The 144,179-nt window shown below is 42.7% G+C and overlaps 2 protein-coding genes across 2 annotated transcripts; both read left to right on the forward strand.

Moving 5' to 3' along the window:
* Positions 1–48,914: 48,914 nt before the first annotated feature.
* On the forward strand, positions 48,915–94,108 carry col8a2 (collagen, type VIII, alpha 2). The gene is made up of 3 exons (XM_041955099.1): positions 48,915–49,679; positions 84,182–84,373; positions 88,674–94,108. The coding sequence occupies exons 2-3, from the start codon at positions 84,211–84,213 to the stop codon at positions 90,575–90,577; spliced, it is 2,067 nt and encodes a 688-aa protein (XP_041811033.1). The 5' UTR covers positions 48,915–49,679; positions 84,182–84,210; the 3' UTR covers positions 90,578–94,108.
* Positions 94,109–95,493: 1,385 nt separating this feature from the next.
* ptp4a2b (protein tyrosine phosphatase 4A2b) lies at positions 95,494–117,257 on the forward strand. Its single transcript, XM_041955100.1, has 7 exons — positions 95,494–95,626; positions 112,024–112,316; positions 112,636–112,744; positions 112,831–112,923; positions 113,023–113,153; positions 115,230–115,304; positions 116,027–117,257. The coding sequence occupies exons 2-7, from the start codon at positions 112,312–112,314 to the stop codon at positions 116,136–116,138; spliced, it is 525 nt and encodes a 174-aa protein (XP_041811034.1). The 5' UTR covers positions 95,494–95,626; positions 112,024–112,311; the 3' UTR covers positions 116,139–117,257.
* The last annotated feature ends 26,922 nt before the right edge of the window (positions 117,258–144,179 follow it).

Here is a 144,179-nt window from a genome sequence, read left to right on the forward strand (position 1 = left end):
TGATAATTCCAATTTACCTTCATGTTTTTGACACACAGCATAAATCTCTTTCACTGGTCTTCAGCACAGACTTAACACCGCATAGCGGGCCCTGCCCAAACACACTTTCCTTCATAAACCTCTCGATCCTATTTCCCAGACTATTATGCTTGCATATTTCAATCGGCATGGAGCGCAAGTGAGGGGTGGAGGAGTGAGGGGTGGAGGAGGAAGGGGTGGGAGGGAGGGGGGTAGAGGGGAGGAATGAAAAACACAAGGAGGTCAGCGAGAGAGACATTTCTTTCTTTCACACCATGTGTTACTGTAAGATATTCATTTCCTCTGCGATTCCTCTCCCTCCCTCCAGCCCTTTGTTTTTCTTCTCCATCACTGTCAGTGTGCACTGGCTGAGGTAGTCCAGGTCGCATCAAGTCCACTGGATCCCATCTCTATCTTGGATCCATCCTTCCAAATCGGTTTCCCAAATTGTGAACTGTGCAGAGTGCAGCTGTGGTAACCTGAGAGGTTTCTGTTGTAGTTCTAAGCCGCCAAAGCCCATTAAAAATGAACATGTTTGACATCCGAGCCTGGTTTTGTGATTGAACTAAAGGGTCAATCTTATTTATCAAATTGAATCTAGATAAAGATCTGTGACTTCATGTGAGATTTCTCGTCAGCCTTGGATTGACTGTAAGGTAACATGGCAGCAACATGATCTGCTAACAGGGCTTTCCTTTGCAAACCACTGAAATGTTATTAATTTATGTCCTACAGTAATTCATAGATTCTTTAACAATCAAAGCAAATTGGAAAAAAAAAATGAGGTCCCCTTCTTTTCCTCTTTGTCCATTTCTAACCCCTGGCCTGCACTGCCTCTCCGGGAAGCCTGAAGTTATTATTTAACAGTTCTGTGTGGCTCTGAGTTAAGACGTTCTCATCATAAAATCATGAAAACACGACTGTGGTTGCACTTCAAAATGCAAAGCATTCTGGCAGTCAGAGACTGAATATAAGTCATTCCATGTGGAGGCGAGCTTTGCCGAGGCTGTCAGTGTCGCATGCTTCTGTTGCAGCTTTTTGGTTCCCATACACAGTAGCCAAAGATCCTCATTAAATGATGAGTTTTCATTTAAGTCTTGATGTGCTGTTGCTAATGCGTTACATCATCGAAAATCCATCAAAATAAAATGATTGAGCCTGACTCAAATGTAACAGACATCCAACCTGACCCCAAATGTGCTCAGTCTTTGTGCCATGTGTACTGTGAGAGAGCAGATCAGAGGCCATATAGACACAGGTGCTCACAAACACTCCCATAACGGACAGGAAGTTGAATTGTTGCTCAGGGTCACCATAAGATACTATACCCCCCTGTTTCACGTGTGCACTTTCTTTGGGGTCATTTGTGTGGCACTGGATTTCCAACCAAAACGAAACCACCTGAGTCCTGGAGTTGTCCAAATAAAGTCTGTTGGTCAAATTCAGTTTAAGTATTCATTTAAGTCTCCTCGAAGAAACAGACAAAACATGTAGTTTTGAGGCTCAGCTTTCAGCCCTCAAGTGTTTTTTTTACTGTCTATCCAAAGTCTACACACTTACAATTGACCGTTTGCTAAACCCTTGCCGCAAACAGCGTCCGAAGCAAAGTGCATGGGTCTTAGCTACTGGGAGATTCTTAGTAGTAGAAGAGTTTGGAGGATGTGGTTTTTTTGGACACAAACTCACAAGTGTGTGTGAATGCACTAATTAGTGTTTTCATCTCCTTCAGCGTAACCATATGCGGCAGTCATTAGCCTGTCCGGCTAACCAGTTTACTACTTTCAGCAGTAACCTGACTTTACTTCCAAGGCCAAGGGGCACATCTTAACTAACGACATTAGTTTATTGGGTTACAGGTTTTGTTAAAAAAATCAAAAAACACATTCAGTGTAGCATTTCCTCACTGGGTTAAAGCCGCTCGTGGATGCTATCATAGTTTACGCTAATGTTAACCTGTCTGTCCTGCTCTTTATTGAAATTGTGGAAATCTGAATGTGTGGCAGCATGTTTGCCAAACGCATTATTTAATCCTCATTCTCAAATATTTCTCTCTTTTAGTTAAAAGTGACGCGCTAGCATTAGCCTTATTAGCCAGCCAGCTAGCTAGCTGCCACTGGTAAACTAAGCTAGAAACACTTTTTGTCTACTTCTGTGTGAAATCAAGGACCCGCCATTTCAAAAATGAATTTCAAGAAGTAAATCTGTCACCATTATCCTTGTGAAATGCAGATGTGCTGTTTGAAGAAACAACAGCGAGCACATCGTTAATCACAAAAGAGAATTTGTCATCAGACAATACAGTCGTGTTTCTGAGGACATCACCAAAGCATTGCCGGGATAATATTTAGCCAGGTGCTGAGCGTGGATTGGGAGACGTTTATAGAGCCGAGTGCTTTATGGAATCCATATCCCTCCTCAGCGGGGCCCTCTTTGGGATCAGAGCAGTAACACGGAGGCCTGCCTGCACAATGTCCCCCAGAGAGAGACAGAAAGACAGAACGGGGAAGATGGAGTGAAGACAAAAGTGCAGCACACAATGATGGAGAGGGCGGAAAAGAAAGTGAATACCAGATGTAGACGGAGACAAATACCCCCGAGTCTGACAGTGACAGTTGAATCCAATACCCTGCAATGCTGCAAATCAGCCCCTGCTCTCTTGCTATTTTTGCACAATTTGTAAGGAAGATAATCACATTTTGGATTGAAAGAGCTACATGCTGCAGTGAAGGAGAACTGAAAAGGTCTGCTGAATTCCTGCCTTTGGAATTTGGATTCCTATGTTTGGAGACATATGCTTTCTACACGAGTCTGGACTGGGCCCACGCACCGCTTTATTTTCTTAACCAGACACCCGCTGGCATGTAACGTAACCATGGTCAAAAACAGGGAGAGGCTTTAGCAGTGCCCAGACCCCACCCCACCAACCGGCATCCACGCAGGGCGCCCCACGTGCTCAGCTCGCTCGTATGTGTCCGTTAAAGTGAGGGAGGCTGAGACACTCAGGAAGGAGAATAGTAGGATTTGGGCCCTACCAGAGGGCCACCTCGGTGGCTAGAGTTACCTCCGCTCATTCTTGCCTCCCCTCTTTCCTGCTTTTTTCCACATGAACAGGAAAACCCTGACTCTCCCTCCCTGTGAGTAGTGGTGTGTCTATGAGGGAGAGGTGGGCTGAGCTGGATCTGCTTGGCCTTGGGAAAACCACATACTGGAGTATACCCAGCCTGCAACATGCTTCCCACAGAGAAATGCACATCAGGGACGTTCACGGCCCCCTCATAAAATCTGCACCCCACTTCCATCTCCACTGTGTCTTTCTTTACTTCTCTGTGTCTTTCTGACATTGTTCCTTTCTTGCTTTTCTTCGGTGTCTTTCCTTCTTTTCTTTTTCAAACGTGCAAACATGTCAGTGGTAATTCATGTTGATAGCGGCCTTTTGTCCAAATATTTCCACTGTAACTTTAACCAAGAAATCAATGGTAAATCCTCTTAATCGAGCTGTTTGCTGAGGTGGCCACAAAGTCCTGCTTTCCTTGGCTAGTTGGCAACGACCTGTTTAAATATACACCCGATTCTCTGTTTGGAGTGGAGTTTTGGATTTAACCCCTCGGTCATCACACCTGATGGGAACAGATAGGCTGAATCTGCTTAAGCTGTCAGTCAAAGTTGGTCTTGGCTGTACGCGCATCATGTGCGGGCAGTGTGTATGTGCAATGTATCTGGAGTGTGTCTGCGTGTGTTTGTACTGTGCATGTGGCTTTTGGGTACAGAATTTAGTTTAGGTATGTGTATGCTGTGTGAGTGTGTGCAGCATAGAGGTTTGTCTGCTCCTTGAAAAGTCTATGCTATGTGCACTTCCATAGTTTGTGTGAGTTGTGCAACAGTGTGGAGCGAAGGGCAACGCACAATGGTGACACTTGACGTGTGTCAAAACACCCACGCCTCATGTTTTCTGTGTAAGCCTACACGCCGATTCCCAGCTCTTGTACCATGACTACTTCTTCTGCGTGTATCTTGCAAGTATGGTAGTTTAGCATGAAGCAAGTTTTGCAACTAGTCCTCTCACCTAAATGAGAAAATCAGTTGTCAGTGGCATCCAAAACAACCCATATGACTGCTACAGAAAGAACCCATATGTTAAAGCACATATGTTTTCTCATCTGCCACCTCTACGGTTAAAGTTTGGTTAAGTTTAGGCGATGAAAACTATTTTGTTAAGGTTAGAAAAGGAGTGGTCGTGGTAAACCAAATGAAACCAACATTGATTGCTGGTATGAGACAGAATGCAAACCATGGTCTAGGTCAGAGTCTAAAGCCTTGTACACCAAACCATCCACCCTGACCTCCTTCCTAAGAAGTTATGCTGCTGTGTAATATCACGCAACTTCTACCTTGCTAATTAGAAAGGACAGTAGATATTTGGATGACTATTAGAGGTCTCTTGTTACATAAATCCTGGCTGCTTTCAGTATTTGAACAAGCAGTCAGTGCTGTTGTATTTATTTTCAGAAAGTCTGGTGTTTTCAGCATGTTGAAATGCACATTGTGTGTACATTTTCTATGTTTAGTGTGTGTGTGCCGCTGCATGTTAGCTGTTGTTTGCATATTATTAATATTATTAGTGGTAAGGCCGGCACCCTTGTGCAGTGGCATAATCATGAAAATCTATGTTTAAAGTGTAACCCCTAGTCCTAACCTCTGAACAGGTAAAAATGTCTCTTGGTCGATTCAAGCATATGATCTCAATTACAGAAAACCCTGTGAACAGTCTTCCTTACACACACACACACTGAAACACACTAGTACATAGTAATACTAGTAATTATCTGTCCACAGGAGGACCTATACATGTCACACATACATGAACTTAAACACTGTGTGACATAAATAATAACGTACCCACCTATTCATTCAACCACACACAACCACAAACTCTCTTTCACATGCATGCACACACACACACACTCTGCCTCATACACACATACACACAGTGCAGTCTGTTCTCATCTGCAGGCCGTCCTAGCCCACAGATGTTCCCTCTCAGGGTGATCTCCAGGATTTGGGGAGTGTTTTGAAGCGTCGGGCCAATGACGCGCTGCAAAGCCCTGGAGATTTCAGTGGCGGTTCCTAAAACAGTATTTGCCCTACCTGCTGAACTCCACAGAGATGCCGAGCTGCTACCGAGCATGGTATCTGAAGGGACTAAAACGAGCGGGTGTGTATCTGTATGTATGAAACACATGAGTTTTCAGCTTTATTCTTTGGAGGTATGTGTAGCACAGCAGTCCTGTGAGCTTTCATTCTTGAAGTCTGTAGACCTTTTTCATGTCCAGACTACATGTTGGCAACCTGCCTCTGATACACATGTTTTTTATTCCCTAATTGGAGAGACTCTACATTGAACCCATTTACATCTTTTTTTCCCCCCTAATAGCTGATATATTTTCTAGATTCGGCCTCTCAAATGCAAGGGCCAATGGGGAGTGTTCCCAATAAAGCCTGAAAAACCATTTGTGTACAAATCTGTGCCTCAAATGTTTCTTTTGGTCTGCTGCACGCTTTGAACTTTTTTTCACATTTAGATGTTTTTATGATAGTTTCCTGACCAGTGAGCATGACATACGGCGGCGTGTCCTTTATTATAACACTGGAATTGTAACAGGCAGTTTCAGTGTTGTATGTCATGCTTGCCCTGAGGGTGGTGAATGAAACCATTTAACCAGGCAAAATGATCACCACATTACCATTTTGCTTTTTCTGACATCATGTCTACACACCGAATAGTTTTGCTTTGATAGATACCACACACAAGATGGATAAAATGATAAGAAGAACCATAAACTGAGTCCAGACTCAGCACACTGTCATAAACATTTCACTTGAATCGGTTTCTGAAGGAAAATCAGCAAATTTACAATTTATTGCAACACATTCTCTTTCTTATTCATACCAATTTGTGCTCTCTGTAAAGTATTTCACAGTCACTGCACAACAGGCCGACAGCCATGCTAAGTAGCCGCAGTTTGGAGCTAAATGTTAATGTCAGCATGCTAGCATACTCACCATGACAGTGCAGTATGCTGATTTTTGGCAACTAGGCATACAGTGAATCATGCTTGCCATTTTAGTTTTAGCGTTTTAGCACACTAACATCAGCTAATTCGTACAAAACACAAAGCACAGCTGAGGCTGATGGGAATCTCATTAGTTTTGTAGGTATTTAGTCATAAACTACAGTATTGGAAGAATTAGAATTTTGACCCGCTGACGGCAGAGGTCAAAAGTTAAGGGATCCTGAAAATCCTAATAATTCATCCTGAGTGGAACATGATTTCAAAATTTCGAGGCAATTCATCCAATAGTGGTTGAGACATTTCACCACAAATGTCAACCTCCTGATGGGAAGAGGAAGAGTCAAAGGACCTCAAAAGTCATTATGCCTAATTCACTGCAACCATGAATGTCTGTACCAAAGCTTGCACCAGTCCATCTGTAGATGTTGAGATCTTTCACTTGATAACTTCAAAGTCCGACCTGCTGGCGCCGCCTCATGAAGAGTTAAGGGATCACCAAAGTCAGTTGACAATCCATCCAATAGTTGTTGAGATATTCACGATTGGACCAAACTGGTGGACCAACCAACATTGCGATCCACATCACAAGCATGGCTAATGAGAACAAGAAATGCCTTGGCTCTCACTCAGTACCATCAATCGGTTACACACAACCCCTGATGCTCCATTGATCCCCTGTTGAAAGCAATATGGAGTCACATGATGGATGAAAATGAGAGACATGTTTAGTGTTGTTGTACTCTTGCTGTATGGTAAAGTCATTTTTGCTCTGACTCTATGGTTTGATTTTAATCAGAGGCAACCAGAATATGCTTGTATACAGTCCCATTTTCTGGTTGCACACTCTGTGGTCAATTTGGCCTGCTTCACTTTTGAATTGAATTGTGAATACAGAGAACATTAATGATTTGATCATTCCCACCATTACCATGGGAAGGCAATAAGAAGTGGTCGTTGTCCAACTGTGGCTGTGGGTCCGCAGAGCCAAACTAGTGGTGCAAGGCCTATTCCAGACCTTGATTATAGACTTCAAACTCCCTGGAAGGAGCAGAATATTGAGTCAGATAATGGTATTTCAGTTTTTGAAATGGAGAGTCTCAGAAATATGAACAGGTTTTCTCACAGCTGAAAAGAATAGAATATCTGCGCCTTTTCATTTGGACTTGAAGCGAAGCCGTCACACAACTCAGACGACCAGGGGCATTTTGTTGCCCAGAGCCTCGTGGTTTCGCAACTTTGGTTATGTAACTCTTTCTGATTCAGAAGTGCCGATGAAGAATGTACACAACTAAAAGAGAGCTGGATCTGCACCACGGTTTCAATATGTTTCCATTTTGATCCTCAGGACCCGCACTGGAAACACAAGGCTCCGGCCAAGACCATTTTTGAAACAAGCGCATATGAGTGAATGTTACAACTTACAAACACGTTTTCCCTTTTGTAACATACAGAACGGAAAAGGAAAGAGCAGAGCATTTTAGGACTTACTTTAAATGACTGTCTTTAAATAGATCAACTCATAGGAGGGTCGGGCTTTGCTGTCATGAAAACAACACTATTGGCTGTCAGACTACTGTAACATTTTCTCCATTTTTTGGTGTTTTTATCTATAATTTGCACCAAAATCCCACATGGGGCTAATCCATATTAACATGAATGAAGCTATTTTGCTTTCCATCTGTGGGATTAATGTTTTTCTAACATTTCTAACACTTCATATTCAAACTGAAGGACAGTCAGTTGTCTTTATTTGTTTTGGGTTTTTTTTAAGATAATCGAGCTCAGGCAAGCTACATCATGTAATGCACCCACCAGTCCACGAGAGGATAGCGTGTCACTGTTTTGCCTTGCGGAGGCGTGAAAAATACCCATGGGTGCGAAGATGAAGTACCAGTAGGGGGCGATAATGGCAGGAGCAAAGGACAATTGTACTACAAAAAGTGATAAAGTGAGGGTAGCACGGTGGATCACACACAGGACTATCACACAGGAGTCCAGGGTTTGATTTCCATGTGAAAAAATGTTGATTGATTAAAGGAAGTAGTCATTCTAAGTGAAACCATGATCTTTTCATAAACCCAATCAAGTAGTTTTGGCACTTAAACACGGTGACATGGTGGACCCTCAGGTCTATTACATGCTTTAGCGTGATGCCAGTTTGCATAATCAGTTTAAAGAGTTTGCTCAAAGTGTGAAAATGTGTGAGATCAGGACATTGACATGTTGGTCTACCATTTACTGGTCAAACTGATTCATTACTACTGAGAAACACTTGAGGTACATCATTGCTAAATGACCCTTTAGCTGGTGTCAGTTGGAGTTTATGAAACCTCCACATCAATAATGATTGTTCAAGGACCAATCACTTGATATATATGAATTCTATTCCCCAATTCTACCAAATGCCTTTGTTTCTGTGGTTCAGAAATTTTCCACTGAGTCGACATAGAGTGTAACCATCTCTCCAGGCCATGGTGTGTGTGTGTCTGTGCGCTTTTAAAGGATGAGGATGGGATTCATTGAGGTTTGAAATGGGAAACAGACTAGCAGAGACTCTTCCAGGGGTGATTATATCTGTGGGATAGTGGGGTCCATCCAAATGTGTGTGGCGTCTTTGTCTCTGCCTGGCTCCCTGATGCCCCTCAGAGGTGCAGAGCAGCTTGAGGCTGACGGGTCCTGCTTCATACCTGTGTCTCTTGATATTCAGTCATTGCTGTCCTCCATGACACTGTGTTTTTTCTTGGTATAGAGGCATTTGGTTTTCTGGTATGTCCATGACCAGACCTAATATTTACAAGAACAGATTATTTGTATTTTACAGTGCCAAGGCAAACAGATAAAAACAAGAGGCACTCCAACAGAAACCATGAAATCCTGACTTTAGAACAGAGGTTATCTTAGGAAAATATACAAACAGAGATGATAAGTATGTTGACTTGGAATATGATACAAACATTATTTATCCATTGTCACAACTGTGTGACTATGGGTGTGGGTTTCAGGGCATGTCCGTTACACACACACTCATCGTAACTGGTTCCTCCTTTTTGCTCGGAGTTGTGGATGTTTTGTTTGGTTTTCTTGCAGATCAGAAACAGGCCCCGTGATAGTCCACATACACCCTGGCCCCTATTAGGATTAAAATCAGAGACTACTTTGCTTTGATTACTTCAAGATGACAATTTGCGCCTAATCTCTGTTACCTGTTTATCAGTGGTGCATTAGGCGGCAGAAACAAAGAACATGGAGCATTTGTGCAGTGTGCCTAAGCCGTTATTCTTTTTCAAGTTACAAAAGCCATGAAAGCAACCTTTCCCTTGCCTAATTGACATGGCTTGATTACGCATGATTAGACACTGAAACGATGAATAATTCCACGTTGTTTTGTGTGTGCTGTTTGCAGATGACAGCTGGCTTTTCTAAACAGTTTATTTAAAGTCAAATGCGTGCTGACATTGTGTAACACGACGGGGCAGGGAATGGCCGACAGGGGAGTAAACAGGTTTTGTTTGAGCGTGTAAATGTTGTTTGTGCAAGAACGTTTCCCCACAGGAAACAAACGTTCCCTGTCAATAGAGTGCTGGATTGAGGCGGCGTGATGACGTGCTAAATAAATGAACCTGTGTGCTGTTGGCGCGCTGCTACACCACGCTGCCAGTGGTGCAGAATGCTTGTACCCCTTCAAATACCTCCAGCCACACATTGCCAGTTTTCTTGGCTCAACGCACAGCTTCTCCCATTAGGATGTTCATGGCATGGAGTCATAATCTGAACCGCATGTCAGAGTCTTGGTTCCATTCGCTACCATCCCCATTCCTTTCCTCTTTCATTCCAACTTCCTCTTACTCTCTCTTCCTGACCCTGCAGCTGTTTTTGGGGAATATCTCCTTTGTTTCTTTCATTCTCTATTTGATCAGAGCGTCTTAATATATTACCTGGTTGAAGAGGGCATGTGATGCTTATCTCCCAGCATCTCAACCTTTACTTTGTCTAAAACCTCCCTCACACTGGCAAGCGAAGGTGTGTATGTGAAAATGTGCACATGTGTATGTTGTGCACCAGGTCCATCCACTCTTCGGCACATCTGCGCCGCAGCTGAACAGTCCTTCGGGCAACGTCTGCACTGTTTGGTTTTCAACATCTTGTATGTGTGTGTGCGTGTGTGTAGTGATGCGTGTGTTTATGTGTGCTCTATAAGATAAGACGACCCTGAACAGGATAAGCGATTTAGAAAAAGGATGGATGGATGTCTTTTATGTCTCGCATATACACTCATGCTTTTTTTCCCCCCAACTTTACACAATCATAATTACAGTGTGTGCGCGTGTGCATGTACATCTTGCATGCATATACGCAGAATACAGGTGGATGTGTCACTCCTGTATGAACCCAGTCACCCCTACTTTGAAACAGCTTCCATGCTGTTGTAGGGCCCTCCAGAGCTAATATTTTATTAGGTAACCAAATGCAGCCAATGTGGGGGAACTGTACATTGCAGTCTCTTTTATTTTTAGCTCAAGGATCAAACCAAGGTCCACAGACATCAGCGATGGCTTTTAGACAACGACTCATACACGCCGCAGCCTTAAGACTCTCATGCAAGCTTTGAGAATTTGGCAGGCGTCAAGGCCTGTGCGAGCCGAGCCAGGTGATTGTCTTTTCGCATGTCTATTTTCTCTGTATTCAGGTATAAATATTTATTATATGGAGAAACAGAACAGGGGAGGCTGTTTGTGTTCACTAGCTCTGCCCCCAGATGATTTGCTTTATTCATGTGTTATTATTTTGTCCGATAATTCGGATTTGTTAACATAACTTTAAAATGGTAGTAGCAGCGCAGAAAGTAAGAAAATGTAGCAACTCTTGGGCTGGTTTTGGAGTAAGTTTCTCAAATTTGGCTGGCGGGTGCATCCACAGTGCCTTTGTCCACTGTGGGACGTTCAAACGTTCTGACTGAGGGAGAGAAATGTTTTACACATCAATCACCAATGCGTGATTTTCTGTGATTTGTCACGGGTTTCACACTTTCGTGTCTCCTTTGTTGGCAAATGTCTCAACTTCCTGCCTTCATTTCACTGCTTACAGTAGAAGTGGGCAAACATAACAAACCTGTAGCAAGTGTACACATTTCTATGTGGCAATGGTTTCAACTGTGGGTATTTTGGGCAAGTTTGCCTTCACCCAAAGTATACCAACACTTTTTCACTGTGATCCCATGTGGCTCACTTGACAAGCTGTTTTTGACTCGAACTTTAATCACCCAAGTATGAATCGAACTGAAATGAAATTAGTTTTTGTGAATGTTTTGTTCCACGTAACACTGTTGGTGGGCTGCTGTAGTTTGATCAGTGCGATGTCTGTGTGGGTGGGCACAAAGACTGGTTTGTTATATCACGTCACTTCCAAATGCCACACAGGCAGTTCATTAGCTGGTGGGCTTGACGTCAGGAGCTGTTTCTTAGCCCCATCTGTCATTTGAGTTACTGTGTGAATCTGTTAAATGCTCAGTGTCATGATTTGAATCACTTGGTAAGACACAAATTGCTGAGGTTACTGGACGGCTCCAGGTGTGAGTTTTCATTTGCCGTCACCACAACTGGAACCAAGGTGAAGTGACAGCTAATGCTAGCTAGACCCCCTCCTTTTTTATAATGTGGAACAGATATAACACTGAGTGTGTTGGAGCTACCGATGGCTCGACAGGTGCTAAAGTAAAGGGGAATCAGCACTAACATTAGTAAGTTATGGTAACTAGATTCCAGTCTGAGTGGAGGCTAGTTAGCTTAGCTTTCTGGAGTGCTGTACATTAATCGCATGATGGGTCCATCCAAATGTCAGACATCTTTAATTGCTGTCAGTACAAAACCAACACTGTGAGGACTTGTAAAAAGAAGAAAAATGAATGCCTTATGTCAATGTGTACACTCATTACAGTAGCACCCACAGAAATTGACAACGTGTTCCCTCGCGTCGTCGGTTCTCAGATGTCAGTCAGTCGCTGCCCACCCAGAGGCCTGAAGAGTAGCGGCAGTATCATTGTAGTTAATATTTCTCTCCAAAGACAGTGAGGAGAACTAAAATTTCAGTTCAGCTTTAAAAAGTTAACTTTCACAGTTCAGCGTTAATTGCTAATGAACATTAACAAGTGCAGAACAAAGACTGTCCCACAGAGCGACATGCCAAACTGAGTTAGAGAGAGGTTTAAGACTCAGTTATGGAGAGGGGGCTTTGTACACGGCAGGGCATTTATTACCCAGTACACACGGGGCACATGTTTTCCATTTGGAGTGCTGTGTGACCTGTCTTGTTTCTTACCATGTCATGCAGACTGTTATTCCACAATCTAGCATTTCTTGCTCCTGTGGCAAAACAAACTGTGTCGCGATGGATGCGAGTGAAACGTAGATAGAGGAACAAGAGACAGGGCCGAGGGGAAAGAAACGCAGTGAATTTCCTGAAATGATACCTCACGCTTTCTGCACACGATCCCGGTGATTAATGGGTAGGGAGCACGTGTAATCGAGGTGGCAGGGAACAGTGCTGCGCGCGTCCAAATTGAGATTAATGGACAGGACTTTATGAGCGTTGTTGAAAAGGCGCCCTGCACTGCCTCATGGGGCGAGTGAAGTGCTCGCCAACATCCTGCATGAAATTAACTCATGTGAATCTGTGAAAATGTTGTATTTCAAGATTCATCAGTGCATGCTTCTCATAAGTGAGTCATTTGAGTTCGACTACTCACAATATCGTATATTGTGTTTTAACTGTATGGAATATTTCTAAGTGGCTGCTTTTCACATTCGCTTGACTAAGTGGAATTTCTTTGGCTCAGTTATAACCTATACATGTACAGTATTTCAGAATGGTCCATTTCACAGATAGATGTTGCTTATGTTTCGCTTATCAACCATGTATTAGTTCTATTGAAACTGGGAAGCTGAAGATGATGATATGAAATTATTGACCTCTGACTGCAAGGGAACCTGCTGAATGTAAGGCAAGAGGCACACACACCCACACACCCACACACACACACACACACACACACACACACACACACACACTGATATTTTTCCTTATCCCGATCTCCATTTTTGTTGATAACATCCTGCTGAGGTCAAGACCACCAAACCCCAGAATAAATCAGACCAAGATTTATGACACAGTGGGTTTACACTTTCCCTATCAGTCAGTCCCAGGTGTCAGGCATTCATCACAATGAATGTCACCATATCACACACACACAGACACAAAACCTTCGACGCAGCGAGAGGTCATAACGCGGGAATGCAAAACCAAACGAAAAAGAGAAATTCTGGGAACAAAAGGGAAATCAAGCCAACGAAGCAATAAACTGTAAATCAAGAGTGTGTTCTGACCGCTGGATGATGGATGCTGGCTGCAGTGTTTGTGTTTACTGGGGTATCGAATGTTGTTTATGTGCGAGATGAGATCAGAGCACGGGGGTTACCATGGGAGCAGACAGACCATCCGGGGGTCATGTGACGGAGGCCCGGGGCACTCTGTCATCACCAAGTGGAGCTCTCTGCTTTGATTTCCTTTATTAGCTCCCTTATGTTTGCCTCCGTGTCTGCGTGCGTATGCGCATGTGTTGGTCAGGGGCCGATTCACTTCACGGGCACTTGCGTCCTCGATGATTAATTTAACAGTGGAATGTTATCCATAAAAGTTGACTGACATGCTAGAGCGTTGTTTCGTTTTTTCAGTCGCAGCCCTCTGGTTTCTTTAATCACACGTTTAGTGTGTGACAGAGTACAGAGCAGGCCACTCCTGACACACACTGCAGACACACAGCACACTGTGTGCTGTGGTTAGTACAACACCCGGGCCAAAATCTTTAACAAGCTCAGTATTGCTGTTTTGGAGTTGTTGCTTTTGTGTTGCCTGGTGCTAAAGGCCGGATCACACCAGACTTTGAAACAATTAGCTGATATGAATTCATTTCAATGGAATTGCTGCAAAAAAATTGCATGTTATGCTGTAGTGCTCAACTTTGGTGTGCTCTGCATCCAAATGTGCACCACTGACCAGTTGCAAATCCTCTTGGCAATCTATTTATGAAAAAGAGAGAAGTGGAAAGTCCAACATAGAGGAAGCTATTATATCAATTATGTTGCATCAGCCACTTTTACAGTATAGAAACCTACACTGCAAAGTGAGATGCAAGCAACACCAACAGAGCTTCTTGTATCCATTTTCCATGGACAAAACTAGCCACAATGGTAACAACAGCACGACTTGCAAGTAGGCTCTACACCACAAAGCTTTCAGCAGCACCACCTACTTTTTAATGGCAGTTTTTGACAGTGAGTGTTCCTGTGAAATGCATTCCTCAAAAATATTGCAATGAACGTTCTTTGCTGGGGCTCAAAATGAGCTTTTTACCACAGATTAAGACGGCATACTTTGATACACAAGCTCCTAAAATCAATTATGGAAAAGCTTGCATCTCAAAGCAATGTTACGGTCATACAGGACAAAAATGACTTAAAAAGACTTCTGTCAGCTGTAGCTGTAGAAAACCTTCCTATAAGATTTTAACAACATTGGCCATAAGACTGTCAGTTTGCAAATGTTTTTACAGTCAACATTCATGGTGTTCACCGTGAAATATGTCAATTACATCATTTGAAGATGCACATTCTTCCATCATTGGCTGTGGCCTTGGCTGACTGCCAGCTGGGAGGACAGCAAGAATGAGATTTCTCATCAGACTATTGCGGGGAAAACATCCAGGCCACAGGGTCATTTTAATTCAGACATTAACTCAGTGTAACTATCTACTGTATCTGTCAGTCACTCTGACTTCGGGACAGACTTTGGGAAAATGTGTGAGTGAAGCTCACTAAACATGAGGACTGACAAAGAAGGTGTTAGCAAATATTAAAAAAAGTTTTCTGGTACAGTCACCTAAAAAACTAAGAATCTGACACCATCATATTTCATTTAATTAATTGATTTAGCAGAGGCCAGCCACACTAGCAGAACTATTTTCCAAGATTATGAGTTATATGGTGTTGAGTGACAGCAGAACATTTTTTCCATTTATTTACTTTACTCTTTTTTCTTCCTTTTATTGATATTTTTACGTTCTGCTTTTCTGATAAGATTTGCCAGTTTGCAAAACTGCATTGAAAAGCTATGAAACTTTGACTCCACCTGTTGAGCTACATCTCATCTAATGAAATCACTTTCGCCTCCGGAGCAGCTTTGCCTCTGAGATGTTTGTATAACGAAACGTCCAATCTGCTGTTTGCGCCTGAGCGCAGACAGGATATTATGATAGGCCCACTTTTACAAACAGGAAGCATTTTAACCGAAGCGACAGTGCAGTTTATTTTGATTATGATTTGTTTAGACCTCTGCAACATTTCCCCCAACAGTATTGTATGCAAATGCGTGATTTATTTTGATACACTTGCTTGCGCCTCCAAGCGATGAAACATGGATGCTGGATCCATTTAATGTGGTGAAAACTCTTTTTCCCACATTCTTAATAAGACGGTGTTTGGGTTTTTCTAGCTGATAAAAGCTGGAAAAGCTCATTGTTTTGTCGTGTCAATCAAGCCAAGCAAGAGTGGAAATGAATGCTGTTTGTGTTTGTATTCTGCAGAAATGAGTGTTCAAAATGTGACATATTTGATCTCATTATCATATCAAAAGTAGCAGGAAAAAAAATCGTTGAACAGTATTTGTTCCTCTAAAATCCAGAACTTCACGTGGGACTCCCTGATTATTTCATTTCATGCTATGACACCTCTGCATTTTGTGAATATGCTTGTTTGTGTTTCTGCTCTGCTCTGCAACATTGCAGCAAAATTGATTTCCTCAGATTGTCTCATTACACGGCGAGCGCAGGAAGCAGGAAGTGCTTGTTGCCGTGGCGCAGCGTTAATGTTATGTTCTGACAAACACTGCCCAGTGACACTTGGCAAAGAGCGTTGTTGCTGTCTGGACCGCCCTGTGAATGCGCAGACGCGCGTGCGTGCGTCCGTGTCTGTGCAGGTTTTCCTGCCTCGTTAATGCGTCGCTTCCTCCATCTATTTGTGTTCTCGCAGACAGGCGGCTGACTTTGCACAGGGGGCTCATGGGAGATAAGCTCCAGAGGCCTCATAAAGCACTTTCCTCACTGACCAGGTCATACAGCTCAGATGGTTTCTAAACCTCTCACCAAATAGCATTCCAGCTAGTATCAAGAATTAAATGAATTAGGAACAAATTACAGGAATAAATATAATGTAACACATTTCTGGCTTTGAGAAGCAGCATAATTGAATCCAAATCAGTAGTAAAGCCTCAACTTGAAGACTGCCGAGAGAGAGTCATGATCTACAGCGTTACACATCAGACTGGACTCCAGCCGGCTGGAGGAGGCTGCTGTGGTGGGTCACGGGTGCACCAGGAAGATGTATGAACTGTGGGGCTCCATCTCCGCCTCACTCCCTCCTGGGAATTCTCTCCTCCTTATCCCTGGAAGTCACCCCTGACAGAGGCCTTATTTGTCCAATTCATATTTGCTGTTTGTCAAAAAGGAATGATTGGATGAAGGGCAGGACAGAGGCTCTCTCTCTGTGTGTGTGTGTGTGTGTGTATGTGTGTGTGTGTGTGTGTGTGAGTCTTATGTAACGACAGCACTTTGATATTTGCACCCAAGAACTTCCAGTGGACTGTCAAAAAGTGCCTTTGATTGCAGTCAGGCTGGCTAGTGTCACTTAGCCCGGCGTGGGTACGTGTGAGGTCGACAGTCTAACTACCCACTGGGGAACAGAGACTTTATAACCAACCTGTAATCACCTGTCACCCCACAATCCTGCAACTACCCCTGAGGTCATGCAAGCATGTGTGTGGTTTTTAGTCAGAGGCAAGAGGCAGACAGACACATGGGAAAAAAGAATTACTAAAACTCATTTATCATCTAAGCTACAAGACAAATGCATGGAGAGAATTAGCATTAGCTTGTAATTTCTTGCGGGACAGCAGAGTGCAAAGCAAGTGAGAGTCTCCAAAAGCAGTTGGAATGTATAACAAATGTTTCGGGCGCCGTTTTTCAGTGTTTTTACATTCCAGACGTACAGTGATGAGGGTCATTTGTCTTATGTGGTCATTCATGTGAGTGCTTGCATGCATGTGTGTGTGTGTGTGTGCAAACGAGTGTGGGCGGAGCGCACAGGATGGGAAACAAAGTGATTTTGACCGAGGGATTAGGTATAAATGGGTGTACTGCGAAAGACAGGAAAAACAAAGTGAAGATAGATACAGTGAGAGGGTGGAGTGAGGTGGAAAAAATTAAAGGAAAATAAATGGGAGGGTCGAGAGAGGCATGTCGAAGTAGAGGAGCAGAATAGGGTGGAAAATAGAGGAAAAAATAAGGAGGGAGGGCTGGGGGACTGAGGGAGTGGCAGCGAGGGTCGTTTGAGTTGGAGCGAGAGGAGAAGGGGCTTTGGGAGGGGAGAGGGAGAGAGGGACACTGTGAAATGTTGAAAAACCTCACAATTGATGGTGTTTGATTTCCACAGTAATTACCATTCCTCTGGCTCCGTGCATTCCCAATCTGGGCCTATCTTATATCCACGCCACATTCCGCAAATGATTAGCTGGCCCACTGCTTCTCCCTGCTGCCCACGGACTCCGTCCGTGAGAAAGACAGTAAGAGTTTGAGTTTGGATGTTCCTCTTTGGAACAAAAACAGAGACAAGGTGGCAAATACCTTCAATACAGTACAGCACCCCTCACTTATGTTCAGCTCCAACTGCAACCATCAAACTGTCAGAAGGTCTCTTGTTGCTTATATGCAACGCAAAGGTACCCAGACTATGCCTGACTGACTTGCTGCAGGATATGTAAGATCATTGCCCCTATGTTGAGAAAGTGAAAGAATGATGGACAGAGAAGAGAAAGAAAGACAGACGAAGAACACGAGAGCTGCTGTGCCAAGCTTATTCGCGCACAGCTCCAACAGCAGCCATGCTTAGCTGTGAGAAGAACTGGCTGCAGTCGTCCCTAAAACGTCCGCTTCACTTTTCTCTGTTGATAATTCTTCACCAAAGGAGAGTCGGTGCGCGAGGCCAACATCCACGCAACCCCTCACAATGAGCTGCCGCTGGATTACAGACGGATGCCTCTGCCGGCGCTGCAGCCTGACGTGTGTGGGAGTGTGTGGGTGTAGCTGTTTGTGTCTACAAGCTCTTAGAGCATATACCTTTTCATGTCTGCTTGTGGTGTTTGTGTGCTTGTGTTTATGTGTTTGTGTGTGTGTGTGTGGGTGGGGCTGCGTGATATAAACTTAGAGTGTGAGAGATTTAATGCTGCAACATGCAGAGGAGCAGGCTGTAGATCAGCGGGCCCCCAGACTCTGGAGCACCTGGAGCTCTCGGCGGTCCAGCCGCTATCCCATCAGCCCCGCCATCAATCACTGCCCAGTTACTCAGCAGGAAGCTTCGCTGTGTGTCCCCAAAGCCCGCAGAGCAGTAAAGTTGCCCTCATAATTTCCAATATTGCACCCGGCAGCATGTGAACGGCCTGTAAATATTAAAGCTTATGTGCACTGAGCAGAGTGAAGCTATTAAACAGACATAAAGACACATACTGTATATGCAGACTCAAATGAAAACATGCATCTAGCATGGATATGGCACACAGGACGACCTTCTCGGATAGCAGTGCTCTTTATTTATTGTCTCCTCCAGTGAGTTACAATTGGTTGGTCTGTGTGGCCACACAGTCAACTTTGTCTCAGAGTCTAGTAGAATTTCAGGAACAAGGCTTGTGTTTCCATATACACAATTTCAGTTTGCACCAAAAAAAATGGAAACGCTCAAGAAGATCTCAGAATATTGCGAAAAAAGTTTTTACGCTTGACTGAGGTGGAAAAGTTGTATCGATAAAGTCGAAATGTCACAAAATGGAATGGAAATGGATTTAGTCAATAAATCATGACTTATGTGAAGGATGTGGCCTAAACATCCGCTGAAGCCTCCACTCCACCGAAGAGACGATAAACAGCATCAGACGAAAACTTTGGCGGCGTGTGGAGCAATGACGAGACTGCACCGCTCATCAAATCAATGCATTACGCAAACACGGGTGCCATTTTGTTTTCGACAATGTTTTGAGGTTTGACTGGACCTCATTTGCTTACTTCTTCTTCTGCAGTGTTTTAATGGTAACTGACTTCTCGCTCAATATCTCAACAAATCAACTCCTTATAATGTAGCCTATCGGTGGCATTTCTGTTATCACGTGACCCTCACCTTGACTGTAGAGGTCCTTTCAGAGCCTCCACTCCTCGGAGCGGACAGACGAAGCCAGCTCGCTGCGCAGCATTAGCCTTTCTTGTCTCTGTTTTGCTTGCACTGGCAAAAAGTAAATGAATAACATAAATCTCATGAATCAGAATTGAATGGTCAGCACAGTTGTTGTCACTGTGATTCTTGCGGCTTTGAGTGCACCGTCAGTCTGAAACACATCCATGTTTTCATCAAGTTTGATGAGAACATATAGGTTTCTTTGAGCAAAAATGGGGTGTTTTTAAGTGTAATTTTGAGTTTGACAGTATTTGCCGGTCTCCATAGTATTTCAGCTTGCAATCTGACAGTGTGATTCACTATTTTCCTTTGCCAAAACTAAAGAAATCATCGTGGTCGGAAAATATTTTGCCTTGTTTGTCCTTGAAAGAAAAGCCATGTGAGTGTCTGCATTAAATAACAATGGAACACATTTCATCAATAAGTAATGACACACCATTTATAGCAAAAGTGTTTCCCGATGCAGCTGAGTTCCTTTTGTCCTTTCTATTTTCTTTGCCAGTCAAAGCACACCTAACTCACATTACGTTGTTTTGTTACATGTTGATGTAAGATTGCCTGCACAGCTGGATGGAAACATGATTGGACATTACTTCTATACAGCCTCTTAAAACATGCCTGCATTAGCTTTTGTGCGATAATTTCTGACTGAAAAAATGAGCAAATATGTTTATTTTGCCTCAAAGAATTGCACAACAGGACTTTCTTCAATGTGTTTAAACAGGCCTGGTTAAGCCCGTAGCTGTGGATTGCTGTATAAATGGGAAATGACGGATGAAAGAGATGGGGTTGCTGCTGTTGGAGGACTCTTGGGCACATTATCAACATTTCTTCTCCCTGAGACATTGAATATTTGGAGAAGTGACAGTTGTGTATTTGGGTAAGGATGAGAAAATTCGTTTAAGCCAAAATAGAGGAGGGAAAATGAAAGTGAGAAAACAAACAGTGAATTCAGTTGCACATTTAAGTTGTGCAATGATTGCAAATATGAAATACATTTTCGCTCTCGCTGATGTTCAAGGACAAGCTCGCATTTCCCCCTACCTCTTTCTTTTATCCCTCTTTTAGAATCTTTTCTTCAACCCCACATAGCAAGTTTTTTCCATCTCCTCTAGGGTAAATATGTAGTGTTTCCCTGTTCCAAGCTGGTGTCCCACTGTTTCGCATGCTTTTTTCCCCCTGCAAGTGGCCACAGGTGTGTAGCCACGCTTTGGAAACATTTTTCCTCAACAAGGTTTGATTGATATTTCTGGAGGAAGCGTGGAGCGATGCCATGATCTGGGATTGCACAGGATTTTGGAACTCCCTGCTGATGGGTTTGGTGAAAAGCTCCACAGCAACAAGCTTTGATCAGGCTTTCTGGGAGAGGACAGGAACAGCGCCGACCGCATACGCTTTGACTCGCCCAAGTGAAAAAAGGTTGGCATGGAGAGTCACGACTGGCACAGCGAAGGAGAAAGTCTGAGAGAAGTGTGACAGCCTGAAAGGGACGTTTTGGTTTCGTACAGCCTGGCTTTCATTTGAGTAGTTTTCTGTCCAGAATAATAGCACTGCACTCACCAAGTTCTAGAAACAGGGAGACAAAACATGGAGAAACACAAGCAGTCAGACAATCAATAAATCAATAAAATTTAACTTAACCATACTCGCAGTAGTTGTGTGTCTATAGTTTTCCTGTGCAATGATGGATTATTAGCAACATTTCGGTGTGCTCAGTTTTGGTTTTACCTCCAAAAGAAATGATTTACATCATTTTACTGCTTCAGCTTTACTGCAGCAACTGTTTCCAGATCTCAGCTTTCTACTTTCAAAAGTTCAGAAATCAGTTTTTGTAAGATAATTGCGAAGAAATGTTCCTTTAAAGCATCAATGCACCCCCACAATTAAATGCTTTCTCTCTTACCTCTTGTGGTGTGTTGTGTTGACGTTTTGTAATTTGGGTGACATGGACGTTTAACCTGTGTCCAATGAGCAATCTTCATTATCAAGTTTGCATACAACACCTGGGTTGTGTTTTCTGGTGGAGGAGGGATTTCTGTATATATTCAAGGATAAATAAGCTCTACTTGAAAAGCAGGTGTGCTCATTGTGATCTAGTGTACGTCGTTACTCACAAATATGGAAACACGTTGACTAAAAGTCTCCGTCTCTCTCCCAGCATGCAGCAGTGGTTTTGTTAAGGATAGCGATTGCCATTACTGCAGTGATAGGCTGTGCATTGCTCTCTTAGGACGGCTTCATCATGGAACTAGACAGTGATGAAGTAGAAACTTTTCTCTTCTAGTCATGAACTCCTCGACAGCGGCCAAATCAGGGTGGATGGATATATTTATTCTATCAGACAAACGCTGCATTCTTCTGTCTCTTTTCACACTTGTCTATTCACCTCATAATCCTATCTTTTACAAGGACCATCCATCATAGTCTTTCAGGTTTCTTTCCTCCAATCTGAACTATGGCAAAAATGTGGCTGTGCGTTCCCTTTTTAGGAACTGGAAGGAATGCTCCCATCACTCCCTCTCTTGCCTCTTTCTTTCCACCTCTGTTCATTTACAAAAGAATCAGCAGTGACGAGGTGCATGTCTAGACTTCTGTGCAGAAATGGTTGTCAAAATAAATCCGGGGGAGATGCGCTGGACTACATGAAGTGGAAAGGCACGGTGCTGATTGACTATGAATTGCTCTGTTGTGAAAGGAATGGGCAATGAGACAGCTGGAATTGTTGGCATTGTTGAGAGCGTGACCAGACCTCGAGGGATTCCGGGACGATAAAATAATCCCCCCCAGCCACCATTCATCTGTTTGCTTTTTCTCTGGCAAATAATGTCGTCACCCAAAACGGACCTGTCATCCCTCCATGACTGGACTGCTGAGGCAATGTTGTGTAACAGACTTCTTTGTTTTTCTCTTTCTCAACAGTCCAGGAAAACTGTGACCTGAACCGCTGTAAAGAGAAAAAGAAATTTAAAAATGCAGAGAAGGAGAGAACAAAAGAGTGAGGGGGAGGACATAAAGATGAAAAGGATTCTCATGTGTTCTATCTGTTCATTTATTTAGCTCAGGCGAGGAGGCAGGGAGGCAGAGAGGGACGGAGCAATGTGTCTATTTGTTTTAACTGGCAGGTCAAACACAGGGCAAGGGTCACATGTATTTTAGTAGCCTCAGGCTGCGCCCACTGATGTGGGAAAAGAGGAGAATGATTTGAACCGGGTGTAGCAGCACCTCCAGTGATCTTGCATCACTGGATCCTCTGCCAAAATGTTTGACCTGCGGCCATCAATCAGCGACTCCTACCAGGGGGCACAGAGACGGTGAGAGGAGGGGCAGATGGAGAAGGGCAGTTGGAGTGTGCAACTGTGAAAATGAATAAGAAAATGTAGTCACCACAGATGCATAACCACATCCTGTTCTACAACTTTACAAAGTTCATTCCCAAAAAGTTGGGACGCTGTGTAAAACGTGAATGAAAACAGAATTCCCTGAACAACTGAGCCTTTCGAGGACGCCCCTTTCATGGTCATCTCTCACGATTATGATACCATCCTCTGCTCGGGTTCAGGCTTAGGTTACTTATATGAGCTCGTTGGGAGTTTGGTTTACAGTTCATGGGAACATCCATCATGACACACTTTTCACAAACAACACGAGCGAGAAAAGAGAAAAATACCATAAAAATAAAAACAGTAAAAGAGATAACCAATAACCAATAAATGATGTAAAATGCAGGGAAAGAAAAGGAAAAAAATACATAAACATTGCTTCTAGAGCAAGCTGTTCATCTGAGTGATTACTGCTGGGACAAAGCTTTATACATAAAGCTTTAACAAACTTTATACCACTTTCTTAAACACAATGGGACCATAAACCTCCATCCAGGAAAAAGAAGCTGAAGAAGTCTTCATTTAAAACAGAGCTGGTGTACAGGCACCCTGGGTGAAGCTGTGACTCTCCAATCAGCCCAACAACTACATTCAGAGACCTTCTTTAAAGGTTTCCAAGCCGTGAGGCCAAAAACACAGACAAGATCAATTCAATAAAACAGTAGTAGCACAATAGAATAAGGTGAACTGTTCAAACAGTGTGGAGATAAGACAAACACTGGTGCCCCTTTATGCACAGGCTTCATAGTTTGCTTCAAAGTTCAGTTTTGAGTCAGTAATTGTATGAAGATATTTGTAAGATTGCACACGTTCCACTGGCTGCCCCTTAATGGTTGTGTGTTTGCATGTCTTCTAAAATCAAGTATCATGTCTGTGGTTTTAGACATGTTATCTGCACCCTTAAGAATGGTCCTATTTTGACACCTGCTTTGTCACATATTTGTATAGAGGATAAATTAAAGGGGCCGAAGCAAGCATCTTTGTGGGGAGCCAGTGGAGGAGCAGAGAACATGATGAAACAGAACTCCATTTATCCTCAATCTTTGTGTCTTCTTAGTTAAAAAGTCAAGAATCCAGCTCACAACATCGTTACTGAAGTAAAATTGTTCCAAAAGCCCTCCAGTTAAAATGTGGGGTTGAATTGTGTTGAAAGAAGAGGAAAAATCAACAAATAGAAGTCTAGCATGAGACCCATTCCCCTCCAAGTGTTTAAAAATCAAGTTAAACAAAGTGATTGTGGCATCTTCTACTCCTCTGTGTGGCCTATAAGCAAACTGCACTGGTTCCTGTGCATGCACGATATATATATTCAAATTGTAAAACAATCCATTCATTCAAAGGTGAAAATGAAAGTTGATTGTGGAAAAAAGAAGCAGCACCGCTGCTGCAGATGAATGCCCTGCATGGACGACAGGAGTCACAAAACCAGAGTTTCGATTGTCCAGTAATTACTGTTTTTTTACTGGGAAAATCTGTTGAAGTCTGACACATTTAGGTCTTTCCTATCATAATGTCCGGTGAAATTGGCCCTAGAGAGCAACTGATCTGAACTCATCCAGATTTGAGAACAGGGACTACCACAGCATCCTTGCAGACCTTAGGTACATGCTGTGCCCGTAAAGGCTTGTTAAAAATGTAATGGAAAACAGGGCTCAGTACTTTTGCACAAGATTTAAGTAAACAGCCACAGATGCTGTCCTATCAATGACTCTTACTGAAAGGAAGGACTTTTCGACATCCTTTTGTTCTGTGTCGAAGTGCAGATTGTCTTCAAGTTTGTGACTCAGTTCCTGAATTTCATTACTAATATCAAACATATCAAAACAATTGTATAAATACGATTAGGGGCATTAGTGAACTCAGTATCTGGACTGAAGGCATCCAAAGTGACACGACTGGATTTGGATTCTAAGGCCTGCTTTAGTTTTCATGCTCGAAGAGGCTGAGCCAAGATTGTTTGCAGCCATCTTGTTCTCTAGTTCAGATTTATAATTGTAATTTGTGTCAAATTGTGTCAGAAAGGATTAGCAAGTGATCACATTCTGTTTTATTTATGTTTTACACGGCATCTCAACTTTTTTGGTATCTGGGTTACATAAAGATTGTACGCACTGTAGCTGCTCTTCCTATCTGAATTACACTAAGTGCAGTCCTCCACTGTGCTATCAATGGCAACAAATTCCAGTCTCACCCCCTGCACTCCACAATCTTAGCAATTCCTCCACATTTTCAACATTTTTTGCCCACACTGGCATACCTCATGAAACTTGTCCCTTTGACACAGACAGTGAGGGGAAAAGCCAAAGAGCGGTCACCCAAAGTTGGGAACGACAAGCACGGTATTCAACAGAAGTAGGCCGTCCAAATGTTACAACATAATGGCGTGTTAAAGCACAGGTTATACGTGACCCCTGATGTACACTCTCAGACGTATAAGACACAGACCTCAAATAAAAAGTATAAAAATATGGACATTGTTTCAAAATGATCTAATGCCTAGCATGTAATTTTCTGCCTCTGAGCAGGCAGGTATTTGCCCAAGAAAGGTTCACAGCTTTTATAAGCTATAAGGGCCTATAAAATGTGGCCTGAGGTGTATTATACCTCCTGAGTGGATACACCTGGCTATGCATTTGCATGTGTGAGTGCCAGTGTGTGAGTGTGCATAGTTTAGTTAACGTGCATTTTGAATTTCTTCCTTTTTGTTGTGTTTGAGCTCCTGGTTGAATGGCTCAGTCAAGACGTGGTGTCAGTTTAGTCTCAGTTTTGACATTTTGACATTTAGACTAATCACCTCTTACTGAGACCAGGCTCCCAGCCACGCTTCATTAAAAGAGCATTAAAGCAATAGCTAGTCAAAACTCCACTGAAGTTCACAGGACACCGTAGTTTCAACTCAACCTTTTTAATGGAGTTATGTGCTCCAAAAGGATAAAATGTCACATCTTTCCCAAATAGCTCGCTCGAAGCCACACAATTGCAGGTCATGTGCCCGGAATGACTTCTTCCAGTTCCTCATTCCCACACAGTCATTATGAAAGAATCCCAAATACAACATTAGTGTGACAAAAAGTTCTCAACTCAGGGTCCACTCACAAGTGTTCTTCCAGAGTTTTCCGCCACATCTCATCTCATCTCATGCTCAGTTGTCATGGAGATAGTTTAGTGGTCATCACATGACCTTCAGTAGTCAGTGGTCGTAGATGAGGAGAGAACCCCTGTAACCCCTATAACCCCTGTCCACATTCAGATATGATCTTTGGGGTTGGTCAGCTCCATTCTTACTCTTTATAAGTTGAGCCAACCTTCAAATGTACAGTATAGCATATATTTTGTGCTATAAAATGGTAAAAAAAAAAAAAAAAAAAGTTTGACTTTGCAGTGTTTGTTGTGTGACATTGCCAAAATAACCAGACCATTCTCATTCCCAGGTCTTCAAATACCGATCTTTTGCTACACACCTGTATGAGACACAGGAGGTTGGAGTGAATAGATTGGTAAAACACAGGATTTTCACCCCGGTGACCAGGATCCGTGTCCTGTTTCGAACCAAAAGTCAACATTAACTTATTTCTACACACATATGTACATGAACTTACATAAAGTACTTAAGTTACATTGTGTACAAAGCAGCGTAGTAGTTGTGGTGTCTAAACTTAACCAAACAGTGACTGTTTCACAGCGTTAACCATGTTTTAGAAAGGCTTTCTGACAGCTGTCTCATACAGACGTTAAAGGGTAGCTGATGAGTCTGTATGAAACGCAGAGTGCCGTGACAAACATTGTTGGTATTTGACAACTTGGGAATGAGAGTGCGTTTAACTCAACAACCCTCTAAATGACCCAGTTTTTGACTCCCAAGGCTGTAAGGTCCATCCAGCCTCTTTCCTGTCTCCTACAGAGACGACCTGCCTGAGGTTGAGGTGGTGATATGTGTGTCAGTAAAATCTGACATGCTTGGAAATGTTTCTCGGTTTCTCAAGAGCTGCAGTTTGATGAGCGTCCAGCTCCTTCTCATGTTCTGAAGAGGTGATACACTGCAATGGCAAATATTTTCATTCAGTGTTGGCCTTTTGCAGCAACCTGACAAGCATGAAAATAGGGACAGGATTGGGAGTTTTACTTTGGACTCTGATTTTTAAATGTAACTTGAAGATGTATTGTTGTTCCACGTTTGTAATGAGTGACATGTACGGAAAGAGGAAGGAGGATGTATGACGAGGATCCCATTTTCCTTTATTGGGACTTGGCCTCCAAAGGATCAACAAAGCTGCTTTCAGAGTCTTTTGCATTATGTCGAGTTCAAGTCTTTTGCTGGCTGATCAGGACAAGCTCAACTGTCAGTCTTAGGAGTCACACATATGACTTTTATTTTCTTCTGAGAGAGGGAACTCGCCCAACATGCACAATAACACCTAAATCAATGCGTCTTTGGCACTCAGACTGTTTCCTGTTACATTTTAAATCAATGGTGAGGCTTTTTCTCACCTTGCAGAGCTTGGCAGTGAGAAGTGCTTCGCAGTTTGTCATGTGTAAATGGTGTTTTTTTTTTATCCCTGAAAAGACATGAGAGATGTAAGCAGAGGGCCCACACCACAACAAAGAACTAAGCCCAGATCTGAGGGCTTCTAACTCAAATTATGTTGCCAAATGTCCTCTTAAGGCTTTTGATCAGGGGAATTATGTTATACTTTCAGCTCCTCTTTTTGCAAATTCCAGTTGTGTGACTCTCCCCACGGTGTCTCCTTTAATATCTCCACACATACTGTGCATGCGCACACACACTCTCTCAAACACACTTAGCCAATTAAAGAAACATCAGCCGATATTTGGACACCTTTGCCTTTGAATTTTCATCAGTTTAGTGTTTCTTTTGTTCATTCTTCTGCTAATCAGAAATGATGCTTAAATCACACGAAGAGAAAAATCTCGCCACCTTGGTGTGAAATGGTGCTGCACTCCCGCAGCCTGTGCAGCTTTGGTGGCCACATCCAAATAAACTCAAACCTACAAGCCACGTTTTCGGCACATCTTCGTCATGAACACTTGACGTCTTTGTTGTTGTTTCACCTCATAGGAACCCATGAAACACAAGGAACATTCCTCAGAAACTATGCAACACAGAAGACATGAAGAAGGCATGAAGCTGCAGGCTGTTTCTCCTGCTGAAATACTGCACAGCTGCTTGCGTTCCACCCGCCTTGTCTTTCCTCATGTAACCATACCCCAATTGTGCTAACGAGCTGGCTGAAGACAGCATGATGGGATGGAAGCTGCTTGAGAAAAATCGATTCTGATGCAGCACAAATTTGGTGGGGCATATTGTGTTTCACATGATACATAGTGTGTATGTGCACTTCTGGCTGCATGTCTTTGTGGGATTCATTCATCTTTTTAGCTTTGCTGTTGTGGACATCTGTACTATGTGTCCTTTTGCATGTGGCCCAGCACTAATTTATGCGTCTCTCAGTGTTCGTGTGAGGTCCACCCAAAGCACAACATGTGGCCGTGGTTAGAAGTGGATTATTTCATTTGTTCAAAAATCAGAAAATGTCTTCATCTCCCTACCCTCCCTCTCCTTGTCACCTCAGCAGAAAACAAATGGAGTTTAATGGCATTCTTTGAATTCTTGGTGCGCGGAGCCGCTGTTTCCGTATTTCACGGATCTGAATGGTGTGGCCCAGGCAGTCTGGAATTCTTGGCTGGGAGATCAGAGGCCTTGATTTATCAGGCTGTACTCTCTGTAAGGTGTGTGCATGGTGAGGGAAACTCAGATAACGTTGCACGCACACCTGCACACACACACACACAGACAGTTAAGTGAAGCTATTTTGCGTGTAAGTGTAAGGCTCTGTCACTGATTCAGGAAGTGAAACGGGGTTTTGTGTCATCTGTGTGATCACTATCTGGAAAGCATGTGGCAAAATTTTTGATGACACATTTCAGAAAGAGGACTGTTGGTAATGAACGTTGTGAATGTCCACAGAGGTACACAGATATAAAGAGAAGGGGGACTCTAGACATGAAGGCAGGTCAAGGAGCACCCCTGCAGCTTAGGAGTTAAGATACACGTCTGACCTGGGACCTTGGTTGCATCTTTTTCTCTAATTTCCTGTCATCTCTCTGCTGTCATCGCCAATAAAGGCATAAATGTTTAGAAAATACTTCAGGAATATACTGTTGGTCTTGAACCTGCTGCTGGATTGGAAGTGACGCTCTACCAGGTCAACAGTTCACTTTATTTCAGGTTCATAGGTCCCTATCAGAGTAAAAAAAATGATTACATTTTTTGAATCAATTAATTAACACAAAAAATTGTGCATTAAATTCCTCAACATAGCATAAAAGGTGGGAACATCACTGTCACCAACATGAGACTTGCACTTGTCCATCTTTGCAGCTTGAGTAAGATTTCAAATGCATAATTAAATTCCAGCTGAAGCCTTTTCATTTTTGCTTCACTGTGACTGCACCACAAATGAGCTGTATAGAGAAGAGTGCAGCAGGCTTTAAAAAGGGCTGTGCGAAAGTTTCGTACCAGCATGTTGGCGTACAGTTTGCGACACTGGCGCTGCATCTTCATTCCTGATGATGTGACCCAAACAACTTACTTTTGTGTGCCATATTTAGTGCTTGGTTGAACACATATGAAGAGAAATTTTGCTTCTGTTTTTCCTTGGTTTGAGCGGTCCTGACATTTTTTAGACTTAAATTTGATGTCATGCAGTCACTGATGAGGGAAAAAAACACAACACAACACAGTGTAACGTGAAGCAGCAGGGCACGGCATTATCCCATCAGATACAACTCAGATACTTTTCAATATGAACGGCAGAGTTCTGCTGCTTACGTGGCCATCGTTGCAAAGACAGATAAAATAACTGCTGCCTTGATAACTTTGAGATGTAAAATTCTTTTCTTGTAAGATTATGAACCAGTGTGCAGTGTTTTTGTGTCCAATAAGCCTTCAAACTCAGTGTCAGTCATCACTGTACACCAACGTAACCCCTTGTTAACGTACGAGTGAACAAACCTCTTACATGGTGATTGGAAGACATAAACCTGTAAATAATGTGTTTATGGATGTGTGTGTGCATTAGGCATCATTTGCTATCTGCCATGAGTGTCCACCATAACTTTTGTAGTCTCCTAAATTGATGGACAAACATGTCCCTGCACTCCTGCTTTAAAGCAACCAGCTATACGAACTTTCCCAGCCTTGTTCCCTCACAAGCTTGCACTGTTTTTCTTCATGCGACACTGTGACCTTTGTGGATTTACACTAAGATTTTGTTCAGGCCAAAACATTGTTCCACCCAGATCTACAGCACATGAGCCAATCAGTGTGGTTAGCATACATAGTATGCATGAGGGAGAATCACCAAAAACTGTGTGTTATAAAATACTGATAAAAATAATCATGACTCAAGGCCTTTGACTGGCCATATTACACTGTACTATAGATTGATTCATAAACACACTGTATATGCCAGGTAATGATATGTGATTTTAGCTGATTATTTCTTTAGATTAGTTCCGCCAGATGCAGTTAATTTGACTTAAGTGCTTCCAGAAACATGCTCGCTCTGAGATGTATTTTCAAACGCTTGATCCGGAATTAGGTAATAGTGCCACGTTTCGTGCCAAGATCGCCCCAAATAATGATGTTATTCACGTTTGTGTGAGTGTGGCTACTTTCAAACTGACAGACTGACCATGTGAAAATTAGTTTAAACACGTGTTGATTTTGATCAAAGTACGTGTCTTTTCAAAACATTAAAGATTGGGAAATTAAGCTCTGGCAGAGAGAGCGAGAGATGTCATGAGTAGAATTAAGAGATTTCAGCAGCAGCTCGTTTTTTAAAAAGCAGTTTCATCGAAAAAGCAGTGCCACTAAAAGCTCCAGCACCCAGCCGGTCGAAACCATTTAACTGAAGACATGCTTTCAGTATTTGCTGAGGAGGACATGTCAGTTTTCAGAAAGCTCTCTTCACAGTGAGAATGTCAAACCATTCATTTAGTCCTGGCCAACTTGGACATGTGTCCCTGCAAGGCGAATACAACACAGCTCTGATGCTGGGGGCAAAATTAATCACCAGGTTTTCCATACAGGAAGCCCTTTCATTCACACAAGTTGTGCGGTAAATGTTGAAAAGGTTCTGGCTGGATATTTCAGGAAAGAACAAGTGCTTAACCTTTGAGGATTGACGTAGAAGAAAATGAGGAGGGCAGCAACCGTGCGCTTTGTAGAGCTGTTATTTTGAAAAACAGTAACGTTAGGTTAGGAGAGGCTTGCGTTTGCTCTGGAAGTCAATGACTGCTTTGACAGTTGAACACATGCCCTATTCGACAGTTTCATCATGGTTAGCATTGTTTTTCTGCCTCCAGAGTGAAAGTCATGTAGGAGTGCTGAGTCATGGCTTCGAGGTGGCTGAAAATCACTTATTCACCTGTGGTACCCTGGTCCCAAGCCCAGCACTTTCACTTAATCACAACCAGCTGTCCACATGTCTGAAAGCACACACTAAGCCACAAAGGTTTGTTAAAATAAAGAGTGAACCTGCTTTAAAAGCCCCAGATGTATAGATGCCTGCCGCATTTGCTGAGGACTGGAGCTGCTCCTGAAACACCTGCGGCTTTCAGAAGTGACTGCTCCTCTGAGGCCTTTAACTGTGCACTTAGATAGTGCTTTTTGCACATTTTAGTGGCTGTATAGAAAAAAAATTAAATATGGCTTCTAGCCTTATTTATGTGTTAAATGTATAGAAAATATCTAAAAATAAATAAATAAAAGGAAGTTGAGGGTGTTGCCTTATGTTGGGGAACAGCCTCATTACAGCAGCATTTCATACTCTTGTAGTTTGCTTCAAGCAAAACACTTTGCTTTTGTTTTTTTTCAGCCTGAGCCCAAACACCTACCCATCTCGCTGTGCTCCAGCTTAGCTTGTGTTATCTTCTCTTACCTGGATGCACAAACAGAGGAGTCACCCCATGGTAGTGCATATTCTATAAATCCCCCGATACAAACAGTAAGTAGCTAGCTACTACCCCACAGCAAGCTTGTCTGAGCTGGAGATGCTGTTTGACCGCGGTTACAATGCAACTGCTTTCTTGCAGTAAATACCCTTAAATTTTGCTTATTTAACATCAAACAAGTCTTTGTCTGCTCTGGTAAAGGATGTCCACGCGACTGATGGAGTCTAGCCTTGGGACGCACAGCCATGTTTCTTTCTGCTTCTTGCTCTTGCTGCATGTGTGCTGTTATCGTGCCACACACTGCACAGTGTTAAAGTGTCAGCAACTACCTACAGCGCCCCCCGCTGCATATGTGCTGTATATGCCACTGCTTTATAACTGCACAAATCCCACATAAACGATTAGTCTACAACCCTGCACAGTATAGACTGGTGGTTTTGATAGTTGAGTAGTCAGCTGTTCTGTGAAACCCCTGATTGACTCTGGGAAGAACAGAGATATATTTTGACATTGATGCATCAGCCTGCAAAGATGCACATCTCAACACTTGGAATTAGTATCAGTATTTATATTTCATGTCACTTTATAACCACTTCCAGCATTCCCCTTTCACTGTTTTCTGTAGAGCAATGAGCTTAAGTATTCACATGCCATAGTTCCGTTTTCCTCTGCTCTTGAGTGGAGCTAATGGGGAGTCCTATGCTTGACACAATCGACTGATCATCAAGGAGAAACTTGCAAAATTAGCGTGGCAGATTCGGCAGCAGCTCACAGGATAAGCTGATGGTATACTTGCCAAACTATCGCACTAACAAACCAATGTGACTGACACAGTGCACCTGAAGGAATCATGCTGTACTGAAAGGGCAAAGAACACTCAGAGCTGCTGTACATGATAATTACTGTATATGTCTTCAACAGTCTTAACTCTGTTAGAGGAAAGTGTTGTTTTTGACCTTTTGCCAGATTTTTGTTGAGGACTGTTACCAGCCACACGGTCTGCAGGTACAGTCTGTACAGAGAACCAGCTCTTTGGTTGAGGTCATAATCATACGCTAGTCATAAACTGTAAATATTCTCACAGGAATCATGCTGTCAGGCAGTCAGTCATTCAGGCAAAGACACACTAGCACGCACGCACACACACGCACACACACACACACACAAAGCATTCCACAAAATAAACTCACTCGCTAACTCAATAATGACCTTTAAAATGTATTCTCATTATCCTTAAAGCAAATGGGCATCGCTGCAATAAAGGTTCAGTGAGATTCTGTAAAGTCAAATATACATGTATTTTACGGCCTGCTATTGGATCCACATGCCAGGGGTAATTTAGGAGAGAGCACACTTCTACATGTGTATCCCTATGACTTTTTGATTGTTTTAATTACATGTGCATGGCTCTTGTTAAGGTTCCTGACCGTTTATGGTTTCCGGCTGAGTACACAGGTTCAAATATTTTTTCTCCGCATTTAAAGGGGAACATTAAAGACCGCCTCTGAGGCCTTGCCGCAGAAGGCCCAATGATTTGTATGCCGAGGACCCCACACTGGAATATTTGTACCCTTTGCCTTTTTTCTCCCCTTCCCTCTCTCGCTCCTCTGTATTTTGTCATTTCTCCTGCCAACCAGCAAAGCTCTGCTCCCTGAAAGCCATAAAATGAGTGTTTTAACAAAAAACACTGGCATGCCTTTGCACTCCTTCAAAGGGGAGTTTTCTGGTGTTGGAGACGGTATAGAGACTCGGCTCATGTCTCATTGGATATCCTCAGACACATTCTCAATCGGCAAACACAGTGGGGTGGGATATTCACATGGCAAGTCCAAACATCACCACAAACTTAAGACACATGGCGCACGGAGACAAAAGACAAGAGTGACAAGTCATTACAGAAAAAAGAAAAAAAACTCAAATCTGTAATCTCCATAAGTTTATACCTGAAAAGACTTTGAGAGAGAAAGAGAGAAAGACAGAGCTCCTCGGGCTCTGACGAGCGCTGCGCTGCGGTTCCCAGGAGGTTGCGCGCTCCAATCTCTCTAATGAGAGAACCTTCCAGGCTAGACATTGTGGGCTCTGGCTTCAGCCTCCAGCCCATGCTGTTCTCACCACAAAGAAACAAGCCAAGTTATTCACTGATTCCTCTCTGACATCCCTGGCCAAAACGTCTCCAATCCCATCCTCCTACTGCCACCGCTCTTGACTTTCTCTCTCCCACTTACCCTCATCTCTCGCTTTCCGCTCTTGTTCTTTAAATTTCTCCTATTTTCCCTTCGTGGCTGTGGTCAAACTTGTTGTTATGACTCAGAGAACGCATACTCTTCTATTAACAAGGGTATGTGACACACAAATCGAAAACGTAAGGGCGCAAATCCTACATGGGCGACACTTAGCCAAACTGCCTCACGGATTCAAAGTCGTGCAGCAGCGCTGCTGTGCTTGGCATGTTCAGCGAGCATCGGTGTTTACACAGCATGTGATAGCTCAGGCTGACGGGAGGGAGGAAATAGCACTGACAAAAAGGGTGGCCAGTTCTGAAGGAGGAGGTCCATCTGTGCAAACAGCACCTAGTTAGGGGAGTTATTAATTACCCCGGGTCACTGGCCAAACTTTCGGCCTGGCACAGGAGCGGAAGCGCAGGGGGGAGAGAGGTGACGTTAAATAACAAAGATATAGCAGACAGAAGCACACAGCGGTGAGGGTAGGGAGGCAGTTGATGTTGGGAACCATTTTCTCAACTTCAAATAGAGACACAGCAGCTGTAACAATTTGCAGTGAATTTGCATGAATAGTGCAGTGAGCAGAACTTACTTCACTCACTTACTGCTTACTTTTTTTATAAGGACTTAAGTTGGAAACCTTACTGGGTCATTGGGAGCACCTTGTCTTATTCCACAACAGCACACACCCAAGAAATTTTTTTCACATGCCCTCCTGTCTCCTTCTTCACTTTCTACTCCTCTTAAGTTTGGGAGAGAGAGGGGTCAATGCCTGTTTTTTTACCCCTCTTTTCTGCTTTCAAGAATGTCTGCAATGCTTCCCAGGAATCCTGCCTTGTTGACTTTGGTTTGGGATAAAAGGTGCAGCCTTCTCTGTTCTCCATGCTGATCCGAAAGGTGATTAGGCTGGCCTCAACATGAGCCCGCGCATAGCCCAGCACATTGGCCCAGACAGATTACCCTACGTTCCTGTGTGCTCCTGTTATTCGGGGGACTCAGGTGAAGAGATAGATGAGAGGGGAGAAATTAAGGCAAGAATGTTGGTAGCTCGGTGGAGGTTGAGAGGACATACTTGTGATGAAGGAGAGTGAAAGTTCAGATGCTTTTTGTGATGAGATGGTTTGTCTGGATATCCGCTGTATTCAGAAACTCCTGTTGTACTGGAGCTGACTGCTGGGCTGACCTTGTCCCAACTGAAATGGAGGTGGAAATTACAACCAAAATGCAAAATGTTGTCAACACTGATCATTTTTATGCACATCAGGATGCAATCCAGTTCAAAACACAGCACAGCGTTGGCTTCGACTGTTCAGTGCAGTTGTGACTCTAAGCAAGTACAAAAACAGGCCTATAAAAGCACTGTTATGTACCTACATGTTTGTGTGTTAAGTGTGTAGTTAGAGTCAGGAACCTGTTGCCTAGCTTAGCATACAGATGACAAAATAATTCTGCCTGCCAGCACCTCAAAACACAATTTCTAGTCATGGCTTTAGGCGTTAAACAGCGTAACTATGCTTTAACCTAACAACAGTGCTGTGTCTCCACTGCCTGGTTGAATCGGGAAAGACTTTTTGCCAGGAAATAGTTCCAGGAACTCCCTGTTTGTGCACAAACAAATAAGATACATGTTAATTGATTAACTTTAAAGGTGCCTGTAGGCAGACTGTTGAGTTTTGGACAGTCAGGCTGGCTGCTTCGCCTCCATATCTACTGTCTCCTGCTGCTTCCAGTCATTAAGCTAACCGTCTCCTGGCTGTAGCTCCATACTAAACTCACAGACTTGAGATTGGCATCGATCTTCTCATCAAACTCTTGGCAAGAAAGGGAATAACTGCATTTCCTGAAATGCTGAACTATTCCTTTAACCACAAACTGTGCGATGAGATCAAAGTCACTGTTGATGCTGAACCTTGAAATGTGGACGTTGATGCCCGGGTGAAGCAACATAAACTCTTGGCTTTTTATTTCCCGCTGCAGTGCAACAGTTGATTTTGGAGATGCTTTTTGTTCCCTCGCTGCTTCAATATTCCTTTCCTCCCTACACTGTGATTACTCTCTCCCCAAAAACTACCATCAGCTGTACCAGACCCTGTAAGTAAGGCTGGTGTTTTGAAATAGGGACTATTTCAACATGCACCATACTCTGATGCATGGGTGAGAGAAAATCGTGATTGGCTTGCGCTGGCCAACAATAATATTATGTTTAATCTAGATATCATTACATGCAAAATGAGCGGGAGAAATTCAAGGGCACCATTGTTTCCCTCGGCCAGTTTTTCAGGGGTCCAGTGATGGAGTGTTTCCTTTAGAAACCCAAACCAGGAGAGATGTGGAGGTGCCACTATTAGTGTTTCAGTGTTTTAAATGAAGAGAGAGACCTAGAGTCAGAAAGACAGGAGGGTGAGAGTGAGACAGAAAAGGGAAACACAGCAATTATCAGCTGCCCTCGACATAGCCTTTTCATACAAGTGGTGACGGCTCATATGTGTGTGTTCGGTGTAAGAGCGTGGACGACAAGTTAATCACTGCTGATTTTGCCCCCTGCTGTTCAAAACCAGTGTCAGAACCACTCTGAGCCGAGATTACAGGGAATACTTCAGCCTTTTGTGACATCATCTTGCTGGAAATTAGACAAGAAGGTCAATGGGCTAATTAATTAATCAGCAGAGAATAATGGTTTCTCCAATTCATTTGTGCCACCAGCAAAAACATTTCACAGATTTAGCTCACAGAATTAATGTTAATTTCAGACAGCTAATAAAATCCACCAGTGGCAGCTTTCATTTTAGCCACCCAATGCAAAAGCTGTCAGCTGAGAGTGAACCCTGGCCTGATTTTTCTCTGTTACGGGATTTCAGCCACCAAAGGTCAGGAGAGGGAACCTGAAGTGGAAAACCTACTGCTTCCACTTGGCACTGGTTTGTCCTCATGGATAAGGCACTGGGACAGAGACAATCCTCTGCCGCCCCGTTTCTCATCGCCTCTATCCAAGAGGACGATTCAGGGCCAAGCTCAGCAGTGGAGAAACAGGAGGAGGAAACAGAGGAAGGGACATCTGTAGGTTCTTCAGACTGAGCCAGAAAGACTGACGGAGGCTTGTTGGAGCATATTAGGGAGGACACACAGCCCCAGAGGAACATAGAGGAAGAACATGTAGAAGGCAAGGACCAACTGCCCATTCACCCTTTTGGAAAGATCCTCCGAGTTGTTGTCTTCATCGTTAAACAGCCTCCATTTCTGATCAAAATAAATAATCGTGCTCCATCATGAGTGAGCATTACAAACAATAGTAATCAATAGAGCTGTACAGACTAAATGTTAGTTTTGTTTTGTCTTTGTGTATCTCCTCCAAAACTTTCGGTAAACTCACCACTTCGTTGCTGCAAATCTTGCCATCTGGATCTGCATCTGTGATTTAAGTTTTGAGCAGCACACCGCAAAGCTAGGGCAAATATTTAAAAAAAAAACGATCTATCCTAACTTTTGAAAGACCACTTAACACACCTTCACCTCAACACACCTACATTACTGCAACCAAACTCTAAACTCTGCTGCCAGGCGTTCAACCAGAGACGTGATCAAATCACTGCTGTTTTAGCACCTTGACACTCGTATGTTTTAGAATAGAGTTTAAGATTTTACTAATGACATTTAAGGCTCTCCATGGCCTCTCTCCCAGCTGTATCTCTGACCTCTGAGTACCGTATGCGCCGGTGTGTATCTTGAGAGGTCTTCTGTCTGTTCCGAAAGCCTGATTGAATGGGACAGAGTGTTTACAGTCAGGCCCCTGAGACTCTGGAACAAACTGCCTGAGGAAATCAGGTCAGCTGAGGCAGTGAAGTCCCCTTTATAACACACTTTTATCAGAGAGCCTTTCCTGATTTTATTTGAGTTAAAATTTCCATTTTCTTGTTTTTTTTATCCATTTTATGTTTATCAGATAAAAAAAAACATAATAATTTTGATCTTTGAATCAATGATCTGTTTTATTTTGCTGCCTTTGTGAAGCACTTTGTAAAGTAGATTTTGATTTATGATTAACACGGTATTGACAAATGTTTGTCCACTGGGGTGCAGCGATATGTGCTGTAAGCACAGCACTGACATATCATCACTGTAAAAAGTCGTTATGGCAAACCTTTTAGCTGACGATTGCCTATTTCCATGTCCAGCAGACACAAGCAACATGATTAAACATTAGAAGTCATGTTTCTTGTAAGATGATTCCAATATTATTCGTTTTAGCTCAGTTTTGGCCTCTGCCGGGCAGGGCAGGGCAGGGCAGAGCTCCACTATGTTGACCACCTTGTTGCTGGGCAGGTTGTGAAGAGAACTTTTTTGCTGGAACACAGCTGCCTGCTGTTGTTGAGAGCACTGAGAGTGAACCAACACAGTAAAGTTACTGCTCTTACCAAAACAATGAGCTGAAAGAAGCTAAAATGCTCCGTAAAGCTGCAGATACAGGTGATAATTACCTGTGGGTTCGTCACTACAAGCCACTGCTCTCATAAGACACTTACTCATTTGATCAGTTGTTCATTTATGTGTGCTTGTTGCCTGTGAAGTGCAGGAGAATCTAAATGTCGCACTGAGGCTGATGTTTAAATACTTCGCCTCTTTGACATCGTGACAATGACAACAGAGACGAAAGTGATATCTCCAACACCTTACTCATGTTTGAAATATCACATATGCACTTGTTTTAAGGGCTGGTGTGTTTACCTTTAATGCAATATGTGCAGATTTTTCTTGTCAGTGCGTTTACAGTGCAGAAACAGATTGCTCTTCCACATGTAATACAGAGCAGACAGTCGGCCAACCTTGATGAATCAAATCTCAACTATAGCCTGTTGAACATGGCATTACACCCCTGTTGCTGAGAGTTTTGGATGTGTTATAGCAACTGTAAAACAAAACAACACAACATCCTCTCTATGCACCTAATCCATAACATTTTACCTATTTATTTATCTATGGAAATATAAAACACTTCTTCTCAGGGATTGCAGGCGAAGGATCAGATAAGCAAGAATATTTGCCAACCACCAGAATCTGATCCGCTCGATTTCCACAAGTGATTTACACCCTTATATTACACAGGAAAGGAAAAGATAGGATCAGCTAATGCTCTCGGTCTCCCCATCCCCTTCTTAATAACTCCTCGGAGAGGACCAGAGGAAGAGGAAGGAGGAAGAGGGAGCTCAGAGAGGGTGAGAGTGCCACGGGATGTGATTAGGCTGGACCTCCCGTTTATGATTTCTGTATTACAGGCGCTTGGTGCCAGACATTCCCTCCATGGAAGGAATGTCTTCCTAACCAGTTCCATGTGAATGGTTTAGGAGGGAACCACAGCCCACTGGTTGGGTTGAGGGCTCAGCCTTTAAAACACACACCAGGGGAGAAATATGTCGAGGATGGAGGGCAAGAGGCTGGAGAGAACAAGAGAGTAGAGCAACAAAGATGATGAATATAAGGTCAGAAACGTGTGGAGGGATCTCACTCGCCGTATGCCACATGTACATATGTACTTCTCTTTATTTACAGGGTTCAGTCCACTTTGTCCCCAGCTTTTTTCCAAACTGCTCTCCACTCCAGCTGCTATGGACATAAATTAACATGGAATGTAGAGTTACACGATATTAAGTGGTAGTGGGGATTCGAATAAAGTTGGTGATGTGGCTTTAGGTTTCATACAAAACACAGGCTAATATCTTTTCCAGGATAGCATGATTTCAGCTTTATAAGGCAAAAAGCGGAGGAGAAAGAGAGATTAGCCCCAAGCAAAGAAAGGAAAGCTTATTAATATGAAGTGTATTGGCTTTTATAGATGAAATCATTGCATATTCTGCAGCATCCACATAAATCAGATCCAAAGGTCATGCAGTACATAGGCAGATATTTTGTTTGATTTCTCATTATTATGGTCTTGTATCACATTGACATGTAGACACTAAAACATACTCAGACATTAAACGAGGTCATAAAAGGCCAGCGTGCTGTCTGTTTTTAAATGTGAAATGTCATAAATCCCACCAACTGCATTTCTGACAATTTTATGCAATTGAACTGTAATTGCTAACGCTAACAAATCATTAATGTGTTTTTTGAAACGCTCTCGCTCTGCAGTTCACATTCTGCCTCCTCTTCCCACGAGAAATTGGCCTGGAGAGAACACAAGCCCGGCTCCGTCCCTCTGCAAGTTATCTGCATTTTACAGCCTGAGAGTAGCACGATGTTGGATGCAAAGTGTGAACGTTTGTTTGTCCTGGAATTTTTACTGTGCTGGATTACTCTTCTGGTGATTTTGGCCATGTGGAACAAAATGATAACAGTGCAGTCTCTGAGCATGCTGTGCAAGAAAAAGGCAGCAGTTAGCAGCAGGAAAAAGCGTCACTGACTAAAACTGTTGTAGAGAACATTTATTTGGCAACTTAAATGGACAATTATGTGCTGTAAAAATAAATGTACGACCTCAGACCCAGCTTTAGAGGCACTTCTATTTATGTATGTAATGTCTGATCTTGTGTCCAATTATGTGTCTCTTGTCTCGCTTATTTGGTCTTATCTGTTTTGCCATGCATTTATACAGCCCACTCTCTTTGTGTCTTTTCCTGAACACACACACACACACACACACACAACCGACAGAAGTCACGACCTTGTCCTATACAAGCTACTGGCCTTAGCTCCAACAATAATGTTTATTCGTCTGTCTCAGGAAAGAAAAGACACGCCTTCCGCCAGCAGGTAGTCAAAGCAGGAAATCTATGAGAGAAAATGTAGATGTCCTGCACGTGTCCAAGCCTACAACTCCTGCACATAAACATCCATAGGTGTGCAAGCACACAGGCGCAGACGTGCAGGGATACAGGCTGTTGCCCCAGGCCTGCAGCAGGCAGCAGCTGTAATTGAGGAAGGTGCTAATTGCTTAAGTGTTGGTGAGCTGCTGGGCCCTGTGGAGGATTTGGAGGCATGCTACTGAAAGAGACTGCAGACGATATTTCCAGCTTTCTTTCTGTAGTATCTTCACATGGCAGCTACAGCATAGCTAAGGTTGGGGAACAGGTAGATTGGATAATATAGGTATAGGTATACGATTAAGGTATTGGTTGAGGTTCGCCCGCTAAAACACTTGGTTATGTTTGATCATGGTGTGCCTCGCTACATAAAGGGGATAGTAATCCCTGGGAATACTGGACTCCATTTCTGCCCTCCTTCTTTCTCATGTAACAGTTTATATGACTCAGCTGTCTCTGACTCGTTATCCATCCATGCATGTCGTGCTCTTTATCTAGTAGCACCCTGATCCAAGAAGCTGGCTCCAGTCTTGGTTGCTCGCTTGCTACCTCCATGGGTGGTCCTTGCTGCAGTTGTTCTGCTGTGGTGTTTGTGCAGTTCAGAGGTCTTTGTTTTTCTGGCATGTCTCTCCATGCTAACCAAAGCCGGAGGCCTGCTGCCTGTTTTCTTTCGCATAGCAACACATCTGCAGGCTTTCGACGAGAAACTGGGCAAAAAGCAGAAAAACAGAAGGAGGGTGGAGAAGCAGGAAGGCAGAGAAACAGGAACGCTCTCCCTTCAAAACCCAGTTGCCACTTTCTCCCAGTAGGTGTATGTGAGAGTTAGTGTTAGCCGCGCTCCCCTGACATAAACTGTGGTTTGTTGGTAAAGGCCTGGCACACATGTTGACAGCCTCATTATTTATACTCCGTTTTGACAGCTTGTTTTGTGTAATATACACACATGTATTTCCATCCTTGTGCCGCCCTGTCTTCTGCCTTTCACAGGAATAAGTCAACTTAATGAATTTTGCATGAAAAAACAGTGTTTCCCCAAAGGGTGTGTTATGGATCAAACAGCCACTCAGTCACCAGCGCTTTATGGCTAATTCCCCCCTCTCCGAACAAGGTCATATTGTTCCCTATTTATATTCCCAGAATGATCAAAGAGAAAAATGATCCTTTCCGACAGTTAATATTTCTAAATGTCTCTCTGAGAGCCAGATTTGTGTTAGTCAAACTATTTTCCCAGATGCATTTATTACCCATTCAGAATTTGAAATTCATGATGTGATATCCACAGACTGTGTGTGAACTGCGCTCTGAGACGGTGGCTGCAGCGCGATGTCTCTGTTTCCTTGTGTTTGGAGGATGGTGGGACACGTGGAAACAGCTGTTTAGGGAGGAGGTTCCTGTGAGCATCAAGGTCAGGACACATTCACACAGCTAGACAGGAAGCCAGGTGGGACAGGGCACCAATATACTGTATGTGAATGCGAGCGTGTGCGCCTTAAGCAGGATGCCGGTGTGTACGTGCACGTGCCTTTTCACAGACAGCACTGCTGACAGCATCGCGGAGAGAGGCTTCACAGTGGGGATATTTGGCTGTAACACAAAACAAACAATACAAGAAAGTTCTCCAGGGTCAGCAAGTGGTCAAGTGAGTAAATGAGTTTGTTATAATAGGACTAAACTCACAGCAGCAGGTTTGAGAGGACCGCAGTGACCTCCCGAGGCATTTGCAGTGGAAACACAGAAGCTACTTAGTGTGAACGCAGAGAGTAAAGGTCAGGGAAAGGATTGCCGCCACTCAAGAGGTCACAGCCCAGGGTGTTGTAGCGCCTGGGAGAGCAAGACCTACAAACACAATACTGCTGAGAAGCCTGCTGTCTCAGTGGAGTGCAGCCTGAAAGTTTACAGTAACATTCGCCATTTTATCAAATCTGAATCCAGTCGCAAATGTGCTGAGAAAATCTGAATCTCTTACTAAATTAAGTTACAGTACACTTCAGTTGTTGATATTATATGCATGACAGTAGAGCTGACAACATTTTGATTTTCAACTGACGACAGCAACAGTCAAAAATGAGAAGACTGCATCCTTTTGTATGTCGCTGTTCTATTAAAAAAGTGCATCGCGAGAACCCAGCCCTGTGTCAAAGGCTCAAGAATAAATGATGTACACTAGTCCGGCCTCAGTAATCTGTCATTGAAATTTATGCCATATGAAGGCAAGAAGTGACAGCTTGAGCACGCTGCACCCTCTAAACCTCACCTCACCTCACTGAACTCACCCTTCACAACCTACCTCAGTTCACTGCCGTTACCTTTTGTTTCCGCTTGTGCATAGCTGCTTAGCGTGTTTGTTTGATCTGCAGACTTAAAATCACAGCTGAATAATCTCATCATCTCAATACAAAAAGGCAGCAGCTAATTATCATATTATCTCGAGATAAGAGTCAAATAGATATACTGTGCTGTCAGTTATCTAGACTGTTATAATATTCTAATGTTCTAACATTGTTTCCTCATTGTTCTGTCCTTAATATCTCATTATTTTGAGATACTTATGTTCTTTATTCATATTTATGAAGATCTTTATTGCTCCTCTGAAGTCTGTCCATCAGACCTGACTTTCTCACAGGGAGACACTCAGACTGATTAACAGGTTTCATTTAAAATCTGACTTCCATCAGTAGAAATGACACTTTGTCTTTCTGTTTTTCTTCCACACGCCACTTTTTGCCAAGTGTCTGTTGAGAGGAAAAAGCCAGATGCAATTAATTACATTTTGTCAAGAAGATAAAATGCTGAAGTCACAATGAATCATGCAAGTCACGATGAAAAAAATAACATCTGACATCTCATTAATATTATGATTGAAATCTTATCCCTTAGGTAATGGACTTTAAAATGTAACTGTTGGCACAGTGTCGCAGCATTGCTATCTCTTATCTCAAGATAATGAGATAATTAAGTCATGAGAAAAGTGTTTGCTATGTCAAGAATGAATGAGATCATTAAGATATGATCTTGAGATAACGGTCCTCAGCACACTGTGAGCCAAACTTGTTGCTGGTCTTCAGTACATTTGACCTTAAATCAGAAACCTCTTGTTTCAGCCAAACTGTTTAAGACACCCGTGAATGAACTTTGCCCATCCTCGGACCACAGTGCCAGCCCCTCATATCTAACTGGGGTGGAGTTCTTGGATGTGCTGCTGAGATCTCTAAACTCCGGCAGTCGACTTTATTTATTCTAACTTGATTGTTTGGGTTTGGGGATTCTGTTGCTCCTGCCGTGAAGGAAATTGCTCCCTTGCCTGCTGGTTCTGAAACGGAAAATGGTTTTAAAAACTGTAACAAAACAAACCCAAACGTTTCTCTGTCTGTCTTTGTGTTTTGCGAAGGATACTCTCTCTTGTTGCCCCATCTGGGCCGGCTAGCCCGGGCGAGTCTGTCAGCGAGACGGAGGAGAAAAGTAGAATTTGAGTCGTTGAATAGCTGGTGGAGTGCAGAGCTTATCAGTGGAGTACAGATCTCTGGGTGTGTTGGTGTTGCTGTTTGCGTGCAAGCGTGTTCGTCTCAGCAGAAGATTGGCAGGATATTGGTTGGAGTTTGTGGCCAGGGAAATTACAGTTGCAAAGTGTGTTTGTTTTTGTTTGCACCTCTGAGGCCGTAAATGAAAGACAAAAGAGGAATAATGAAGTTCTGGTACTCACTAAAAGCTCACATTAGCCTCAAGATCTGGTAGCTTGGCTTCAACTCAAAGCTCTGACGCTCCTTTTAGATTCCCATTGCTGGGTGTTCTGCTCCTGCACATATCCCATAACCTTGACTTGTGGTACACTACATAGATTCATGCACACACACACACACACACATGCACACACACACACACACACACACTGCAATGAAAGTTCTTCTGTTTGAGATATAGCAGCACTGTTGCACTCTGGAAACAATTACCAGGCAATAATCTTCACATTCTTTCATCCCACCACCAACTCAGCTGATTAGGATATCCACTGGTACGCAAGGCTAACCTCAAACACGCTCACACACACTTGCACGTTGACTGTTTCTTCCATACAGCACAGTAAAGTAGGTGCTCTCGCTCCCTCTTCGGTTACCGACCAGCCCGCTCCTCTTTCTCACGCGCACACGCGCTCACACACCTGACATCTGATTCCCGACCGATGATTAATGACCCTGGAAGTCTTTCAGCAGGGACCACCCAGGGTCAAAATAACCTGCCACAAATACAGAAGCAGTAAAATACCATTCAGTCGCCACTCTTCTATTTGCACATGCTGCAGCACACGTGTGTGTGTGTGTGCGTGCGTGCACAGGTAGTCGGTGCCAAAGCAAGAAAGGTGGACTAGTTTCTGTGGAAACACTTAAAAAATGTGCTGTGTGTGTGTGTGTGTGTGAAGAAAGTGGAGGGAATTACTGTGCTAACACCTCTCAAACTGCTCAACCATCCTCCGTTCATTCCTGCAGCTCTCTTCTTTTTCTCCCTTTCTTCCTTTCTCTTCTCCCCAATCTTCTCTTGCCCGGTGCAACAGACGGAAGAATTACCCGGCTGTCCTCTAATCTCTGCGGAGAGCTTTTTCCCAGGGTGGAAACACTGCCATCCTTTTTCTCTCCGCTGTCTCCCCTTCCCCCCCTTTATCAGTGTCAAATGATTACCTGGGGGGAAACTGAGCTCGGCAACAATATGCGTCAGGTTGGCCAGGGGGAGTCCGGCCAAAAACATCTCCTCCTCTACCTGCTCCATCCACCCATCCCAACTCTCCTCCCCTCTCATGCCCTCCCATCACCTCCCGCCCACACTCTCCACCCCTGTGCCAGCCGAGGGCCGTGGCAGAGCCCCAAGCCCATCTCAGAGGAATTTCCCAGTTGAAATTTATATCAGTTTCAGAAGCCTCAAGTTTTATCCTCAGCGTGTGAAAAGACTGAAACTCCCCTCTCCCTTCAGCATTCACTCTCCATTCTTTCCTCTTCTCTGCCTGCTTCTCTTGAAATGTTTCTCCTTTTCTCTGACTCTCCACGTCCTTCCCCTTTTTCGCTCTGTCCTCTTCACCTCTGCGCTGCTCGACTTTTTATCTCTCTAAATTCACTTTCCTCTCGCCTTTTCCCTTCTTCCCTCACCACCTTTTTTTTCTTTTCTCTCCTTAACGGCCCTGTGTAGGCACAGCCTGGTGAATGCCAGGCATTCCTTTGTAAGGTTAGAACAGACAAAGGTGGACCACATCACCTGAAGGAAAACAGCCTTTTTGAATCGTCGCCCAAGGGAAACAGAGGCTGATAGCAAAGAAAAAGAGGGAGTATAAAAGCAGAGGAGAAACGCGAGAGATGGAAGAGAGGAACACCTGTCCTCCGCTGTCCTCGCCTGAACCTTCAACTCTGACCTTTGTTACCTGATATCGATGGCTTGTGTGAATAAAAGGGGCTTAACTGAAGGAGAGTACATTAGGTGTAGGTGCAAACCTTCAATCCAGTATTGAAAAGAGGGCTTTTGTGCATCAGAGCAGTGCGATTAAACACTATCAAAACCATATTAGCTTGTGCTTGCGACTCACTTACATCCACACAATACTTTGCTCAGAGAGTGACCACTGACTCGAGTAAACACAGTCATATTACAACCCAAAAGTTAATCCCAATCAACTCACAAACACAAACAACTCCACCCTTCAACACACTCCAGTCATTCAACACAACCCACTCAAGGAACATACACGCTCCCAAACAAACTCACCCCACCCTAAATACACCACCTTTGAGCAGAACAGACCCCCATACGTTCACACAGAGTGGGTCTGTGTTCAGTGACGCTGGGTGTGGCAGAGGGTGGAGTGTATCGGTGACGCCAGCCTGCCCTTCACGGCTTATTTTTGGGCTTTTGACGAACATCAAGGGCAAAGCAGGTCTGTGTGATGCAATGCAACGGTTTTCCAGTGAGTTAACGGCCGCTGTTTGTTTTTGCTAATGGAATGGAGCGGAGGGGAAAAGTGGAGTGAAAAAAGAGAAGACTTATGACGACCAGGTGTTTTTTCCCCTCTTCTTGGGAATGTTTCACCTTGTAAAAGCAAGCGGTTGGGAGGAGACTTGTGTACTTGTGCTGAAGAAGTGAATGGTTTGGGGATTTTTCAAGGGGTGTGTGCTGACCAAAGGGTATGAGTGAGAATGAATGTGTTTTGTGTGAGAGTATTAGCGGGTGAGCTGAGATTTCTGAGGAGCTGGAGGCAGAATTCTTCAGTGGAACTGTAGCATGGCCAGGACCGGATGAGGCGGGGGGGCTTTCTCGCGTTTGTGTGCGAGCCTCCGCCAACCAATTTTTCACCCCATGAGCCACGGAAAAGTGATTACTTTTGTGATAGGGTGTGATCAACAATGCACACACACTCACACACACCTGCGGGGATGAATGAATGGCAGGCCTGACTACCACACAGGGCTCCTATTGATGACATCATTGCAGGGCATCTGGTCACTCCACCCTTTCCATGTTTCAGAGAGCCATTCAGTCAGCTTCAACCTCACCATGGCCCTTTCACAGACATGACGCCTATTGCTTATTTTTTAGTGATTATTCAATTTAGCCGGCTCCAGTCATGAACAAAATACTTTTCTTGTGACTCTGATGGCACAATCAACAATTGGCCACTTTATGACCCTCCGTCAGTACAGTACAGACATCTCTGAATAGAAAGAATGTGAATCAGTTCTCATGTTTAATCACTTTGCTATCTTGATATTCATAGAATTTGCCAAAAGAGAGCAAAAGGAACACATAAAACCCCATCTGCATTGTAATTTTTGCCATAATGACACTCCTCAAGCAGCATTTAACGTAATAAACATTATCCAAATGTGCCCTTGTCGAGACGTTAGCTCTCATGCAAGAGAGGCTAAGTTCAGCCTGTCTTTGATTCTAATGGTTGGTAGATTACGCAGTCTGGGGACGTTTATTACTCTTCATGAGCAAAACATGAATGAGAGACATGCTGCAGGACTGCCAGCTTTTGATAACAAGCTGGAATTTAAAGAGTGATTGAAGTAATGAATCAGTGGATGCTGCTGCAGTGACAGGCCTTTTAATAAAACAATCCAACTGGCACCACGTGATGATGAATAAAACCGCAAAAAACTTGGACAAACATTGGACAGGCTTTTCCTAAATCCTCTCTACCCCTCTCTCTCCTCTCGCTCTTTCAAGATCTACTTGGAGCTACAGTCTCTATCTGATCTCCGACTCAGCCAATGGCTTTGTCCCAGTAGATCTTTCAGGAAAAGGCTAGGCCAGCATCTCTGGCCCATCCAATCACGGAGCAGCTTTCTCTTCAAGGTCCACTACCATAGCACAGGGCCAGCTAACACAGTGCCAATTAAACTCTCCGCTCAGCCTGTGCTTGTCTTAGTAAACCTCAGCGCTCTGCTGGAAGTTACCTGGTAAACGATCCAGGTTGTTAGCTAACATCCAAGGCATGATTTCCAATTACCCGTGTTGATGAGAATTCATGCATTCTCTCAGCTAACGCTTGGCACGTTTTAAATGTAAGGTCTGTGTGATACTTGTAATACATCTTGTAGCAATGAATAGCCAGGCTGTAGTAGCGAAATGTGAACTGATGTCATTTACTGCTGTGCTTTGGTGATTAACCCCAAGAGAGTGCTATCATGTAATGATTATACACAAAGGCAGCAGCTTTTAAGCGACAACACAAAGCCCCTTTATGTATTCCACTTATCCAATGTTATGTCATGCATAGAGATCATTAATTGGAGCTGCAAGGCAAGTAAAAGGAGAAGTTTTTGTGGGAGACTTCGGGTTTAAAATCTCTGGGCGGTTTCATGCCAGCATCTACAGGTTGAGCTTGATGTGATGATTTGATTTGTGTGTCTGTGTGAGTGAGGGATTTCTTGGAAGGTAAGTTTGGGAAGGAGAGGAGAGCGGAGGGAGGCAGAGCGTGAGCGAGAGACGCCTCCGAATTCCCCTCTTCTCCTCTCCTTTTTCGTTCCCTTCCCTCCTCTTCATCCTACCCCACCCCTCTCCGTGCGGTTGCCACCCCACCCCATCCTGCTCACTCCCCTCCTTCCTCAGTGCAGCCAGCCACAGACACTTGCTTTTTGTATGAAGGGGTTTAACCCAATGAACAATCCTGTCTGTCTTTCCCAAAATAAGCCAGTGGGAGAGGGATCGCCGAGTGAGCCAGGGAGATTGGAGCAGCGAGGTGCACAGCCCCTGGTTATAAGTCCTGGGAGTGGGAGCTCAGCCTGCTTGGACCCACAGCCTTTAGCTCAATATACACTGCCTTGCTGCCTGCCTGACTGCCTGACTGACCTGACTGACTGACTGAGTCTCACTCCACTGTTACTCACTCTCTCTCCCTCTCTGTCTTGCTCCCTCGCTCCTTCCCTCCTACTTTCCACCCTGGAGAGCGAGAGCACACAGATTGGGAAGGTGCTCCACAGACCTGCGTCTGGACAGCTTGAAGACGGCACAGAGAGGATTTTTCACCTTGTCTCACTTGCCTTTTCATCCTCTCTCACTTTCGCCATCTTAAAAGAACACGGATGGACTTTTTTGTTTTTTGCTGGAAGCAGAAAAATAAAAGTTAAGCAGACAATTTGCTCCACCTGCAGTTGAAAATATCCAATTTTGAACTTTTTTTTTCCCCGCACTTGTGCGCAGCACTGGACCAATTCAGGGTACCCCTCCTCTTTTTTGGCTGCATGTTCATTGAATATCTGATGCCATCGCATCCCATGGGAGACACGCGTGGCTGAAGCAAGGAGGGAGGCAGAAGAGAGACCCACCTGACGCTCACACCTACCGCTGCCCTTACCCAGTGCAACCCCTCCTGCCCCCACCCCCTGCCCCTCAACACTCTGAGGAGAGAAAGGTAAGCCCTACCTGCCCTCACCTTCCTCTGGCTCTGTTAGCATCCTCGTGTCCTGTCACCTCTTGTCTTTTCACTTTTATCGCATGTGGCTGCAGTGGCCGAGGCCAAAAGAAACAGGAGGAGAGAACAGGAAAGGAGAAAAAATAAAAATAAAAAACAGACGGTGCAATATCTTAGTCATGGGACCTGCATAATTCTCCTCAGTCCTAAGCTAGTGCACAGAGTAATGGCTTGCAGATTAGAAAGAACTGGTACAGTTTGTTCATCAAGCTCCAGCCCAGGCATACATATTGAAAGGACAATATTCCACTTGTAGCTCTGCACCCGCTATTGATTTACTCTGAGGGTCCTGACTTGCTCTGTAGTCACAGTAGAAATTGTCTGTGTTTTTGAGTTTGAAATGGTATTGATTACTGACTCAGCCTTGTGTATGTGTAATTTCAGGTGTAGGGCTAAGTCACTGCTGATGCGTTCATACCTGCATACATCTGGAACTTTCGCTGATGATGTTGGAGTGGGCGTGGTGTGTATTTGGAGTGTATATAGGGGTGGGGCAGTGTGGTAGTGGGGTATGTACAGTGGGTTTGGCTTAGTTACATCTACTCTTATTATCGCCCTACATGTGGATAGATCATGCGTTTGTATATGTGAATGTAGCTGCTGCTCATAGCCAATGTTCTGTTGGCATGGACCGCAGCTTGTTTGATAGTTTTTGATAGATTTATTCATCTGAGAGTTTATTGAAGTTCATACTGTGAGTGGAATGTACCATGGTGAAGGAATACTGCAAATGGACACATGGTCCTATCATTTTTCCTCTTTCTCTCCTCTCCTCTTCGTCCCCCTGTTGCTTCACTCTGTCCATCCACTGTGACGCCTCTGGCAAGCGACGCTGCATTCCACTGTAACGACATCCCTCCATCGCAAAAGAGAAAGAGGAGAAATAGCCGTGACCAAGTCCTCAGGTATCCCGCATGACAAACTCGTAGAGAGGCAGAGAAACGAAAAGAGACCACAGACCAAGAGGAACGCATTAGTGAAGCTTAGAAAATGTGCAAAAATAAAGAGAGGATTCCAAAGTGCATGCTTTGCTGAGGAGATATCGATCACATGTGTTTCAGTGCGTCGACAGCAGGCTCTCTTAGCAAAGGAAGGAGGGAGACACAGAGGGAGGTGTAGAGTGAGAGTAAGAGAGAGGGGGGAGAGAGTCTGGAAAAGACAGTGGGCTGGAGTTCTGAAATCCAAAAACATTTGGCAGCATCTCTCTATTTCACTGGCTTACGGCATGAAAAGTCAGCTGGATATGTACCTGTGTGTGCACATGTACATGCACGCTCCCAGGTGACTGAATCACCGTGGGTATCACAGTGCGTTACACAATCTTCAAGGGGAGTGGGCAAATGGATGCACGCTAAAGTCTGAACTCTGCACTGAGCAGCAACAGGAGGTCTCGGCTCTGCAGGGCTGCTGGTGCGCAGCAGCGTCTGCTTTACTGTTCAAAGTGGTATTTGCTCATAAAGGCCTCATATAGATTTACTGGTTTCCAGTCAGTCTTCCCACCCTCTCTCGGTTCTATTAAAGTACCTATAGGTCAGAGATTTATGCCCCTCTCTGCTTTTGCCGGCATCGCTGGCCTTTTTCTTGGCATGTATGCTTGGCACATGCATGATGACAACTTTGTCCTGTAACCATGGCAACCCCCTGCCACTGACTGGGATTCTCTGCTCTCCAGTGGGCGGCAACTGTTCACTTACTTTGTCGCCGGTGGTTACAAGGAGCCCAAGTGTGTTTGTGTGTGCGGTGAATTATTTCACCGCAACGAACAGCCTCCAACCATCCGCCCATTCAGGCTTTTGATACAACGTGCCGAAGCGTGACCAACCATGCACAAACAACAGTCACGCTGAACGCTCAGCGGCACACAGCACACTTTATGCCCGGTGCAATACAAACACCTACATGGATTGAACACTCCTCACACACACACACTCACACATTTCAAACAGATGAACACACTCACGCTGTCCAATGCCAAACCGCCTGCTCATATAGCCCTGACACTCTCACATGGCGCTGCTGGTACTTCATAGGCCAGAACGTGTTGAAGTTGGGACTTTTAAGACTCTAAACTCACCGTCAGCTCTTTCCTCTTTTGACTTCATGTGATCTGATGTCAAGGTGGAACAACAAGGTCCTTCTCAGTAAAGGCAGAGTAAAAAGGAGAGAGTATTTGAACTGCTCAGGTGTAAGGCTTTATAAATATCTCCTTTATCAGTCAATGTGCTACTGATTCTTGATTCTCAAATCTTTCCTGCTTCATCAAAGAGACACAAGAGGAGTAGATGCATACTGTCATATTCCCTCTGAGACTCTCCTCTTTTTTAAAAAGAAGTGAAAGGGTTTTAATTGAAGTTACAGGAGCTGTCTCTGCCTTGATAGCTTCTCTGTTTCTCACCCCTGTTTGGCTTGTAAAGTCTACATTTTGTTGCCACAAGGGGGCAGAGTACCAGGCAGAGCAGTGTCCCAGAAACACCGACACATGGCATCCTGTAGCGAAGAGAAAACCTGTTGCTTTAGATCTGAATAATTTTGATTCTTATTACACCTCCCAAATTCTTTACTAAATCATCTCATAACACTGATAATAATGAAGGTAGTCTCTCGTTCCTCGTTTACTCCTCCATCACTGTGATTTAGACACATCTTTTCTGACTCAGAGGTTCAGCATTTCAACACATTTCAAGTGAACTCAGCCAAAGATCTTTGTCTTGTCTGTCGTCTTCTTCGAGGATGCCAAATCTCTTTCAAAATGTTCTCAAAACCTTCACGTGTCACTTGCATGTGTGTGTGTTGGTGTTCTTGTGCTCCCTCGTAGTCCTTTGGTACATGTTTGTGTATGCTTTTGCATGTGTGTATTGGAGTGCACATGTGCTTCTATTACTCTCAGTCTTATGCCGTGCTAGCAGGAAATGAAGGAGAATGCCACTCATTCTCGAGGAAAAGTAAACGCCCACTTATTCCTTTACTTCCCTCGAACCCAAACACCTTCAGAACACACACACACATGCACAAACAAAGTTCCCCCATCGGTGCCCTTTGTTTCATAGGCACTTTAGCATAAAGAAGAATGTGCCAAACAGGCCACTCCTTTAATGGCTTCACCAACAAAGAGTGTGTTTTCTTAAAGTGTTCTTTTCAGCCGGATGACCATGTCTGTAATTACAGCCATGCACACACAGCCATGCACACATACTGTACGTGCACACACTCTTCAGCACATAATTTAAGACATGCTAACTGGTGCAGCTGATAAACTGAATGAAGAATTGCACTGAAGGGCGGTGGAAACAGAATACATGCCCTGGTCTTAATCAGAGCCTGGACCATAACGTTCAAGATTAATAGGTTGGATTTGTTTTTCAGCTAAAAGGGGGAGAAGAAAAAGACAGAGACAGTAAAAGACAGAAACGTATTTTTGCATGCCGAAGCACGAAGATTTGCATCTTGTCTCCTTTCACTTCCTTTCGCCTCGTGTGCTTATGTTCTCTGAGCTTGTTTGCACATCACCGGTAGTCGTCCTTGCCTGGACATGCAGCTGATATATGTGGAAGTCAGTCAGCTATATGGCAGACAGTGAATCTGCACAAACATACGGCCCTCCAGGGTGGACAGAGCAGCACGTTATTAATCAGGCCCTTGTATTGAAGGACATTGTTTTGGCTCTCAGCTCTGTGCGAGCCCTGAAAGAACAGAGCAGAGGACAGTGGGAAAACAACAAACAGTGGAGAGTTTTCTATTATTCAAATTCTGTTTGTACATGTATCCGGATTTTGGCAACTTAACTTCTTTATTTTTCCCTCTCTGTCGCTCTCTAATTCATTTGTCTGTCTCCCCTGATCTGTGTTTATCCTTCTCCCACTTGCTCTTTCGTTGCCTCATAACTGTGTCTGGACCAGAGGGAGTTTTTCCACTGGGCTGGCAGCAGCAGGGGGACAGAGAAAGAGAGGCAGGGAGAGCGAGCAGTGGGGAGGCTTGGCAGACGCCCCTTGTTATTTTTCCTCCGCCTCCCATTGACTCTGTCAGCAGTGGCTCAGTCTTAGCAGGGCCTCTGAGCTCAGAGGGGTTTGACAACATGCCCTCTTCAGCTATGAGAGGGAACTTATCACAGGCACGCTTAGAGGACAGAAGCAGGAGGAAATTTTTCCCTTTATAACTTTCTCCTTTCTTCTTGACCTTGTTCTAGTTGTCCCAGCTTCTTTTCGTCCTTTCCATAATTTCTTTTACTGGCGTAGCCTGCAAATCCTCTTGAATGAAACCCCAACTCTTTACTGGGCTCATACTGAAACCCCTGTGGTAAAGCAACCTTGTTCTCCAACGTCAGCCATTGCTTTTAGTCAGTGAGGCCTGAACAAGGCGCAGTAACCAAGCCACGAACAAAACACGTTATTGAGCAATGCTTCCTGGAGTCAGATCTCTGTTTTTCCAATGGTGTGCCGGAGGTTATTGGGATGGCGGCTCGTGTTTTCATTGAGAATCCAGCAGGAACAAACAAGAACGAGAGCCTCAGCGCTCATGCAGCAACATTGCTGTTACTGGTTAATGGGATGTGACATTTCGTATTCCGCCGCCGAGGCTTGAGTTTTCCCTGGTTCAGCACTGGATATAAAGAAGCAAGAGTTTCCGCGTGTCTCTGGAGGATGTGTGTGACCTCAGGTTTGGGGGAAAAAAAAAAAGTTGAATCCATAACAGAGCGAATCCAAATGAAGATTGTTTGATGTTTGGTTGGTTCAGGTAACTGTGCAAATGAGCATGTGTGCACAGTGCATGAGAGGAGGGTTACTTGGCTTCAGTCTTTGCTACCTCATTCATTGCCCCTCAGCTCACCGTCTGGCAAAACTTTTGTTTGGGGCTTCCAAAAGCAGGACGTTGGGCCAACTCTTAACAGGGGTCAGCTCCTCAGTATAAAACTCACATTATCCATCTTTTCATCTTGTTACAGACGTACTTCCCAAGCCAACTGTTTATTTTTATTATTTCACTTCAGATGCAGGATGGATATATCTCTCTCTGATGGGTCAGTCCTGAGTAAGGGATTGGAAACAGCTCTTCTGAGACCGTTTGAAAAGCTCCAGACTTTGTTATTGTTCAGTCTGAGCTTGATTTAGACGTGTGCGTAGGTGTTCGTAAAAAGAGAAAAGAGACTGGGGTTATTGTGGTGTTATGGTTCCCTCGGAGCAGGATAATAAAAAGCATTTTATTTCACAGGGCCAGATTTTCTGGAATAGGAAATGAATACTTACAAAGTGACACATGTATTGTGCTATACGGTCACACACGATGGAGTTTTTTTTCAGTAGCGGACAGCAACCTAATAGCTCCAATCTATCAGCAAGTTTTGTTCCACCAGTTACCTCATAGTTAAACTTGCAGCTGTTAAAGGAATAGTTTGACATTTTGAGAAATGCGCCTGTTCTTGCCGAGAGTTAGATGAGATAAGCAGATCAACAGCAGTGTACCAGCACCTCTAAATCTCACTAATAAATAAGAATTAGTCCGGCACACATCCTTCTGTAAACATGTTGTTTTTTACAGTTAAAATGTTGTACTAATTAAACAAACAAGATACACTGTACCATGTGACAGTAATTGGCCTACAGGTGCAAGCAGGCAGTTTTTTTTTTTTTTTTTTTTTTTGGGGGGGGGGGGTTGTACCGTTAAACGGAGCCAGGCTTGATATTTCCACCAGTCTTTGTGCTAAGCTAAGCTAACTGGCTGCTATCAGTAGCTTCATACTGGGCAGGCACACATAAGAATGCAATCAATTTTCTTATCTAACTCCAACAAAAGCAAATAAGTGCATGTTAAGTAAGTAAATCCTTCTTAAATGGTTTCAGTTTGTTTTATTCTTATGCTAATTATATTGTTGCAGAAAAAGAATCAATATAAACATAACTGACATTAGGATATTTTGAAACATTTATGGCATATTTAAAGCAGTGTTAATTGATTTTGTAGCCATTTGGGGGCAGCAGACTAAGCTGTAATTGGTAAAATATTAGCCAACAGCTGCACATTTGCAGCATTTATTATGCCGCACATTGTTTTGTGTTTCTGCCCACGTGGCCTCTGGAGGGAAACCCCTGGCTCTTTAGCTGCTAAATGCTCCACTCTGTGGGCAGGACAGTGCCTTTATCTGAGCTATTTTGCTGAAAACAGCTGCCTGCTGTGGCTGGAAAATATGCTGTGGAGAGGAGTGAGAGTGAGCCAGTAAAGCTGAAGGCAGTTAAACCAAAAAACGAGCTGAAAGACGCTAAAAATGCTCCATAGAACTGAGGGGACTGCGGAGCTGGGTGATAATTCTCTATGAGTTCGTCTCTACAACCAACCCCTGTTATGTCCAAGAAATCATGTGATTCAGTGGTAATATCAAAATATTTATTAGCGCTGCGCTGTACTTTGTTGCTGTCACTACAAAAAGATATGCACAGAACAGTTGGAGGGTATCAGACATGCTTTCATGTCACAAGAGAGTTTTGACTTTTTAGCATCTGTCATTACATGATAAGGTAACTGCTGCAGAGCATGATGTGAATTGAACACTCATAAGACTGTTAATGTGTCTTTAGTAGCAGGTGACTGCCGGTGCCCACAAACATCTGTGAGCCCCCTTTCTTGCTTAAGCAAACTGGCACAGTTGCCAGTTTCTACCCAGATCAGCACTTAACATTTAGTTTGGCTCACAGTTATCCTTAAAGAGATGGGTTTAAGATGAATTATCACATACAGTGGACCGCCACAGCCTTTTGATTTGTTTCATTTGATTTTTTTCTCTTTTGACACACTGTATTATGTATCTCCAGACCGCAAATTACGCCTCCAGTGGCGCATACAATCTTTTTGTACACTGATTTGTGTTTACCATGGCTCCAATCCCATGTGAAGACAACAAATCAAAAACAGGAATCAGGCATAACACACACATTTTGCTGGAACCGTTTACAATATCCCATGATTGCTCGATGCAGGATGCTGGTTCCCTCAGACTTTATGTTTAAATGGCCTTGGCTTTGAGACTTAATCCTTTTTGTACAGACTTTGAGCCCGTTGAGAAACATGTGTTTCATAATGCAATGCTCAGAGGCATTATGCAGCGTACAACACAACCAGTCCTTCAAGGCTTTTGTCCTAATCATTTCCTGTAATCAGCAGTAAAGTAGCGAAACGATAAAATGAAAAAGCGACTTTGTGCTCATTCCAGCTCGTTTGAGGTGAACGCTTTGTGAGCATTGCTTTACTGAGTGCATTCTGCACTGTGTTGTGTGTGTGTGTGTGTATGTAGTCTTAACTACAGTTCTCTTGTTTCTGTTTATCCCTACAATATATGTAATGCTTCCTGGAGTTAGACAGGAGGGGCAGTGCAGTTTGGCAGCATTCCTAAGTGCTTAAAGAAGCTGTTGAAGAAGAATTATTTTGTTTCATGCTCGCAAGACAGGAAGGGTTATTGCTCTGCCTAACAATTTAGGACGGATACAAGTGGAGTAGAGTTTCATGGGGAACATTCGAGATGCTGTTCAGTGAAGACTAAGATAAACAAACATGAGGCTAATTGGATGACAGCCTCACTGTTTGCCTCTCCATCACACATACTCAGTTTTGTCTGTCAATGTGAACTGAAGTAGGTAACATAAGTAAGCATGCAAGTAAGTGCGGAAAGATTTTCTTTATAAAAACTGGCATTTCAGTAAGTGTGCCCCATCACGAGACCGTAGCAACGACATAAAGTTGATTCCTGCAGATGAAATACAACTTTCACCTCACACTAATTCACCCATATGAGTGCAATGTTGTCACCCTTCCTCATGTGTGAGAATAACTTTGGAGAGATTAGGGAGCTGCTGCTGACTGTAAGAACACAGCTGGAGGTGCATAAAGCAACAAAGAAGTGAAGTGTCTGTCTGAGACTGAGGACGGTCAGAGATTTACATGCCGTGAGTTAAAACCTGGATGTTGCATAGATGATAGATTGTAGAATAAGCTGACGGGAATAAAACATCTTCTGCCCGAATGCTGCCTGAAGTCTTCAGTGGTTCGGACAGTGAACGCCACAGAAGTACAACCACTTCTGGGAGGATGTCCTCTGGCCAACCAACAAAATACTTAATTAGGGAGGGCTTTGAATCAATTACAACTCACTTTCATGTGGCTTGCAGATGGCTGTGTACTCTCTCTCCCCACTTTTCCTGCTCTTCCCTCTGTGAGCCGCCAGCAAAAAGCCCTGTTGCATTGCCTCATTGCTAATTTGAACCAGAGAAGTGGTCATTTCCTAACAGTGGGCCCCGGTCTGCTCCACAAGCCCAACCGACAACCAGCCCAATGGAGCCTGAGCTGGATTGCTCCCAAAGCTGGGCAGAAACCACACAAACCCGAGTCTTCCTGACATGTGGTGAAAGTGTGATAGGGATATGGGAAACATCAGGAGGGGTTAGGAAAGGGGGATGGCGATGGATCCATTTGGAAGAGAAAGAAAGATTGAAGTACGACATGATGAAAACGGGGACAGGAGAAAGTGGAAGGGGCGGTATTTGCGGGAAAGAGGCAAAGAGAGGTGAAAGTACAGGAAAAGATTTGAAGGTAGAAGGAGCAGAAAAGGGAAAATAAGCTTGGTCTGACGAGCACTCAGTTTGTAGCAACCATGTGGCGTCTTTGATCTGGCCGAGGATTTGAACCAGTGTCAACAGAAACATGCAGGGGCCGTCTGTTTGCTCCCAGACACAGATCATTCCTCCATGAATTACTCCGCTTCAGTTCGCCGCAACCTCTTTACTACTAATGTTTGTTTACCCTGTCGGGAACACCCGGCCCATTCCTCAAGTTGAGCAACAAGCTCAGTAATACCCCAGAACTTTCTATGCCACTAATCTCTGGAGGGAAGCTGAAATCTCGGTAGTTTTGAAGATTTAAAAGATACACTTGAGTCAAACAGTGCTACCATTATATTCTGTAGTTTATTCAGTAACAGAGTAATTTCTCATGTAGCCTTATAGCACAGGACCAGTTCATGCTGCTCCAGTCGCCGTCTCCCATCATGGGGATGAGGCGCATGTTTCTGTATCTCTCGTCGCCTGGAAGGAAGAGGGAGGGCAAACAAGGAGGCGGAGGAGGAAGACGAGGACGCAGACATGTCCGCCAGATCGTTACAGTGAGAGGATGTGTCCTGAATGCTGTGTCCCTGCCATATGACAGGCTGCTGATTCAAACCTCATGTTGGGAGCAGGGAGACAGCGAAAAGACAGCTGAGATAGAGGCTTGTGCATGGTTAGACTGCAAAAAATGTCCGCCCACAAAAGGGCTTTAGTAGCACCAGGAAATCTTGTTTTTCTTAAAGCTGCACTGATCAATACCTTTACATGAACAGGGGGGTCGAATCACCACACGTCATGTGAAAGGGGTTGCTCATAGTGACATAGCCACAGCTCGTTCTTTTGTTTCTACAGCCCACAGCTGTTTTGGGATCGCTCTCAACACTGTCGTCGACACAGATATGAGTGGCAGCAGATGATTTGAATGGAAACGCTCAGATAAACCCACTGGACGCCGCCTGCCCAGCACCAAACAGCAGACAGACACAGTGAGGGACTAGCAGATGAACACAGCAGAGCATTTAGGGTCGAAAGAGTCTGATATTTTACTCAGGAGTGGGTGGATACTAAAACAGGGCTAAAAGAGTAAATATTAACATGTTAATCTGCTGGATGTGTAAACAGCTAACTGTAAAGTATCTGGTACTTATTGCGTGATGTTTTCAAAAGTAAAAGATTTAAAAACATAGAAAGGTGGGCAGTTTGATTTGCATTGCAAAGGACTAAAAGCACACCCAGACTGCACAAGTTGTTAAAAAATATGTAGATGACTCTTTTACAAATGTCCAAAAGTCCCCTTATGATGGGCCTGATAAGGTGAAAGCAGCGTGCAGGACAGCATGTAATATGCAGAAATTCAATTTGTAATTGGTTCCAGGATGTCCTTCATTCGCAGTGTAAAAGCAGACATCTGCGTTGTGTGGAAATGGTTGAAATATCACAAACATAAGGAGAACCGTAGATCTGTGTGCTTAACCCCTCTCTGGGAGTGGATCAGCCAGGACATCTCGTCTTGAGGGATGCTTTGGAAGGCCGGCTGAGATAAGCCAGGCTTAAGGAAGCAGGGAAATGCACGAAAAGCCATCCAGTCTCACTTGGAGACAATGACAAATCCAGACCCCATCAACACTTGAAGGGAATGTGCGGAGACCCCCTCCAAGTCAGCACAGTAACAGTGCCCTAATGAATTGAGGGCCTTTCCCTTGTGGACTGTATTCATGTGTGATCCGAAAACCAGGTTGCCTGACATTTCTCTCTGTCTTGTGTCTCTTTCTGTTCCCGTGCATAATCCCGTTGATCACAAATGTCTTGCTGTTTCCTCTGGAGTTTTGCTTGTTGAAAGGCATCTCCCAGTGAGCAGAAAGTGATGATAGTTGGATAGTCTTCCCGCAGACGGATAGTACTCCTGTAGTATGACACAGTACTGATGTGGTCCAGTTGTAAGGGAGGAAAATCACTGACTTTTAGGCATTCGGTTTCCATCATTCAAATAGTTTACTTGGCATCTAAATTTATCAGTATCATATAGACCCAGACCTTGGAAACTATCTGTGGAAACCAAAGGGTCCATCTACCTGACACGACATGCCCTTTGCTAACATTCAGTGCCCAGAGAGGAGGGAGTGTGCCCTTTACGTAGGGACGTAGAGGGCGTGGAGGTCAGGGTGGTGGATGGGCATGAAGCACACATACAGTATATACACATTATTGTCAAAGAACTGCTGCGCAGAGGAACTATGGGGAGCAGAACTCAACAGAAAAGAAGCCAAGCTGTGGGGTTTCCCACTGCTGCTCTCCTTCAGTGATACATATCAAACAAATGGGGAGAACAATGTTGAGGAATGCACCGCATGGAGTCTGCATCGATTAATCTGCAAATCTCCTCCATGTGACGCTCCTCCTGCCTTCGTCCCTACCCATTACACTGCACTCAGTGTGACTATTCAGAGAGGAGGGGAAAAAGAAAAGCATTAGTTGTAATGTCGCCAGGGTCCAAAATTGTCCAAATAGTTCTCAGCCCTGCCAGACACAACAGCACATTCACAGCCCCGGCCTGTCTGTGGATTCAATTCAGTCTGGCACATTTGGACTCTGTCTTCTGCTGTGTCCTTTAGCAATTTTGGCATTTTGCTAAGATGCTGCCTACGTGTCTTTTCTGTCTATTGTCAAGAGATGTCATGGCAGCGCCCGTTGACCTTGTCCATCATCTTTAATACACATAACAGGCCTTTTCTCTGTGCGGAAGCTGGAAGTTTGTGTCTCCCCTCTCCTCTACATAAGCTCCCGGGAGGAAGGAGTGCTGTCACGCCTCACCTGTAACCTCAGATGCACTTCATCCGATGTCCTCCCTGCATCGTCTCTCTCTACGTTTCTCCACTGGTCCATCATTCACTCCATAGAGGGCGTCTGGAATGTGTCTGTAATCACTTTCAGTGCATTTTTCCTGCAACAAGAATGGGAGCTCAGACAGAAACACAAAATGTCTTTGGTGGGTGGGAGCACATGCAGCGATACAGACAAGCAGACAAAGTAATGGCTGGTGACGTTTGTTAGCTGAGAAAATCATCTGATCTACAGATACAGAAATTAAGGCTGGCCAGGACTGGATTGTTTCCTCAAAAGTGTCTTTGAACAAAAAACATCTTTGTTCTGCTGACTTATGATGCTGTTGGAAACCCACTTTTAAACCCAGATGGAAGGGTTTTGTCTCCACTATCAGTCTAGACTCTATTTGTTTTCACATCTGCGCTTGTGCGATAAGCAAATTGTAGCCATTATCTTATGAGTGTGAGAGGGCAGTTGTGTTTTTCCCCACGGTGCGGATAAAGAAGCAGAGGCAGAAGAGGGGAGGAAAAAACGCACACAAGCAGAAATGAGTGTGACCACTGTGGGAGATGTGGTGAACATCAAGAAGTGGGGGTGGAGGCGGAGGGATGGGGGGGTTGGGTGGGTGGGTGAAAGAAATTTGGCATCGCTGATGGAAACGGGGTCTGGAGCCGACACACACTCGCGCATAAACACATAGATACACACACACACAGAGGACAGACACCAGCACCCATCATTCAAACGGCATTTTCGGGGCCATTTAAGTCATTCCAATAAAAACTGCAGCCGTTATAATACGTTGTCCAGGGGAGACAGAGGGAGAGAAAGTTATGGCACGGGCAGGCTATGGGGTAGTCGAGAGAAAATGCAGGAAAAGTGAGTCAGACAATGTTTGTTTTTAAGTCTGCACTTTGAATCTTTTTCATGTCATTCTCCCTCTGTGAGAGGGAGGCCAGCTCTCCAGTCTGGGAAAGTGATTTAGTGATAGCAGGGAGGTGTGATGGGTTTATATTCTTGCCAGTCTTATCAATAATTACTGTAGTTCTTCCCTCCGCAAAACCTGTGATGTTTCCCACAGGTGTAGTTCTGCAGGCAGTGATGGGGCAGTGATGCAACTTTGTCCACAGTTCCCAAATACTGACCCAATGTTGGCAACCAGGAAACCTTTCATGGGGTGTTTGACTTTGCTCTTGCTGATACCGATCTATCAACCCTCATGCGTTGTTTGCCTCAGTTAACCCTCCGTCACCCACCCCAGACTACATTCAGACGACAACCTCCTCCGAAGACTTGACAGACCAGACCAACATCTAACAGGAAAGTGGAGGGGGGGTTTATCTGTCTGCCTCACGACCTTAAATCTCCGTCCAAGGCCAACAACCGCATATGCAGCATTGCATTCCAACGACTGTTATTTCGGCATTATGTCTATTTGCACTGTTCTCAACCGAAGGGCTGTGAAAAGCCGTCTAAACACAGCTCTCTCATACCACGCGATCCCAGCCAGTGTTAGCATAGCCGAGTGAGTGCAAATATGGAGCAGGGCGATGGAGATGTTGGATAGCCGAAGCTTGACTTCACGGCTTGTGTCCTTTTTTTGTCAGTGTCTTGATCCTTTTTCTTTCACCTCCTCTTTTATCCACCCTCCCAGTCGGCCTCTGAAACATGCAAATTCTCATTCCTCTTCCCCCAAATTTCAATAAAACACTTTCTTACTCATCTTTCGTGGCATGTAGCCATGCAGATAGCTTCCACTGTAACACAATGCTGGCAAATCCTTCGTCTCCATGGCTATAATCCACTACACGTAACTGAGAAAATGATTTTTTGTCATTTGGATGAACTCACCCTTTAAACAACCATCCCCTAGCAGTGTATGTATCTCTATGCACAGTGATGCACTTTGCACCCTATAGCAACAGTTTTGCCTGTCATCTAAATGTATTCTTCTCCTCTGTTTTAGCCTCACGTCGATCTGCATAACACATACTGTATATATGCGTTCATACACAGACGTGTACACAATCATCTAATCCACATACGCATACCCACCCTCACAAAAATGTTCTGAGGTCTGAGCCTCAGAGCCACAGACCATTCAAAAGCCATTACCTCTGATTTACAGAACACATAATAACTTGTTCTCCTTTACACCCGCTTACCACAACATGCCCCACCTCCCCGGACAACACACCTAAAGTTTTCTTAAGCTCATGGTTTGACCATGAGTCGATGTCTCCTGTCCCCATCTCGTTTTGTTTTGCGTGGAAAAAAAAAAACACATACACACACAAAGAGTGTTGGGGTTTTCGCTCCTACCTCTCCAAACCTAAGTAAACACGCTGGCTTCCAAACCATACAGAGTCGCGCTAAAGAAACGCGTCAGACGGGGCCCGGGGTTATGCTTTCTCAGCAGCGGGTGAGTGATTTGAAAGGAAAGAGAGGTTTTGTGGGCAATTTACATACGCGGGACTTTGAGTCATTTCGGGGTCGTTTGCGGGCTGCAGGCTGCCGTTCCTTTGGCTATGGATGGACCATCATATCTCTGCTTGATGGCCTTCAGTCACACGTGTTCCTTGACTGATTTTTTAGCAACGTCTATGACTTTGAGGGGGAAACTGAGAGAAAGATTTTTGCATTTGCAAGGGAAGACAGTGCAAAAGACTAGACGTACAATCCATTGCACACTGCGTGTCTTCAGAGCACAGATTTCAGAGTTGGTTGACAACGCTCTTACCCACCTCCCTCCCCTTAGCGTTGCCCGCTTGCATGGTGTTGCTCAACTTGAAAACAATTGCAGAAGTCGTCCATCTGGTTGCAGTTTGTACCTCATGCCAGTTAAGGCAGGAGTGATGCAGAGACCTCCACAGGGCTTAACACAACAGCAGCTCACGGTCGAGAGGAGCTACTGTTGTAATAAACACATTCACACGCAGACACATGCTGATACACAGAGAGACCCAAGGGTGTAACTATTAAACTGATATAACTCTAAAATCTAGTGACCGATTAGATTCAGGGGAATGGTGGAATGGACGGGTATTGAAAAGAAATTAAAATCCTGAATTGTATGGTGAGACAGAGGGAGAGAAAGTATGACATGTACTGGGCCCATGACAAGTGTGGTGGTGGAATGTCCCGGGTGTTTGTCTCTCCACACCTGTGGAACTAATAGTGAGCCACTGAAGTCAGATGTCCTATGAAAATATTTGGTGGAATGAGAGAGGGGGAGAAGAGGGCCATGGTACAGTTGAAGGCTCATACCTAAAGACAGGCGTGGAGTTTGGCTAACGCATAGGATTTCCATTAAACGGCAGGATTGAGGAACAAGATAATTGCTCCAGCAGAGAGTCCAGCCAGAACCCCATCCCTCATTCTCTATCCCTGTTTCTCATTGATGCACTCTGGCCCATGTGATGCCGATGCATAGTGCTGCTGTTTTGAAGCTGCTAAATTTTCAATGAATGTTTAATACTGTCGTTCTTAAAGCGCATGTGTGTTCGGGGAGACCACGTCACTTGTCATTTAGATGTGAGCACATTGTCACTGTCTGACAAAAACTTTGATATTCCAATGAACGTTTGCACATTTTGAGTGAAACTGAAGAGTTCAAAGCACTTTGGTGGACTGAACAACATGTGTCCTCGGGGTGAGTTAAACCTTTTTATAGCCAATTAAATTGCTTTAAAAGAATGCTTGGCTTCCAAGCTACAAACACATTTTTTCTTCTTTTTGTTTTCACCGACAACAGTGATATGCTTACAAAGGTTTTATGAGGTCAGCATGAATAGGAAGCCAGAATGTGGTATGGAAATGGTCCTGGTAGCATTAGAGGATTGGTTGAGGCTTTCTACTGGAGCAAACACTCGGCCGTTGCTCCCCTCTTCTTTCTTTGAAGTCAGCGATGGCAATAGTTATCACAAATGTTGATATTCCCCAAGTCTCTTTTGCAACTTGGAAGTGAGTTATAGTGGTTAAGGCTGGGACTGGGTCTTTTACAGTGCAAAATATGTGTGCTATTTATTAGTTTCTTATTTTTCTGAATATCTGCCTATGGGGTGAAATGCTTCTCATGCACAATTCGGCTTGTTTTAAAGAAGATTCTTTGATCACATGTCATCTTATTGAAGCCAGTGATGTTGGACAGTCGGCCTTTTAAGCCACGCAAGCGACGTGGCTGGCAATATCTCAACAACTGTTGAACGGATTGCTCAGAAATTTCGTACAGAATGCCATGAAGTTAAATCCTTTTAACTTTGGCGATCTGCTGGCTTTTCCTCCAACAGGTCACAGTTTTTGTCAGGCTGGGACTCAGAAGAGGACTCAGACACAGAGATCAGTACACACAGAAGTTCATTGAACACTCAGGAACCAATTCGCGAAGTGTTAAACAATCTATTCATACAATCTAAATTAATCTATAATAATATCTATAATAAGAAAAATAACAACGAACAGAAAACACTCACTAAGAGGAATAACTAAGGAACTCTATGGCTAAGAAAACTAGAAACAAAAACACTCTCGAAGGAGGCAAACTCAAACAACTATGAAAACTGAAAAGGCTGAACAAGACTAGATAAAGAAAACACAGAACTCAAAATCAACTCCGAAATAATGGAGGAACTAGTGTCTAAGAAACAAAACTAATACAACAGAAAATCACTCTATGAAGAGGAAAACAAATCGGCTGAGAAGATTACTGAGAAATAAACCAAAAAAACCTGAGTTATCAAAATTACAACAAAAGACACTCACGAAGAGGAAACAAGAGCTTACGACAACAACTGTGGCTGTGGTACGGGCAAGGGAGAAGACAGGCTCGGGTGAATTGCTGACGGACAAAGACACACTGGCACAAGACAAGGGAGACGCAGACTATTTAACACGTGGAGGGTAATCAGGAACAGGTGGAGACAATAGGTAATCAGGGCGGACACACGGGACACATGAGGAAGGGCAAGTGCTCTGAAACGAGAGGAGAGTTAGGCCTTCAAAATAAAACAGGAAATAACAAGACAAAAAACCCATGACAAGACAAACCTCACCGCGGTGTGACAGTTTTCACTCATCCAGTGAAAAATCTCTAGCTGCTTGATGCACTGGCAAAACACTTTGTATGGGTCTATAATGCATCCTTAATGAGCTGGGTGATCCCCTGACTTTTGCCTCTTGCACCATGATTAGATTCACGTTTGTGCTTTCGACATTTGCGAAATGTCTTGACACCCATTCACATCCCCTTCAGGGTGACTTGTAGGAACTTTGGTGATCCATCTATCTATCTAGCACCATCATCAGGTCAAAAGTTTAATTTCTCCATAACTTCGTTTTGTGTCTGAATACATACAAAATCATTGATGTTCTCATCAGCCTCAGCAATACTTTATGCTCAGTCCTACGTAGCACACTAAACTAAGACAATGAACATGGTCTCTGTTATAACAGCTAAGGAGCAGCATGTTACCACTGCCTCTTTGAGCATGCTGACGGCAGTTTTTGGCTCAAAGCACCACTGTGTCTGAGTACAGCCTCACAGGGCCACTGGCATGGCTGTTGAAGTAATATTAGAAATTATGCTTTTTGCATCATTTAGCCCTGCCATTGAGGAAAAGCTACAGTAAAAATATTTTTTAAAAATGAGCAAAAATGTAAAAGTAATTTATGTGAAGAAATAAGACATGATCAGATTTTCTACCATAATGTACAACCATCCGGGCATGTTAGTGTATCTTCTGGTTGTCAGCTTAAGGAGTGGTGGTATTTTAATGAGCACGCTTTTAGAATTCCTTTCCCCAATTAGGGTAAGGCCACCGAAAACATACCATAAATGGAAATGGGAGTGCTGTCTACACCATTTTTTGGGGACAGACATCCTCAAATCAGATGACGAAGATAAACCGCATCACTCACTGACAGCCAAAAATGCAACCTTCAGTGTTCTTCACAGTCCCCCTCTTATACAAAACTCCTCTAAAACATGTAATACTCTTGGCAAACCTTTTGTTAATACATCTCTTTGTACCTGGTAAAGACTTGCAACTGAGTGACAAGAGCAGCAAACATGATCTTTGACAGCGACTGACATGGGATATGACCCTCTGTCTTTTCCAACTGCTGCTTAATTGGCGACATTTCCTAGGTCGCTGGGAGCCACGATGCATGCTCAGTTTGAAGGCGGTGATGGTTTGGTGGGTTCTGACTGACAGGTGCTTAGCTGGTGGGCAGATGCCGGGTCATAAATGTAGACATGGAGAGCAGGCTGGACGTTCAAAGGGAGGCTTAGCCGTCGCTTGCTTTTACAGTGCTACAGGGTCACATTCCTGCCAGAAACAGACTTTTAAATCTTCCCAGAGAGGGTAAAGCCGGAGGTGTGAATGGATAATGGAGGATTTCGTTCGAGTGATTGTCTCGAGCGATGTGGAGCTGTCAAGTGGCGTTCAGTATGTCAGTTTGGATGAGAGGAAACAAAAGCCCTCCTTCATTTCCCAGCCATCTTCGGTCACCAGAACAGAGCTAGCAGTGGGCAGAAAGGGGGCGAATAACTCTGTGGATCAAGCCCCATCTCGAGCTGTGGCAAAGTGCCGAGCTGCCCCATACCACACAACTCTTCCCCTCACCCAGACTTTAATCTTCATCCCACTTTGATATCAAAGTCAGAATTGCTAATGTGGGAGGAATGGGAGAAAGGAGGGAGAGAGGTAGAAGGACGGGGGAGTAATGGGGGAATAATTGGGGAATATGGTTTCCAAAGCTGTGTTATTTTTTTTCATGAAGCTGAGAGACGTATTCAAGTCTGGAGATCAAACGATGTGGTGCTTTTTATGTTCTCGGGCCACAGTGAATGAAGGAGCTGAGGTTTCCCGCAGCGGCCTGCTCTGTGTCATCCGAGGAACTCGAGCAGCTCTCCCTCTCTGCCGTCTGTCCCGTCCTCGCCTTTAATCTGCTGCGTCAGTTGTTGGAAGCCGGTATGGACTTTGTGGAAGACGTTCAACTCCCTTAATCAGCCTGCAGATGATATCTTTTGCTCTGACAGTTAAACTGGCACACTGTTGAACCTGCCTGCCATGTAGGTCCGAACTACAACCTTTTATTTCAGAGCAGAGTGAAAAGACTGCCTCGAGGAAGCATCAGATAAATCACTGAAGAACTGACTGAGTCATATTCTGTAGCTATTAAAGTATCAGGTGTTTAACAGAACATAAAGCCTGCTGTGTGTACACTTTGACAGATCATTAACAAGGGTGTATCCCAGTGGAAACGACACATTTTCTCATCGATGATCTCACTCGCACTCTTGCACGTAGTTGGAGGCATCTGCCTGGGCAGGGCAAGACCACATGGTCTCCCCAATCTGAGTCACTGTTCCAACCGCACTTGGCCCGATGCCCCCCCTCCACTTTGCACTTGTTTGCCAACTGACAAGTTGTAAACAAGCTTGGTGAAAGAGGTCGCTGAACAGCCACTTCACCCTCTAATCCCCTCTTCATCCCTGTCATTCCTTATTTTGGTGTGTCGGTCATTTAGGTTTGTTTGGAGTAATAACACAGCGGAGACTCCCACCCTTGGAGAGGTTTAGCTCACTGGAACGACTGAATATGACTTCATGAAGGTATACCTTTCACTCTGTCTTCTTTATTAATGTTCCATATTAGACCCTTTATGTGACATAACTGCACTGCACAGAAGTCTTCTTGTGCTAGAATGACTGCGCAGTGATCAAGCTTTTTGTGGCTTCTTAAACCTGCAGTGACAGATTTATTGCACAGAAGTCCAATATTTGAACTCGTTTTATCTCCGTCTTCGGTCTCCACCAACTCTTGAGGGAAACATCTGACTGTTTACTTGCTTAATGCTCCACTATATTCATCAGCGAGCTTAGTCTGCTGTTTAGTCCAGGGAAACAATGTGAAGAAAGTCGTTATAAAAGCCATACAACTGAGGACAAAACTGAGTTGAGTGATACAAGTGTTCTATTATTGATATAAAAAATAGTGACATCAGAAGCTTTAAATAGGAAACCCACAGACAGAACAACAGCTTCATCGCCCAGATGTTTCAAAGGTCAAAGCTATTTTTTGAACAACACGTGCACCTTGTGCTGCCTTCACAGACAGCAGCATCAGTCTCCGTGTCTGCTTTGATTTATTTGCTCTGGATAGGCTCTGTTTAAGGAGCCTGGCCTCCGCCGCCTCCCAGCGATGCTCCATCCTCCCCCACCGCTCCTCCAGTGTCCAAAGATGTGTCTCATTCTCATGTCTGTGGTGTAAGTTTTATTCCTCTCTAACTCTCAAATTCCTCCCACCAATCCTCCCGTCCCCTCCAGCTGCCAAGCAGAGACAAAGAAGCTGCTTCAGCCCTCCTTTGGTCTGGTGATTATCTAAGCGAGGGCCCATCAATCTAAACGAACTCCAGACTCTCAAGAATGTCCCCTTCTTCTGGCTGCCAGGTTGGAGATAAACACATATCTGATCTGGAGAACCAGCCCTTAATCAACCATTAGATGCACGCAGACTGATGTAGCCTCCGTCAGTCTTATCATAACCTCCCAAGCCATGCTCTGTCATGCTAAATAGACTGATATGATCTGATGGCAGCACCGAGCACAGATCCCACCATTCAAACACAGAGAAATACTTCTTCACTGTTTCTTTATTTCCACTTAATTTCACCTATTTGCTACATAATGCATAATGAGGTTATTATTGCGTCTAGGCTAGCAAAGGCTGAATGTCCCATTTTATTGGCTCTTGGCAGCACTGCAGGAATTCCATGAGGCAGGTGAACAAGGAAATGGAGTTCATTCAACACCACACAATTATCTGAATGTTTGTTGTCATTAAAAGCCCTTTCAGCCTTTTCCCAGCTCCCTCCTGATGAACGGCGCTAAAACTTGACATTCTGGGGAGCGGACCAGACACTTTTACAGCCCATTAACCATAAATGTGTCCTGATTTTTTTGTGTTTACAGCAGTAACAGATGTGCAAATAATTCCTTTTCACCAAATTAAATCATACTTAGGATGTACAGTCGCTCGTATAGGCTCGCAGATATTTCAGAGGGCTTAAGAAGTCACATCCAGATTATATAAGTTTGCAGTATTGTTATGCAGCCAGCTCTCGGTCGCCCTAAACTGTCCCAGACTGACAATGTCAACTCCTGCCGCCTTTGATCTTTGTCGTTATATCTTGTCTCGTAGCAACTGGAACATTCCATTGCGTGTCTCTGATCACCTCCTGACCACTGGGATGTGGAGATAAGAGGGAACGAGGAGATCTGGTTTTTATATTAAAAGGAGCCCTGATGAAATCAATCAGACTAAAGGGAACTGAACGGGGAGTCACCCAGATCACGATTAATGTCAAGAGAGCGGAGGGGTGTTGACAGGACGGGAGGGAAGGTCAGAGAGAGAAACAGTGTCAGAGAGAGAGAGACAGAGGGAGACAGAGAGATAAACAGAAAGGGGACGTCCTCTTCCCCATCTGCGTCGTAGGTTCTTCGGGAGTAAATATTGAGTTAACCCCTGTATCTGCGAGGCACGTTTCGCCTGTCCTGCTACAAGCTTGGACTGATTTATTCCTCTTCTTTTTCTCAGTCTCACCTCTCATGCTCCGTGGTCCAATATCGACATTTTGTGCTCAGTCTCTCGCTCACCTGGGTTTGCTTTAACAGCACAGACAATGCATAAGACATGACAGGTGAGGACAGGTGAGAAGGACAGTCTGGACAAGCAAGCAAACAAACAAAATGTATTACAACATGCCTTTATTTTTGAATCACGGAGTCCATTATGTTGTTGTCGTCTTGGCTGGGCTGCTGACCCGCAGCATCTCATTTGGCCACTTTTTGTTTTCTCCTCTTCAGTGTACAACGTGTGCTTGTTGAAACAAGACGCAGTGCTTTTGGCAAAGCAACCTGTCTCTGTCTCCTTTCCTTCCTTGATATTTAACAAACACGCCTGTCGTACTGAATCACGAGCAAACAGCACGCCCAGTTTGTCTTCTGTCTAAAATCAGGAATATCTCAGCTAATGAGTATAAATAATCCAAAAATGATTGCAGATATTTCAGTGAATATGTTGGCTGCCGCTAATGTTTTTTTTTCCCTTTGGAAGTTTGAAAGTCATGATATAGCCAAGTTTACATGTCGGCCTGTTTCTAATTGACTGACCTGGAGAACATGATGTACTTCCACAAAGAAATGTTTGTATTACTTCTGTGAGGTAGCTACTTACGACTTATTAAATGAGCTTGAAACTTTTAACATTAGATTTTCATAATATATTGTATTTATCATTGGATATTTCATGAATTATACACCATAATATACTGAGCATATTACCACCTAAAAGTAAAGGTGTGATTTGTTTGCTTGATAGCCTCATACTAACAGCCACAGACCTCTGTTGTTCACCCAAACATAACTATGTGACATGTTGCTTCAATACAATGCACTGTGGTTTCTTTGAGTCAGTCCTACATACTTACTGCTGCAAATGTGTATCAATCCGCAACTGAAAATAGTCCCACCACTTTATTCTTGCTCAAGTATCATTTTGATAAAAGTTGCAGTGCTCAGCTTTCGAATAAGTAAACAAGCCAGGGGACTGTCACACTGAGTGAGCCAGAATGATTAATTTTATCCATTTTCTTAAGCAGATCAATACAGTGCAATGAATGGTTGCACTACTACATATACTATGTGGGTTCATATGATTAAATTTATATATGCGATTGGTGTTTGCTGTATGCACACATGCCGTTCAGTGTACAGCACGATGTGTGCGTGCGACTCACAGGCACACGCGGATCTCTTTATGAAATCACAGATTAAATCAGCAATCCAGTAATATGCAGTAGTGTGAAATGGGACTGGGCATGATCCTCCCCCGCAGAGCATCTGACACTTCCCAGAGCTCCTAACGCTGTCTTCCCTGACCTGTGCTGCTCTCTGGTGGCTCCTATAGCCTCCATATGGCCTGCCAAGGGCCCACTGTTCACTACACCAGCAGGATGTATCACTTGGTTTTCTCGCAGTTTTTACATGGCCCCCTGGGTGAACGTCAGCCGCCAATTAGCTTCTTTTATACGTGTCATACTAGAGAAGCAGACTGATTATGACTGTGCAGACGTAGCCAAAGTAAAAGTCCCACTTATCACATGCTTGCTGCACTGTTGTTTCAACAACCGTAACTGTTTGGAAAGTCTTGAAAAATTATTGCATTATATGTGAGGGATGACTGGACATGTGTTTCCTGTCCTGCACACCAAGTCCGGCTCTTACTTCTCACTTTTTAAGTCCTCTCACCCTTCATCGGATGCCATCATTGCTGATTTTTATAGCTCTTTTTTTGTTCCCTTCAAATCTAACAGCTTCACAGCATCTTGACAACTATATCGGCCGGATTTTGTACACACACACGCAGACACACACACACACTCACAGAGCCATGTTTATACAGCCCAGTGGTGGATTTTGGGAGGTGTGAGGCCAGAACTGGCAGGGTCCTCTTACATAGCCAGCGCTCTTAGCCAGCAGCTAATAAAGACTTGCATTGATCCTGATGGGTGGGGTGGGCTTCAGCGAGGACCACAGTCAGAGGAGGCTATGCACTGCATGCTGGTGGTCTGGTTAATATGCATGCATGCACGTGTGTGTGTGTGTGTATGCGTATGAGGTGCTTTGTGGGCTCTTTTCAGCTGGCAAGTTCTGCAGACAGAAACACCCAGCTGGGGTCAGCAGCGTAATAAAGGAGTGATCAATCAAACAGAGGCAGTGAACAATTAATGGCTCTCAACTGGGTTTCAAACCATCCAATGAATTTCCATTTAAAACACAGTGTGAGGTGGAAGGGGGGAACGAATGATTTCTGAGCCGAGTTCCTGCGTGACCTGATATCCTCAGCTATGTTAGGTGTTATATAAAGACTCCCATGTGCAAACACACGACTCACACTACACTAACACCTGCCTCTGCACACTATTGGCAAGACAGCAGCATAATTGCGATGGTGTCCAAGAGCTCACAGCACATCATCCTCTTCATCCTCCGGTGGTCCTGTGTCACACTGTCTGAGTCCTCGAGCAACAACCGTTCACATGCTAGCTCATTTCCTGGTGGTTGATTTTTTTTGTTTGAAACCCACAATGCATTTAGTAAATCCCTTTTACAGTTGTATTTTAGACTGTCAAGAGTAGCTTGGATCATCTTGATATCAGCTTCAGGCCTTACATTGGTCTTAGAGCAACTGAAGAACATGAAACGTCGAGTGGTTTTCTTCTGTCATTTAAATGGCATGTGTATGTGTTTGGGGGGGTCTTAAAATGAGACTGCATAACTTTTAAAAAATGGAACAGTCTTCTTACAAATGAAATGAAAACGTGAATTCATAAGTAATAAGATGCACTCTTGCTCCTCTCAATACGGGTTTTGCTGCTACAGCCTTACACTGTCAGGTATGACCAGTGCCTTATGGTGGCTGATGTTAGCAAATGATAACAGATATTTGAGTGTTACTGACATTATTGAGTGAATCTGATGACTTTCCAGTGGTTTTATCACAACAACCAAACAACCACACCTCTCCAGGAGATATGTTTGTTGTTTCCTTCTTGTGCTCCTGTTCCTCTCAGTCAGGTCTAACGACTGACTCAACAAAACCTCCGGGAAATTCAGTGATCTGTCATCATGTTAATGCCACTTACACATCAAACGTCACACTCTCACTTCTAAACTGGAAATGGATGGTAACATCGCTGGTGTTCAGTGGTCACTGCAGCTGTGCTTTTGCACTGCAGTTCCCAAATGTTTATCAGTGAAGCCAGTGTTGTGGCGTCATTCCTCTCTTGTGTGCTGCTTTCGTCAGTTGTGGTGGCTATTGCTACTTATGCTAACAGTCCTTTTTACATTTTCTGTACTTGAAAAACACTTGAAGTGTCACTGTTTGATGATTTCAGCTTGTTTTGTTAAAGAAACTAAGACAGCTTGTAAAAAAAGGGTTTAAGTCTCTCAAAGTACCGAAATAAGTGTAATTTTTGGTTTAAGTCCAGACACAAGTACTATTTCCAACAAAATTCAACCCTAGACAAGAAATAAGAAGAATTGACTTCCATAAATCAGAAGGAAAACTGATGGAGGAGGACTACGTCTTGAATGTTTGGGCACTGAGCCCTATTAACTTACATGCTAACCACAAAATTCATCAGTGCGGATCCAGCAGAAATCACACAGATAAGTACTCCGGATTTACAAATTGCTGGTTCAATATTTTATATATGAATACGGCTCCAAACCATAGCATAGTGGGATTTCTCTCTTCCTGGTCTATTGTCTGCTTTTTTGGTTGTCTGCCCTGCTGCCTGTGCCAGAGAAGCCCATTCAGATGGAGCCCAGTCAGTCTGCAGTCCAGTAGCCTCCAGCACGGAGGCATTTCAGCTCCTTCAGGGGGATTTGACCAAGATTTCCTGCCCCTTATTAAATTATAATCTCCCTTCTACCTCTCTTTCTTTCTCCCCTTCTCTCCATTTCGGACCAAAAAAAATAGGCCTCCCTCTCTGTTTTGCTGCCAACAGATGTGTGTGTGTGTGTGTGTGTGTTTGTGTGCGTGCGCGATGCGTGCACGTACGTGTGAAGCTGTTTCGGCTGCCAGCGGAAGGAGTGTGTGAGATGATTGGCGGGGCACGCATCTGAAGTGGGTCAACGGGGAGATCAAGAGCTAAAGCTTTTACTCTCTGCTCCCTTTCATTTTTCTCCTCCGTCTCCCTGTTTTTCTTCTTGCCTGTCGTAATGACTTCACGTCTCCTTCGTGGCTTCTTGCTTTCTCCTCCCCTTCTGTTGCTTCAATTTCGTTTACAGTCATAAGGCGCTTTCCTCTTTTTCTTCCTTTTCTCACCGTCCCTTGACACAAGTTTCCATCTCGCTCCATCACCAGCAGTGGTAGCCTCTGACAATGTGATCTGTATTAGTCGTGTTTTCATGGAGTGTCAAACTGTGGAATCCTTTGATAGCAACGGACAACGAGAGGACTTTTCTGGGCTTTTCCCTTCTGGAAGTTAGCCCCAGCTACGTGCAGCTTGGGACTTTTTCCAGTCCTGGCAAAAAAGAATGGAACAATTGATGGTGTGCAATTGTTCCGGGTTTAGTTGCCTTATTTCAGCGCCCCAGAGCATTTCTCACCTTCGGAGCGCTGAATCATCAACAAAACCCATCCACACGCTCTCCACATGCGCTTGACTCCTCGCCACAGCCAGCTTTGCCTTTGGATGAACTGCCACCATGATTATCCTGACACATTGTCAGGAAATAACAAAGCTATGTTGCAAAGAAGCTCAGTGCAAAACTCGTTATAAAGAAAACTATGACTCATTCGTGTGGTGGCTTGTTTTGAGCTCTTTGTCTCACTGTTGTCAGTTTTCTGTGTGTCTACTGCACATTTCAGAGGTCCACATCTGGCAGAAACAAAGCCACCCATCCAGTGTAGGTAGACTTGGAGACATGGCACAGAAGCATAAGACATATGACAGACCAAGCCCAACCCAGCGCATTAAAGCCCTACAGATTCTTGTATCCAATCCCTGATCCAGCACCATCCTCTCCAGCTGTGAACAATTGACCATTCACTATGTCTCTGCCCCTGAACAGTGATTGTCCAATCAAAGCTTTGATTCTAGGCAAATCAGGCTCGTCAAGCTTTGCAACGTTTGGGGCTCTGATAAGAAAAGAGTTTGGAGTATGGTGTCAACAACACAAGCTGTGTTTTTTAACTTTTGTATCTTAAGCGACGAAAGTTAGCACGCCCGGCTAACAGCAGTGGCAATGTCCTGCTCTTTGTTTGGTTTGGGAGGTACAGCCTATACTCAAGCAACCCCAGCCACGCTCACTTAGGACAACAATCTCGACACAGCAAAAGAAGATCAGTGCTGCGACATAGTTCCATGTTCTCTGCATGAATCATGGACGGACTCTCTGCCTGGGTCATGCCATCTTTAGCCTCAGCGTTTTAGCCTTGAGTCATGCATGTCGCCATCAATGCTAGAGAAGAAACCGAAGCGTCAGTTTTGCTTCCTGTTCCCTTCTCTGTCCTCACTCGCTCCTTCTTTCTCCGGTTTTCTCCTTTCTGATCTTCTGCTGTTATTTTAATTAAGAATAGCAGAGACTTGAGCATATGTCAGTGCCAGTGGACTTACAGGGGGAAAAAACCTTGCCTTGCTTGGTCAGGCCTTGGCAGCACACAATAAAAGTATTCACACCAGGGCAGAGAGCGGGAGGCTTAAGGCGGAGAGACTGAGAGGAATAGGAGAGGGAGAAAAAGGGCTGAGTTTGCCAGTCGAGACCTACAAGGCAGGGAGAGACTGAGTGATCATTCTGATTTACAGGAGATTATTTTACTGGGTGTCCTTGAAGTTTTCCCTCTGAGGTGAGGTCATCTCCACAGTGCCCTCTAACACACGATTCCCCTGCTGGTTATAAATTCCAATCCATAAATCTCCATCTTTGTACTAATATCTCATTTTTTACATGATGAGGGACAAGAAAAAGCCAGTGATATCAGTTTTTGAGAGCGGTGATGCGTGCGTTCAGTGAGCTGTCCGGCTGAATTTAAAAGATGAACATTTATTGCTCTGGAAAGGTGGATGCAGATTGCCCTTTACAAGATTATTTTCTTTACTCCTTCCTCTCGATTACCTAATCAGCGGCTCATATTGAGTTTAGGTGCATCGACGGGTCAGCCGGAAAGGTACGGCCGTGTCTTTGTGCCTACAGACTCTCGCTTTCTCAGCTCCCCCATGCTGCAACTGGTTTCTTGGCAGGATGCGGGTTAGTTTGGATGTTTTGCAGACTCTCAGTTCATCTCCCTTGGCTCTATCCTGATCATAAATGTTTCACAGAAAGATGAGGTGATAGAGCATGAATCTGTAAGGCACCAAGGCGCCAGACCGGCTAATATATTGTAATTAATGCCTTTTCACTGGCCTGAAACAGCTTCTGCAAGGGGCAAAAGAGCAAATAAACTCACATGCAACTGTACACATGTGAGCTCTTACAGGTTAATAATTCTATGACTAATTAGCCTCACTTTGACCAGTTTCTCCCGGAGAAAGCACACACACACACACACACACATGCTTTATGATTAGCACGTCTGCTTCTGTGCTTAGATTAGTGCTCAGGGGTATACTAAACACGTTCTTCTGAATGAAGTCATAAAGAAATGAAAATCGTCTGTCTGACCTCCTCACTCGTTTCCCCTCCCCATGTTTTCTTCACAGCCTGTATCACTCCACACACTTTACACCACCTACACCCTCTGTTTCCTTTTACTCTCACTCATTCCCTCTTAAACACCTCCATCAGCATGAACTCACCCCCTCTGACTGTCTCCCAGCCCTTTTCTCACCCGCTTCATCCTTCAGGGATGTTAGCAAAACACAGCCCTGCTCCACAGGTACCACTTCCTGATTTGATGAGGCTCTTCGCTTTTGCCTCGTCTCCTGTGTTTTTATGAGTTTTTTTTTTCTCTCTCGCGCTCTGCTGAAGCAAAGTTCAGGCCTTTTCCTCAGTCCTGTCTTCAGTTCACCCTTGGTAAATTTTTGACTGTCATCTTCTACTTTGCTTCATCCCATAAACAGTGAGAAAGATAAATTTGAAAACCTACTTGAAAACATGCAAGACAGAAAGCGATTGCCTGCTCAAGCCTGTGTTTGAGCAGGCAAGTGCAGCATGTGGAAAATCAAAGAGTGTCTTTGGTGTCATCTGCAGTGTGGATATATGTTATCATTATCACTACCCAGAGAGAGAAAGATGGATGATGTCTGTGTCTCTCTCGCTCTCTTTGACTGTGTCATTTTCTCTCTCCTCTGACAAATTGCAACAGTTTTCACAAGTTAGCCCATACAGACCTTTGTCTACTGTAATATATACTGCAAAAATTGAACCTATATGTGAACATGTCACATGCTTCTATAATGGCCTCTCATATTCCACTAAGGCCTTCCATTAGATTTGCTTGAGATCCATTCAGCCAGAATAGCAGCTGGGAATCAGCCACCGATCGCAGTCGATGAGCCAATTCATCATTTTTCTGTTATCGGTGCAACACTTAGTCGATTAAATGAGGAAATAAGTATGTCATATTAATGGATAATGCAAATAACTGTTAGTTGCAGCATTAGATTCTCTTAGTTGGAGAACTCCCATGCGAAGGCCAAACCTTTGCATGGGAGTTGCATGATTACTCACATACAAATACACATTTACAAGTAAATTAACTCACTGACATACAAATCAAATTATCCATCCTTTCGTCAGCTGCAGATGGACAGGATGGATAATTTGACATGTATATTGGGGAGTTAATGTACTGTAAAGTATATTTCTATGTGAGTATTCGTGTATGCATCCGCATGGCACAGCAGACATTTAAACAGTATAAAGTACATCAGGTCTCGACATTAAAAATTTCCAGTATTTCTAATAACTGTTGTATAATTTCCTCATGAATCAGTGGAAAGACTAATGAGGGAACACAGGAGCTTTTATTGTGGTGGCACAGGAGGCGCATTTTTTTCCTGAGAAGCAACCAAACAAAACCTGCTGGTGGCAACTGAAATAACAGATGTTAATGTCTCATCATATAGGCATTAGGTCTGTGGCCATTCTAACACCCACAAATGTGAACAGCCATACTGTTTCCCCAGTGCTTATTTGGGGAAAGGTTGAGTAATACAGGGTGCATTCAAAGCTACCAAAAACTGTGACCACTACTCAAATATAACGCTGAGAGCCGACACCGGAAAGGCGTAGTGGCCCGAGTGCCACTCAAGCTGAAGGAGGGATTACCTCATTCAAAAGAAGGTGATTCTCTAAGTAAAAGGCACACCACATACATTCTGGAGAATTACCCTAACCATAACCAAAACTACTACTTGCCTAACCCTTACCCAAACTTTAACATTAACCCACCCTAAAATGATATTTGCGGGATTTGTGTTTTGTTCCCATAAGGAAGGCGAGTCCCCACAACGTGACTGTGTAACCAGATTTATGCCCCCGCAACATGAGTCAAACATGGCCACACACACACTCTCAGTTGTGTTTCCATCATTTGTGGTGACATTACATAGACTGACCATAACCATAACCACAACCATTACTTTTGCATTACCCTAACCCTGGCCTAAACCTAACCTTAACCCAAGTCTCCACCCTAAAGTTTAATGATGTACATTATAGGGACTTGTGGTTTATCCTCATAAGGAAGATGAGTCCCCATAATGTGCCTGTGTAAACAGATTTATGTTCCCACAACGTAAGGAACACACACACACACCGTCAGTCTTTCCCTCAGTCTCTTATGTATGTGTAGAACAAGGCGTACACACAGGTCAATGGTCAATGGTGCTCTGTGTTGTCTGGAAGTGATACCTGAGCAATGTTTGGGCCTGTTTGTGCGCGTTTTAAGAGTTCGCTTAATGTTTGCAGGTGGATGTCATTTTACTGTAAATCTGTAAAATCCGTTAATGCTCATATGTCTAGACGACAGATTGAATAATAAACCACAGGTGTATAAATCAAGCTTATTTTTAGTGTGCCTTTCTTCTTCTCTCGTGCTGGAAATTCATTCTTGCTGTAAAAAGGGAAGTTCCCAACATTCACTCGCTGAATTTACAAGAAGAGAGTCTGGCAAAGGGGGATGGCTGTGGCTGGATAACGGCTGACCACCCATACGGGCTCATGGTAACAGTCAGGCTCATGGTTGTGGCTAAGGTTTGCCAGAATTGGATGAATCAGCTAAAATATGTGGTCAGGTTTTAAGTGCAGTTCTACAGAATTCTGTGGTTGTAACCAAACTATTAAACCACCATGGACTTTGTGTGTTGTTGAACCATTTGGTGTTTTTTCTTTTGAAATAGCCAGCGTTTTGCTGTGCATGATGTTCAGGTGATGATTCCTCCACTCTAGTCGCGGCTCAGATGTTCACCACAAAAACAACCGCCTCCTCTTCCCTCCATGACACAGAATCCTCACACTTGGTGTACCTATAATCTCTCTGTGGCACGTGGTTTAGGAAATGCCTGGCAGTCTGGATCCACACACAGACCGCTTAAGGGAAGTGGAGGCAGAGCACCTTCAACCTCACCTCCCCAGCGCTGTTGATTTCATTAGCGGGTAGATGGAGCAGTTAGGGGAGTGTGTGCTTGGCTTGCACTCAGCCGTGGTGTCTGTGTCTCTTCTGCCTGTCTGAGCAGGCCACTTGAGATGCTGCTGAGTTTGGGTTTGGAGGCTGTTGAGTCTGCCTTGGCGGCCCGAGGCCCTCGCAGATTAACATTTGGGCTCTGTTAAAATGGCATCCAACACATGTTCGAGAAAGGCTGCAAGCACCAGGTTTGGTTTGTGTCTGTGACTCAGGTTACCAAGTGGTCTGGAGACAGATCTGTGAGGTGTACTTTAAGTTCATTATTAAGTTCACTTGCCAACATGTGTCTCTGCCTTTGACGTGGGCATGCATGGATTTCTGAAAGGGGCACAGGCCCAAGGGCAGAAGGACTCAGGGGGTCCCTCCTGATCCTTATCAGTATTTTAAATGTTGACTATCTGTAAACAAACACAATTCAGTATTTGTTTTTGTTTCTTTTTTCCTTCATATTACATTTACACAGCATACTGAAGCTACAGTGACATAAAATACGGTGTCATTAGTAAAGCTGTTTAAATCAGTTAGTCAGAAAAGCTTCTGTGCTTTAAGAGCACAATCAACATTTTAGCGACGACCAATTGCAAAGTTACCACAAACAGACAAAATAACTAACAAAGAGACGCAAAACAACTACAAAGAGAGAAAAAAATTATTTCAAAGTGACACAGAAAGGCTACAATGAGATGCAAAATGACCACAAAGCGATGCAAAACAACCGCAAACAGACACAAAACAGCTACAAAGAGATAAAAAAATTGCTTCAAAGTAACTAAGAAGGACTGCAATGTGATGCAAAATGACTGTAAAGGATTCTGTGTCATCTGTATTTTTTGCTCCTATGTAAGTTTACATGTCTGGGCCCAGGGGCACATTTTCTTATATTCTGTCCATGGATGTGGTCATCAGACATACACTGTAGTATTCAGTTATTTGACAGCTGTCTGGAAGCGGGAACAGCAAAGCGACTATTACATACTAACGTCATGATGGAGTTGGCGGTGCCCTTTTTTTTTTACACCCAAGGGTCAGACTCTCCCTTATTTCCTCATTAATGCTACGTTTCTGTTCTGTTCTTTGTATATTTTTGGATCTGTTGCCGTAATGTGTGTGGCGATTTCTTTTTCTCTGCTAAATCTGTTTTATATAAAGTGTCACTCAGCCTGCCAGACGAGGCTCTTTGGCTGTAACTTTGGATGCTGCTCATGTTTAATGACTGAGGGAGGCTTTGGTTCACCATTAGCTCTTCTCTCCTCTCAAAGCCAGGGTTTTGTTATGGTTTGCTTTGAACTGGGCTGATTTCGTGAGGGAAAATGGGGGTTACGTTAACGAGTTTGAGTGTTTTCAAATACACAACTGCTGACCTGAGGTATATTGTGTTCTCGTGCAGACTGAGAGTGTGTGTTTTGTTCTGTGGGTGTTCTTGTGTTCGAGAGCATGTACGAGTCTCAGTCCAGCAGTGGCTCGCGGTGGCCAGCCTGAGAGGATTGCGTGCGATTTTTTAACAGCGTCTGCTGAGCTTTTCAACAAAAACACTTGATAAACAGATTGCGCAGGTCTGTAAACCACCCGTCTGCGTCTGATCCCTGTTCATGCACCGCATTTGTGTTTGAGTGTGTGTGTGTGTGTCGCTCTGGTTCTTCGGAGAGTTTGACGCCTGCAGAATGGTGGGCATCCAGAGCCGCCTGTTAAATTACATCTGCACCAAAACCACAGGCCTCCATACCAGACAAGCTTCCCTTCCAGCCAGCCAGCAAGTCGGCCAACGACCAAACACTGCCTTACCAATGCTGCTCTCTCTCTCTCTCTCATGTTTATTTCTTATAACGTCTTTGTCTTTGCTTACTTCATTTTTCATTTCTTGGTGTGAAAATTTGAGAGGCGACCTTTGATGCGTCCTGGCAAAAAACAACACACGGCACCATAAACAAGCATAAACACATACCGCAGACACACACACACACACGCTTATGAATAAAAAGCTAGCTCAGAAACCTCGAGAAACACTTTGGTAAATGGCAGTAAAACAAGAATTTGTAGCTATGTGGTTGCTAAACAATCACAGACGACTGCAGGAGCAAAGCTGTAAAACAGACCTGATCTCTGCACACATGGTGGCAATGAACTCACCTTTTTCTAAGCACTTGTGAGCTGACGTCTACTGTGAACCCACAGATCAGTCCCAGTCGCTGCTCCCGGCTAACTCCGGAGTATAATTTCATGTGCTTTTCTCATTAGAAAATGTCAGATCATTTTCAAATTAAAAAGTGTCATCTCATGGATCACTGTCGCAATCCAGACTGAGTCCATATCTGCAGACTTTCAAACCTGTCCCACACACAATGTCAGCAGCAGTATAACAGCAGAAGACATTAAGGAGGAAAGGGGAGCAACATGTGCAGATTGTGGGTTTGATATGGCTGGATGACGTGCAGCATGAGGAGATGGAGACCTACTGTAGCATGACAGTACTTTTATATTAATGACCCAAAATAAGTAAGAGGTGATAATCCAATATTAAATTTGCCAAAGTGATGAAGTGTGTCTCTCTCTGAAGTGTCTCATTAGGTTTGCAAATGTCACCTATTGCTATATGTCAAGTAAATGGAGAGAAACATGCAGTATTCAGTTTTTTACTGCTTTTCTCTCATCCTTACACAATTTCCATGCCTAATGTAAGCATACACAACATGTGTGTTGAAACAGGAGCAGACCAAACCTGAGATCCAACATTATCACAAAACAGCTCCTGACAGTGATCAGTGCAAGAGGGCAGATGGAAATAGCTCGGGAAAGAGTTGGACTGACAATTTATGCCATTTTCACACATCATTTCACTGGTGCGAGTCCAGGACACCTACAGTTGCTCACTTAAGATACACAAACACACTAACTATCCTCTGGTGGTTTCCTGTTCGCACCTGACCACGGCTGTGAAAATATTTGCCAGAGGGTGATGTGGTCACTTCTTCCTGAAGTAAATTAAAGTCAACATATCTCCCTGTCACAGTTTCTGAGGGCCATCAAGGCCAAACACTAACCTTGCCAAACACTCACCACACAGCTGCAACTGAGAGCAGGCACAGACAGAACATAATATGTTACAAGTTATATTTGTACATGTTTGCGCCTCATGTCTGGACATATAAAAATTTATGAGACCATTCTAGTGTAACTTATCCTTTGCCAGTGCTGATGATAGTGTCTGTCTTTAATGAATCTGTGCATAGCTGCACATAAAGTCATGGATGCTTTCGTAGACATCAGCCAACCATTCCTTTCCCTGCTCCTAAGTAAGAAACATGTTTCCTTGGTTTCCTTTGTCCAAAATGTCTGTGAACGGCTCGGACAGGCCATTCTAGGGTTGTAGATTAGATCGAGACAATACAAAAACAAGTCTCCATCACGGCATAGGAGATTTTGTACCAGTTAAATCTCTTTATTTCTTCAAATTGCTTGCACTTGATGAATTGACTAATTTCATCCCATACGGTAACAGTAAATGCATGTTCCACAAAGGTAGTTTTTCCACAAATGTGCAGTATTGTGTGGTGTTTAGTATAGTGGGCCAAGATGCACTAAAGCATAATGGCAAGATTTCGACTTGTACCAGTATGTTTCTGCAACTCATCATGACTGCGGATGTAAACGCCACCCCTGCTTTATCCCATCATACTCTTGAGCTGGTTATTGATTTCAGACAGATAAAAATGATTACACTGCTTTTGTCCTTGACTTGTTGTGAACTCTGATCCAAGTTGAAATAAAACAATAAAGTCCAGGCATTTTGGAGCATACTGATAAATATCTTATGTGTGTCCTCTTCTGTCTATGCCTCCAGTTCTTCGTGTGTGACATCTGAAGCCTGGGATGTTGATGACCATGCTGTTGGCTCCTGTCTGTGTGCTACTGATGCTGGTGGCAAGAACTCTTGCTGGAGGCTATCCCCCCGTACCCCACATGAAGTACATGCAGCCCATGATGAAAGGGCCTATTGGCCCCCCATTCAGAGAGGGCAAGGGACATTATGTTGGTGAGTAATCCCTGTGGGTGTTGTATATGTGTGTCTCTTTTACTTTTATGTCTCACTCTGCCCTGCGTAAGGCCTACAGATTCACTCACATTTCAGCAACAGTCCACTGGGTCAGTGTCATTTTTAACTGATCAGTATAATTTAACACTATATTAAGTAATTGTTGTTTGAGTTCAGCCAAATGTGGCAAACTGCACATTAGCAACAGAAAGTACACTTTGATCAGTCTCTGCGTCTCTGATGTAAATTCAAGTGTACACAAATACCCAAACGAGAGTAAATACTTAATCTTTGTGTCCATTGTTTCAAACTACAGTACACTTCCTTTACAGTGTCTTGCTTTTCCAACTATCTGAACCAAAGTGAGCATGATGTGGATCATGCTGTATGCACAAGTCCGAAACTACAGACATACACTCAAAAATAACTTACAATGGGAGAGAGAAATCTCAGTTTAAGATGTGATTGATGCGGAGACCTTCCCAGGAACCAGGACAGACTCGTGAACTACAGCTTCTGATTGTCTTCAGCCAGTCAAAGTGCTCACTGAAGTCTCCTTGCCCTGTGGGTCCAACAGCGTTTGGCAGGTCCTCGGTTGGTGCCAAGTGGAGGCCTGATTACCCTGTTTGCTGAGCTCCAGTGGGCCAGTTGTTCCTCCTGCCATCTGGAGGCTGTTACCCCACTGTTTATCACATATTCTTCAGCTGTGGGATGAAGGCGAGAGTGTGAAGGGAATAAAAATAGATTAAATAAAAGGCTGAGGCAAGGGAACTGGGGAAGGGAGGGGGGTGATAATCATCCTGAAAAAATGTGCATGCTGTCATCATTATCAAATTTGACTCCATCACCACAGCAAGTCCTGGATCATATAAGATGTTCCTTGTGTTATCATACGGCCTTCATCAGAAGCAAATTTCAAAGCAACTGAGGGCTACATTTTCATTTCATGACCATGACATGACGTTGGACTCAACAAGACTCCACAAGTTTGGATTCAGAGCAAATTTAGTGTTGATATTTTGCATTTAAATCTGTCACAGAAACATCAAATATTTGTTAAAAGAAGTTATGCTTTCTCTAAATGGGATTGCAAGGTGTGGCAGAAACAAGATTTACATTTGAAGTAGTGGAACTAATGCCACCTGTGGCTCACATGAATACAATGCCTCTACTGCCACTCAGTGGTCATATGTCCACACTGCATCATCATTGGAATAATTGACCAATTATTGAATAACCATAAATAGGTCTTTAATTGTCAGAAGATATTTGGTAGTTATAATTTGTAAATACAGTAAACAAAGGAATGGAAATGAGGAAAATAAATTCCATGAGAAAGGTATAAAGCATTTGTGTAGTCCTAAACATATCAAACAAACAGACTACCAGTGCTAAATTTCAAACAAATTCATCAGATTTTTCAATGCAAAATGTTTAATGTACAAAGAGGCAATCACTCATGTATCAGCTCATACAGATATAATCCCTCTTAATCATCACGTATGACCCACTAAAAGTCTGTGGTGGTGTCTAGAGACCCTGTATTATCTTATTTTGCTGTTCAGGTGTTTCTGGACATCAGCCTTTGGGCAGTGTGTATGTGTAGTCCCCAGCCAATAACGGCGTGCTGGGTGTGAGGGCAGGACTCCCCAGAACATAAGCACGCATCCAAGAGGAAGGGATGAGCAAGAGAGGAGGGGCCAACTTTGAATGTTGTCTTCAGAAACTGCAACCAACAAATCCTACTCATTCTGCTGTAACTTATTGTAGCCAGTCACAAAGTCAAGCTAGCTTTCACATGGACACCTTTGCTGCAAAGTACTCTGCAGTATTCATGAGCTGTGGGTCGTGTATCATTCTTAGCTGGACAAGCCTGAACACAACGTTTTTGCATGTATGACAAATGAAGAAGCAGCCTTGCTATTCTTAGATCCACTAATGGTGCAGAAAAATGTATTTTGGTGCAAGTTTGGTACCTTTGCTGGTATAGACAAAACTGAAATCTAGATATATTATCTAAAAACGTTTATTTGGGGGCAAAGCCTAAAAGGAGGACACTCAAAATCACCCTGTTATACAAAACCCTGTGCAGTATAGTAAATAGATCAAAGTTAAACCTGGAAATCAACTAGAAAGACACTGACAATACACAGACTGAGTCTAATTTTAACACTTATTTTCACTTCTTTAAAGGTATGGTAAAACTAGGGGTTTGTTTACGACCTGCTTGATCGTCTGACCCCTTGTGTTCCTCAACCTGGTGTACTTTCCTTGCATTGCTGCATCCTAAGGTTTTTGCTTTAAGTGGATATCAGTACTGCAGTCATCTCTTGTCAATAGGCCTTATGTTAAAGGTCCTAAATGTACCACAGCAGAAGTTATAATGACATCAGGGACATATGATCTGAGCAAATGCAATTTGTGTGTGTGTCTTCTTGGACTTTGGAATTGAATCATACAACACTTCAACGCTTATGCTGTTATGAAGCTCTTTTCATTGATGTAGTTCATTACAAATACTGATCTTAAAAGGCTGCATTCTCATGAGCTGCCAGCAGGGGGAAGTATTGACCTATGGCTACATTATGGGAGTGGCAAGAGTTCCAACTTGAATTTCCTTGCACGCTTACAAAATCATTCACTGCTGTTGAGCTCCTCATGAGTAAGATACATAAGACATTTCCATGTTCACAAATAGTACAATACTGCAGGTGTATTGGCAGAACCCAGGTTTGAGAGGCCATGTATCACATAAAGCTTACTTTGGATGTGGTTTAAAAATGGGGAGAAATGATTCACACTGCTTAAATAAACTGGCTTGGATTGTCCTCACAATAACTTTCAACAGTTAAGGCTGGTTGAAGCAGTGGTTGGTTGTTTAATATGTTACAATTTCATTTGAGATACAAACAGACACTACAGTACATTTTAAAACATGAATACTTTTCATTTATGCTTGATTATAAAATGAATACATGGCGAGCGGCCCTATGGCCTAACAAGAAGAGTAACACACAGGTAAGGCAGTGGAGTCACAAACCAGCTGAAACTGGCTTGGGGTGACTGAAATGTTCTCCAGACCAAGCTTGCGTCTCTACTCTTTGTTGCCTGGCTGTGTTTGGCTTCACTCTGCTTGGAAAGAATAATGAGACATCTTATGACATGTGGCACACTTACAGTCTACTTAGCATTTTACAGACACTCTCAATCCCAATAAAATCTCAGTCAGTCAACCGGAAAACAGAAAAGTTAACTCCTGTCCAGTTGTACTATTACGTAACTGCTGAACCCAGGAACCATGAAGTACTGTTTTACACATGGATAGGAGACATGTCCAGAATGTGCCCTGCCTGCTGCTCAATCTGGGCTGAGATGTTGTTGTGTTGATGTCTGTGAGTGATGATGTGATGTGATGTCAGATGTTAGTTGTATGTAGCTACTTCATTTATGATATCATGTTTTTTTTTTACTCACAATCCTTCTGCTCCGTATTCATCGTTGAATTTCCTTTAAAATAGACACCCACAGGTTTATTTTTACATCTACTCAATCTTCTTTAGTGCCTTAGTAGTTGGTAGATGTACAGTCTGTATTGAAAATCCCATTGCAGGTCTTCAGTGGCTTCTTAAAAATGACTGATATTAACACTAAAAAATGTTGGTTTTAGTATCCATTCGCTGATCCAGTCATATAAGACCTATTGCTTTTAACAGTCTGAATGGTTATTGTAAAGAAAAAAAACATGATTAACTTGATGCAGGAGCTCAAGTTTAGCAACTGATTTATGTAAAAGTAACTTTGGTGACGAAATTGAGGAATGATTTGATTCACTTTTTTTTGGTCAAAAAGAAGCTTGAAAATGTGTCAAAATGTTTTCATTAGAAAGTGGCATGAGCACAAACCCATTCAGCTTTCACCTTTTTAAAAGCCTGACACCCGTACCACCAAGTGGCAGTAATGTGTGAACTGCAGTGTTCCAACCATCTTTAATCCTTAGGTGATAATGAGGCAGTGTTTCCTTCCGAGGAGAAAACAAGTGGTTTTCTTAATTTACCTGAAATGGTGCAGCAGCTGTGGGATGGAATTGGCTGCAGTGTAGATAAGAGTCGCATCCCTTAAGTTGTTTTTGTTTTGTTTTTTTATTTGACCTGCAGCAGTTAAAAACTTTCTTTTGTTTTGCTCAGAATGCATCCTGTACACCACGCACTGTTATCTGTTTGTTATAATCTTCTTGATTTGTTTTCTTTCTTTTTGTTTTGATATACATTAATATTAATACTACCATCATCACTTTTTCTAGATATGCCACCCATGATGGAGGTGAAGGGGGAACCAGGCCCTCAAGGGAAACCTGGACCAAGAGGCCCCCCCGGGCCAGCGGGACTTCCAGGAAAACCTGGACTAGGCAAGCCTGGTCTCAATGGCCAGCCAGGTCCTCAGGGGCCTTCTGGCTTTCCAGGAATTGGTAAGCCTGGACTTCCAGGTCTCCCAGGAAAGATTGGGCCAAAGGGGATGCCAGGACTTAATGGCGAGGTTGGCCCTCGTGGTGAACCAGGTCCCAGAGGTCCTCCAGGGCAGCCCGGCCTCCCTGGCCCAGCTGGCCTGTCTTTGAATGGGAAACCTGGGCTTCCAGGCATCAGAGGCCCCCCTGGGACTCGGGGTGAGCCAGGAATAAAGGGTGGTGTTGGCCCACCAGGTGAGCGTGGGTTTAAGGGCGAGAATGGAAATGGAAAGCCAGGGCCAACAGGCATAAGGGGTCCTCCAGGGCTGAAAGGCAGTACAGGGCCACCTGGTCTTCCAGGTATTGGCAAACCAGGACTTAAAGGTTTGCCTGGACTGGCTGGTCTTAAAGGTGATCAAGGACTCCCGGGGGATCGAGGGGAACCAGGAGAGGCTGGACCTCCAGGTCCACAAGGTCTACCAGGGCCAGTTGGGTTAGGGAAGCCTGGGCTAGATGGACTTCCTGGGGGATTAGGTCAAACAGGTCCAAAAGGTGAGCCAGGGCTCAGGGGTCCTCCTGGATTTCCTGGAACTCCTGGCTATGGAAAACCTGGTCTGGGTGGGCCAAAAGGAGATAAGGGCCATGGTGGATTGCCTGGTCTCCCAGGGGACAAAGGAGACCAAGGAATGGTGGGCCCAATTGGAGAACCAGGCCTTGATGGACAATCAGGACCACCTGGACTTCAAGGCCCAATGGGACTCCCAGGAAAACATGGATTGCCAGGACAAAAGGGAGAGCTAGGGCCCCAGGGCCCACCAGGACTTCCTGGCCTCAGAGGTGACCAAGGCCCTAGTGGACCCTTTGGAAAACCTGGCATCCCTGGGGAAAAAGGCATACCTGGGCCGAATGGTCCAATTGGAAAACCTGGACCAAAAGGTGAGGCAGGGCACATTGGCCTCCCTGGGAATCCAGGGTTGACAGGTTCTCCAGGGCCTAAAGGTGAGACAGGATTTATAGGCACTCCAGGTCCCAGGGGCCAGTCAGGCATTCCTGGTCTTCAGGGGCCCATGGGTCCCATGGGGCCACAGGGTGTCCCTGGGTCAAAGGGTGAATCTGGACCTCCAGGGCTTCCAGGACTTGGTAAGTTGGGGGAGAAGGGAGCTATAGGTCCCCAAGGTCTACCAGGGAAACCAGGCCCTGCTGGACTAAATGGTAACCCCGGCCCTCCTGGGCCTCCAGGGCCACCCGGTCCTCCAGGAAATGGCCAAACGGTTGTTTCAGGGCCAACAGATTCACAGTTGGAGGGGGGTGAAGTACCAGAAGACAGGAAGGGGCCTGCATACAGTCAAGTTCCACTCTCAGCCTCTGTGGCACCAGCCTTCACAGCCATCCTCACAACGCCTTTTCCTCCCTCTGCCATGCCAATCAAATTTGACAGGACCCTGTACAACGGGCAAAATGCCTACAGCTCTGCTACTGGCATGTTCACTGCTCCTTTATCTGGTGTCTACTACTTTGCATACCACATGCACGTAAAGGGAACTAGCTTGTGGGTGGCACTGTACAAGAACAATGTACCAGCCACTTACACCTATGATGAATACAAGAAAGGCTACATGGACCAGGCGTCCGGTAGTGCCGTCCTAGAGCTGAAGGAGGGTGACCAGGTGTGGGTCCAGATGCCCTCGGATCAGGCAAATGGCCTCTATTCTACCGAGTACATCCACTCCTCCTTCTCAGGATTCCTGCTCTGTCCCACATAACCCTGTCCTTTCTTTCAAACATGTTCCTGTATTGGCACCTCAGAGCAGTCCTAAACCTAAAATACCTGCAGCCATAATAGAAACAAAAAACCCACAGGATTCTCAATATTATTGCCATCATCTTTATCTGTCTCACCCTCAACATCATCAGTGAAAGAAAAACAAACTTTGTGAATGAAATATGGAAAGTTTTTAAAGGCTGGGGAAGGAATTTCATACTGTGTTCTTTGTTTCAATGTCCTCCAAATGTGTGTTTTGGGTTGTATTTTATGTTGGTGTTTTTTAGCTTATATTATTTTAATTATTATAATGTCATAATTTTATTGTTATTATTTGGTCCTTGTCATCATTGTCGTTGTTGTTGTGTATCGGATTCAGACTATTAAGTGCCTTACTTTGTAATGTGCTAGTAACAGACCTTCCCATGTGACTGCACATCCTGCCCTCATGCTCTGACATCATAAGGACGGCATCACCAGACCCTGGGGGGTGATTGGTTCCTATGGCTGCAGTCACATCCCCCATGTGTTCTTATTTAAGCCCGTGAACAGTAATACTGACATAAAGAGCAGCGATACAACATAGAGCATATAGACAAACAATAGCAAAACAAGGCATTTGATGCTGTAATATCATTTACCGTTACGTTTCTTTTGTTTGACCTTTTTGGTACTCTAAACAATTACTACATTCAAATTATCAATAGGATTGAATCTTTGTTTTTAGAGTGAGATATATATTTTGACAGTTAGCTGGTGTAAGCATCTATTGGGTGCTTATTTCTCTAATTCTTTCTGAATTTTGTAGCCAATCATTTAAATGATGGATCTTTGTCTTCTTATAATTTACTTAACTGTCCAGAAATTCAATCCAAGAAATTCAATCCAAGAATAAATATGACCCTCCAGTATTAGAATTATTACATTTAAACCGCCCCTTTAAAATGGATCAACAACTTCATGCAAGGACAATGCCTTTTTATAACTTTCAGGATGACATTAATTGAGGATATATGTATGCATACAGTCAATGTTTACATGCCATAGAATAGATACTGGGAGCAACTGCAAAATGGACAGTAAGGATACAACCATAGCTGGATCGATGGCCCGTTTCCTTGTATCGATCTGATTTTCCCATTTGCAATGCAAATCCCATCACTGAGTCACAGGCATCCTCTTCAGATGCCCTGACCATGACATCACTGCTTTCTAATGGCATACTACCTATTAATAAATCAGTATCACATTAACATTCCAAATGAGCAGTCTGTACTGGCATAGTATGAAAGCCCATTCTGACCACATATTGCAAAATCTGTGAAGATGCTGTAAACTTGTTTATGTTTAGGAAAATATGGAGGCAAATGGATGATAAATTAAAAAAATCATCCACACCTTCCTTCAGTGCCAGTTTCTGTGTGACTTTTTTTGGGCAAATGAGAGCAATTGTGAATCATTTGTAGTCCTGACTGAAAAGACGTTCGATTAATTCCCAAACCATTTTGTCAAATATAGCTGAATTATTGTTTAGCTTTATAGAACATCAGTGGTTTCAAGGACAAGACGTTTCAGAACCAAATAATGTCAAACAGCTGGAAATGAGAATCGATCCGCATTTACTCCGTGAATAAATAAAGGGACTGACTGAGGCCCACAGGTTGTGAAATACAGGTTATGTAACACTTAACAAACTCCTGCCAGATTACTGGGAGAGGTGGTGGGCCAGAGGTGAGTGCTGTGTATTTACTCATTTCTGTTGGATGAGGCATTAAAGATACATGCTGTGTGTGTGTGTGTGTGTGTGTGTGTGTGTGTGTGTGTGTGTATGTGCTTGTCTGTTCTAGTAGGTGTACCCTTCTGTCTGTCACTGTGTCAATATATATATGAGAGTGTGTGTAGCTGTTTCACATCGTCCCCCTAGCATTCAGGTCATGAACACCTCGGCGAAGATAATAACAAACTTGCTGAAGTTACAAAACCTTAGGAAGAGTCCTGTCAATGTGTCACAAGAAATCTGACTTCAAAATGTTTCAGCCTCCTTTTGGGTTTTTGAGAGAATTTCACACACTCTAATGGTGCCTTTGTGGAGTAAGGGAACAAGTTAGAAAATAGATGAATGCTGAATGTAAGGAATAGATTATGCGAGACAGAGAAAACTGAAATCAAGTGGACATAGTGAGATCAGAAGACAACATTTTCTGGACTTGTATTACTGGTTAACACTGAACCCTTTTGATATGACTATATTGCATATTGGTCCAATGAGTGGCATTACGGTGTGCAATAATTTTTGTGTTGTACCATGTCATGAACAACAACAACAACAAAAAAGACATTCTGTTCAAGTGTACAAGATCTTTCATCAGTGCTTGCAGCTGCAGAAGAGAGAAGATAAAGAAGTTTGGGCAAAATTGAGAAACGTCGGTGCTTATATCACCAACTCCAAGCCGTTACACGCCCCAGCTCAGACAGGATTCCAATCTAGCGCTATCATTACGCTGAATTTAGGACTACCTTACATTTGATGGGAGAATGTCAATATATAGGATTGTGCCAAATATTGAGCTTTGCAATCAGAATGAATGTATACTGTTTGACTGATTTGAACAATAGTTTCTCTAAGTCATCTACCATGCTGTGTCACTACACATAAACTCTTCATGTTGCTCTGGAAAAGCAGTGCTAGGACAAGGCCTAATCAGTATTTTAGATCTATATAATGCAAACAATGCACTTGCCCTTGCCCTTTCTGTCTCATAACACTTTCATAACACACCTACAACTGGTATGTATCATTAGTTTAATGTGAGTCTTTAAAGACAGTCCAAGACTTGCTATGTACTGTATGTTGCCTTTTTTTTTTTTTGTTGCATTTTTGGCCATATGAAACGGTGATGTGAGTTACATGTGGCCATTACTCTCTGTCCTTATGTTTTCATAGACAATGTCACTTGCTTGCAGAGTTTGCCCTGTGTGCAAAACATTTAACAAGTGTCAGTAAGATCCATGTACCGTCTGAATCACAAAGTGCTTTGAAGTGTTTTTCAGTTTTTCTTTAAAAAACACCAAAAGAAAAAAAAAATTCAAGCCTTGCTTCGGTTCTTAAGGGATAGGCTATTTGTTTGTTTTAGTTTCAATAAATACAAACGGCCATTCCCATTTGCACATGAAATTAATGAAGATGTATTTATACATTTATGATAATTTAATAGGGATGCCAAAACCAACCACCGAAGCCTAGAACGTATAAATGGTATTTAACAGCATTGATGAATTAAGAGCATTTACAACATGTAGTTAGCATTCTAGCATTGTTTGTGAAGGATTATTTGTGGACTTTTATTTTCTATTTGTGTAATGTTCAATGTATCAACTTACAGGATTTTTGTCATACAAGGCTATTGCGTGCACTCTATGCAATAGAAGTTGGGTATAAATGCACTCTTTTTGATTGAAAATGTTTGTCTGCTTATACAAAATCTACAGTACTTGATTGTATTGATACCACATCAATAAAAACTTTCTTGTATGTTGGTGTCAGTCTCCCATTTCTGTCCACTTTATCTGGATGTGCATATTAAAAAGAAAATGTAAAATCACTGGAGCACACAGAATTCACTGCCACACCTCCAGTTTGCATCATTAGTAGTATTAGTAACATTAATAGCCCCTGAAGAGTTGTAATAATTGATTAGAATTGTTACAGGTTAAGGATACCTGCATGGCACGTTTGGTGTAGAACTCAGTTGCAGGTAAATAAATGAACACTAGAGGGAGATATACAGTTACAGTACAAACTATTCGAGGCCTCTACATGTGAGAGATCCTTGCCTGATCTACCAGTAAGCTCAATGATGATAGGTTTTTGCTTCTCACTTCAGATCACTTTGATAACTTTAGTTTTTACCCATTTACTTGGAAAGCCCATTCACTGCACATAACATGAAAAGAGAGACTCCAAAATGAAAACAATATCAGTCTTTGTCTTGGTTTGCTCTGTGTTTAGCTGTCATCCTTAGAGAGGCACACTCAAGGAATCCTAGCGGCATATGACCTCAGGGGGACTTCAGGAACAGAAGGACATGTGTGTCTAACTTTTACCAAGCTAGATGGAGATATTTTCTCCTTTGTTTTACATGATTGATTATCAAGTTTTTCTATGATACTGGTATCCATCTAAAATGTACGTTGTAAATATGAGAAATAAACATTTGTGTATACATATAGCTGCACACAGACACACAAATACTAATTACATAAACGTTAAATTTATACAAGCACTGGAGACCCACCCAGCCAATAATATGAATACCTTAAGCGGCTATTAGAGCAACCTGAAATATAATTGGCTAAAGAAAAACAACCCACGAGCGCAGGGATAATATCGTACGGTTATGTTCTGGAACTGTCGTCACCATGGTGAGCTGTCATCGTGCACCCGGATTCTTCTTACGTCGTACTGACGTCTGACCCTCCATGCTGCATTCGCTGAATCCCGTTAAACTCGAATATCAGGCGTTAGTATTTGACAATACGGCTTGGCATGCATACACGTGCTCTTTTAAAAATAAGTAAAAGCTGTTGGTTGAATTTGGCCATTTTTATGATTAACATCCACACTGTGCTACGTTTGAATCCCATCACAATTCTGATAAAGACATTTCAGTCGAAACGTTTGGAGAGAGTTTATTTATTTGTTTATTTTAATGGGAATGCACTGTTCACTAGTCTGCACCTCGTTACGTATAAGTTCTGAAAACTACAAAGCACGTTCACACTGGTGTGCCATACAAAAAGACAGATTTCCCAGTTGATTCCCATTGTGTGAACCTGCCACATTTGGGCCACCTCGGATGTCGTATATCCGACAGTCACTGAAGGTGTCGACAAACTGAGGAGGCTCCTCCCCGACAACAGTTCCCGACCTCCGACGAGAATTCAAGCTGCCACATTGAAGAGGAACAAAAAGGCGACCTGGCAGCGGTTTCTACACTCCCTCCACTTTCTCCGGGGTAGTCACGGGATTTCAATGTTCAGCCTGCTCTTTGTAAGTAGCCGATAACCTAACTAAAACTGACCTCTTGAAACATGTTTCCGATAAGATCGTATTTGACTGCAACACCACAGATCCGCAAGATCCTGATTAAAAGTTAGGTTACATATTGTTAGAAGATTAAGTTAGTTACGTTACAACACAAGGGACCTAAAGAAAGTTCATGAGTGGTTGTCTGAGTAGACGAACCAGTGTGAAGCCACGTTAACGTTAGCTCGCAGAGCAAAGCTTGGACGGCTATAACACTGGCGACGTACACAGTTGAAACTGTGTTAACGTGTATTACTATAAACCCTCATTGTTTTCCCCGTTGATGTTACCCACCCTCAAGTTAGTTAACTCTAACATAGCGAGTCTTGACGTATCTCGGGAGTGGTTGTTAAACGTTGCCGAGAAATGCAAAGTGGCGGAGCTGGGGTAGCCTGCTAGCTGGTGTAGCAACATTAGCTTTCTGCTAGGGCTAAGGCTATTTCCTAGAATAAGAAGAAACAACATTTCTGACTTACATTACATCCACTAGTATCAGCATGCGGGCTTTTATTTTTATTTTGAAACACTCTACACTAGGTGTCATATAACACCATGTTATTGCCCAAACTGAACGTCGACCGCAGTTTCATAAAATAAGAGCTAACAGTACCCTTAGCCGTACAGTCAGCTCTTAGTCTGCCAGTAAAGGTAGCATTTCCATTGACAAACATCTAGTTTAACGTTAACGATGCCATGGTTAACATTTTAATTGCTGCCCTGGCTACTGTTCACGACAGTGGCACCGTTTAGATGTTTAAAATATAACCAGTGGTTGTGATTTCCAGTATTTTCCAGCTTCTTTTGGGTGTTTAGCGGTAGTCTCAGACGTCGGTGGTTGTAAGCAGCTTGGCTTGAGGTAGATGGCGATTGAGCTAGCTGCCTTCCGCCCTTTGTGACAAATCTTGACCCAGAGCATGGTTTGCCTATTTATTTGGAGCCATATACCAAGCTAGCATTTTAATAACAAAACGAAAGAGGTCGCCAAGTCGATATTTCTTCTCTGTTGATTATTATCGTTTCTTAGGTGCCCGTTTGTGTTGGCAAACTACTGTCCTTATTGTAAACTAGCCGGTTGACTCAATAAATTTGTCAGTCTTCCATGTAAAAATTATAGCTAACACTGGGGTTAGGTGCGGTCTATAATTTAGCCGTGCCTGGTTTCCTAAAACAGAAAGCACCCAACCATTTAACCATGTCGGATGATGTGAGATGAGGAAATGCACTTGGGGAGGAAGTTGAGTCGAGCAGCTGTGACACTAAAGGCCGCGGCACATTCCCATGCCTCTCAGTTTTCAATTTATGACCTTCCACTGGTTTCAGCCTCCTCTCTGATAATAAATTCTAGTGGGCAGCTAATACAAATGAATAGCTTTGAACACTCCTACCAGCATGGGTGGATGAGTCAATGAGTAACTGGTGTAACAGGTAAGCTAATTATACATTCCTGCTTATGAGTCACCACAAGGTGACCTAATTTTCCTGCAGAGATTACAGGTGATGAGATGTGTTAATACAGTCAGTTATCAAAACAAAGTGATGCCGTGGCATTGTAAAGTGGAAGTAACAGAAGAGCTATATTGTGAGAATTTGTATATATATTTTTAAGGAAGATCTCATCCTTGTATCGCTTTGGGTAATTTTTACCAACAATGACACACTCTCGCTTCATGAGAAGTCTAGGATTTCACCACTCTTATATAGTAGCACTGCAAGTCTTTATGCTCTATTTGCATTTTATTGTGGAAGTAGGTCACTCATACTGGTGACCTGCTTTATATTATAGCTAATTGACACATGATGCACTGCCCAATCTAGAAATAGCATAGCTCCTCTCAGTCCACTTAGAGCACAGCCTGCAGCTAAAGGCAGGCCTAAGCACAGGGAAGCACCCATTCATGAGATACCACACTGCAAGTCAAACTCCTGTTACCTGTTGGTCCAGTCTCTAAGAGTAGTGGGAGGTTTTTTTGGTGTGTTTATTTTTTGGTTTTGTGCATGTTTGTAAACTATGGAACTACAAAGCTAGCCTTCTTTTTGCTGCATCTGTGTTGGACTTCATGTCTGTCTGTAATGTCTCTTTATAAAGTTAAACATACAGAACTTGGAAGTGTCTGTGTTATAAGGATATTGTAGCTAAAATTTTATGTTGTATTTTTGTAGTTGTGTGTTTTGGATTTGCCACAAGCAGTACAGAACTCCTCTGAACAATCTGACAGATCGGCTTCATCTACATTTGCATTGCCTTTTGCTTACAAATAATTTGGTGTATGTTGTGGTAGTAGGCCTAAATCAAGCTGGATGCCTCCATGATATTTTACACCAACAAAAGGGTGGTTCCGCTGTCTGCAGGCGGCATTAAAAAAAAGGCAGTGTGACAAGTGGGGAAGTTCTCAGCCTTGGTTACCGTAACTGTGAAAGGCGAGCCCAGTGTACAGTAACATGATGCCAGCTTACTGAGGGGGTCAAGAACTGGGGGACAAGAGCACCTATGTTGTAGCCTGCTGGCTTTCAGCCCATCTAGCCACAGGGTGGCTGTAAGTGTTGAAAGGTAAAGTTGAAGAGGTCTGGTCCACAGTGACTGGCTTAACAGATTTGGTCAATTTAAAATCTGTTTATGCCCCTGGGTGTCTGGTTGTAGTGAGAATGGAGCACAAGCTTTGGTTTTACTATGTGTTTGCTTGCTATGATCCCTGGCTCCAGAGCAATTTTGTTGTGTTGAAATCGGCCCAAAGTGGAAAGCTAGGATTATATGACCACACGTTTTTCTTCCCATTTCAAGCCATTAAGTAAAAAGCCATATATAATTATGTATTAGTAGCCATGGACACCTTGTGTTTTTCTTGTGCTGTGTATTGGTTAATGAATCATGCCCTGGTCGGCACGGTGTTCGTTTACCGTTTGTTGCCACAGCGCTGGGATAAAGCAAAGGCGAAGGCTCTGGAGCACTGGCAGTGTCTGACAGATTGACACCTCTTCTGAAACTATAGCAACAGGTAGGAATAGGATCTTGCTTTGTTATTTGTGTTTACATCTACCTTGTCTAGTTACAGCTGCCAGAGCTGCAGTTAGCAGGGGAAAAACGCTGTCCTTTGCCAAAACATGCTATAGTGAAGGGTGTTGTTATTGTTATTAGAGCTGTTGTTCGTAAGCGTATGTAGCTGCTTACTCTTACTGATCCAGAAAGTGTTCTCGTTTTGAAGCAACTGTAGTCTAGAAAAAGCTGGGTTATTGCACATAAACAAACGTGATGTCTCCTATTTTCCATGTTTTCCATGTTTCCTATTTCCGTTTTTCTATTGCTTCGGCACTTTGTTGTTTCTCAGTGAAGCATGGCTTTTTCTTAATGTCTTTAAGCAGCTTATTAAACATGTGAAATGTGTGACTACCTCTCACAACATGACCGCAAAACAAATGTGTTCGCTGTGGCAAAAAAAGATGTACTTGTTACTAGAAGCTGATCTAAGATCACAAGGTATGTTTTTATGCCTCTGGTGAGGAAGTTGGATTTTATAAGTTAAAAAGTCTCTAGATCAGTATATGTGAGCAGCCAGCTACTCTGAACCCTGACCCTTTTTTAAGATGCACCTCCTCCTGCATCTTCAGCTTCACCCTGTGAATGTTTAAAGAGAACACCATTGCTCTTCTGTGATCTCTTCACAAGGCACACCAACATTCCCTACAGGGACACTTGTTGCTACTGCTGAGATAATTGTTGGTATGGCAACAGGCATCCCCCGATGCTGCTGTCAGAAGGCCGAGTTAGTTTCCAAATGTCAGAAGAATTGATGTCGCAGCGGGACTCTGCACCTCTCAGCAAAAATGTGAGCAGACATTCTCCTGTCTGAGTTTGTCTGTTGCTGAGTGTTGGCCTCCTGTACTAAAACTTATTTTTATTTTAGAGAGTCATGGAAATTTGCAGCAACGCCCACCCCCCATTCAGTTGTAGTAAATGTGTCCTAAACTGACTCGAGTGCATAATTCTGAGATCTGAATAATTAGATGAACCCACCGTACAGACATGCATGCACACGAGAAGGAAACTAGTTAAGCTCCACAGGAAGTGGCTGTCAGTTATTTGCCAGAATGGAAGTAATTATGAATGGGATCAAGATGGACCTTGTGTTCTGATTGACTAACCAGTGCTGTAGCCGTACAGGTCGTCACTCTACCCACTTTGTGACCGATTTGTGGATAGTGACATGAGATTATTAGATTTATCGAAGGAGCTCAGAGATATACAAAGATGTAGACAGCCAAGGTAGGAACACATTTGAACACACTGGCAAAGGTACACATGGGCATTTCAAAAACCTGTAGGCTGGTGCATAGTGAGAGCAGTAGCTTCCTCCAGTTTGATGTCTTACCTTAAACTGACTTCACTACAATAACATATCTGTGGTTGTTCTGAATGGATGAGTTTCAACAGCCATTTAGTGATCCATTGAAACTTTTGGAAAATATTCAAACGACTGAAGTTCAAACAGGTGAATGTTTCAATCATTTGGTCTCTAACTAGGGATGTCCCAATGAAGTTTCTTTTTAAAAAAAATATAATCTTGAATGTAAACAAATCGTTTCATACTAGCTCAGTTCAATGGGTATAGTGAAAAATATTTCCTCCATATCTCCTTGCAAACCATTTTAAGACAAAATCTTTGTCTTCCTGTCTCTTTCAGTTCTTTGCTTAACGTGCATTAGCAGCCACAATTTCCAGGCTGGAATTACTCCTGGAGATGTAGCGGTTGCCTGCAATTTTCTATAATTGCGAGGCAAGACCAGAGCAACTGGTCCAGTTTCGAGAATCTCAGCATTAGATTTAAGAGAATATCCTTAAAATCATTATACAATATATTGAGATAATTGCAGTCATAACAATGCTGTTGTATTTTCTATCTTGAACAAAGCTATCGCAAATATATAGTTAATATTTGATATTGCGCCCAGCCTTTGTTGGAGCTTATTTTTGGCAGGAACACTTGATTGTGTTTAGAGCCTACCTTACCTCCTTTGGCTCCTTTGTCAGCAGAAAATCAGTCTCCCTTTGTGTTCTCACTCTCGGTCCTTATTCAAATTATAGTCAAATATCAGTGTTGTGGCTGACTTTGTTTCTCTTTCAAATGTAATTGTTCAGAAGCCAGTGTTAAATTTTGTGTAAAGTGTAATTAAAAGTGCAACTAGGCCACAGCAAGGACAGAACATGCCTTTGTTTGGATATGTTTTCCTCTTTTCATTCCCATTTCTAAGGTACTGAGCCCTGGTCTCTTTCAGTCCTTTCCAGAGACGGATCAGTCCTTGTCCCCCCTCGCCCTCCCCCTAAGCGCTATCAGAGGCCTTTGATCGTCACACTGTTTATCTGTGCTCACTCAGAGGCTGCAAAGCAGTGTGATAAGTGGGCTTTGCCATGTGTGTGTGTAGGGGGTGTTTGTCTGTTCATGGAAATTGGAGGGGTTACGTATTCTCGCAGTTCCCTAATTTCCAGTCACATTTACACGGACATGAGACGCTGGAACAACAAGCAACCTGTGGGAAGATTAGCTCCTATCCTCTGGGAGCAGAGACAGGTAACCTGTTGTGCTGAGTAGGAGACAGAAATGGGAATGTCCATTTCCCAAAAATCTCAACCTATAGACATTTTCAAAAGTGTAATATTTTTCTCAATTTGTACAGAGAGGACTACAAATAGTCTAATGACACAATAAATATGATAAATATTAAAGCCAAAGTAAGTACACACTGTTGGTTCACACTAGGGATGTCAGTTTCGGTAAATTTAACTTGTGATAGCCCAACACCGATTAACCGCTAACCAACCAGTTTGATTTAAAGGTATTATCGAGGACGCAGGCCAGCGCGTGGCCTTTGAAACCCCATTTTGCTACTGCAGTTGTCAGCTTTTTGGTGAGTCCGTGTAACGTGTGCCGGACAGAGAGGCTCTGAGTGAGGAGCACACTGGACTGCATCTCCCCGGTCAGCATTGACGAAGCGACAGGTAGTTATGATGTAGCTTTCGTCTGAGAAAGCTGTTCAGCAGTCTGTGGTCAGAGCTGGGCTAACCCTGACCATGAGCTCTTCAAAGTGCGTTTCAACACAGTAATGTTAGCTCTCAATGGCATAGCTTGCGCTTGAGATACCAAACTATCTCTTGCCCTCTGTCACATTGACTGGCAACATATCAGTCTTAATCATTTGGCACACCAACTGGGTGGTAGCCTGGAACCGGCACGCATTAAGCTTTCTTCACCTGGCTAGCAGCTACGTGATCTTTTGGTTGCGAGACAAAATACATTGAAAAAAGCAAATATTGTAAAATTGAGACCTCTGTCACTTGGTAAGTTACGCTCAATCTATATACGTCATTCATTAACATTCAGTTTACACGGATGTTGATAGGTATGTGTCCTGTGTTAAAATCCAAAAGTGAGTAGTAAATTCATTATTGACACATCTAGGGGACCTACCCTATTATTTGCTGAATCAGCAGTGTTATGAGTTAGTGTTTAATTCGGCATGCATCTGATAAACCAGCCAGCACATGAGAAATCATATATTTTTTTAAATGGTTTGCCTCTCATAACTTTGGTATTCTTCTACTAAAATAGTGCAGCCAACCAACAGTTGCTGGAAGTGAGAGTGCAAGGAGTTCCTTTTTCATTCAAATACTGTATGTATATTTTTTTTAATGATTTTTCAGCACCACAGAAACACAAAATAACTGCTAAAGTCTGACAAGCTTGCCAGATATTCATTGACTGTGGTTAGTTATTTGTTTGCTTGGTGGTTTACAGTCTGATAATGTTTGTTTGTATTGATTACTGGTGGTGGTTGATGGCTAATTGTCAGCCAATTGTACAAAGTTTCTAATGGCAATATGCAGTAAATGACTAATCTTTATGTGCATGCTTTTAAATTACTTTCCTAAACATGATGTGCTTGATGGTGGTGTTAATGACACCTGATGAAACTTGAAAGCTCAGCATTCCCTCATTGCCCTTTTTTTAGCTTCCCTTTTGAAAGTAACATGAACGGCTATTCTCCTAGAAAAAGCTAATGTTCCTCTGTGTAAGTGTAAGTCTTTTTGTGACTGCTCTTATGATCTCAGACTCACATGCTAATATTTGCATGGGTGTTGAAACTTGTTCAGATTAATGTTGATCAGCCTTATCCATTTATCGACATAGTATTGACATCTTAAATGAAACCAAGGGAACTGTCTTTTTATTTTTCTTACAGACCAACAGAGTCATGAGTCATTCTTAGTGTGTGTTCACACAGAAAGCGAGGCTAATTTTTCACAGCACAATTACATAGTCAACGAATAGATGCAAATTTGCCTGTGTTCGTGTCGGACGACGCGTTCGATGCGAATTACGAAAACGAAATTTCACATTCACGCGCGTCATTCGCAAATTGAGATTATTCAACTTGAGTGACCAGTTTGCATGTGTTGCACTGCTTTGCAGATTGTTGTGTGGGTAAGACCAGGTAGAGGCAGGGGAGCTCTGAAAGAGAGAGTCGGTCCTTCCGGAGGAATAGCCTAAACATCCAGAGTCACACTTGATTCTGCTCTGATCCAGAACTGTTTAAAGGAAGAGAGGAGAGCCCACTGTTTTTTTTTTTTATTTACTTTTGGGATTAAGAAGTGGATTCATCTTCACTCTCACTTCTGAACCTGTTTGCAGCAGCAAGCTGTGGAGGTGCCAACCTCCACTGTCAGTTGTGAGAATGTACAGTAATTAGTCTCTCCGTCCATGTTGACTGATGACTGAAGGGGACGTGTACTTCACTTAATGAGTGTACAGAGAGGAGAGGGGAAAAACAAGAGACTGGAGATAAATAACAGAAAGAACCAGAGTCTCTGGTGAGTGCTGAGTTCAGCCAGAGGCTGAACTGAACACAAACACACAGACACACACCCTCGGTGCTTGCTGTTGCTCTCTAGTTTACAGCTAATGTACAGTAAGGTGTACTTTTTGGGGCGAATAAACACAAATGATCCCGTGGTCAAACTCGTGCAAATAACTCGAGACAAACATTTGCTTTGCTGTCAGTGTGAACACGCAATAAGAAAAACTATTATTTAAACAGCCTTTAAACTTTTTAGCGTATTAACAGTTTTAGCGTTGTAATTTAAAAGCTCTGCATCAGAATCAAAATTATTCTCATCGGGATCATGTTGTCTCATAGGTTTAACTCTTTATTTACACATATTTGTATGCTTTTAACCTTTATTTTAAGCAGTTGGCTTTCATTTGAATAGGTGTCCTCTTTAGACTGAAATGAGTCTTCTGCTTATTTTGTAGTTTGGTCTGAAACAAAATACACTCAAAATTGAAAATGGAGCACGAATAAACATGGGAAATATACCATCAGTTTTGCTCTATAGCTGCATTCATATTGAAAGCCTTATCTATACCTCGATAAAGCTTTCCTGTTGTGTCAATGGGCATAATGTGTAACCATTTGTCCCGACAGTTACCTTTTAATCTTTCTCTCCTTTTATTGCATGCCCCCTTTATACACTTTCCCTCTTGTTTTGTACAGATTAAAAAGGTGTGAACAACGTGAGGTGAGACATTGTGGTTGAACTATAAACCCTCCAAAGAGGTCTGGCGTGGTTGGAGGAATCCAACTTGTTGACAGCCCTGGGGATTTTTTTTGTGTCTGTTGGGTTGGAGTGTTGCATTTATGGAGGGTCATTCTGTACCCCCAACCTATTTCTAGCCTTGATCAAACACAGTCCACCCACATACAGGCTATAACAGGAGGAATGGTTTTTCTTTGCAAGTGTAAAAGGAAAGTCATGGTTTTTATATATATGCTCTTGAGTGTTGCCATTTTGGGTTTCATTTTGTCCACAATACAAGATCTTTGTTATTGTCATAATCTGACACCGAAACCTTTTGGTTTACAAATTTTTAAAGGCATTTCCCAAGTATGCTGATAAATGTTTGTGGCTCTATTACCACGTTTGAATTTTGGACCAGTTGTACTGTGCTGTGGTTTTGTTTTGAGTCCCTTTTGAAGTACTACTGCCCAAAGTAGGGGAGCCAGTTTATCTTGGGGGTTTGTGGTGATAACCATGTGAAAAACACAGGTTTATTATATTTCAGACCGAGACGACCACAAGCCTGAGTCAGACTGTCTGTGCATGGTTCCACCTTGACACAGGTAGACATGACCAGTTGTGACTCATGTCCCATTTATAAGGCTCTGCTTAGATGACTGGGCAAAAAGGACAGGTAGCCTACAAGTTTTGTAAGTCACATTGATTCTGTTTTTCTGTGGTGCTTTTTGTCCATCCCTCCATACATGTACAAACATACAACCCCAATTCCAAGTTGGGACACTGTTTAAAACATAAATAAAAAAAGTTGTGTTAACTTGCTCATCCTTTTTTGACAAAACTCAATCGAAACTAGTACAGGGACAAAAGATATGATGTTTTACCAAAAAAAAAAAAGCATATTCTGAACTTGATCCCAGCATCAATTTCAGACAAGTTAGGACAGGAGCAACAAAAGACTGGGAAAGTTGTGGAACGCTCAAAATGCACCTGATAGTATCATGATTGGGTATGAGAGGGGATTCCTCGAAAGGCTCAGTCATTCATAAGCGAGGATGGGGGCGAGGTTCAACACATTTTGTAACGCATGATTGTATAAAGGATGTTACTAAATGGGCTTGGGAATGCTTCATAAAACCGTTGTCTGTAACCACAGTTTGTTTGCAAATGATTGCAATCTGTTTTTAATTTACATTTTACACAACGTCACAACATTTTTGGAATCAAGGTTATCCTAAAACTGCCTCACATTTTACACCGAGTGTGACACATGAAAGTTCATTTAATCTAAATCCAGTGTCTGTAATGCTGGTTGCAACTATATATATTTTTTCTTGTGCTTTATAAAGAGCAATGTGTTTAAACATCCTGCTGTTTGTCACAGGTCATCAACAGTCATCTGGAGTTTGGTCAAGGTGCTCGCATTGGTGTCAGTGCTTGCAACACAGCTATAATTAAGCATCAGCCCTTCCCTACCCTCATGGCAGGTGAAGTAAAGGTGCTGTTCTCAGAAAAGTTTTGAATGGACGTGAACCGGTTCTTCCCTGATCCAGGACTACATTCTTAGAAACCTGTAGGTGGGCACGTTATCAGAATTCAGTCAACAAACCACGAGGCCTCGCAGAATCTGCTGAGTTGATGTATCACTTTCAGTCCAAGACCCATGTTTACAAACCCCAGGAGTGTGCTGCTCATGGGAGCCATGGCAACAGTTTGGGATCTGTTGAAGTTAAGTTTTGCATACAGGTCTCTATCTCTCAATGCTGTCTTGTCCCAACATGCCTGAGGATTTTAGTGTCTTGGTCGTTACACTAGATAAACTGGTAAGACTCAGAAAAAGGATTAGAAGCTTAACTAGTGTAGCTTATTGTAGTTGTGTGTGTATGTATGTATGTATGTGTGTGTGTGTGTTTGGTTTCTTGCTTGCCTGCTTTGTCTTTGTGTGTTTTCAAGCATGACTGGCCAGGGAGAGTTGTGCAGACTACTTCCTTTATGTGTGTGTACTCTTCGCCGAATGGTGTGGTGACCTGTCACCGTAGTCCACATTGACAGGCCGCTTTAGTCTTGGACTGTGTCCGGAGAGTCCATTGCACGCTTGTGTTTTTATCGAGCATGAAGTTAATTCTCTTATTTTAGGACTTACAAAGGCCTTTGAATGATACATTAACAATATTTCCAGAGCTCTCAGACCCAAATACTTGAGTTGAAACCAAAATGCATTTGGGAGATATGACTGAAGGTGTGCTTTCGTACGTTGGAATCCTGACCTGTGGATTGATTGTGCAACAGGCACACATGGCAACAACATATACCAACTGCGTCACACTTGCAAACATTGAATACTTTCCATTTTGATATTGTTACTTATGCCCTGCTGACATGCAAAAAAAGATGAAAACTAAACATGCCTGTGTGTTTGTCAGCTTCACCTTCAGCAGCACTAGGCTAAATTCTTGTTGTTCAGAACAGTGCAGGCCTTCACCTCATGTGCTTTGTACTGTAGTTTTGAGGCAGGTCATCTCATTGCAGTTGTTATTGAAGAGTGGTTTAGTAGTTTGATGCTGTCTCCATACTGTAGGATGGATGACTGCAGTGTGGCACTTTCAGTGTGTGCAGCAGCACACCTTCATGTTTGAAAATGGACTCTAGCTGAGCTCACTGGGGGTGACCCCGTGCCACTGTTTTGAGCTGACCAGAGACTGCTTGTATGGCCCATACCAAGTCTGAAACCAACTTTCACACTTGACCAAATGTACTAAGGTCTGTGGAAATGTCCTCTGCTCCAGAAAAAAAATCTCTCTAATTGGCTCAAGTGTGGAAAAACTCCCTAAAAGTAGGCATGTCTGTCTGTGGCTGTTCATAAAAAATTGGCCTTTGCTCCCAACCTGCCATTGCCTTGTCACCTTTTGTCCCAGCACTAATTTGAAATGAATGAATAGCACTTTCTTCATCCTTGTTGGCGAGGTTGGTGTGAGTACACAGTTAAGTTGAAGAGAGCTCCAATTTGAGGTGAGATCCGCCCACCCAGCCCTATCAACAGCATTGACGTCACTGCAAGGAACCAGCTGGACCGTTGGGCAGGTGTGATCCTCTGTTTTATCTCAGCTATAGTCACTGCCAAGTTCTTGGCTTGAGTTTTTTTTTTTTGTCTCACTTTTTGCCTTGTTGTCCCTTGTTTAATTTTTTTTATCCATTGTTATGTCCATCCGTGATTTTCCTTCACATCTTACCGGTTTCTTCATGTTACTATTCTTTTGTCCCTGTGCTCTTTGACATTTCCGTGCTTATCAGTTATCTTTTATTTGGCATCCACAAAGGCCACAGGAATGAAGGCATGCCTCTGTGACACATGGCCCCATTTCTATTCCCACTGATACATGGTTTGTAAGTTTGATTGCGACTGCCAGTGGGTTACCCCTGATTCTCCTGTGAATTTCGGATCAATGCTAGCTGTATCAGACAGTTAGGAGAATGTAGTACTTTCCCACCACCTTATATTTCTGCATGTGTGTGTTTGTTTTATGAAGACTAAGACACTGAAAGGAGAAGTGTGTGCACTCAGTGTAGCAAGCAGGTGGTTGTGTGAGGCAGGAGCATCAGAGCCTTTATCTATTCTTGTACCGTCCATGCTTCTCGCACTCAAAAGAGAGCAGGGCTTTCTCCCTCCTCCCCTCACTGTGTCCATCCTGCCATGGACGACAGGCACTCCCCCCGCTCCTTAACTCGGCTCCCACACACCAAAGTAGCCCTCCAGCTGCTTCAAGGCAGTGCAGTCTGGTCATGCCCAGTCTGGCTCCAGACAAAACATCAGCAAGACTCAGGCACAACCTCAGACCACCAGACAGGGTTGCATGTAATACTAACATCTTTCACAAGGGGGGAAAGAAGATGGACTCAGACATTCCACATTTTGTGTGAAACTCTGACGTTTTGCCACCATGCTCTTCCAGTCTGTATATTCAGTGTCCAGATATTTGGGCCCATTCCCCATTGTGTGAGTATGCGTTTTTCATTCTAATTTTAGAACTACCCCCTCGCCCTAGTGGCAAATGTGTTGCTTAAGCCAGTTTGTGACTATCACCATGCTTATGCACTTGTTGTACATAGTGTATGTATGGTGTGAGAGTGATTGGCCATCTGACACCTTTCTGGTGTCCACAAGAGTTATCCACGGCCGTAGCTCTGCAATTATGGAGTCTCATGGCAGTAAAATCCCTCGCAGTGTGAAAGCCTTTCAATTAGCACTCCCACTGTAGCACTTTCCTCTGTCTCCATGCTCTTTAGTTGTGGTACCTTTCATTAGCAGTGCTCCAATCTATTTCTAATATTATGAGCTTGGTCAATGGAAAATATGAAATCATATAATTTGGTACTGTATGAACAGCTGCCTCACCTCTTACACTTAAATACGCTCTACAATTTAATGTTTTTCATCTAGTTTGCTATTAAACCAGGTGTGGCTTTATACTTTGCCAGACAGACTAATGATGAGCAGTTGCAGAGTACCCATGCCCTGATCCCCAGCCTTTTACTACTTAATCACCTGTTTAGGTTTACATGTCCTTTACTGTTCCGAGATTCCGTGGCCCTTATCAGCTAGTACTGCTGCTCCCTCCTCTCTCTCACTTCCCATGTTCTTTTTCCTAAGTCACTGTAGGAGGTTTCTGGGAGAGGCCAGCTGATTTGGGAAGCTCTCCCTATCGACCCTCAGTCAGTGCTCCCTCCCGCCTCTTGCAGTCCTACTCCAGTAGACCACGTGATAAAGAACAGGGCACCAAGGGAGCTTTCTCTGGGCCACTGCATGGGCCTCTGCCTTTACTCCATGACCTTTCTCCCAGTTTAGTGTATACACATGTACATAGACACACATGCACAAAAGGCCGGATACTACGTTGAGAAAAGTACATTGGTGACTCATTGAAACGTGTTTAGTTTAGATGGATGAGCCACAGCTGGGCAATTGATGCCACAACAAGAAAAGTCAGCCTTAATGGTACCTGCCACTGTAGCTCTACCGACCTCAATGATGGGATGTCTACTGATTTTGGATTTGTTTTTGTACATTTCATACCTACATTCAGCCTCGTAGTGACGGTGAAAAGGGTGTATAATTTGGTTTAAGAGTCTCTTTATACAAAGGCTGGAATTGGTCATTTAAGGTTAAATTGGTCATTGAATTTTGAGATGTTGTGGCATTGTGTTTTGTGGCTCCAACTTCTAAATTGTGCATGTTTGCTGGGATTTCTGGGTTTAGTGGTCTGTAAACTGATCATCTTTGAGTTACGGACAAAAACAGCAAATTAAAAAAAGTGCAATCTTTTGGAAATTGTGTGCAGCTGATGAATCTAGAATGAAAATAATTGTTAGCTGCCACCGGAAATGAGTCATACGATTTGGTATACATTGTGTTAAGTTAAAACAAAAAAGTAATGGCATATCACCCATTCATGTCTGACTCAGCTGAAGATGGCTGACTTTTTCTCAGTCTTCAGTTTTCAAGGCTTTTGTACGCACTGCTTCTTGTTTCCTGTGTGGTTAAACGTGTTTTTGCTTCTACAAACAGATTTAGAGTGTATGTGTGTGTATTTGTTTTGTTCTTCCTGCATCTATGCGGTATGTAACTGCAGAACCAGTTTGCAAATTTCACAATGATTTGCATGTGTTCCCAGTGGCTGGCAGGCCTGATGTTATCACAGTGTACACACTTCTCTGTTGACAAGCTCACTCAAGACTGAGGCCTAGGGTTCAGTTGTTTATGTTAGATGACATTACCTCAGCATTGATCATCATCAGTCATCATTATCTGCTTACATGTACAGTTTATAAAGAGTTGACTAGTAAGCTTGATGTGGCCTATTGTCTCCATCAGATCAGTGTAGGAGAAGTGGGTTGGATTTAAACATTTAATCATGGTGAGAGAATGGCAACCAATACAGGTAGCATTGTAGTTAGTCCCACGCACACTGCATGCAATGTAATAGTTCATTTTGTCACTATACCAGAATTTTTAATTTAGATATGAGTATAAAAATATTATACTCTATAACTCTTCCTATACCACAGCAAAAACTTGCACACACAAAATGTCAGGGAACACACTCCAACACATTTGTAATAATTTTAATAGTAATAGTTGAGGATCAATTGACTTACATCCCCATTGTTTAATCTGTTCAGGCTGGGGTTGAGAATCTGATTGTATATCTGTTTGTTTTATTGGCTTTGGTACTTTTGCATGTAGAATGAATGGAGATTATATCCTTTTTAAACATGGTATCAAAAAGTGTGGAAATACGGACACTTTGACAACCTCAGTCATTAACTGTTCATGCTTCCCACCTAGCCCAAATGTTCTTCAATTCATGTATGCCAGTGTCGAATTTGAAATGTTGCCTTTTTGCCTCTTGGTAACCCTACTTTTGGCTGCATTTAAAACGCAGACTGTATGAAGTCACTTTGTGCTTCTGGGCAACCATCCACAATCCAGTAGCTTTTCATCTTTTAGCATAAGCTGTCATTGTGGTGTCCTTGGTGTATTTGTTGGCTCTTTGTTCTTCAGTGTTTCCTCCATGTTTTCAGCCTCTCTTAACTGTCTGCTGTCCTTTCCACAGTCAGGGTTCACAGGTGAAAAGCACATGTTAACTGCCCCCTCTCTCTCCTTGTCCGTTCTTTTCATTTCTGGAGGTTCAAAAGCAAGCCTTTTAAAGTCAAGTTACCATTTTTCCAAGCTTCAGTCGTCTGTTCAGAGGCGGTAATTAAAGGCGTCGTGGAGGATCTCGGCCATCACACGAGAACAAAAAATTAAGGCCGTTTTTAGTGCCCTTGTGGCTGTTGCCAAGTATAAAAAATGGAGGGGAAGAAAGAAATTTAGAGATAAGAGTGGGTTCATACATCCCTTTGACAGTGGCTCTGTGGTTGCCAGTTAACTGAGAGAGTAAGTGACAGTGGGGTAGTCAGTGGGAGAAAGAGGAGAGAGTGGTGTGGTTTTTGAGCTGGTTCTTTTTAAAACTGTACTAGAAATGAAACAGGTGGGGTTGAGAGACAAAATAAAAATGATATATACCATCTTGCAGTTAAGGGCCCTGAGTAAATTGTAACTAGGTGAAACAGGAATGAAGAGAGAGTGAGAGAGAGTACAGAGAGTCTTGTGTCAGTCTCAAGGAGGTGAAAAGAGGGAGCGTGGGACTGAAATGCTTGGGCTGTTTGAAGGTTTGCCCACCCTGCAATCCTCACCTTGTGACTACTGCCTGTGACACGGCGCTGAAGTCCAAGCCCTTTCTCTCTGTTTCCCTCCCACTACTTTGTGTACGTAGTCAGCGTAGTGATAGCCAGCCCCCCCCCCTCCCCTCCCTATCCTACGTTGCTCTGAGACGGTTCTATCCAGTTTGTGGCGGCTGGATTTAGACTGTCAAGGACTTGGCACAGTTTGACTGGCTGCTCCCTGGCTAGTTACAGACCAGACATTACCTGTGCTGTAAGACGCCCTTGTGAAGCATGTGTGTGCTCCATGCTGTGTATATTATTAGTTTCCATTTTCGTGACAAATGGTGAATTGACAGAGTGATGTAATCCTGAGGTGTAGTCAGTTCACAGCAGACTCATAACTTCTAGAAGGTATATTCCGTCATGATGGTCCCTTTTTGAGTTTCCCGAAACTGGACTTAATGTTACATATGCAGAAAGCTGAAATATTAGAAACACACAATCATTCAGTTGTAGTTGTGTGGCGTCATCAAAGTTGTCATTTTGCAGCTCTCACTGCAGTGCTCACTCTCGTCTTTCTCCCTTTTTTTTGCAGGGTTTCTGTGTTGACTTCAGCCGCACCTATATGGCGTGTGTGAACGGAGAATTCTGCCAGGCACAGCACCTCACCTCCGTGGAGAAGTGAATCGGCCGCCCCCCGAGGGACTACGCTGCCCAGAAACCCCCCTGAGTGCCAGCACGCTAGGAACTGCTGACTCTTCCAAAGGCCCCCTGGGATATTGCGTAGTCCTTGGCCCGACTGTCCTGCCCTGCCCCAACCAATACGAAAAACCTTTGCTTTCCACTTTCTCCTTGAACAGCCAATCACAAACAGCTCTCCTGAATGGGGTAAACTGATTGGATGACTCCTGGATAATCTCTCCATCTTTTTTCTTTTTCTTTTTTATTATTTTAAATTTTTGGTTTTGTGTTAATTCATTTTTTACATCCCGGAGTACTGTGGACTAGTTCACCCTTTTTGTTACCTTTCTCTGTGTACATCATCCCATAGTTGAACACCTGTTGACCCATCCTTCTCCCACGTGTTGTCATTTTTATTTATTCTACCCTTTCCTGAATACATAAATCTCCTAGCAGTCTTTGCTGACTTCTGAGCCAAAAGTCGCTTTTGTTTTGTAAGAGTATTGTATTGTAATTGTTTTTTAAGCCGTCTCGCCAACATGAACCGCCCCGCTGCAGTCGAGATTGCCTACGAGTGCATGAGGTTCCTCATCACCCACAACCCCACCAATGCCACGCTTAACAAATTCACCGAGGTATGTACGCATCTCTCTATGCTGGCGTCTGTGTCTGTCCGTTTGTACGTGCGTAGTCTAAAATCCTCTCTTTTGATGTCTGTTAGGAGCTGAAGAAGTTTCACGTGAACACACTGGTGAGAGTTTGTGATGCCACCTATGATAAGGCTCCAGTAGAGAAGGAGGGGATACAGGTTGTGGTAAGTGTCAACACACATTTCGTGGCAGCTTTTCTTATTCCATTTTTTAATCTTTTCCACCTTAGACACTCATGCTCTTTCTTCCTTTATGTCTTCTAGGACTGGCCCTTCGATGATGGTGCCCCTCCTCCCACTCAGATTGTGGATGAGTGGCTGAAGCTGCTCAACACCAAGTTTCGAGAGGAACCTGGCTGCTGCATCGCCGTGCACTGTGTGGCGGGGCTTGGCCGGTGAGTGGCTAGTTTTCTCAAGAGATGTAATAATGACTCAGGAGGCAGCACTAGCTGTCTGAGTTGTTGTATGGTCAGCTTTTAGATGGCCTCTGCTATAAAATCCCTGCCGTTTTCCTAGCAAACAAATCTTTCATCCAAAGATTCTCCATCCGTATATGACCTGCTGCCTAGCTAACTTCCATAGTGTAAAACCACCCCTTCCACCGAGTCTTTCATTTTCTGTTTCCCCCTCTTGTTATTATTTTCTTTTTAGCGTGATGCTAAGCGTGATACTGCGGCCACAGTGTTGCTGTTGCTTCTGCAGACTTGAAAAAGGGAAGGCAATTACATTTGCATGTGATCTGTCTGTTGGTCATGAGGGTGCACGGGCGATGTGCAGATATGCACACTCATATTCACGGACCAATGTGACAGTGAATTATAGATGGGTTCAGCTGAATAACAACACAAGTGTGAAAACAAAGAAGGCAGAAGCACATGACGTGGGCAAGCTAGTGTGAAAATGTCTTTCCTGACCACAGTCGCACAATAAGCCAATGATTTCTCAATGGCTTCCAGCGTTCTGCATTGCTGTGGCATTCCAGAGGTTGTATAATTACCAGTACTGGTTAGACAGGCATTTTCTGAATTCATCTCTTCTTTCCTCAGTTTTACAGCAGCCAACATTCTCCTAAGGGCCTAGTGTGGGAGGCTGCAGCTATGTGGCTTGTTGTTGTTGTTATTTCTTCAACAATATTGTTGTTAGGGGTGTAACAGTACACAAAAGTTCACCGTTCAGTATGTACCTCGGTTTTAGGGTCACGGTTCGGTATTTTTTCGGTACAGCGGGAACCACAAAAAAATGTAGAAACTTACTTATTATTGTCATTTATTGTGAAAAATGTAAACATGCAACAAAGGGTCATTTAACTCTAACTGTAATAGTGAAGGCTCTCAAATATTGTCTTGTTGTCAGTAAGGAAAAATCAAAACAAAAATAACGTACACGTCAGCAATGCTTCATCGTAAGACTGCTGATAATTCCTGAACAATTTGTGCTCATTTATGCAGGGCAGCACAACGGACTGACTGCACAGGGGAAGGCTCATTGTAGCTCAAGCACTTTGACCATATGCTTCAATCCTGTATTCTTCAGACTGAGTACTGTCACATATTCACAGACATAAACACTTCTTTAGCATTAGTTATTGCTTTGGTTTGAATCTGCAGTGAGAGGCTGCCTGAAGGCTGTGGGAAGAAGGGTTCGCCCTGCGTTATGTTTTTGTCTGCCATCATAATCAAGTCAAAATTCTCTGATTCCAGGATGTGCTAGTTTCTGGTTTCTTTACTCCTCTGTGACAGTAAAGTGAGTATCTTTGGGTTATGGACTGAACAAGACATTTGACGTCTTCTTGGGCTTTGGCAAACACTTATTGACTTTTTTTTTAACCATTTGTAGACATTTTATAGACCAAGCTACAAATTGATTGAGAAAGTAATCGACAGATTAATCGACATTGTAAAATAAGCAGGAGTTGCAGCCCTATACCAAACCAAACGTCCTGTACCGAACAGTTTGGGAGGAATACTTGTACCACTACACTCGTAATTCTCACCTTTCCATCCGCCCCATTGCATTGTTTTGTTCTTCTTATTTTCTTTCAATCCCTCTGTTCTCACATTCTATCCCTTGTAAATTCTGTGTGAAAGAAAAGGCACTCAAGTAAATGCTCTGTCATCACCGAGATTCTACCCACCAAGTGGTACAGAAAGTTCAGATATCTGTTTTAAATTTATTTTCCTGTCTCATCTGGTGAGAAAGGAGAAGGTTGTCTTACTGTAACTTATCACAGTTGTGTGTGTGTGTGTGTGGCTCAGGGGTGTGCACATAGTGCCCCAGCAGGGCAGCTGTGAACTTCTGCACCCCTGTTGATTTCCCAGGCCTGTTTCCCAGGTTTAACCCCCCTCCCTTTCCCTCCACCATATTACTATGGAGCCATGTGAACCATGGCATTTAATCTTCTGTTCTCCGTCTCTCCTTGGATTCTCTCACTGTCTCCTTGAACTGGTCCACTGGATTTCTTTACCTCTCAGAGCTCCAGTGTTGGTGGCCTTAGCCCTCATTGAGAGTGGGATGAAGTACGAGGATGCTGTGCAGTTCATAAGGCAGTGAGTACCCTCCCTACGTTTGAACTTTAAGTTTTTTAATAAGCATTGAGTCTTAAGTCAGTAAATGGCGTAAATTGAGTAAAAAGAAACAGGGTGCATGTGAAGCAGACACAGTCCATTATGGTTAGCAGCTTAACTGTGATTTCAGTTTATTCATTTGCTAAATCAGCAATGCCTTTTTGTTTCTTTTGCTTACTGATGTCGACAACTTATGAATTTTGGAATTTGTCTGCAAATACAAATAATTGGTTGCTGTAGTTCTAGACTCTGTGCCCTGTTCAGCATTTTGGGAAATACACTCATTCGCCTCTCGGCTGGATGAGACTGCAGGAAGTAACTGCTCCCAGCCAAGAAATAGTTTACCACATAAACCCCAGTAAAATGGCAAATGCTCATTTTTACACTTTGGTTTTCATACAGATTAAACAGACATGTTCATTAGACATCTTAAAAAGGCGCTGGCTGGTGGATTCAGTTGCCTTCAGACAAATAGGGGTTTCCGCCTGTTGCCAGTCTTTGTTGTAAGCCGAGCTAACTGGCTGCTAACTGTAGTCTTACCTTTGAAATAGATCTTCTCATCTAAGTGTCTGCCAGAAAGCAGATGAACGTATTTCCCAAAAATGTCACGTCAAACTATTTCTTTGAACACGACTTAAGTGTGCTTTGCTCTGTTTTGTCTTTTTTTTAATCTTCTGCCCTCATTTTTCTCTCCTTTTTCATAGGAAGAGACGTGGAGCCTTCAACTCCAAACAGCTTCTTTACCTCGAGAAATACAGACCCAAAATGCGTCTGCGGTTCAAGGATACCAACGGCCACAACTGCTGTGTGCAGTAGGCTGCCTGTCAATGCATCTTTCTTATGCGCATCTAGTGGGGAATCTTCCAACATGGGGAGATAAAAAAAAAAAAAAAATGAAGAGAGTGCTATCAGTAATTATTGTGATGATTTGTTAATACTGAGTCATGGTTAATTGATCAGAGAGCAAGCGAGTGATCGAATGAATGAATCCAGATCTGGGGAACCACCAGCCGAACCAATGAATGGAATGTGAAAGCACACAGATAGGCCCGCCTCCCGGTTCCACTGTTCAACCACGGGCCAGAATTCTTTCAACTTGAGTCCATCCTGTTTCTTTTTGTTTCAGTTGTAATCATGGGATAACATTTTCCATTTTATGAATTTTTATTTTTACACAAACAATGGTGATAAGACAAAATGTTAAATGATATTCTGATTTTTATTTCTACTAATTATTGATATTATGATTAGGCCAGAATAATGTACCTTTTTAAAAACATTTTTAAACTTTGAACACATATGGCGACTGTCCAGTTTTTTTTTATTTTATTTTATTTTTTTGTGCACAAAAACTCAAAGTTCACCTGAAAATGCAGTACTGTTTTCCTTCTACCCTTCACTTGTTTAAAGTCACTCTCAATTTAGGGGTTCACAGAGTTTGAATATGTCTGCAATATTTATTCACAAGATATGATATGTGTGGCAGTTTTGAGTTTGGCAGGGGCAAGGACACTTTGTTATCCAATATATTTTTTTTGTTATCCTCAAGAGCCATGTCTTTTTTGTTTTTTAATTTTTGTTGGAGTGCAATAATCAGTCCACCTCAGATAAACCCACCAAACCCTGCTGAGCATACCACACACACACACACACACACACGCACATATACACTTCAAACACTCATCAGGCAGTTAAACAGGAAAATACTTAACAACTCCTACAACAGGTACTTCTCCTGCTTTCATTCATGAAATGGGCTACAATAGGACTTCCCTAAATATGCATATTTAAACTCATCTACAGAGCCTAAGATCTAATCTGAAAGACAACGTGGAGAAGAATGATAATGGTCAGTTTTTTATCATTGTACCCATTTTGAAAACATCCCCAATTCGTATTGGTTCTTTAAAGATAAATAAATTGAAATAAAAAGCATCCATGTGTCTTTTTCTGTCTTCTCACTGGCTTTGAAAGTTTAAATGTTGGTTGTGATGAGTTGATGAGGATTAACACCAGTGGTTAATGTTGCTGGATATATGGCTGCTCTGTTGTGTTCAAGTAGATACTATCAATATTCCTAATCATGAAACAGTAGGATTTTGTTGCAGCAGTCCTCATTACAATTTTTTTCTCTCCATACAAATCCTGTTTTGAAAATGAATGATAATGCTGTCACCTTGTGCTTGGTGACAAACACACTCGGTGTTCCCCAGACAGTGTGTGCTCATTAGCCATGCCAGTGGAAGAGCTCTGACTCAGCACCACGTGGAAGGCACAGGACACCGTGGTACTGAGAAATGACTCAACCACAACTGGCAATCACGACTTCAGCCAATTGAAAGTGCCCCCTCTATTGCTCAAATCCTGTCATGGCATTTAAAGCCTATGCTTTAAATGGAGTCTGGGAAATAAGGTAACCCCAGCAGCAATTAAGTCGGAGGATCTGTGGCGGTTCATGCTTGAGAGTTGCAATTAAGCACATCAGCACTTACAGGAATAGCGAGTACATCTACAATGTGTTTAACCTTGTGTTTTCAGTATTTAATTTGTGAAGTCAATAAGCCACCAATTGTCAGTATTCAATGGGAAAAAAAATCAAAGATAACTTGACACAACAGTTAAGTTTGGCTTTGACTGAATAAGCCCTGCGATTGATAGTTAATGACATTGCTGACAATGCAGCAGAAACACAAATTAGCCTGTGATACCAGTTCAGTGTTGCACAGTATGCTATGAATATTATGAATCTCATCTACAGTGAAACATATGACAATGACTCTGATTTAAATGTAACTTTCATTGTTCTAGATTAGAAGCTGCATTCATTGTAGTCTGAATAGTTGAAGAAGTTTGTGTAGATGCAAGGAGCAGATTGTTTTTAATACCAAACATCCTTTAAGAAGCCTGAAATGTGCTGACCGATTTCTTTTGGTTTATGGTTGTGATCTTTTGACTTCTTAAGAAACTGATAGCATGACTGGCCACGTTCCAGGCCTATTACAGAATGAGAGTGGAGAACCAGCTTGTTTAGTCAGAGAGAAGAACATCTCTTTAGGCGACAAATATGTGTTTATGCTCCACCAATAGATGTCACCAAGAGCTCAAAGGATCTTTGTGGCGCTGTCGTCACTGTAACCCAGCAGATAAATGACTCAGTGGGTTGTCATTGCCGGGTGAGACAGTGATCAAAGCCGCAGACCTTTTGTGCACCGAGTTTAAAGCACAAGATGAGACAGTTGCCCACTGCGTCTCTCCCTCAGCAGGTTAGGAAGACTCACCTTGTGTTTCCATCTCATATTATCCAACGTCTTAGCTATTGAGCCATGAATAACCTCGTCCCCCAGGGCTCATCTGGCTCAGAATGATTCCTGTCTGAGGTCTTGGAGAAAGCACTTGCGGATAGGTTGATTTCACAGATGGATTAGGCATAAAGGTGGGTCAGACGCACCACACTTTCACATTCATTGGCACTTATATTGCATGACTTAGTTATACTGGTTGGTATATCATCAAGCACCATAACCAATACATCTTAAATGTGCACAACAATATGTACAGTTTATTCAAGTTCCTTTGATTTGATGCAGATTACATCTGTTTGGAAGAATACTCACGCAGACACGAGGAGAACAAACTCTGAACAAACATGCTGCTGTGAGACGACACAGTCAACCATCATTGTCCACATTAGGCCTACTATCATTGGTGAAATGTAACAAAGTACATTTACTTGAGTATTTCATATGCAACTTTATACTTTTACTCTGCTCCATCTCAGAGGCAAAGATTGTACTTTTCACTCGACTTGTTTCAAATTAGAATTTTTCTGTCCAGTGAAAACACTTGACATTTTCTTAACTTTTCATACTTAAAGCAAATTTTGCTGATAATACTTATATACTTTTACCTAAATTCAGTTTTGAATGCAGGACATTAACTTGTAGTATTTGTACAGTGCAGTATTGGTACTTTTACTTACATAAAGTATCTGAATACTTCTTCCACAGCAGCACTGCCTGCTACATCATTTAATGTAACACAATGACAGGAAATTAATGTCCCATATAATCTGTTTTGTATAATCGCTGCCTAAAGAAGTGTGATAAACATATTTGTTTCCTCTGAATAAAAACACAAAAATGCACAGGTTTAATTAACACAATTAATGATGTTTGCACTCAGTTTCAGGGTTCTGGTATTGTGAATGCTGGCCCATTATTATCGCTGAAACATGTAACTAGAGCTAAGTCACCATTAACATTTGAAATGTTTTTCTTGCCATGACAAGTCAAAACATCTGCTGTGAAAAAGCCCTGTACAGATGACAACAGGATTAGTGTAAAAAGACAACCTTTTGGTGACAGTGTGTTAGTCCTGTCACATTATACTCATGACTGAGACAGGATGCAGTCGGCCGATGCCACTGTAGATTGTGAACAATGATTAATTTCTATCCTAACCTCAGGCTCAAAAAGTATGATATTTGTTCTCACATACTCAAATTTCACAATGATGGTTTGCTAAAATTAAACACCTACTTTAAAATAGCAAGACTTTCATAAATCCTGCAGTTAGCCATAACACAATGGCCTCCTGTTGGAATAGCTTTCCAAATTACCCAAAGACAATCTCAAATGCAACTTTAAACATTAAACCATGTAAAAATGGCAGCCACCATGTAACATGTCCGTGCTTGTTTTGTATGATTCAGGAAGTATGAACACGTTGTTGTACCACTTAGTGAAGGCTTTATGAATGGAAAATTAAATTAATGTAGCTAAAGAATCTTGCCAATAAAGCTATACATTTTGGTAAGGCAAAGATCCACCAGTACATTTCACTTCCGGTAGCCATCTTGGAAAAATATTAAATAGTTAAATTGTATTTTTGAGTCAGAAATTTTAATAAGTTTGTAATTTATTTGTAAATCAAATTAGTAAAAGTTAGTAAATTTAAAAACTTTATATGACAGCCACAGACTTATGGGAACTTATGTACAACCAAGTAATTTGACTTATTTATTTTTTTTTATTTTGACCTTTGCCAATTCAAATCATCAGCGGAGCGGCAGCAGTGACGTTAGCCTCATGCAACCTTAGCAGGGCCGATAGCTAGCTAGCACCTGTTCTGTAGCTAAACTGGAAATAAAGTCAACTGAAGACCAAGACAATCAATGATGTTATTAATTATCAAAAATTTGTACAGAGGAAATTGACGTTTTGACGACGGGAAGACCCGCAGCTCTGTCAGACCCCTTGCCTGGGCCGAGACAGTGCTAGCTACAGCTAGCTACAGGCGGACTTTTCCTGCACTTGGACACCAGCAACAGCGTCTGAATGAAGTCGGATACTTTCACGGTCTGCTCCACTGTGAACGGTGAAACTGACATTTTTCTACGTGAAACGGAGGACATACAACTCTGAATACATCTTCTAACGTCAGTCTACTGAAGTCTAATGAAGGCCAAGGACCGAGAGACGGGTACCTTCAAACACAGTAAGTGCTAGCTAATTATTTTCATTTGCAGTGTTGTGTTTTTTTTGTGTGGCGTAATGGCCGCCGTGCCAGCCAACGTTGATATTGCGGTCGATGTTTTCTTGAACTTATGTCTGTGTAGCTGGGTTGAGCTGTGTGTCAGTCACGCTGTGTTGTCACTTAAGTCCGCCGAGCTTTCATGTTGTTAGCTGAACTTGTGTGGACCTGGGCTGCTGGTGGTTCATGTTGGCGGTAATGAGGCTTGTAACGCTGCTGTCAGACCTGACGCATTGTCTGTGTGTCTCACTGACAGACCGATGTGGTGTTAGTTGTTGTGGAAGCTGTTCTTTAATCCAGTAATTATGGAACAGCGTTTGGTGCAGATGAAGTTCTGTCAGTGTTTCAGAAAACGAGCATGTCATTAATCTGCAGCAGCTTTGAACCTCAAAAGCTATAATTAATATACACTCACTTGGTAGTTTATTAAGTACATCCAGTAAAACTAATGTAGTCTAATAGACCTGCTATGACTTCAATCTTTGTGAGGGCGAATATGTCCAAATTCTGATTATTTTCATTAGTGGATCAGTCTGCCACTTATTTTGTCAATTAATGGATTCACTGCTCGGTCTTTAAAATGTCAGATATTTTATAATTGTATGCTGCTCTATAGAGGAAAATGCCCATGACAATACACCAGAGCACAAGTTGACATTTAAATGTCAAAAAGAATCATTTTGCTGTTACCAGAAACAAAAAACAATAAACAAACAAAACGGACATATTCTTGTTTTAGAATCTTGTTAATTTTAAGCATTTTACCTAAAAAATTATTAAAATTTCAAATTGATTATCTGAATTTTTGCTGATCAACTTCAGAAAAATGTACTTTGAACTGTTGTTATTTTGGAGGCTGTATTTTGTGGTGCTGTTGAGTTGCGTCGGGCCACAATGACAGGTGTTTCTGCCGTTGTTAAATAAATGGGATGGACACAGTGTCAGAAACATGTTAGAACAAAAGCTGAATGTATCAGTTTTAGTTAGATGGACTGAATAAACTGTCAACAGACTAGATCCCCAGTCTAACTAGCATGTTTTACATCATTACAACACTTGCACCACTGCCTTCTCTGCATGCCAGTGTGAACAAGAAACAAGTCTGAGAAATACAGCTTATCCTCTAACATTCATTGCAGAAGAGTCACTAAAGCCAACACTGTCATTGCCATAGTGCTGGGTATATCATCTAAACATACCCCTCAAATTCAGTGGGCCAAAGCCTCCGTTAATTCTGTTAAAGCTATGTGAATTGTTTTTTAACTGGCCATCAAGAGCCCAGGCATTACTTTTTATATTGCTGTAAAGAACACAGGGTGAAAAGGCCAAGACGTTTAAATTCTTTTACAAGAAGACCTTGATCTCATGCAACACTCAGCCATCTGAATAGCTGATCTAGGCCACACTGCTAAGCAGACAACTCAGTGATACTCCATTGTGAATCGTGGCCCTTTAAAAATGCATGTTCGCTCTTGGCTCTGTATCTTTAATGAGGTGTGTCTGAAATATTTGATAGCCTTGTGCTCATCTGAAAAACAAATACGTTTATTTTCATTAATATTTGATACGGAAATGAATATATGTAAAACACATACATTAATTAGTCTGTTTTGATCAATTGTCTTTGTCTAATGCAGACAGAGTATTTCCGCACAGTAACTCCCCACAGGCTACACTGGTGCATATCATTCTCTGGTGCTTCAGAGCAAAACCATTTAATTTTCAGAGTGGGATTAAGCATCTTTTAAGACTGCACACTCAAAGAAATTATCAGTTTTCACTCAGCATCAAGGCACATTTGTAAAATGGATGTTTGTCACATTAGAATGTGTTGCTTCAAGGATGAATGAATAGGGATGTAAAAATCACAAATGTGGCATTGAAGATAGTAACTGTGACTGCTGAGAATTGATTTTGCCTTGGAGGCCGACAGTCAGGGCTGTGGAGCCAGTTGAGGTCACTGAAGTCGGGGAATATGGCGTTTTGAGCAATTAGAGAGGTGTTTATGTTCAAGTATACATGTCCATATATATTCAGTGTATTTAAAGTTGACCATTTTGTGGGTTCTGGGTGCGTTGGGACCCACTACTTCTAATATTGTGGCTGTGACCCTGCCCCCAACTTTGATAGCTGTGTCTATTAAGAGGCATGTAAACCGTGACCGTATTGGAACAACATGGTGAAAGGACTGGTGTGCTCACTTTCAGGCAGTGCAAACTATGTGTGTCTTTGTGTTCTTGGCTTGTCATAGTAGGTGGTACTGCGGTAATGCACCTTAACACTGGTTGCCACCTGCCATAAAAAGGAAAAAAAGAGAAGACGCAGTAGCCAGCTAGGTACTACCACAGGATGTGGCTACTTCTGCCACACAAAATCTTGTGAGAAAAGATAACAGACAAGAGCAAGGTATTCCACCTGCACCTGAAAAAGTTAGGTCACGACTAGTTGGATTTTTTTGGACTCTGTGAAAAAGCCAGTGTATTCAGGAAATGCCGGTCATGGTTACAGACTCTCTCTCCCCCTCCATACACTCTGAGTGTAATTTAGTGTTTTGAGTGTAATTCAAAATTCACTCAAATCAACTCACAATAAACAAAGATGAATTTGACTGATAGCACGATTATTTTTGTTACATTTTCTATAGATATTGGAATAATATTGTTATTCTGAATTATGTTTGCCATAGTAATTGTGTTGTGAAAATCTGGTATCATGACAGACTGACAAATACCACTGTTAATACACAGCGGTCAACTGTTCAGTGTGCACACTGAACGTTTGTTCCGACAGTTTATACACTTCACTACAAACGCAGCCTCATTTCGTGCCTACACCTGAACCAAAACTTCAACTCCTTTTAGCACTTCTATTTACACTGCTTATTCAGCTTTGCTCAGTGTTTATATTTTGGTTGCCACTTCAACTTCAACTTTAAATAAACCAAATAGCCTAGCACCTAACTCAAGCGCTAACAAATGAGACCAGCTGACCCACTCATACTGCGACACATCAGATAACGCCTAAGTGTGGCTTTCCTGGCACTGATGGTGATGCAGAGTACAGAAGACACGTACATCAAGTTCTGTTTTAACAAGGAATTTAACGAGGGAAGTTGTTCAGTAGACTTTACGTTCATTCTATTACCCTCCTTTTTTATTTTTAATGAATAAAAAGCTCCACACTCCGTGTATTTTCCTGTTTGGTCAGAAAGTGACCTTCATCTAGACCAGTTAGCTCAGCTACCAGTTATGTTTCATATTGCATTTCAGTGGAGTGAAGGCCTGAAAATAGTGCACCCATTTCTATTTAGTCAATTGAAAATCTGATTTTAATCATGGCACCAAGAATCTGAAACAAATTGAATTGTATCGAATCCCAACTCCTTTTTCCAGCTTTATGTTAGGATTGTTCATTGTTCCATTGCAATCCAGTGATTGGTAGCTCATATTACGGTCATTCAAAGTCTTACACATCAGTTGATGTAAGGTGTGAAACCTACAGATTCACTTGTTGGATTTTGTCATCACTGAAGACACTTATTCAGATCCCTCATGGTTAAACTCTTATGTACAGTGTCAGTGGGTATCGAGACGCATCGCCTCACTGTTTCCTGTGAGGGCAGTCAGATAACACGGTAATGTGTTGCCTCCCCACCAGATGGTGATAGAGACCTTTATAAATAGTTCAGTAATTAATGTAATGACCACTAGAGAGCAGTGCTGATACACCAATCCCTCAGATGCTGCTGGTGGGTTGCAGTGTTGAGAAGTGTGATATTTTCTCTCTGGCAGCACCTTGGACAGCACAAGTCTGGTGAGTCATACTGCCACTGTATTCAGGATGTTTGGATTCATCAGCAGAAGCCGTGTGGTAATTAATAGCCACATATTTACCGTTTGTGGAACAAGGAAAATGTTGAAAAAATGGAGGCTGATTCACTTGTCTGTAACTCATCCTTACCTAACTCAGTGATGGTAGACTGTGTTCCTGATTCTATCGATAGATGCTGATTTCTAGTTGACTTGAATTATTTATTTTTTACAAGTTGTAAAAACTGTTTGCAGCCCATTTCTTTCAAACTCTTTCCCTGAGATGACGGCAAATTAAATGTTTGTTTATATCAGAAGTGGTTGACACAGCTCTCAGATGTCTTGCCAGAATAACATGGATGTTTATTGAAAAAGAGCTGAGGACATGGAATCGCACTTTTTCAAAGCTCCTTTTATGCAGCGCAGTTGTTTGGCATACAGCGGCTTTATGTGGGTGAGTTTCATTGTGCGGTGCTGCTTTCTGCCCTTGGCTCCATTGCAGGGAGCCCAGCCAGTGTTGATGAGTGTGAGTGGATGGTGAATGACAGGCCGAGACACTGCCAGTCAATCAGCAGGGTTGTCTGGCCCCTATCCTTCGCTCTCCAGGGGATAAGATATGTGTCATCCTCCCATGAGGCATCTCACCACGGCGCTGCCTCCATCCTCCCTCTGCTGTGCCAAGTCCTCCCCGCCCTACTCTGCTTTTCCTAGTTTGCCTAAACTATTCATCCCCTTTATCTTATTTTTATGGAAGTCTCTTCTCTTCTCTTCTCTTCTCTTCTCTTCTCTTCTCTTCTCTTCTCTTCTCTTCTCTTCTCTTCCTCCAGTCTTTATTTATCTCCTTACTCATCTATGTCTTTCCATCTTCCTCTTTTCCTGTGGATTTGCAGGAGCAACTTCACCTTCAAACCATCCATTTCTCTCCTCTTTCTTCCTCCCTTCTGTCTTAGTTCTTTCCCTCTCACCAGAGGCTGGTAAAAGACAAGAACTGAAGCAAGCTAGCAAGCAGATGCGGTTTTGGTTGCTGTTTAGCCATCTGACCCTCATTTATTTTCTCACTGTAAATGAAATCGTAAAAGCAGAATGCCGCAGTAGAGAAGGGGGCTCGGTTAGGCTCAAAGCATTTTTCCTCTGTAAAGCACTTGTCAACAGCCATATCAGTAACCCCAAAGCAGCCATGAAAGGCCAATCCATCCTGACACAGCATGCGTTAAGTGGCCGGTTTAACAAGCACATCTACTAATTGGTTGTGTATGAGCTCTCTATTCATTAGCAGTTAGGGTCACACCATTCCAGTTGGCAGGTGTGTGCATTCTTTTGTTGTTAATCTTTGTGGTATCTCTCTCTTATTTTCCCATCTACCTTTAGCTTTGTCACCCTCGTGATTAGCAGGACGTGTTCTGTGCTGCCTGAGCGTTTCCTCCACTTCAGCACGTACCTGATTAGCTTTAGAAAACAACAATGTGCAAAAAGTGCACGCGCGCGCGCGCGCGCACACACACACACACACACACACACACACTACATGGTCTACTCATTTAGCAACCATTCCTTGTCTCTTTCCTGCATGTGAGGAAAGACGTTGGGCAAAACAGGTCTGACCTAAGGTCTAAAATAAGTATGCACTCACATCCACATATACAGTCTGCAATCGATATATGTGTTAATTCAGATATTCATAGATGGAAAATGAATTATTAGTGGAGGAATATTGTATACAGGGATGTAGTTCCACCTACATGTATCCATCTTTTTCTCTTTGCTAGGAGACCCATTTTTGCGCGGTCAGGCTTCATGAGGCAAATGAATAACAAACTGTACTTCAAGGTTTTATAAATCTGATGGACATGTGAATAAATGCTAATGTTTACGAATGTGATATTTTTTATTGCCACACACTATTTGAAGTGCCTCCAGGATTTATTGTCAGTGAATATTCAAGGGTGGGTTCAAGGCTTAGCTTGAATGGCTTCTTCACAATTCACCTGTGTTAAACTTAATATGTACTAACTGTGTTTGTATGTGGTACACAGTGTTTCTATCATTTTTTTTCGGGGTCAGCTGTCAAAGCACTCTCTGGAGACAGCGTAAGTATCCCAGGTGTAATGTGTTCTGGCAGATAGCTGATCCCTGCTGAGTGAAATGGCTGCCAAGGAATCCAGTGTGAATGCCAACGCCCTCCTCCAGTCTCTCATTGACAATAAGCGAGCCAAGTCCATCTCTGGGGTCAAACTGCTAATCAAAGGCATTAGCTATTCTTTTGCAGTTCACAACAAACACTCCGCCCGCCGACTTACAAACTTGCTTCAGAAGAGCGTGTCTCTGGGATAGTTCTTGTTCAGATTCACCATTGAACCACGTCATGCAAGTAATGTTAATCTCACAGTAATGGCCAAATCATTGACTCAATAATGCTTTCTTTTCAACGCTGCCCTTTCCCACTATTGACTGTTAGTACAAAGCTTTGCTCATTGACTACTGCTAGAGTGATATTCCAGGGAGTGGATGAGAGGGGGTTGGAGAGGTGAGCTCACCATTATCCCTAAGCTACTCCTCTGTTGAGGGCAGATCAAAGTGGTGTTTATGCTAGGCCTCTGGATATGTGCATGTCACATTGCTGTTGAGAAGTATACTTAACTGTAGTGTAGCCTCTCCATTAATGGATGAAAGACTCTTGGCCTAGATCGTCAGGTGGAAGTTCAAAAGGGCTGATCAGGCCCTGAGCAATCCAGTGACATGGTATTATTCCGTCACCATTAGCCACTGTTCTGTTTCAAAGGAATGGTTTGATATTTTGTAAAACAGGCTGATTTCTTTTTTTTGCCATGAGTTTGATAAGAAAATGGATACCATTCTCAGGTTTGTGCAGTGAAGGTGTTGCTGCAGCCAGCAGCTGGTTAGCTCAGCTTAGCACAAAGACTGGAAACAGGCAGTAAAAGCTAGCCTGGCTCTCTCCAAAGGCAACAAAATCTGACTACCAGCACATCTAAAAGTCACTAATCAACACTTTATCTTGCTCGTCAAATCCAAACAACAACTGAAGCATAAAAACGACAAGTTGTGATTTTACGAGGGGTTATGTGTCAGACTATTTCTTGCTCGCAGATTCCACTGGGCACAGCTCTGTTGCGTTCTGGCTGCAACGTGGCTGCCCTTGTCTATTTTGTGACAGAAGCTGCGTCAAGCTGCACATGGAGAAACCGGTCAATTTTCAAAATAAAACACCCTGTGCAGATGCCCAATCATATATCAACAATAACACAATTAAAACAGTCAGAAAGGAAACCATTAAACTACATACCCTACTTAGCTATGGTAACAAATATCAAGGAAAAATCAAGAAAATCTGACCAAGTCAATAAAATCGGGCATTCAAAATCCTCTGCTTCTGAAACCCTGGGTTTCAAGCCATGTGGAGGACAGGACAAAACAGCTGTGCACAGTGAAATCAAGCTGTTAGTCAGATGTCATAACTTTCACTACGGGTTGCCTGGCAACCTCTCGACAGTGACAACAATCCAGGAAGTTACCTAGCACAGACAGTAAATAGTCCTGCACATAACCCCCCTTTTGTGTGAATTAACCTCCCTTTTTGTATGAATTGAACAAAGAAGGGTTAACATCTTTATTAGTGATGCTTAGTGGGCAGATTTTATTATCTTTGGTGAGGGCCAGGTGAGCTATTTACCCCAGTTTCCAGTCTTCATCCTAAGATAATGTAACCAGCTGCTGGTGTTTGCTTTATATTTACCACAGGAGAATGGTATCAGCCTTTTCAACTACATCTTAGTAGGAATAAAAATATGCTTTTTTTCAATAATGTTCAATTATTCCTTGAAGTCCCTACTTTGCATATACAAATATGCATTTCTCTTTCAAAATTTCTGAAATATAGAGGATCCACCTGTGACGGTATTAAGTTGTCAATCAAGGAATTAAGTCATTGCTTTTGCTTAGATACTTTTCATCTTGTGTACTTTGCTTTCTAAGAGAAACACATGCAGTGAATGAATAAGTTAAAGAACAAAGTACACTAACCTACTCAACTGTGCTGCTTTATTTAAATGCAGGCTCGACTGTAGCTGCCACAGGAGGAAGTACACATTGAGCTCATCAGTGTGTGAGAATGAGGCATCTGTATGTGCTCTACAGCTTCTCAGCTGTGATCATTAGTGATGTCTGCCTGTTCAGAACATAAAAGTGCAGGCGCTGATGTTTTCATTAAATGACAGACAACATGCATCTGTCTGAAAAATGCCTTTAATCTCCTCAAAACCACCAGAATCTTTCTCATGGTTGCATTACACCTCCTAAACGGAGCTTTAGACAGCAATCTTGGGAACCTGTCAAGAAACACACCTCTGCTTTTCTGTAATTCTGGAAGGTTTGTTCAGAAAAAGTCCAACATTTCAATAATTAAGGATTGTTTTAACAGCTTTTAAAAATGTGCAAGCCAGGTTTGGAAAAGTCAGATGTTCATAACTACAGGCCACCTGTAACTTTAGCAGTGAAAGTATTTCATAAAGGTCAGGTAAAAATCAAGTTTGATGATGAGACATTTCTAAGGTACAGGTTCAAGGCTATGTATTGAAATAATGAGGTAACTGGGGCTTTCTTCATTTTTAGTGCCTGAGTTGTACAAGGACAGGTGTGTGTGCGTGTTATTGCATGCCTCCATGTCTGCACTCGTTGACATTCGTTGCTTTCTGTTTTTGCCCCCGTCAGTGTTCGTTTTTCTGTCTGTTTGCATGTGTTAGGTTTTTTTCATCCTGTCTGCAGGAAAAAGGAAAGAGATGGTGGCATTTGCTGATTGCTGATAGCGAATGCACCGCATGCAGCAGGGCTTGCATACTTAATGCCGGAAGGCTGAGACTGCGATTGCAATCAGGGGGACCGCGCGAATGAGATGGTGGGAGGGAACAAACAATAATACATCCAAATCCAACAAGTGCAGTTGACAGAGGGCACCAGAGACAGGGAGAGGAGTGGGTGAATATGAGGCCACTGTAATTGACAGCTGATTCTACATAGCGGACCTCCGATCTTAGGTGCTTTGTTTTTCTCTCCCCCTCTCCCTCTCTGCACATACTCATTGTAATCTCCAAGTGCATGTATAATTCAACCCTGTTTCTGCGGCAGAACCCATATAGAAACGACATATAAACCTATTTAGTATTCCAACCATTTACTGCACTGGCACACAGACAAACACCCACCACTGTCAAGATGTATAACAGGTTTTCTGCTGGTGAAGGTAATACCAGTGGCAGGGTAGGAAATCAGAGGGTGACGAAAGGTTGCGAAACTGAAACTTGTCTTCATGCAAATGCACTAGTGCACTATTCTGTGTGTGTTTCCTCAAATGTGTTTGTGGAGCAACACCTTGATCGTAATACGTACAGGCCATCTAGGACTTGGAGGCAATCTTGCTTGCAAACAAACGGTAGAATGTGAAAATAAACTGAAGTGGGAGAGCATATCAGAAAATGCATCTTTGTTGGGCTGTTTATAAGCATACATATATATGGAAAAATGTGGTTCAGTGTCTTTCTTAAATAAAGCTTCGTAGTCCCATCGCATTCGTTGTTAGATGGCTATTCTACATTCAGGGCCAAGCACCTAGGGTTTTCTCTTCAGCTGTCTCCAGAAGCGAGAAGAGAAAGACAGGAAAAGGTCTGGGGAAAGGTCTGCCAGGGGCTTGGCCTCTTGTAGCTAATCAGACTCTCTTCCCAGGGTGCTTGTCCATTCAAGGGCCTTTGCCTCAATCTGACTACAAGACAAAGACTTGTTAGGACATAAACTCCTGGTGACAAACTGTGTCGTTACCCTAGGCAAGCACACATGGAGAGTTTGCACACAGTGCACTCAGTCATGCTGATAGGCAACAGTATAACCAGTGCACTTTTTCTTTATTGTCACGCAGCCTTTTCTTCTTTACCTACCTTTTATAGCATTCATAACTCTCGCTGCAAAGGCTAAATTCTCCATGCTCTTTGCCATCTTTCTCCCTGAGGCATGTAGTCTATCCTCCTGCCTCACCAGTGAAGCCAGAGTGGCATAGATTAATCTTAAGTGACAGGATTCAGAGGCCTTACGTCCTGAAATGTCCTTTGCTGAACCTCCTTAAAGGATTGGCAAAGTGTGGACGTTGACTTGATTGAGCGTGGCTCTCACAACTGTAATTATTTGCTGACAAGGTGCAAATAAGTGACTTTAAGGGGCTGAATTTTGAATGGAATGTTCAATTCAAGTTTGCAGTATGATTACATGTTTTACAAGGAAATTCAATACTGCAGGGAGCACTGTGTTACTGGGCATCAAACGACAAATATCTGTGTTTCATCAAGTTGTGTGAGAGTGGAAGTCCAGTAAAATACAAATCTGGAATTGGGAACACACAAAGCATGAAAGTTTCTTTTGCTGCTTGCAATGCCACTGCTTCCACAAGCACCGCAGTCAATAAATATCTGAGACAATCTCCCCTTCAACCCTTTATATCAGCAGACTCTAAATCCAGTCTAGGATGCATTCACTGCTATCTGATCCCTGCTGTCACATTCCCTGCAGCACACACACACACACACACACACACACACACACACACACACACACACACACACACACACATTTCACTGCCAACACAGTACCTACCCAGATCGCATGGTTGCCTCTATATTTCATAATGCATCATGTACCAGTGTGAGATATGGTCCCTGATTTCATTTATGTGGAGCAATGGTGGCTCTCTTATCTGTGCCCGAGTGAAATAGCTGTGGATCAGTGTCGTTAATATGTCACTCTCAAACTGATGGTGTGTTTACATGCTGTAGAGAGCTATAGTAGAGCATTTGGAAGCTGGAGGCATTTCTTGAGTTTTACTGATATTCAGACTGAATTGGCTTTGACTCTTGTTCTTCATTCAGTGTGAGGCAGAGGCTTCTTGGTTTGATTTCCCAGTGTCAAAATTAAGATTATGTGAGGGGATTTAATCAGTGATTGATTTTCACACAGGCCAACATTACTTACAGAGGTCCATTCACATCACCCTTGACCAGTCACCTTTGTAGCATATTGGTTGGTGAGTGTGATGAATGTTTTTCCACATGTGTAATAAAAGTGATGCTTGGAGGCAAAAGCTGCATTCCTGAAGAGTTTTCACTTGGATCTGAGTGTTATCATGCGTGAAAGGCTGCCATCTTGCCTTTTATCTTGTCTTACAAATTTACTTTTCATGTATTTATTCTCGGTTTAGCTCCCTAAGAAGACAAGCACTTCATTTCTGTTTGTGAAGCCAATCTTAATCATTTTTGTTTTATTTCCAGTTAGATTAACACTGAAAACAATTGTTAACAATCAGCTTTAAATATGCCTTGTGACAACTTTTTTTTAACCTTCTCAACCCAATTTTCATTTTCCTTGATTAAAGTTATGTCCAATTCCAATGAGTTCACAGGAACAAAATGATATTTTGCTCTAGCCATGAATAAGAGCCTTTCTTTATTTTTTTCAGCTTTCAACTGCTATAAATCACACAAAAATGAAATAGGATAGAAAAATAGATAGAAAGCAATCAGTGGATATTTTTTAATCAAAATACCTCGTGAGCCAATTCCAATATATCAGAGCTCTCTTCTTTTTAAAAAAGAATTCATATTATTTATTTCCATTGACTATTGAATGCTGCGGGTTTTGTGCTGCTGAGGGCTTTGTCCTCAGTAATTGAATCTGATGGTCGGCTCTGGATGGAAACTTTGTATTCTGAGGGACAACAAGCTGAGCTGTTGGCTTATGGTGATAGCGAAAAAAAGAAAGTACACACATCTACCCAGCCATCCCAACCCCACAAGCATTGCTAATCATCGCACCACATATTGCTTCTCATCAAAGCAGCAGAAACATTTCAGGATTTTTAAGTTGATTGTATTTGAACTGTAACTCTGTGGGATGTGCAGGCATCAACGTGAATGCCCAAATATAGACCAGTGCTGCATATAGCCACACTAAATCATTTGTATTTGAATTCCTGCCTGAGTTAGAGTGTCATGCTGTGACTTTAAACATCTGGGCATGTGCTGTCTGTCAGGATCAGCAGTGCGCTCACCACTGGATCAAAATCTTTACAATGTTTGAAGTGTGACAAAAGTCAATGTCTATACTAAGTTACCTCTGCTTCGCACAGCCACTGTATACTCATAACTGTATCATAGCTGTAACTTAAAAGACCTCTCGCTGCCACTTCTTGGTTTCTTGGCATTGTAAACTCCCCTCCATTCACTAGTTTCTGTTCTTGTTCTACATAAACAGTCCACTCATTCTCTAAGGTTCAAGCAAACCGTATAATAATGACTCTGAATACCAGATATGGAGTTTTAACATTTGAAATTATTCCATAATTTCTGACTAATGCGTGACTAATAGCTTTCTTGCTCTTTCCGTCTTCTAGCCTATCTCGTCCCCTCCTTCCTCCCTCACTTGGCTCTTAGTTTATAATAGCCTGCTTTCACTGCTTCTTTCCTAGTTTGTTCAGAGATGTGGCAAAAAACACTGGGAAAGCGAGGGATAAAAAGCCACCACTTTGCCAAAGGAAGTTTTAATTGGGGCCCAGGGGATGAGCGCTCCTCCCGTTTTTGCAAATTCTCTCTGCTCTTTATGGAAGAGATGAGCAGCAATCTGATGCCCAATAGGGAAATGGGATGCAGTTATGTTGAGGAAAATTCAAAAAAGGCTGCCGCTGCGAACGTTCACAAGACGCCTGCTTGTGTTTGTATTTATAAAACAGCAGGGCTTTCTTTCTCTCCCTAAATGATGCAGCGCTTTTGAAATCAGCCATGGTGTTCCACTGTCACTCAAAATTTCCTCATGCAGTCTGAGACGTCTCAAAGGACTTGAACAGGTCTAACTTTGGAATAATATGTTTTGCATGTAAATAGAAATTAAAAGACATTGGCATGAATAAACCATGGCAACAAACATTATTCCTCAAGTCTTTAGGAGTCATTTTTTTCAAAACTGTGTCTTGCTCTGTGTCACTTCCAAAGCTGCTCTCTCACTCCCTCGCCCTCTGTTGCATTCTTTCCTCCTCCCTCCATCTCTTTCTCCAAGTTCATTCACACAAGTACTGGCCCATATTGAGTTTCTGTCCAGGCGCAGCCACAAACTGCCAGCAACGCTCGGCCTGAACTCTAAAGAAATGTCTATCAAAAGTCAGGCAAGCGGGAGGAGCAGCACATAACAACAATGGCGGTGGGACTGACCCCTTGACAGAGTGACATCACCAAGAGTAATTGCCTGTCATGTGCCGTACTGTTTCACATTTCACATAAAGGCCTCCTCTGTTATTCATTTAAAGTAAAGCTGGGGTGGCCAAGGTCGCTACGCTCGTCCTGTAAAGAGAGAGATAATTGAACACCACACCTTTTCTCCGGACTACCACGGGACAGAGTGACAGCAGTGTCAAGAATGATTCGAGGTTAAGTAGAGAGGCATTTAGATTTGAATACAGCTTTCTGTATGCTGTGTTGGTGTTGCTGCAGTGTTTACACAGTTGTGCGTGGGCTTGGGTGACTCTTTATCCTGTTTGTCAAATTCTCTCTCGCTCTCAGTCCCTCATCGTCCTCCTCCTTCCATCCAGCCCTTCCAATAGGGTAAAAACCCAATTTGGGGGAATTTCTACCCTCCTCTAACTGTTTGCACCTGGACACAAATCCACCATATTTCCTTTTTTTCTTTTATAGGCCAATGCCTCTCTTGACCTGCTTTATACCCCAACCAGAGAGAGGTTAATACTGAACCAATTCATCACATTTTTTTTATTTTTATTTTTATTTTTATTTAATCATGGCCATTATCAAGAGTTACATGACTTGTCTCGCCTCTTCGCTGAGCTTTGCCACGTGTTGCACTGGCTGTACAGTATATCCCTGTGAATTTACAGCCAAAATAACATATAACTACATGACATTCAGCATGCCTTAGATCTGTACCTACACTGCTGCAGGACTATGTGAATAAAATGAAATTTTTTGAATTTTATAGAATATGTGCTGTATATTTCATATGACTAAAATGACTTTTGTACCCTCAAGCCATTCATTAATCAGTCTTTCAAAGTTCCAAGCAAGTCCATGGTCATGATAAATGTCATTGACCATCATTAAAATTAACACAACTAGTTTGCAACTCAATACACTACAATAACACTTCTAAGTGATATTGGAAGTTAAATTATATCCTCAAAAACACAGTTAGTTGTAGGATAGTCTGAGAAAATAGCAGATTGTTTCTCTCATAGCAACAAGTACAAACCTGATTTGGTTGGATTAAAGTTGGCAGTTTGGTGAATGTTGTTGAAATTAGTCTCTCTACTATTTTGACAGGTAATGGTTGATTTCACGTCGAACAAGGCTGAAGCATTGCTTTGTGGAATTCGTAGCAAAAGTCATGTGCATGCTGTGGACTGTAATGAAAATTATTGAGGGCACTACATAGTGCATAGATTTCAACCTTAGATTTTGTGCACTCCCTGCTGCAGCAGATCTACACCAACACTCTCCGCAGATGTTATACAAAACATTATAGGACCTGTAAACATGTTATGGGAACCAAACATTGGCTTTAGGCTTTGTAGTGAAAGCAGCAGTGCCTCCTTCATCAGTGCCCATACAGGATGCTCTTTCTAACAGCACCTCTGTTAGCTCAGAAGTGTTTGGCTGTGCAGTACACAGCCAATGTAGTCACATGCGTAAGTTGGAAGAAAATGTACTTGTAGCCTAAAAAGACTCTTTGTTTCATGTTTATGCATTGATTGAAATCAAGCCATATCCGCTTCATCAGACATACATGGGAAAGACGACTGAAAAATGCAGCTGAAAGTCATCCTTAGACATCTTGTAAGTGTGCACAGTGCAGCTGTAGTATTAATGGAAAAATAAGCAAAAAATATGGGGCTTCAAGCTCTGCAAAAAGATAAGAAATATAAGAGACTGCAATCAAATATTTGTATTTATACTGTATATTATTACGGGTACTCAATATGTTTGGAAAGAAATGCGAGAAGGACTTGTGTCCATGTCAAGTAGTACCTTAGTTCACTGCTTTTGTTGCTTTCCATCTGTGTTTATTTATTTATTTATTTATTTTGTAGAATAAATGTGAATGTTTCCAGGCCAATTTAATCGTCTGCCATTTGGCTCTATTTACATCTGGTATTAACATGTGATCTGCGTCTGGATATCCTGTCTGAATAAGGAAAAACACATTGTACTGCAAGGTATAAATATATGCAGAATGCATTGTTACTGGAAATGCAGATTGGATCACATCTGGAGAGGGTCTGTTTGGTGGCAATGTGGTCAGATCTTAGTCAAGAAGAAGATCCACCCAGCAAGTCAAAATGTCACTTAACGCCACCTCTTCCTTCTAACTAGTGCTGCCAAACAAAAGCTTGCAAATTTCAAGTTGTAGCTGGAGCTAGCAAGTCATCCTCTGTAAAAGTGATTTGAAAATGATTGTGCATATTAAGGTCATAATGCAGGCAGAATTGAGACAACTCCAATGCTTGCCCAACAAGTTCAAATGGCTGGTAGGGGATGATGGTCTTGGCAGTGGTGTCACTTGTTTATGGAAATGACACTAATGCTTTTCCATAAATATGGTAATTATTTATTAATGTTAAAATGTTCTCTAATGTTGCACCATTTCCATGGTTATTTTTGCAGTGCGATGATGAACAGGAAGCAGAAACGAGGAGGGTAGAGTGGAGAGCAACGGTTGCAGAGGTGATGTGATAAAAGATTCATAGTGCAGCAGAGCCCAGGTCAGCTGGGGCCTCTGCAGCCTCACTATATCACCAGCAGCAGCTTACTCGGCTCTCCATGCAGAGGCAGGGTATTTGTATATATTTGTGTGTCTGAAAAATATAGACAGAGATAGATACAGATAGAAAGATAGACATTGTTTGATGAGAATCTGTTTAGGCCTGGAGCTATATAGTTGAATTAGCTTTAACACTTGGTCAATTCAGTCATTGTTTGTGTTTGCGTCTGAGTCTGCTTTGAGAAAAATCAATATTGTTTGAATATACAGTTGATATCAGTTCCTCCGTGACCTAAAGGCACCTTTATGAACATCCAGCCCGGTCTCATTCCCCGTTCGTCAAATACTGACGTTTTTGTCATGCCACTCAGCACACACACTAGGTTTGCTTTAGCATCTGTATGAGATGCATCAGGTTTAATTTACTAAACATTACCAAACTGCGACAATTTCTCAACTTTAATCACATGCCAGAAATGCTTTTCCTAAAACAATCTTTGCTTAAACATAAACATCATGCTAAATTGCGAGCATTTCACAGCACGGACCGTTTCACAAGTTACTAGAAAGGCTTTTTCCAGGAGACAGTAAGGGTACCTTGTGTGCAAAGGAGCGTGACAAAGTGGTGCCGGTATTTGACGACCTGGGATGAGAATATGTTGGAACGTCCCATACAGCGCTCTGTGTGTGCTGTATGGAAGTGCCAGAAGTTGCACATGGGGCTATACAGATAAGAGTATGAGGTAACACTCCCCACCTTTAGCCCATGAAGCAGTATGTCTGACAGTGCCAATGAATATGTTACCAAGTCTGTGAGATTAAGAGGGACAGGCAGAGCGTTCCATATCAAATCAGGGAGAAGCCATTTCCACCTCTGCCATACATTTATCATCCCATGTCAGGAGCCTCCCTCCCCCCTTCTCTCCTGCTCCCTCACGCTGTCAAAACAACACCTTTGGCATCTATTGGATTTCATGTATATTACTCTTTCTATATTCTCCTGAGAGAAGCACAGAATTAGAGTAGGGAGAGGAATGAGTGATCTTGTGATGAGCTAGGTGTGATTTATAAAGAGGTGTTCCAGTGCAAAGTGCAGAAAGAAATTTCATTATTTAAACTTTTTTTTTTCCCAGGGATTTTGTAATGATGATGTATCGCTGGCATCACTTCCCTGCACTGATTTGACACTGGCACAAGCAACCATATTGAATATTGTTTTCAGGTTCTTTTCCTGGTGGTAGAGATGGGAAAAAATGTGCTTTACTGCCAGTGAATTTTCCACGCCTCAGCGTTATTTTTAGGCCAACAAAGGCACAATGGCAGGCAGGAGAAAATGTCACAAAATTTTTTGTTGCTATTTTCCAGGAGGAAGAATACAACTACAGGCGTCTTGCACCGCAACAGGACATGGAGAAAAGTTAAATTTGACATATTTTGATTAGAGGGAGATGTAATACTGCTGACACGATGTAAAAATGAGTATCTCAATGTTCAAAATGTGCCTGGAGTGTTCCTTTTTTTTTTTTTCTTCTTTTTGTGAGGTGGGGGGTGTTGTGTTGCCAGAAATAGAATTTATGGCAAATCAACACTTTTTGAAGTGTACTGCAAAAAGTGTGTGTATGCACATGTGCACCTCATGTATTTGTAAACTTGAATTCATTTATGATCACATGTGTGTGTTCCCATGAGCGCGTGCATATTGCATCTCTGGACATGATCAAATATCCATAATGCCGACATTGTGCTGTCACTTTTGATTATGTTGAGAGCTCCTAACGTTGCCTGAAGCCTTATGTGTTTTCACCATCACTCTGGTTCCTTTGTTGCCTGCTCCCACTTGCCTCCCTCTTCATTACTTTGCAAATGGTAAGCATTTCTCAGTGGGTCTGACTTTGCTCATGTTATTCCAGTCTCTGGAACAACTTATTCCAGTCTACTCCATTAGTTGGAGTAAGAGTGATGGGGAAAAAGACGGAGAAAAGCTGTGGTAAGGAGAACTTGGTGTCTGCTTGTTAAGGAGTTGAAGGATTTTAATGTTCAGGATGAGGGATACAAGGGAAACCTGGACACACACATTAACACACACAAACAGAGCCAGACAGTGTTTAATCATCCCGGCTACATCGGCTATACATAGTTCTGGTGCAGACTTTTAAAAGGATTGCTTCTGTCGACACCAGACGGCTTGACAGCCAAACGAAAGAGAGGATATAAATTTGTTTTTGGAATGACGCTAGGGCCAGTTCACTAGAAATGAGTGCTAAAGAAAGACCCAATGTTACATAAGTTCAGGAACACAGCTTTTCTTATTGTGCATAGTGTATATATTGAGTAATATTTTGGAATTGGATTATGGGGCAGCGGCCTTGAAAATTTTCCAAAGACCTTCTTAGTTGAAATGGGACAAAAGAAGATGATTTTGATTCTGCAGGTGAGCCACATATCTTTTGTTTTTTTTTTTTAGTGATGTTATCTCAAGAAAACAACCTTAGTTATCTCAAGACAAAGAGCTAATCAACCTTTTTTCACAAGAAAACAAAATGCTGTTTCTTCTTATTAATTATAATGTTCATGAGAAGTCGTAAGTCTAAGCATCAGCGTCCTCTGTAACTAAGGCTTAAAGGGGGAATGTAAAAACATACACGCTCAGACCAACATGTTAGGATCAAATACACATGAGAGCACCCTTTTATTTTCTCTACTATAGAGATATAAAACCCCTTTTTTATAGGTAAGTTTGACAATGAATATAGACATTAACGACTACAGTATGTTTCCCTGGTAATAAAAATCACACTTTCCTCTAGATGTGCCCATCGTAATTACTCTTCATGAGACAGAGAAAAACCACTTTGATATTGATTACTCTCATATTTCATTTTCATCTTACGAGACATCTCTAGAGGGAGAGAGTAAAATATGCTGGCAGATGAGCAGTGTGTCTTGAGCAGAATGTTTTTCCCAGCAGGCTTTGAGGTAATAGATCCATGCTGCAATGATTAGTGGGAAGGACTAGGACTTATGGCAATGTTCACAGGATTGCTGCACTGAAACTTTGACATGCACTTCAGACTATGCAACTGTGAAAAAATGGATTCTGAAGATGCTTCAGACAAGAACAACAATCTTTTCAAACTTGGTAGCTCACCTCTTGTGGGATTCTTTGACATGTTTTCGTTAATCTGTTTCCCTCTGTTGTGTGCATGTTGATTGATCTGTCTGGGCTCATCAGGCAAAACATTTTGGGAAGAACTTTGGGAATCGGGGCACTGTAAAGGGCGGACGGGGCAGGGTGGTGGGGCTGATAGGGACCCTTAACACGTAAAACACTGATTATCTGAGAAATTATTTAAGGCCTCCAATATTTACAATTTCCAATATTTGGAATTTCAGAAATAAAATCAAAATAGTGTGTTTGTCCTTTCCTTTTTTGCTATAATCATCCAGGTAGCATGCCGTTTTGGACCTGCCTAACTGTGCTCACAATCAGGAACCTTGGAAATTAGCTGACAGTATTGTTTGCGTAGAGACTGTCAAACTCAAAACCAAAATCAGGGTGCCTGAAACAGAGAGACAGAAAAAGGCTAAAAGGGAGAACAAATGGCAACAATTTGTTAACCAATTTTTCTCCAAGAAAGACAAGTGCCCACGTAGAAGCCATGAAAACCTATTAGCTTTTTGTTAATAATATCCTGACTAAATGTTGAAACTGTTGTTGCATGCCAGCTATAATACAATAGTATCACTCTGGTGGTTTGATTTCGCTTGAACATTATTCACTTACTCTCAGAAATTCTTGTTTAATTAGTTAAAAATTAATCAGCACTTCAATCAATAACCAGCTCCGCCCTCGTAATGCAGGTGCAGCTCCAGTCACCCCACCCAACTCTCTGTTGAAGGAGAGGAAGTTGAGTATTATTCCGTTTGTAGTAGCTAGCTAGCTTTACCCAGAGCAATCCAGATGATGGAAAATGCTAGTCTTTGGGGTAAAAGTTAATCCTTCCTCTACTTCTCTCAGAGCAGAGATCATTCAAAGTAAATAACAAATTACTAATATATTAAATTATTCATTCCATTAAAATATTCTGTCTCTACATGGTGTTTTCCCCCACTGATTATCTGATGTCCGCCCTCCCTCTTGCTCCTCTCCCGATATTTTCATATTCAGTACTCTGTGAATTAAGGTTTTATTTTGACCAAACCAGAGTTGTTGGTGATTGTTGCTTTGGACTTGGTTGAGGTTCTAGAAGACATTTCGCCTTACATCCAAGAGGCTTCTTAAGTTCTAACTGACTGTGGGAAGTCCCAGGCATTTATCCTTTTGCAGGATTATTGACCCACCCTCCTGTCATGTGAGTTATTATCATTATCATGAGTCATGGTGTGAATGACTGTTAAGCCGCCTTGGGAGGGATCTCTGGACTGCATTGTAAGTGGCTGATAAGTGGTGTCATAGACCACCTCCTCTGTTCAATGATGGTTTTTCCCGTTTAACATGGTTGCCTTCGTTCACTCTTCTTTTAAACCTCCTCTGGTCTGCAACACACTCATCAAAAACTCCCAGGATTTTGCCAACAAGGTGGGAAGTTTAAGACTGGACCCAGACGAGACCACGGTATCTTCGCTCTTCACATGCATTCCCACCCTGGAAGCAGTACAGACTGTAAGGAAACGGCTGCTGCAGGACAGCACTCGACAGAACAGAAACATCTTCACCTCAGACCACGTATGTGCCCTGCCAGACCTCTGATTGACAGCCACCTATTTCCAGTACAATGAGGGTTTCTACAGACAGAAAGAATGGCTGTGCCATGGTGTCATTGGTTTCTCCAATTGTGACCAATCTGTACATGGAAGAAGTAGAGAAAAGAGCCCTGATGTCCTCCGCAGGAACTGCCCCCAGCCATGAATGTAGGTACGTGAATAACACCTGGGTCAAAATTAGAACACAGGAAGTGGAAGCTTTCACGAATCACATCAATGCAGTGGACAGCAACATCAAGCTCACTAGGGAGGATTTTAAAGGAAACAGTCTGGCCTTTTTGGATCGAGCAGTGCACATTGAAGATGACAGAAGACTCAACATCAAAGTATACAGAAAACCCACATATACTAATAAGTATATGCTCTTTGATTCTCACCACCCACTGCAGCATAAACTGGGGCTTTTCAGAATCCTTCACCATTGGACTCAGAACGTGCCCACAAGGACAGAGGGCAAGGGCAAGGAGCAGAAGCACACAGGGAAGCACTTAGAACATGTGGTTACCCAAACTGGGCCTTCATCAAGACCACAAAAGATATCTCCGATGGGATCCTTTCCATAATCATGTTAGACACTTACAATAACAATCTGAACCTGTCATTAGTCACTTAGACACAGCACTCTTAGTCAGGAGATTTGGAGATGCTTTTTAATTTTTAAATTTTTGTAACTTTTAAAAAATGTTAAGTACAACTTACAGCTGCCTGTTCTGTGACATAATATTCAAATGTTCTACCTGGTCAGATGAGGACATGTTTATAAACAACATACTTTGATACTAGATCCTACAGCTTAGAATATTTTACATAATGGATTGGCTTATTGTTGGTGCAAGGGATTTTGGTCCAGGAACTGATTTGGTACTGCGCTTGGTTACTCTGTGAACTTTGGGGACGGATTTTGTTTTGCCTTTCCTCAACCAACTTGTCTCTCAGTATCTACAAAAGCATTTGGAATGAAAATGAGATTGGAAAATGAACTAAAAGTTAAATACATGCAATAAGTCTTTTACATGCACCATTTAGTGACTGACTGTCCTTTTTTCAGAGATTAGACCTACCACATTTTAACTAGGAGGACAGTTGCCTGCCTGATGATCTGCACCATGGGGTCACTTTTCCTGAGACAGGCAATGAATTGAGTCCTGAACAAGTGGCAGCACTGAGAGCAGCCATAGATCCCCTGGGACACTCCCAGTCACGTGGCTCAGACATCTCTCCAGCTACTGTACAGCATGTCCAATTCTTGCTAGGCTTACACTAAATGTAGAGTCAAATTTTCGACAGACATGCTGAGGCACTTAAAACTATTTCAACTTTGTTTTTGAATGTTGTATGATAAACATGCCATTTGTGATTATTAACAGATTTTTTTTTTTATTTTCAGATGTGTGATTTAATTTGATAATTAGCAATATGAACATGCCTTTCACAGAAAGGTGAGTTTTATTTTAAATTCATCAGATTGATACAAGTTGAAGGTCTTAAATTCAGATTTTTTCAAAATAAAAGTGTCAAAAGTGTCGTTTTCCGGAATGAGTTCCTTGTGTGTTACAAAAGATATATTGGAGATAAAGCAAGAATCCAAGAACTGAACAAGGAAAAACAAAGGATTCAGCACACTGTAGTTTTAAAAATGGTGGACAAGAAACTTCTTATTTAAAATAATTTGTTCTTCGAGATTCTTAACAAAAACATACAATTGTGTGCGTACATTCGACAGCCTTTTAAAGCACAGTGTGCTTTTTTCACAGTTTTTTTTTCTAGAAGGCTATAGCACAATTCGTCACTGAACATCACTGGATGCTGTTGAAATTGATTCTAAACAGAACAGTCTGAGCAATTTGCAGGGAGGCACAAAATTAAGAGGTTAACGCCAGTGTAAGAGCTAAGGTGACCATGCAGTTTGTTGTCTGTCAAGATAAATGACAATAGTTGCTGAGGTACAAGCTCTGACATGACACAAATGTTAAGCCACCAATTTACGCCAGCCCAAATCCAGCAGACCAGATCATGGACGGAGGATGGGAAGTAAGTAACCTCCCCCAGTGTCCCACAGCCCGTAGTTTCAGGTGGGAGATGTGTGCAGATGTCGAGTTTGCTATGTTTATTTATTAGTCTACAAAACAACCAAAAAAAAACAACTCACAAAATGTAAAGACAGGAAATATTCTTACCAACTGAAATCTATTTTATTGAGTAGCATTTTAGTGAAATATTCAAGTTTCTCTCGCACTGAACTGAGATGAGCATGATTGCTTTGTTAACTCATCATAAAACACACTTCAAAATTGAAAAACCAAATTAAACTCACCTCTTGCATAGTCCTTCCACTGTTGCATCACTAACTCTGGTTTGGTTGAAATTAACCCCAAAAACAAAACAATAAAAGAACAATGACTTAGTCCATCGCTGATATATTCGTATAATCGTCCAACCCAAGTGGAAAGGTGAAAGCCGTGAACTGGCCTTTGTTCGAGGCAATGCATAAGGCGCTGGGGCAGAGGGATCCCATCAGACCTCTTAACATCATCACCACAGCAGTTGAATCCTCATCAGATATTGCAAAGGAGCCTGATGAGGTGCCTAGTACCTGTGCTCCAGGGCCATCCACTACCACAAGCCAACTGTCTTGGTGTTCCAAAAGGCCCAAACCAAAAAAAGGAAAAAGAAAGAAGAAGAAGTGTCAGAGGGAGCTGGATGAAAGGGAGGAAAAGAGTGTGTAACCTCACCACTAGATGCCACCAAATCCTACACACTGGTCTTTTAACTCAACTATTTACCTCTATTAAACTATTTAACACAGCATTCGACTCCCTTGGAAAAATAATTGGAGCTACATTTAGACATTCGCTATTGAGTGGCCACGATATAGTCTCTTTCACACCTTTTCTGATTTGCGATATCTGCCTCATGGCCCATCCAATTACTTAATGAG

This window comes from Chelmon rostratus, chromosome 16 (genome assembly GCF_017976325.1).
Source record: "Chelmon rostratus isolate fCheRos1 chromosome 16, fCheRos1.pri, whole genome shotgun sequence".
NCBI classification, from domain to species: Eukaryota; Metazoa; Chordata; class Actinopteri; order Chaetodontiformes; family Chaetodontidae; genus Chelmon; species Chelmon rostratus.

Excerpts from the sequence above, each read along its gene's own strand:
- ptp4a2b (XM_041955100.1), top strand. Across the intron at positions 112,745-112,830 it reads CGCTTAACAAATTCACCGAG|GAGCTGAAGAAGTTTCACGT; the intron begins GTATGTACGCAT and ends GATGTCTGTTAG. Across the intron at positions 115,305-116,026 it reads GCTGTGCAGTTCATAAGGCA|GAAGAGACGTGGAGCCTTCA; the intron begins GTGAGTACCCTC and ends CCTTTTTCATAG.
- col8a2 (XM_041955099.1), top strand. The coding sequence starts at position 84,211 with ATGTTGATGACCATGCTGTTGGCTCCTGTCTGTGTGCTACTGATGCTG. Across the intron at positions 84,374-88,673 it reads GGGCAAGGGACATTATGTTG|ATATGCCACCCATGATGGAG; the intron begins GTGAGTAATCCC and ends CACTTTTTCTAG.